A 144,179-nucleotide genomic window follows, 5' to 3' on the forward strand; every position below is an offset into this window, starting at 1 on the left:
ATTTGAAATGTAACAATTTAATTAAAAAAGTAAACAGTAGAGTTTTTTGTTTCTACGTTAAAATAAAAAATCACTCAATTTTAAAACTTTTACTTTTTATTGTTATTTTTTTGCAAAAAAACTTTTCTGAAAGTATTTTCATGCGTTCTTTTGCGAGCGTCAGATACTTTCCACACACGGACGCACACACACGCACACGCACGCACACACGCTCACTCGGTATGTCCGATACTATGGTGGTGTCGATACCGATCCAATTCCAACCTAATTTGTGCTTTTAAGCCGATTTTTTTAAATTAAAAATATTTTTTGTCTCCCAACATAAAATTAATAAACAAAAATAACAAAGATTATCTACGAAAAACTACAAATTTGGATAAAAACATTGCAAACATCCCTTTGCGTGTTTCAATTTTTTAGTAATTTTTATTTTGTGATATTTATGACGTCGTTTTACCCAAAACATCGGGTGTATGTTCTGAAATGTGGCACGCACTATCAGGAATCCCTAACACACACACACACACACTCACACACACACACACACACTCACACACACAAACTCACACACACGCACAAGCTTCACCCTTAGGCAGGTGTGACGAGTGTAACCGGGCGTATGAGCACTGATCCGAGTGCTGCCACCAGATAACAGCATCCGGACACAAGAGTCAGGATCCAAGAGAGTCCGGTCTTTGTTCCAACCATCCCACTGTTGAGGTACTTGCCGATGATGTTAAATTGAACCACCAGGGGAATTGCTAACGCGGCAGCACCTGAAATTATGGGAGAAGGAGTGAACGAGTGCCTCGCTACCTGTTGCACAACAATCGTATATGTGCTTCCCCAGAAAATATGAGACAACTTGCGGCTAAAGTGGTATGTTTTGTCAGACATTTTTTCTTGCATTTCACTGTTTAGTTCAATTGATTTTTCGAAATATATTGTATAATACGCTACAGTACTATTGCACGATATTAAAAAAATCAGATTTAAATAAACTCTGCCATAGGAGAGTTTCGAATTTTAAAGTTATATGACAAATGCATTATCAATACAATTAGCAAGTATATAGTTCACAACAAAGAACACAGGGATACTTTTACTATGAATTGAATTTGTAAAAAGTGTGGTGTTTCTTAATGCCTGACAAACCCAATGGCGGAAACTCTGTTTAAGATATTTACAAGTGGACTATCAGGAAATTGTTAAAGCGGCACCACATACAATAAACGGTTTGTAGTTGATTAACGAACGTTCTTCAGCAAATACGTTGTCATTCGAATTGAGGCACAGAAACAGGCGTACAAATATATGCTATGGAACTGTTAGCAACAAATGCACGCTTGCAACTCACCGCAAATAAGGAAGAAGACAGCGATAAGTATGCCGTTGAAAACACCACTTCTGGGAGCAGGTTTGATGGTGATTACCGCGAGCAAACCGATCGGAACCAAACTCAAGCCGATCACCACGAAAGCCACGATGGCAAGAATAAGAAAGAGCTGGAAAAATGGAAAAATCCGTCTCTTTTTCGTCTCATGGAAAACACACGAACTTGCTACTGATTTTAACCACCAAGTTGCGTTTTGAGGTTTGTGACTCTTTTGGACTGTGTTTTGTTAGAAATGGTCCCGTAACTTTTTCCAAATTTCTTAACAATTCGCAGCCAAATAAACCGCGTTTTAAGGCACTGTGGGTTAAAAATGGAACCATAGTCATAAACACAAATAATAAGCGCTTTCTAATGTATATGTGGGGCACGAGATTTTAATTGTTGACGCTTCTGACTCTCGATTTAAAGTTGTCTAGAAGGTTGCGTGTCTAGAAGGTTGCGTTAGCCAACCACAATGCTTGTAGTGATTAATAATTGTATTAGCTGATAAGCGAACACCCAGTTGAAACTATAGTAGGCGGACAATCAACACTGTAAACAACACAGCGCTGTGAGCAGTACAGCGCTGTCAACCGCACAACACGTTAACTGAGAAGAGTTCCCGTTTACAAGCGGATAGCGGCCCTACGTAGCCACAGACAATCGAATGCTGACCGCCGAGATAATCGCGGAACAGCACATTTAGCATTTACACTTTGGTGCGAGTAGACAACAAATCTGGGGCATAAGCCGTTACAGCGTAAATTGTTACAGCGTAATTAACTCTTAGTCGGTAAATAGTCGTGCGCTGCATATGTACTTCTTTTCGAGTTTTGCTGTTTTTCTCTGTTGTTAAACTTCTTTGATTTATAATGGAAAATCACAGACTACTTTAGTTTGTAAAAGCCCATACAGAAGTATAGGTGTAATTTTGAACGCACTATATATACCTAAATAGGCTATAATTTTACCAACAGGGTGCAGCAGGTAATGGTGCTATGATTTTTTCTCGATTTGCCCGCCTCTGAGCCTGTGTAGCTCAGTTGGTAGAGCGATGATCCCGGTTTTGGCAAATCAGTGAGTTCGAATCTTATCATAGGCTACATTTTTGTATAGCCTGGCCTTGTCCCCTAAAGGCTGCCGGTGTACTAAATACCATCTAAGGTGCGTACGCGGTTATTGTTAAGCAAAGGTATGACTTCTAAAGGGGCTAGACTAGCGTCCTCGTACAAGTATCGTATTTATATATATATGTAACTATAGATATGGTAAGGTGGATATTCAGCAATCTACTTAAATATTCACCGGATGTTATTCCACCTTTAATTTCCAGTTGGTGGCCTTATAAGTTTTAAAACTTGGTACTGCGCATGTGCACGTCGGAATAGGCGGGACTCTGGTAGTTTAACGGGGTCTTACTAGAGTCCCGAGTTCGACTCCGCAGCCCTGCTTAAAACTAAAATGAATGATTTCCAGTTTACTATTCTATACCTTCATGACCCTGGTCATTCCGTTCTCGTTGCAGAAGCTTGTTTTGTTGAGGATGGTTTCCTTGGTTGGGACGCTCGGGTTCGGGTTCACGTAATCATCCTCGCAAATCTCGTCAACTGAAATCACAGGTTATTGTCTTTAAAAGCCGATTGGAATAAAAAGAACAGTTGCATTGTATTTTTGGGAACACAACATTTGTGAAAATATAACTTGTTTCGGTTTTAAAAGCCGATATATTGTACAGAAAGTATCGCGATGCGATGCAAAATAACATATTTACTACGCTTAAACAAGCAAAATAGAAAAATTAACGAATGCGTTTTCTCCAGACTAAAATTTAGCTTCAAGAAGTTTAATTTACCACCACTTGATAATCCACATTTTTTGATAAATTCACCCTCAAGTTAAAACTGCTGCACTGGATTGCAAATCACCATCAGTTAGGTATCGAATCTACAGCGATATCACCAGAGTATCGGACGAATACCGATACTATCATCTGAGTTCCTATATTTTTGGCAACCCTACTACTGTCGCAAACTAAATTAATCAAAATTCACATTTGAGGTAAAAATCGCTTTTGAAATGGAGCCCATAGCTGATACTCCTATATTAATTTGGTATCGGATCGGCACCGATACATCCCTAGTATCGGACGAATGCTATCACCTGACATCGGGTTTCAATCCGTTATTACCGGACATCCCTATTACTGCTGAAAACACACTCACGTTCTTTCGAGTGGAACATCTTGGGTCCACCGCAAACAGTTTCGTTGTTGCGTTTCGAGCACATGGTCAGTAGACCTGCCCTCAATGTAAGTTCGTCCATCTCTGGGACTGCTGTACGGGTAGCGTTAAGCGCCTGTAGTTTCGCCATGCTGGTTGAGATTACGGTTAGGCCATCTACTGTCGCCTGCAGCTGGGCTTGTAGCTGTTGGACCGCCGCTGTGAAGGCAATTAGCGGTGACATCAAAGCATTTGAAAAGTTTGACAACATAAACTATGCCAAGCTTATGGACCTATTCTAATGCTCATTCTTTAGGGCTGACTTTTGACATTACACTTTTTTACGTCGAAAAAACAATAAATAAACCAAGTGTAGCGTGAAAAATTGTTTTACAAATGAAAATTATCGCAAAAATATTTTTAAAAAATCTTAGGCAAGGGTAATTCCATGTCAAAGCAACCAACCTATTTAACCCATAGGTTTTAAAAATTGCTCAAATTTTGTACATGTGTAGAGTTTTTCGACCTGGTTACAATAAACTTTGTTTTACCAAAAAATTTTAAGGGGTTAAAAAGTTATGCTGTTTTGAAATATTTGGTATTTTGTGCTCGCTGAACCGTGAAATTTATTGATTTTTACTTATGCAAACTTCAATCTAGCATAACTTTGTATTGGATTGGAGTTTTACTTTAAAATAAAGTTTATTTAAAAGATAATAATCTAATGTTACATTTGTTACATTGTTTTGTTGTTTCAGACCAAAGGTCAAAGGTCAAGTGCAGGTTAAACTAATGTGTATTTTTAAAATCAGTCAAGCGGAACACATTTTGGACATAAAATATCTCAAAAGGGTTGACTTAAATTTTTTTGTGACTGGTGTCTATGGAAAGCTTATTCCAAGTACTTTCATTTAAACCAGGTTTCATTGCTCCTTTCAAGTAATACCACTGTCATATGAGCTGTGTAACACAGCCATCTAAAAAATAGTATTTTGGTTCGAATTACAAATTTTTTTTTACACAAGGTCTGAATTACATTATTTTATCAACTACAAAACTGTGACATTGTTTTTTAAATTAATTATTTTCACAATATATATTTTATTCCTAAAGTGTCTATGGAAATTATATTCCAAATACTTTTTTAAAACATAGGTAAATGAAGTGCATGATTTCTTGTTTTTTTATTTATTTCAGATTCATTACAAGTTTATAGATTCTGTAGTTTTGTAAATTGTTTATCTAAAATTATCAAAAAAGTTCTCATTCAGTTATGGAAAACCCAGTTAATGAAGAGTTTAGTGCTTGCAGTGTTGGTTTAGACACAAATGGGGATTCTGACTGCCATAAACTAACTATGGTAAAAGAACGTGGGCATATTCTATTTGCTGAACTATCTACAAAAGATAAATCATTGCTATTAATAAGAGCCAACTTATTGGAAAAAGAAAATTTGATGGATAAAATTTGCTTGTACCATCATGCTTTTTACCTAAAGAAATATGAACTGTGTCAAAAAATATGCTGCAATCCATTTAAATCACATAAAAGAAATATTATGGTTAAATTACAAACAATACAACTTGATTTTTCACAAAAAATTAAACAAAATAATTTTAGGCTTATTCCCGGACAGAAAATTTGTAGTAATTGCAAAACAAAGCTAAATTTAATTTGTGATGAAAGTGGAAGCATTTCATCAGAATCATCAATTGATATGAATGTTAGTGTAGCTGGCTCGAGCACTAGTGACAACAGCGATTTTGAACTTTCTACAAGTCAGCTTAACACAAGCCTAAATGTGATTGGTCAATCCCCTTTAAAACTTCATAGCCTACCATCATCCAGCAAGATTGTATATGGAAAAAGGAAATTGGACTCTATTCATCAAGATTTAAAGAAGAGGTTTTCAACTGCTCTTAAACTTCCACACTTGGAAACTACTAATAAAGAAGAGGATGCTGAAATTATTTTAAATAAGCAAAAAGCCAAAGATTTTGACAAACTAATGGACAAAATTCACACCAAACTTGTTACAGAAGAATCCTACTCAGCAAAAGTTCAACTTTTAACCTTTTCTCCAGACTCTTGGTCTAGAAAAAAAGTATCAGATTTTTTTAGAGTGCCAGAAAACATGGTTCGTACAGCCAGGCATCTTTCAAAATTTAATGGAGTTTGTAGTAAACCGAAAGCTAAAAAAGGAAAACCATTGCCAGTAGGAACCAAAGAAGCTGTGCTAAATTTTTATTGCGACAATGACAACACACGTATAATGCCAGGAATTAGCGACAAAGTTAGTGTTTCAACTAAAGTTTATGAACAGAAGCGGTTAATATTATCTACATTAAAGGAGTTGTATCTTGTGTTTAAGGATAAATATCCAACTATTAAATTAGGTTTTTCAACTTTCGCATCGCTAAGGCCAAAATGGTGTGTACTTGCAGGTGCACCAGGAACACACTCAGTGTGTGTATGCACCATTCATCAAAATGTTATATTATTGTTGCATGCAGCACATCTTGAAGAAACATACCACGACTTGATTAATATGATGGTGTGTGACTCCAGAAATAAAGATTGTATGTTGCAAAGATGCCAGAATTGTCCAGGTCTTGGTAGTGTTTTAAGTTTTTTGCAGAATAAGTTTGGAGAAACCTATGATCATGGAGAAATTCAATTCCAGCAATGGGTTACTGTTGATAGAACAGAAATGATTACGCAAACTCTTTTAGTAGAAGATTTTATCAACTTTCTGATTGAAAAGCTCGCAAAGCTAGTGGATCATTCATTCATATCAAAGCAACAATCTCAGTTTTTGCGCAAAAGAAAAGAAGAACTTGAAGACGGTACCGTTTTGTGCTTAATGGATTTCAGTGAAAATTACGCTTTTCACATTCAGGATGAAGTCCAAGGGTATCACTGGACTCATAGAAACTGCACTGTACACCCAGTTGTTTGTTATTTTAAAGAAAACAATGAAATACAGCTTCAAAGTTTGTGCTTTCTTTCAGATGATCTTTTACATGATGTTTCAATGGTTTATAAAATTCAAAATGACACAATATTATATCTTAAAAAAAGAGTATTCAACTTCAAAAGAATTGAATATTTCACTGATGGCTGTGCAGCTCAGTACAAAAATTGTAAAAACTTTTTTAATTTGTGCAAACATGAAGAAGATTTCAATATTAAAGCTGAGTGGTCATTTTTTGCTACCAGTCATGGAAAATCTGCATGTGATGGTATAGGTGGAACAATAAAAAGATCAACTGCCCTGGAAAGCTTACGACGCCCATTGGAAAACCAGATTTTAAATGTACAACAAATGTTTGATCACTGTGTTAATTCCATACCAAGTGTTTGTTTCAAAATAATAGACAAGAAAGATATGACTGAAATGCGTAGTGTTCTTCAGGAACGTTTTGTCAATGCAAGTACAATTAAAGGTACAAGGAGCTTTCACAATTTTAAACCGTTATCCAACAGTAAAATAGCCACAAAAAGGATAAACAATGATGACCAATATGCACACATATATAATTTTGAAGAACAGATTACAGTAGTGCATTCTGCTACACAACAATTTTTTCCAGGAATTTATGTTGCAGCTGTTTACTATGCAAATTGGTATGTTGGTTTAATTTCTGAAGTGGACAATGAAAATGGAGATGTCAATGTGAATTTTTTACACCCAAAAGGCCCTGCTTCATCCTTTCATTTTCCAGAACGCGCGGATTTGGTATGGGTACCAGTTAAGCATATTCTTTGCTCTCTAGATGCTCCATCTGTAACATCATCAAGAGGTCAACATTGTTTTTCCAAAGAATGTATGCAAAAAGTATCAACAAGTTGGAATAATTTTTCTTCTAGTATTTTTTAGGCAATCAAGTTATGTAATTGTAAGGTTGTATTTTTAATGTTTTACCCTTTATTGTAAACATTTTAGAAATTGGACCTTTATATGCTTTCATATTTTTTTCTTCATGTTCATTGTTTGTTTATGTTGTTATTTGTTTCTGTTGTTTATTATTGTTTGTTTATATCATGAACACAGGTACTAAACTTAATGTTCTATGTTTAATGAATATGTTTGTGTATTATTTATGTTTATTTTTTAGGTTTCCATTTCCATTTTGTTATACATTAGACAAAAAAAAAATCTGCATTTAATAAAATTTCTGATTACTCGGTAGCCCACTTGTTGTTTATTTGGATATCAACCAGTCATATCTCACATATATTTTAATATCAGTAACAAAAACAGGTTTTAAAGGGTCACTTGCAAAACCTTTCCATTGCATTTTTTTAACAAACTTAAATAATTACGCGACATAATTTAAAAAATTTTTTTTTTAGATGGCTGTGTTACACAGCTCATATGACAGTGGTATTCCTTGAAAGGAGCAATGAAACCTGGTTTAAATGAAAGTACTTGGAATAAGCTTTCCATAGACACCAATCACAAAAAAAATTAAGTCAACCCTTTTGAGATATTTTATGTCCAAAATTTGTTCCGCTCCACTGATTTTAAAAAAGACAAATGTTTAACCTCTACATGACCTCTAACCTTCAGCATTAAATGTCATAAAAATATAACCAATAGGACCTTATATTACTATCTTTTAAATAAACTTTATTTCAAACACAAACTTCAATCCATCACAAAGATACAAGATGTTAAAGTTGATATAGCTAAAAATCAATGAATTTCATGGTTGACCGAGCACAAATTACCCCAAATTTCAAAATGACATAACTTTTTTACCCCTCAACCAATTCTGACAAAATAAAGTTTTTTGTGATCTGGCTAAAAATCTCTACAAGTGTGGCAAATATAAAATAAATGCAAGGTATAGTGGTTAAAAATTTACTTATTTCTGGTTGCTTTGACATGGAATTACCCGCAAGTCACTGCAAGAGATGCCAAGGACCTGTCAGCAATTATTATTAAGAGTTTAGTAAACGAAATAAATAAAGACCTATCAGACACTGAGTTCGAAATATCAGTCAAACATAAAATAAACACACATGTTCTTACTTGGCGCTGCGTTTGCTGCCTGAAAAGACAAAATATTTTTTTAATAATTAACTCTGCAAAACACAAGATGAAAATCTAACAAGTCAGAAAAGGAATATCGAAGCAAAATGGTCGAGAAAATCGACTTCATGTTTAAAAGACGTTTTCATTGTTTAATCATCACTCTTCATCAGTTAAAAAAATAAAAATCGGAAAGACTTTTTAATATGATATCGATTTACTCGACCTTTTTGGCTTTGTCGTTTTTTGAAAGCTACATTACAGATCCGTGCGTATTAAAGATGTAACCACTATTTTAACAAAATCGTGTAATCACATTTAAACCTTAATTTATCTTAAAACATTACTGCTTTAAAATAATTTAAACAACAACAATCCATTACGTAAACCATTTTTGACATTACTAACGACAAAATTAAACTAATATTTAAAGTATGCTACTTCAGGCTATGTTAGGAATTAAACCTGAAACTATCTTTAAAAGTATTTTTACTGTAGGTATTAAAAAGCAGCTGTAGAATACTTACTGCATTGGGATTCGGAGTTGCCTGATCTATTAAAACAAAATTTAGGCTTGAATAAATTCATCTTAGGCCAAATATAAACCTTGACAAAAAGATTATTTTCTAAAAGGTATGTATAGGCAAAAAAATATTATAAAACGCAAAAATACCGAGAATCAGATAGATTTCTAGAAGTTGAAAACGACTTGTTGAGATACTTACATAAAAATTACGTTTTTACCAGGTAACCTATTATGCATTTTTTAGTAATTAATTTAGTAATAGCTACTGTCAATCCCTGTTAGACGTTCAGTTTTGTAAAATACAAGATAGTAGTCTACGGCTGTATTAAAATTAGCGAATTTTTTATTCTAAAAAAATGGCTGACGCTAGAAATTTACAATAAGCTCTTAAAAACAAAAGTTTTTAATACTGCTTTTTATGAGGTTTACTTACTTGCCATGGCAGTTGCCAATTGAGTCTGCAAAGCCTGTAATCCCTGCATTGTAGTTGCGCGGCTAACGGCCATCTGATCAAAAGCCGCTTGGTGCTGCGGCCAAATCGTTTCCAGCTGATCAAAAGTCATGTTCGTCTTGAGATAAAGCTTATCTTTGGCCTTTACTGCCGAGCCTTCGCCGGGAACGATCATCCAATGCGAAGTACCGACCCCTGCGCAAAGTAATCCGAGGCCCGCGACCCCCAAAATGAGAACTAACCAGCCCACAACTCCAGGTTTGTCCACAGTTGGCATTTTGCACGTTTTTTAAGAAGCCAAAACCTTCACTTTCAATTGAAACTGAACTTTTTTCACCTTTTTGTTTTTCGACTAATATTTATCCACTGTTGCGTCACTGGTCCTTTGTTATCTTTGAATCCTGTCTGTTACGTCATTTAAGACTTTTGAAGTAAACATTTTAGTTTTGCAACAATCTAGTTTTTTTGCAACATTTTAGGAAAAAAGTTGCTTTAAGTGCAACATGTTACTTAAATTGTTGGTCTATTGCTAGTTTTTCAAGTCTGACACTGAAAGCGACCTAGAAAGTTCAGTAAAAAAGCCAATTTTAAGTTAATCTTTATTAGACTTTACTTTTGCTGTTGTATTTTGACATTTTTAGTTAAGCGTCTGTTAAAATTAGAACCCAAAAGTAACAGGTTTTCTAAAAGTACTTTTCAAACTCCAAGATGACACCGTTTCAAAATTGATCACTCAATAATTAAGAAGTTTTTAGTTTTTTAATCTTTTGTAAAGTACGTTAAATAAAATCGGATCAGGATAACGCATTATAGTTTTTTTTACAATGCAACCAAAATAATAAGCAGCAAAGTCATCAAAAAAATCTGCGAATTTGAAAAAAAAGTTCGACACAAAAAACGTTATAAATCTTACAAAAAAAGATCAAATATACGAAATAAGAGTGAGACAAAAATTCACTTAAAAACGGTACATACTGGAGCTAGATAAGAATGTTCATAGAAGAAGTAAAAGTATAGTTCTGGATAAAAACTACAAATTGCGAGAAAATGTACCATATAACTGCTATCACACAACTGGTAAATATGTAGCTCCTAACGATAATTAAGTTATTAATTATCAGTATTCACTTCTGTATGTTTCTAATTTATCCATGGAATTATCTGTTGTGGAGATTTTTATGGAAAAACTCAAGTTAAAATATTTAAAGAATTTTTTTTACGTTGTAACAGCACATAAGTTAAGAAATATTTCTCACTATTCTTGTTCAGCGTCTTTTAGATCAGTGATTTTTAATTTGGGGATAAAATTTTATTAGCTGAATTACATCGCATCCATTTTAGACATAGGGCGTTCATTAAACAGCAATTTTTTAATTTTAAAAGTGGTTCCTGTCAGGTAAAAACGTTTAAAAGACACTGTTTTGGTTGTTTTAGATTTTTACGATACAAATATGGCTTATATTTTAAGAAAATTTTGATTTCCATTGTATATCTCTGCTTAAGCATGCCCGATACTTTTTTTATCCGATAACCGATATTTTAGACAAAAGTATCGCGATCCGCTACCAATGACGTCATTGGCATGCTTAAACAAAAAAAAAACAAAAAAAAAGCGTTCAAAGGTAATTTATTCCAAGCAGTAAAAAATTGCTTTAGCGCCAAGAGCTTTAAAATTTTCTATTGTTAACTTCCTATATTTAATAAATATGTATTTTAACGTAGAAATAGCTGCTTAAAATTTATTAATTTGTATCGGACGAGTACCGATACTACCACTTGGTATCGGGTATCGGCTCCACTCCAATAATATCGGACGAGTACCGATACTACCACTTGGTATCGTGTATCGGCGCCGATCCGATATTATCGGACGAGTACCGATACTACCACTTGGTATCGGGTATCGGCGCCGATCCGATATTATCGGACGAGTACCGATACTACCACTTGGTATCGGGTATCGGCTCCGATCCGATATTATCGGACATGTCTAGTTCTGATTTAATTTTAATTTGTAAAACTCTACACTCGGCGAATCAAAAAAAACAAAAATTCAATCAAAAAGTTACACAAGGTTATAGTTGATTAAATAACTCTGAACTATTATATCCTTAATGGCGGCGAAAACGAACCTAATATTGTTGGTGTCAGTCGCGCAGGTGTAGTGAGCGTACATTGAGCGCTTAGTGTGCTTCATACTTTCAAACGCGTGCGAGTACTTACTCAGAATGAACTCGCGCGCTGCACTCGGGTCTTTACGCGGCCCTGTGAATTCGGGAAAGTGAGTATGGAGATGCGAGTAGGTGATTTTCTCGCAAAGGACGTCGGTTTTGTTCAAGAACAAGATAACAGAGGTGTTTTTAAACCACTGGCTGTTCACAATTGTCCTGAACAACGCGCAGCTCTCGCAAAGTCGGTTAATAGCTGGAGTGAAAGAGTCAGAATTAGCTCTGCGGTTTTTCTCCGACGGTTTGTCCAAACTCTCACTCGAAGAGTTCTGTGTGTTAGGAAAGGGGGGTAACTGCCCCTGCTGGCAGTCCGACTTGGACTTGGCCTGATTGTACAGCGAGTAGTTATTGTTACGTGACAGCTTGCCTTTGTGACGCGCGGGGCTTTCCCCTCCCAGCTTGGGTTTCGCGCGCAGTTGTTCTGAGTTGGTCCGGACCATCGGCCTTCCGTGTGATGACGTGGTATGACGTAGGCTGCCCAGTGTGTGACGTAGGTCCTGGCTGACTTCCTCTTCGGGAATCGACTGATCGTACCTTTGGGAAAGTAAGTGATCTTTTTTAAATAGGGTTTTATTTGGAAACATCAATTGTAAAATGAAATAGCAACACTTTTTACATCACAAACACTTTTTTACGTCACAAGAGTTAAAAAATTTAAAAGCTTAATAGAACTTAAACAAGAGGTTCTTAAATTGGAGTACTGGGGCTAGTTTTAGGGGGTCAATAAAGGCCTATGTGATCATAGTGAGTATTTAAAAAATTGAATTATTTTTTAAGAAAAAAGACAAATAACTTGACTGGGACTTCATTTCAAAATGTCCTGCTTACACACTGAAACGTACTATACCAATTACCAATATCTTGTTGTTGGTATCATGCAAACCATAAACAAGTCAGCATTTATTTGAATTGAATTAATAAACGGCAAAATATTATCACATTGCGGCTTGCGTTTAAAGGTTGCGCGGCCGATTGCTTTTTCAGCTGCCTTGAGTCAGTGTAGGAATCAAGCAATTCATAAATTAGATCTGAGAATTAGAGCAGATGAGGCATTTACAATTTAGATTAGAATTATAATTAGAGCACACAAGCAGTTTAGAAATTAGATTTAAGTCTAAATGAGTGGCATTTTGCTCTAATTCTTGAAAACCAGAATTATCTATTTGTCCAAGTCTGGCTTGAAGCATTACAGAAACGTTCGTACGCATAAAAATCAATCCTTTTTAAGAAACTAGAGCAGGGGTTCTTAAACTTTTTTCACCGCGGACCCCTAAATTGTTTTTTTTTGCTTCGCGTGGACCACGGTAAGCAAGAAATTAAAAAAATGACGCCATAAATTGACGTCGTAATACAAATAGACTGTAGAAATCTGCAGTTTTCAGTTGACAAAATGTAAAAAGGAAAATAGAAACAGAGACATTAGGTGTAAAAACGTTTTATTTTTAATTAAACTCTTTCCTTAGAAAATTTGATTACTTTGATTACTAAATATACACCAATGTTTCCATTTGGCCTTGACGGACCCCTAAGGGGTCCGTGGACCCCAGTTTAAGAACCCCTGGACTAGAGTCAGTTTGGGAACCACCGACTTTCAGTCAAATTAAATGAAGATGATACAAGAATTAAGCTAGATTACAGATCCGTGCATAATGTACCTTAGAATTATCTAGTTGATGGAATTACGCCTTGAGCTATTTTAGGAACAAATGCCATCACATTAGTCGCTTACTCGCTTAGCGCTGCCAGGAATATGATGGACGTGACGTTTTCGAAGCAATGAATCCACTTCCTCCTCTCAGTCTTCTGACCTCCAACATCAACAATCCCAAAGATGAAGCTGTCGATGTCGAAGAGGTATTCCGTGATCCCGAGAGTGGGAAGGCGAGCTCGCAGGATGTCCTAGAGAAGAAGAATGGTGGATTATAAGGAGGGCAAGTATCACTGATTATAAGGCAGGGGAAGTTTCACTGAGGTGGGTAAATTGAAGCCAAGAGTTATTAAGGAGAATAAATGCCATGTTTAAGGTTTCTATAGAGCAGGGTAGGCAATTATTTTTGACAAGGGGCTGCATGAGAAAAAATGTCTTGGAGAAAGAAAGAAGAAGTAATTGAAGCAACGCTTGTTAAAGGTGGGACGCAATTCTTATCATTCTAAGTTTCTATAGTCGGAGGATTATTAACCATTGCGTCCCACTTTTTATGATCCTTGAATTATTTCTTATTCCATGATCCCAAGAGTGGGGATGCGAGCTCGTAGGATGTCCTACAGAAGAACAAAGGGTTAATAGGAGGACAAGTATCACTGAGGTATACCTTGCACGGATCTGTAATCTAGCTTTTGAATTGCAAAGCCAAAAAGTTCGTATCGATACGTCCAATCTACTCAACCTTTTTGGCTTTATAATTCATTATACTATTAACTATTACATGTTCGCATGTTCGCAGGATGTCCTAGAGAAGAACAAGGATTAATATGGAGGACAAGTATCACTCAGTGTAAATTAAGGTAAGAGTTATTAAGGAGAAAAAATGCAATGTTTAGTATTTCTGTAGAGCATGGTTAATGTGGACTATAACTATCACTAATCTCGATAAATTGATGGTTTTCGTAGAGCTGGCTGGGCAACCATTGTTTGACAAGGGGCGAAAAGGAAATAAAGAAAATGTCTTGAAAGAGGAAACAAAAACAGATGATGTAGATAGTTAAAGTAAGTATTAGTGAGGTAACAGCACAGCCAAAAAGTTTGAATAATTCGACATTGCCTTGATTAAGTCGTTTCAATACGAGCTTGACATTACCTGCTGGTGATGCAAGTGCGTATCGAACCGTCTTAATTAAGATGATGTCAATTTATTGCAATTCATTATCAAATTTTACTGAGCTGGATAAATTGAAGATTACTGTAGAGCAGGGGTGGGCAATTTTATTACTATGCAGAACAAGTTTTAGTGGTGTATACACGGGTATGTAGCTCGATACGTACTTGTATCACCTTCTGTTAATGTGACTGAGAAATAATTCAAACATAACTATCCTCCAAACATAGAAACTCAGAATGATAAAAATTGCGTCCCACCATTTAACAGTGATAGGCCTACTTAAATTATTTGCACTAAGTTGTAATTTGTTTAATATTTCAAGGAACTTAAAGCCACAGATATTGCTAATTTCTAAACTGTCTGTTGATTGCAACTGTGCTTAATTTAGATCTATAGTCATGTTGATTTAATATTCCCCACGTTGTTATTTTATGAAGAAATAAGTTCATGAAACTATCTTATTTTTTATGTGTTTTTTGCTTATGTATTTTAAATAAGTTAGACGTTTTCCCTCATCCAGTAAGCAATGCATTGCCACGCAAAAGTAGGAGAAGTAACTAACGTTATGTCATACATATGCTTAACGGATTAGAAAAAGGGAACAGCCTTGAGTAGTTGTTATTCAGAGATGCTTTCCAATACACAACAAACGTCGACATTTTGACAGTTGGAAGTTCACATAATAAAAAGGATTTCCTCAAATGCAAAGGGTAAATTACATCGACTGTCTCACATCTCATTATAGTCGGGAATTTCCCGCTACTGATACCATGTCAATTAACCTGTCACTTTACTTCAGCTGTTTATTGCACAGCATTCACAGTCCAGTGATTCTCAAAGTGTTTGCGCCAGGCCTATAGCTATGTAAGGTTATTAAGTCGATCCTAATATTATTTATTATAAGGTAATTTTACATAAATATGCTGTTGCTACCAGGCATAGTATATTTAAAACAGGTTCCTCTGGCAATATATATATATCAAAGCTTTGTGTGTCAGTCCCTGACGAAGGCTTGCCGGATAGTAAGCCGAAACGTTGGTAGAAAATAATATAAATTGCCAGAGGAACCTGTTTTAAGTAATTTTACATGTTAGGTTTCTGACAGGCAAAGATGCTTTTTTTGCTAAACCAGTGTTTCTTAACCCATGGGACGCGACCTAAAACCACCGTTTGACTTGGCTGGGTCGCCGACTTTGGCAATTCATATATTTGTTGATATTGATTCTAAGCAATGTTTCTTAAACTTTTATGAAGTTGCCGGAGCAATACGATAAAAAGGTTCATTCTAATGAAATTCAAACTTATTTGTGCTCTTTTCTCGTGTTTTGTTCGTTTACAAAATCCACTAAAGAGAATCGGGTTGCCAAAGCTACGCTTTTGCACTGAATATGTTAAAAATGGAAATCACCTTGACCCTTGCAAGATAAATGTTGACCTTAATTCCTGATCAGTAACAGCTTAATACTCTATCAAAGCTAGCAATTCAGGTCAGACACATTAACCAGATCTTAAAAGATATATATATATATTTCGCCAATTATTCATTCGAATTAAGATATACTGACGATGCCTTAGTTGGCGAAACATTATTTTGCTGTCAAAGCTACGCTGTTATACTATTTGAGTCTATGCGAAAAAAAAGGTTAGGAAACACTTCGCTAAACTAATCTTTTGAAAGATCTAAAAGCCGGTTTTTCACATTCCACTTCAGGATCTGTCAAATAAACGTTAAAACGTCAAACCTGCAAGACTTTACTTGCTTTAATTGTAACTTGACACTTTTCTAGAAAGTTGCAGGAGCAACACGAAAAAATGGTTCATTTCTTCTCAAGTTTTGTTCGTTTACAAAAAATTCACTGAACAATCGTTAAGCTAAAGCTACGCTGTAATACTATTTGGGTCTCTGCAAAAAGGTTAGGAAACACTTCACTAAACTAATCATTCAATAGTTTAAAAGCCCCTGGTACACATTTTACTTCAATCAAATAAACGTTAAAACGTCAAACCTGCAGGGTTGGAAGGTAGTCTTTAGCGGCGATACGGTCGATTGAGTTCAGGTAATAAGCAGCTGAATCGAAGAGATGGAATTCGTTGCGTCGGCTGCAAAAGTATGGGGTTAATTGTGACGTAGTTGGGGGTGCAAAAAGCAGGGGGTGTCGAAATAATGCCAATGAAATAGAAGGTAAGTATATAAATTTAAGCATTTGGAGTGTAATATTTTAAAATGAAATACAACTGAATAAACTAAACGACTTTTTTTTTCAAGACAAAACCACTTCTTTCCTAGCATTACAAAGGACATTAACTGATGACGATACAAGTACGGCTATGACGTAACAATGATTTTCTTTTTTAAAAGTACACAAACCAAATTTTTTCTTTGACTGTTTGCGTAAACACTTAAAAAATCTGTAGAAAATGATAATAAAGCCAAAAAGGTCGAGTAGAACGACATCATATTGATTAGGACGTTTCGATACGAACTTGTATCGTTTCCAGTTAATGTGATTGAGAGATCTACTCGACCTTTTTGGCTTTTGCAACTTATTATCATGCTACATTACAAATCCGTGCATAGTGGTCCCATCTGTAGAAAATATTTTAATACAAAGTATGACTTTTTTGTAACTCACTGGTAGCAAAGTTTAAGTATCTGCGTAAACACTTATAATTACTGTAGAAAGATTCTAATATAAAGTATAACTAAAAATACGTTGTAACTCACTGGTAGCAGAGGTTGACTCCACTGTCATTCCAGAACCTCTCGATGTCAGCAACTTGTTCTTCTACGATCAAGGTCTCATCATCCCGGGTGAAGGAGGAAAACACCTCTCCCGTCTCCTTGCTTTTCTCAAACTGGTAACTTATATCTGTAGGAACATCACTTGGTTATTAAAAGGCACAGGTAACATAAACAAGTCGTTTAAAAATGACTTTATAAGTCTCAGATCCCAAACAACTTTTTCCTAAAAGCTATGAAACCTTAGGAGCATAATGGTTGGAGGTTGTAGTAAGACGTAGTAAGAATATCAAAGCCCGTACAGAAGTAGGAAGCATTTTGAACATTTTGAATATCTCATTCATTTTTAACAAGACGAGAAGACATAAAATGTTACCTACTTCTATATGAGCTTTCATATTCCTACTATATCAACACTTAATTAAGTCAAAAAAGGCGTCTCTTAAGTTAATAATGACTAAATATAATAGTTCGGTAATGAATTTACGTGGTTGTAATAAAAACAAAAACAAAACAATCGATTTAATAATAACAAAATAAAATGGTCTTCGCAACTAATTTATAACAGTGGGCACTTAAGAAAGTGTGTTACATTAGTTACAATAAGCACGAAACAAATAGCGTTAGTCAGTAAAGCGTAGGCCAACCTAGCCCGTTATTAATTATTGTGACGTCATAGCAGTGATTGTGGCGCACGGGTGACGTCATTTCCGCCGCGAGCGCTGAAAGTGTCCTGTGGAAATTTGCCTCAGGCTAATGCGACCAGGATGAAGTCAAAATAACGAAGCGCGTTGGAGTATTGATTAATTATTACTCGTCTCGCGGAATTTCCAGTGTTTTAACTTGCAGATGAAACATATTTTATGCTGTGTTTGTTCTGAGTTGCGCAAATAAGAAGCATAAACTTGGACTTAAGTTATTTTCATAATGACTGGACTTGGACATAAGTTATTTTACAAATGACTCGAATTGGACTTAAGTTTTTTTACAAAAGACTTGAACTTGGACTTCAGTTATTTTATAAATAATTGGACTTAAGTTATTTTCATAATGACTGGACTTGGAGCAAAGTTAGTCTGCAAATGACCTAACTAGGACATTTCAAAATGACTTGTTTACAACACTGGTCCTTAATCAATCTATGTCTGAACTTATGTTATTTAGACAAACGACTTGACTTTGACTTAAGTTATTTGAAATGACTTGTTAACGCCACTAGTTGTTACCCATGGTCCCCATAGCTGTGGCAAGACTCCTCATTGCAATGTTGACGTTTTGATGGATGAGCTTGATGTAAGTTCGTTTATCTTCGTCTGTATATCCCTTGCCGTGGATAATACGCATCTGTGGAAAGGAGGTAGTAAAGAATAAATTTTGCGAAACAAATTTTATTTGTTAAAGTTTCCCAAATACAAAAAAATATTGTAAACATTTTAAAACAGGTTTTAAAAGTGAAATATGAAAACTTGATTTAAACTGAAAAACGTAATGTTATTTAAAAGTGTTAAAGTTGGATTACATTTAAGACAATATTCTGTAAAAGTATAAAATTATACATTTCACAAAATCCTAAAAAATAATAAAACGTACCGGTATCCCTAATTAAAATAAAGTGTACCTATATATATATTTTTTTTTTTCAATAAGCCGCTTAGCATAAAATAATTCATAACAAATACTTTTATTTTCTCAAAATTTTGAAAAATCATAACACCATGAGGTCCACACTTTGGCTCAAGATTTATAAAAGAAGAAATTATGCCCTTGCAAATTTTAAGAGTTTCTTGTTGTTTTAACGATCTGCGGAAATTCTCCCGGTGATTAATCAGCAATGCCATAAGGTTTTGGTTCCTAGAGAAACTCTTGGCTTGCGACACAATTTATCAAAGGAAAGGTTCTCAGATGCTTAAGCTATGTTCGTACTACTAGTCAAGGGAGTATGTAAGTCATTTTGTCATTTTGGATTGACTTAAGTCCCTGTCAAGTCATTTGTAAAATAACTTAAGTCCAAGTCAAGTCTTTTCGAAAAAATAACAAGTCAAGTCCCAGTCAAGTCATAATTACTTAAAAAACAACTTCAAGTCAAGCATAACTATATGTCAAGTATATTGTTTTATGTGCAAAAATTAAGATATTTACCCAAATTTATAAAAAAAAAAGGTTTATTTAAACCCAAGTCATTTATCCAAAAGAATTAAGTCAAGTCAAGTCATTTTGTTCAAAAGACTTAAGTCAAATTAAGTCATTTGAAAACAACGACTTAAGTGTACTTAAGTCAAGTCATAGACTTAAGTCATTACAACACTGAGAGTATGTTATAACTACAATACCTAAATAAGTAACATTTTAATTTACCACAGTTTATCCCTTCTTATAACATTGATCACCACTAAACCATGTCAATGTCGGTCTGCATAAGAAATTTAAATATGTTAAAAAATCAACTTTACGGGCTTTGAAAAATAGGTATAGGCAGGGTTTTTTTAAAGGTTTGGTTTGGGTGACCGCTAAGTAGTTTTAAGAGACCGCAAGTGTTTCATTTAAATACCAAAAAGTTGCAAGTCCAAATTTTGGAAAACCGCTGGACCGTTTCGGTCCCCCAAAACACCTTAAAAAAACACTGGGTATAGGTAAAAAGTATTAAATTGCTACAAGCTTCTGTTGTCGCTTGTACCAACATAATTCTGCAAACCATTACCCACATGTTGTTAAATGTCGCCAAATTATGTATTTCCCAATGAAATTGTAAGGTGTATAGGGGTGCCCATGCGTCTCTGCATTTTAAGGGTGGTAAAAACTCGAGTTAACTAAGTTTAAACTTGCCGAGAGCTATATTGCAGACAAGTAAAGGCAGTTTTCTATTATTGCCTAATATCCAAACATATTAGGTGTTCACAATATCTGGTACATTAATGATTCTATATTTATGTCTTTAATGAAATATAAAAACAGAAACAAAGGTGAAGTACTGACTGTTTAGGTTGTTTGTCACGTGGGTTTATATCCGCGCGTTTAACACGAAATATATTGTAAAAGTTTGGCGCTAATTGTGCTTCATTGAATGATCTGCAACTTAGATGCCAAGTAGTAATTGCTCGGAATTACAGGGAAGGTTTTACAGCAGTAGTTCTTAAACTTTTCAAGCTAGGGGCTAAAAAACCTTACATATTTTGTAGCACACTTTTAACAGAACAACAATATATTAACTTTACAAACACCCTTAACACTCAACAAACTATATGACAAATATCTCAATATTACTAATTTGTAAAGGATAGTGCGTATTTAAGTAAAGTTTCGCGGCCCATAGTTTGAGAATCACTGGTTTACATAAAAAACAGGGGAATATTTATCTTTATTTATCTTCGATTGTTAACAGATCTTTTCAAGGAACCAGGGATATTTATTGGGAATTATATTTTAATTGCAACTTTTTAATTGGTTGAAGTTAACAAACAGATAGTGAAAACGGTTACCTATGATTTTACTTAAACCTTGATCCCCTTTTTCCCCTTTTAGAACCCTTGCTTTAAACAACAATATATTTTATAAATCGCTTGTGAAAAAAAAACTTAGTATACGAGTTTTACTATTGAGTGTTTAACTATAATTTTTATTTGATTTGATTTACAAGTCAACAAAGCTTCATGCTATTCGCAGTTTAACTTAAACCACCATAATGCACAACTTTAACTTTGTGCAAACATGCTTATTCACCAACTGAACTTTCCTCCACACCCGGAAGTTTTGTTTTTTAGAGGAAATATTGTCAAAATTGCTTTAATAATCAATTTTTCACAAAAAATAGAAAAGAAAACATTCTGAATCTTCAATATCGAACATTTTAAATGGAGCAACATCAAAACAAATAAAAAATTGCTTTAATGTTGCAAAAGCTTAGAGGTGACTGAAAGCAAAGGCTTAGATGTAGTCTTTTCGGAGAAGCCCTGCACCCTATGATCGTGCAATTAATGGTAAATGATTCGTGCGATGTATCTTTATACTAAACACTTCTAGGACAATTTGTTTTACATAGGCCGACGTTAAAGTATGACAGAGCATTTCCTTAAAACAAAAAACGCCACGAGTTTATTATTTGACTTAATAATTCGCACTTGATTCACAAAAAACATGTTTTTTTATAAATAATCTGGTGGTATTTTGTGTTACGTTTATGGTACACCAAAGTTTGTGAATTTTGTTTAAAAGCAGACTGTTTTTATCTTAAAATGTTTTGGTATCTTTTTTCTTTTGTTTTCTTAATTTAAACAAAAAAGAGAAAATATATAAAACTTGAATCTCCACAACTAAACAAACCCAATTTAAATATAATTCTTGAAAATTTAATATTATTTTTAAACAAAGAGCACTCTGTTTTAGATTTGTTTTAACAGATTGTGCATTTTTTTTAATTGTAATAAAAATAGGCCACATATTTAACAAAACCTTTATATTTTTCCGTTTCCGGACGTTTTATTTTTAGCAGGGCAGAACGTGAAATAATTGTCTTATCTACAATATGAATATTTTTTTACTAAGACGCATGATAATTTTTAGGGATGACGTAACTTTGTGACGTCATAATGAGACGGCGAAAACCTTGGGAACCTGAGGTTACGGTGGAACCTGAGTAGGGTACAAATATACAACTGAAGACCTAGTTTAAATTCATTCAAGAAGTTGGTGGGTTAGGCTGGTAAAAAAAAAAAAAAAAAAACATTTATTGAGGTAGAGTGCACCTGCAAAGTTTATTTTGCCGAAGCGCCAAAATAATTTTATAATATTATCGATTTTTTTCTTTAATTTATTCTCTCTGATGATGGAATGAGCTAAAACCTAAACGTCTGAAAATCGGTGAAAATATGGCTTTAATATTCTTTAATTCATGTTTAGTTTCATGAAAATTAGTGCATTGTGTTTCAAAGATCCTTGTGTAAAGCAATTACCACCTTCAGCACATTAAGTATGCAATCTTTAAATGTCGTTCTAAATATAGTGGCAATATACATTTGGCACCCTGTAGAATACTGCTTAAAAACGTGTCAAAAGGGTTACGATAAATGTATAATGTGGCCGAGGGTCGTTTACATGGATATGTGTATTGTGTGTGCAGTAATCAGGTGAATCATCTCATTATCAAATTAACTCATGACATGAATGAAGGATGTGCAGCGATTGAATATAAGCCTATAGTGTGTCGTTATACCAGCGTAACGTGCTTGCAAAATCACGAGACCTTACGGTGAACACTAACAGCTTAAATTATATTCAAAAAATATATTGCCGGCGTATTTTACTAGAACACACAACTATCCAAAGTATGGTTCAAGCAAGACGACAAGTTCTTTCCCCCGAATGCAAACATTATGATCGAGCTCTATTCTGCTGCGAAAACGGCAACCGGCATTTTTACGTGCATTGCAAATACACATAATAAGTGAAATTAAGCCGAAAAGGTCTTCATAATATAGATATACTGGCGCTTTTTTCTTGGTTGTATTTCAACTAAGTTTTCAGTTTTATATTTGTGCACTTCAACGAACTATAACCTCACGTTTCCTACGGTTACTTGTTGTATAACGCCAAGTTATGACGTAATTTTGTGACGTCATCTTAAAACAATGCCATGCGGTTCGGGAAATATTTTTTTCAAAAAATTATTTTTTTTGTCAATTATTTCTTTTACCATTACACACGCATTAGATCAGCAAAATTTTCCTGAAAATATGGAAACTATACAAAACTAGCCGTAAAGATTAATTTTTAATTTTAAATGAATATACGTTGGAATAATACATACATTTTTAGGTTAAATATAATTTTTCTGTTAAATTGTGAAACTGTTCTATTTTCGTTGTCATTTGCATTCTGATTTTCAATTTTTTTTATAATCATAAAGTAAAGAAATCATAGTTGGAGGTTAAATTTAGACGTAGAACGACATGAGTAAACTCAGAAGTATGCAGTGCATAGTTGAGTTGTTTGCTTTTAAACTGCTTTAAAGGTATATATAAGTGCATGAGTCCATGCTACTCCGGCCTGTTATAAGTGTTACTGACCAACGACAACAGCACACATTCATCACTACAGCGGTTGCCTTCGGAAAACCTTAAACCGCAATCAGTCGGTTAACCAAGGGTTATGTCAGTATGAAAGAAAAGGGTATTTACAGCTATAGATAAAAACGACCTGCGGTGGAATTTGAACCCGCGACCTCTGGACGAGGTCAAGTTTTACGCTACGCCAGTGGTTCCAAACCAGCGTGCCGCGGAAGTTTTGGTGAAATTTTTAATGCTCAAATGTGTCGAGAGAAATTTGTGTATCTTTAACCTATTTTTGGTCAAGCCTCTTGCCACGCAAGCCTCATGTGTTCCATTAGAGTACAATATAGGAAATTTATTTCTGCATTGTATAGAGTTGAGGTGTGTTGTTCTAGTTAGTTTATTGCAAAATTATGGTGAATTACTTGATAAAACTATCCCAATATTATTTATGAGGGGTGTCGCAAGCCATAAAAGGTTGGGCTCCACTGTTTTATGCGATAAGGCTACTCATTCTGAAGTCGTTTGGAAAAAAACATCAGAAGCATTTCATGTTCAGACGTAGAAATCTTACGATAATAGTTGGATGTTGTAGTTAGACGTTGAATAAATAACAAAACCCATACAGAAGTAGGTAGCTGTTTGTAGACATCTCCAACAATTCTTTATGTATTTTCATCTTTTTTAATTAATTCTAGGTATGGTGTTTAACCCGATTTTTTAGCCATAGAATAGTTATTCGCGATAGTGGAGTGACTTATAATCTCACCTGCTTAATAAAGGTCGATTTCCCGCTTTCTGCTGCCCCAAGCACCAGCAGCTTGACTTGTCCCCTCGCCTCCTTTTTCGCCTCACGAATCTGACGTTCTATCTCCTTGCTCACGCTCTTCGCACTTGAGGTGTTTCCCCCCGTGAAGCACGATGCTAAGTTGGACATTTTTGTTTTCACTTTGTTTCGGTCACTCATACATCCCTGTGGTTCTGCAAAAAACACAATAACTTAGATATTGATTTTAGAAAACCTATATATCTATAAACAACACAGTAAACAACTTATCGTCTGAGCTCGGCTTATCTATCAATTACTTGACTTAAATGTACTAAAGTCACTGTTATGAGTTATTAAAGGACTTGACTTAAGTTTAATTAAGTCACTGATTAGTTATTAAAGGAATTGACTTAAAAGTCTTGACTTGACCTGGACTTAACTCTTTTGGACAAATGACTAGACTTGACATAAGTCATTGGATTAAATTTACGTGTTTTTATTGAACACTCCATAAAGAAATTAATCTTTACCTCTATTTGTGCACGTAAAACAATTAGCTTACTTATTTTTGATTTAATGTTTGAGAAGACCCGACTTGGACCTAAGATATTTCACAAATGACTTATTTTAAACATTACGATACTCTTACTTACACACCTTCCTATACGTCTGACAAAAAGTTTGAAATTACTAAAAATAAGTATTCATATCTATTTTATAGTATCCGCATTTGTTAAATTTCCAAATAACGACCTTGTGAATACAGACAGAAAAGTGCACAAACTCATTACTAACATATTTCGCGATGTAAATGTAATTTCTTGAAATGTAAAATAGGCTGATAGGTTGCTCGAAGACCAATTATGAATAAGTCTATTCTCCGAGTTTATGCTAATCAGGACATTTTCATGTTCAAATAACCTACAACAACAGCACACATTCATCACTACAGCGGTGGCCTTCGGAAAACCTTAAACCGCAATCAGTCGGTTAACCAAGGGTTATGTCAGTCTGAAAGAAAAGGGTATTTACATGTGAATTGACATAGATACCATAAAAACTGAAATATAACCTGAACAGAGAGCAAAATAAAACTGGTTGAAGAGCCGCGGTTTGGCCAATCCTATGTCTACCAGGACGACAACAAAATATCAACTTTTTGGAAATGAATAAAAAGTTATTCGCAACGCCCAAGTTAAACGTAATTCTGTGTATCTAACTACAACCTCCAGCAATTATCATAAGAGTTATTCAAAACGCTCAAAGTGCTACCTATTTATGTATGGGCTTTGATATTATTACTCCCTTTTACTCCAGCCTCCAGCCATTATATGCTTCAAAATAACAACTATACACGTTTAAAACTTTATATCACTAGAGTACTAGACCATACCATTCCAACTCCGCTATTTTAATTTGTTTGCGCAAATAACCTCATATGATTAAATTTATTTTTACTTGATAATTTAGTTTCATAAGACGCACAAGTTTCGCATTGTGATTAAGTTGCATGTGTAAATTGTTCGCACCCCATTATCGTCACAAACATAATTTCTCAGTAAAATTAGGGCGCTATGTGAACGTTAAGAGTACTGCTTTAAATATAGTAGTGCCGAGCTTAAGTGATGGTTTCTACAACGTCAGCACACTAATTTACCTTGTAATTTAACAACAAATTTGTAGTAGGACTACTTATACTAATACGCAAGTAATGTACAACTACAAAATGTTTAAACACATGTCATTAGGATTTAACGAAACTGGTAAAAACCCTCATAATAGTTTTAAACTCTTTGAAAATATGACGGCTTTAAATTATGATTCTAACAGTAAGTCTCACTAGCTTAACTTTCTAGAGCAATATTATTCTCAAACTGTTTAACCTTGGGGCGCACTTAATATAAAAAATACTTTGTATACTTGCTATCATTTTATACTAATATCACCAAAAATATCCTTATTAAACGGAATAGCAATAGGGAAACATCATAAACATTCACAGTTATGCGTAGGAATATCAAAGCAAACACAAAAGTAGGTAGCATTTTAATCGTTTCGAATAAGAGTTACAGAAGTATAGCTAGTATTTTGTGAACATTTCGAAAAAATCTCAAGATAATGGTTGGAGGTTGTTGTTAGATTTAGAATCTATATAAAAGCTAATACACAAGTAGGTAGCATTTTGAACGTTTCGAATAGCTCTTCATTCAATGTCAACATAGTAAGGCACTGATTCTGAGTAGATAAACTATACTGAGTAAACTATACTGACTGACGCAGAAAGACAATTATTATAGTTAAGTAATTGTCAGTGTAAATTCAAGTCTCACATGCTTGCAAACCTATTATAAAAGCAACAACATTACAATAAGTTTCTCGGCAGTGCAAGGAATCTCCTAAGCATTCAGTTTAAAAACCACCCCCGTGGTTAGTTATCTCACCACGCCTAGAAAGATACTCAAGTATGCCGCAAAACAATTTGTATTTTTAGAAAATAATCTATCTTTGCTAAACACAGGCATTCATTCAGGCATGCGTATTTTAAGTACCACTTAATTACATTTAATCAAGCAGTAATGCACCTAACACTTTAATTTATACCACAGACTTTATAAAACTTATTCCATTTTAAGCTACCACAATAAAACATACTATGCATACGACGAAAAACAGGATATGAACCGATATAATAACACAACCCCGAGTTTTTTAATTATTTTATTATAATAACACAGCCTTTGTGATTTGTAACTTTTTTTTTCGCAGGAACCCAAATAGGAAACTAAGATATGCCGATCGAATTGTCTTCACCTATAACTTGTGAGCCTAACGTGACTAAACACCCAACTTCCATCCCTTCGTATTGCTTCTATTTTATTAAATGTTGCGGGAAATCTTACTTGGGGGCGATCTCAATAAATCCAACCACGTAAAAGTACTTTAGTCGGCGAGCCAACCAAATCGAACGCGACACAATTTTTAGTTAAAAAAAACGTTTAACTAAATATAACAAGATATAAAACATAATTAATTATATCAAGCAGGAATAAAACACAAAAAACTGATTCTTCTTTTCCTCCGAAACGATTTCCTTAAGTTTTCTATCAATGTTGCTCAGAATCAATCTCAATAAATCTAACTATGTGAACTATAGTGTAGCCGGCGACCCAACCAAATTAAACGCCGACACAATTAAGAAACACTGTCCAAGCAAATGAATGAAATTTAAACAAGAGTAAAAAGGAATAAAAACTGACTCTTTAACCGTATTCTGAACAACTGGCAAATTATCCTCTTTCCAGCTTCATTAATTTATTCGCAACCCAGCACCGAAACAAAATCGTTTCCTAATTATTTTCACTTGCCACAAACCAACTAATGTCTTTGCTGATTTCTATCGATTCGCTTCGTGTACAAAACTCAGAAGATGAAACAATTACTTCTTCTTGGTTAAAAGCAGTTAATTAGCTTTCCATGGATCGATTGTATAATTACTGAGCAATGTTGTCTTTTGTATTGTACACCAGCAGCGCTCGTATGACGCAACTGTTGCGATGTATTATGAACGTGCAATGTATAATATACAAGATTTCACCAATATTAAAAATACGTCAGCCCACTTTTTTAACAATCTTAGTCAGCTGAGAAATTGTAATATTAGAGTTTTGTTTATTTTTAGCAAATTAGTTTAATTCTTTTTTTAGCAATCCGTGTAATATACTTAATTATATTTTTTGCAAATCTTTCTTATTGTTTCAAAACTTTATTCTAAGTAAGGCACAAATGGAAGCAACGTATTTTTTATCGTTTTTTTACACAAAACTTATTGTAAAGCAACTTGAAAACTGCCTTTATAAGAAAAACCTTTTCTGCCGACAAATGTGAATTGGCCACTACTAGTGGTTCTTAACGTTTCTAAGCTGACACCAGGATAATTTTCACTCCATTCAGAAAACAAAAGCACCCCGAAACGAATACTAATTTTAGGATTTATTTTGTCAAATAGAAAATGTAAAAACTGTAAAACACTAGATAATTTTGTATTATTAAAAATTATAACTTCCTGTGGAGGATATAACAAATTTGGAGCATAATAAATAGAGGTTGGAGTTCAAATATTAAAAGCCTATTCAGGCAACATTCTTAAAATTTGAAAAATATGCCACCTACTTCTATACGGGCTTTAATATTCATTCTAGATAGAAACTCGTTTATAAATATTGGGACATAATAGATATCAATCAATATTGCACACGCTCAGTAAAATAATACGGCATCATAACCAGTGTTACATTTTGAAATGACTTTTCCAAAATAACGCAAGTCCAAGTCAATTCTTTTTAAATAAATAGATGGCCAAGTCATAATTAGAACCAGTTAATTCAAGTCATTGGCTCAACCTTAAGTTATTACAAACTGTAAAACACCATGTAACTGCTGATTCAACACCTCAAAAAGCTGATATGAGCTCAATTGACTTAGTTTGGCCTTGCACCTACAAACTTTAAAGCCCAGCGCGAATTACGTCACATATTGTCTTTTGGAAACAACTTTTTACTGGATTTGTCTCGGGAGTGCTGTAAGGCCACCAACATTCCGCGGTTTATTTCACGGGTGAAATAACAAACGCTTAACGACCGTTGGGGTATGATAAACGCACAACTGGAATTACCACGAGGCAAAAACAAATCCGTGTATTATAGAGAACAAGAGTTGCTTCTTTTTTAGATTACCAAAATCACTATCGTTTAATGCGTGGTAAGGCTAACAAACTTTTACAAGGGCGTCGCAAGAAACAAAAGTTTGAAAACTACTGTTATATTGCCAAACCTTATTAAATACCTCTTTATGCGTGACTTACTGATTTAACCCTTTGGGTAAAAACCCAAGTCCTTATATATTTGGATTCGCATTATATATCAACAGTTGTTCTTAAAAATAATTCTTTTATGACGTCACGTTTGACGTAAATTTGTGACGTCATTCCGGAAATTTTGCATGGATCTTTCAAAGAAAACCGTGGTTATTTGCATATATAGCAAAAAGAAACGAGATTGGGGAAAAATTTGCGATTCAACTAAAGTTTGCAAAACTTCGACATTTCGTGCATAGGGCATTAAGTAGTTTTAGCTGGCCTTCTTAAACTCTGGTCGGTTGAATAGTTTTAAGGAGTCTAAAAAGACCTGAAAAAACTATTGTCCCTCAATATGCGCATTCTAACTCAACCTTAAAAAACTGCAGCAAGTCATTATGATTTTCAGACACCTAAAAATCAATAAGTCAATAATTTCTACTAAAACTTATATCAAAAAGAGCACCAAAGCCCACACAGAAGTATAGGTAACGTTTTAAACCTTTCAAATAACTCTTTATTTATTTTCAACATTGTTAGAAAGAATTGATTCAAGTATATGTCATATATATACTGCGGAGGCAGACGGCAGAAAAGAAGGATACACTTACTAAAACTGCTACCGTTTTGCGCGACGCAAGTCCAATAAACGTTTCCAAAGTCATCGCAAGAAAAAATAAAACCACTGTTATATGGCCAAATCTCGTTGATTAACTCTCCATGCGTGCTGATAGTATATTAATGCCTAATCTGATGAAATGACTCCCTAAACCTGATTAGGTTTCAGTGACTGTACTATGTCTTTTTCAAAACCATCCTTATTCCAACGCAAACCCCGACACAATAACTTTAGACGACTATATGGCGCTTACGGCTACGTCTAAGAAAACAACCTTGACAGAGAGTAATGCGGCAAAACTTACAAAAAACAACATAAATTCCATTCGGTAGGCTGGACTCATCAGTCTCAAAATGCTTAATAAACATAACTTGGACAAATATTTGCCTGAAACGTTTCAAAAACTTAATTTGGACAAATATTAGAACGCTGGTGTTGCTCTAGAATCCTACCACAACGCTGGTGCTGCTCTAGAATCCTACCACAGCATTCAAACAAATATTAGGCCTAAACAACGCACATTATTTCCGGGTTAGGATGCGGGTTAGCGATTCAGAGTTGCTGGGTCAAGTATTATTATATATATTATTCAATATTAATGCCTAACCCACTTAAACCCAAACTCTAACCCTAACCCCGATTCTAGTAGACCATAAACGCTTTATAAACTAATTTTAAACACTTGATAAATTCAACTTCAACAAACATTAGGCTGAAACCCCTTTGTAAACATAAATTATTCTAATATGGACCTTACGTGTTTTACTAAAACGGATTAGTTATGTATTAGCCATCTAAATAGAATAAGAAATTTCGCCTAAGAACTACCTTGAAAAGAGGTTTAACAAAATAAACGCTTAATCTTGCAAAAAACGGTTGTTTTTGTAGCGCTCAGAAATATTGACCTATTTATATTACCACCTTGCTATTTATTCCTGGCCTTACTGCGTCCTGTCGTTCTACGACCTTTATGACGTCACTAATACTAATTGTTGTCTTCGAATATTCACACAATGCAATGTTTTTGTTAATGTGCTTTATATCTTACTACAACATTTGAGCTTAGCTTTTATTGTTAAAGTACATCACTAAGCATAAACGCTATAAAGGTCATTAAATCTTTGCTTTTATATTCTTATCTTTTTACAAGCCTTTTTTACAATCTTTTTTTTTTACTAGTTTTAAAGTTCCTAGCAACAAAGCTAATGTATTCCACCAAAACTTTAAGTTAGAGTTTATTAAACAAATAAAATAATTATGTTGTCAATTTCACCAGCAGATTTAAGTTAAAACTTGTAGTTACACTTTTGTGAACACAGCAATCTAGTAAACGACCTACACGTTACTACGCCTATTAAAAAGGGGTGTAGACACAAAATAAGAGCAAGGATTATAAAACGTACGGCTGTTAAAAGCTTAAATTTTGCTAAGGACAAACACCAATAAGACCTCCAGCTATTGTTTTGTGACCAATAAACAAATTGCAAGAAGTGTCTGTCTAAACTGCAAAGCGTTAATCCTATAAAATTAATCCTAAAAGACTTTTGCTTAGGCTTATTTAATCGTTTTCTAGCGCTTCGTGCTATAATTCGTGCAATCCGTGCTATTCGAAAACTGAACAAAGGAAGCGGATAAAATCTTACTTTCCGGCTTTTGAAAAACTGCTGAAAAACTGCCAAGGCTAACAAAAGCACGAAATTCTAAGTAAACACGAGAAAAGGTCAACGTCAAGTGAAAGTTCTATCCGTCAGTGACCAAATAAAATTGCTAAAACTTTGCACTGAGCTGAGAAATACAAGAGACTAAAGTGGCATTTTCACACATTTAGGACATTATAAGTTTTATGAATATCAAGCCAAATACGTTTAAAATCTTCCATGAGTTCAATTAAAGCATTAACACATTCAGTTAACGAATAAAACTCTTAGACCGTAGACGAAGCAAGATTTTAAAATTAGCCCGTACCCACTATTTTTATATCGCCGAAAAAAACACCCCGAAACGGCAATCGGCCGAGTTAAAGCAAGAACTTTGGGAACAACTTCACAATTAATTGAAAAAACGAAATTCTGCTAGCCAGAATCAATCCAATTTGTCGAGCTTTTCCATCGAAGTTATTGACCTTTCAACATTTTATTCTGAAAACTGCAGGTAAGAACTTAAGCAAGACTTGGAGGTTGATTTTTAAGTAATTAAACCAAATAATAAAAAGTGGATTGCCTGAAACCTCTTAATACTTTAGTATATTCCGTGTAAGATAAATGTTTCGCTCAGGCTACATCCGTAAAACGCCCATAAAATTTGAAGCAAGCAACCTAGCCGGCAATAGTAAAGGAACTTAAAAAACTTAAAAATAGCTTATTTTAAACCCATAGGGTTCTAAAACACACAACGTTCCGCTTTAGTCTTTTTTAAAAAAATGCCTGAAATAGCGTTAAAAGCACAAGACTTTATCTCTAGGCAGCAACAGCAAACGCAAGATTTTGAAAACAAGTTTCTGAAACTATTGTAAAATATGCTGACCTATTGGCTTCTAAAGAACGCGGTTTAGGCTTAATGTTCCGCCTAAGTCTGCAAAACAACGCCCAAAATAGCTTCAAAAGCGCAAGACGTCATCGAGCTCTAGGCAGCAGCAGCAAACGCAAGTTTTGAAAACAAGTTTCTAAAAAGTAACCCAAAAAATGGCTCATTTTAAACATATGGGCTTCTAAAACACACAGTTTTAATGTTCCTCTTTTGTCTGCAAAAAAACGCCCAAAATAGAATCAAAAGAGCAAGACCTTGTTTCTAGGCAGCAACAGCAAAAGCAAGATTTTGAAACAAGTTTTTAAATACAATTTTAAAATATGCTTATCTCAAACCTATGGGCTTCTAAAGAACACGCGGTTTCGGCATAAATGTCTCGCTGAATTCTGCAAAAAAAGCCCAAAAAGCGTGAAAAAGCGCAAGACTTTATCAAGCTCTAGGCAGCAACAGCAAAAGCAAAGTTACTGAGATGAATGAGGCAACGATAGCTTGGCGCTTAAGCGTCGCCACCACTGGCAAGTACTTCCGCACTGCAGGCTGCTGCTTAAACAATACAAAGGCTTCAACCAGCCGCCAGCCAACACAGGTCCTGTAACGTGAACTAAATGCCTTGTTGGCTCAGCTAGTGCTTTATCGTGTCCCCGACATTTTGGGGTCACTTTTATTGTAATTTGACGTCGGTTACAACTGACAAATTTATCAACAAAAAAAAAATGAAAATTTTAACCATTTTTAGCCGTTTAAGTCTTAAATGGGCTCTTCAAAGAGTTAAAGTTGCCAAAATTCCACTTTTTATTTAAACCTGTTTTAAAAGGCTTTTTGTACTTTTCAAGTTAAAATATATTCATACTAAGGTCTGATGTGCAAGGCTGCCTAAACATCCGCTACGTAGATATCTGTACCGTGAACTAACCTTGTTCAGACAATAATTTTAGCGTATAACTAAAAATATGGAATAAATCATGGGGCAAGAAGCTCTTGTGCGGTTCGGGATCAATTTTTTTTTGCAAAAGTGACTCTTTTAGATTGATAAAGTATCATTTTTGACAAATTCAAGATAATTGAAACCCGCTTCAGTCCTAATTTGGTTTTGAATGAGTAAAATTCCCATTTTTCAGGTGGACCTATGCATTTTAAAATGGCTTTTTTAAATATAAAACGATTTATTTGAGAACATAAATATAACCCCCCAAATAGGACTAACGTTTTACTGATTCAACTGTTTTGACAGGATTGCCTTTTTAAAGGTGACCATAACATGTATAATTGCAAATTATTTGAGTCTCGTTTTCAACCTCCCTTTTTTTTAGTTTATGTCTACTTGCAACAGTGGTTAAACGCCATAGGTGCCGCAATATATTTGCTGTTTGTTTAAGTCTCTGTGTACAAATTGGGTAAAATAAATTAAATATATTATTTTTTTGAGTTAATTTCTGCATTTTCGATTATCGTGATATTGCATTAAGCTACTTAAGGAAAATTGTATTAGGGTGCCGCAATATATCTGTTTTTCTGAGTGCCGAAAGTCATAAAAGTTTCGGAACCACTGACTCCTATATAATAATCAAAGACAGCTCTGTAATTGTAAAAGGACATTTACAGTCTATATTTGTAACCAGTTTATAAAATTCAAATACACGAATGCACACTGCACAGTTTTGCACACTTGAATACAAGATCGAGCATCGATAAGCCCTAACATTTCATGCAGAACAAAAACATACTGAATAACTTCCTGTAAACCGCAAAATCCCCTCTCTCTCTATTACGCATGTAAAACATTCTCATTCATTTTCAAGATAAAGAATTGTTATAGCCTCACTTAAGCTATATTTTATACCAGTGCTTCTTAAACTTTTTTAGTTTTGTTAACCTCTAGCATCTATCTCCAGATTTCATTCAAACTTAGAATTGATTTTGTTTTTTGAAATTCTCACATGTTCACTGAACAGGTTGAACACCCGAAATATCCGCCCTGCTCGCAAGCTATCATCCATTTTTGACGGTTCACCCTTATTCACCCCTTTTGGTTGGTTCACCCCTGCAAAAATTGTATTCACCCTGATGGGGTGAACCATTCACATGATTAACACTGTTTTAGACCTCCTATTTGAATAGTGGTAAAATTGGTCAATAAAAGGTAAAAAGTCGGAAAAAAACGTAAAAAGTAAAATGTTTCGTAAAATCTTGGTAAGGTAAGAGTTTCCATTTTTTCCCGAGGCGACCCAAATATTAAGCGGAAGTATAACGACGAAACTTTGGCGACATGATTTGTTTTGCGGAACTTTTCATACGCTTTAAGGCAGTGCTGCCCAACTTTTTTGTTAGCGAACCACTTAATGGAAGTTTTATTGTGCGACCCACAATGAGATATGACCAAACGACCATAAAAAAATAATGAGGACATAAGATTAACATTTACATGAAACCTGCATCTTTACTACCGGCGTTCGTGGGCTACTGAAATAGTTAATGCGACACAACACATCTAACTGTTACGTATTTGTTACATTGTTGCATAAATGTTACGTAATGCAATAATTTCCCGATCTAGTAGAAAACTATAACATTTCGAAATGCTTTGCGACCCACTGGTTGGGAAGCATTGGCTTTAAGGGGACAAAACATTAAGACAAGAACATAAACGAATTTGAATTTCATTTTGAGCTATTATTTTACACTTCTTTCACATATTTTTTAAAATTTTTGAAGAAATCTTGCTCAGAACCTCAATAAACCTAACCATGTGAACTACTGCAGTAAGCGACCCAACTTAAGCAAACGGCCACACAACGTTTGGCGGCTTCCCAAAACGTAAGTGAAACTTTGGCGCAACCAGGGTCAGGAAGCAGTGCTACAAAGTCATTGCTTTCATCTACATAAACCACCCAGCTGCTTTCACGTTTGAGGAACCCTTTTCTTTCGGATGATGCGTTAAATATCATAATTGCCTTCAAATCCTTTATACTTCGTTGCGCTAATCGGCTAGCCTCACTTTTATGATCCTTTTACTAAAACGCAAGCCTGTAACTTGATAAATAGGCTGAAATTGAAAATCAATTATGTTTGTTCAAAACTTTCGGAAAGTGCTATTTACAACATTTTACGTCTAACTACAACCTCCAGCCATTATCTTAAGATTTATTTAAAACGTTCAAAATGCTATTCTGTATGGGCTTTGATATTCATTGTACGTCTAACTACAACCTCCAGCCATTACACTCCAAAGTTTAGCACACACGGAGTTTTTCACAATGTATGAAATAATAAAATAAAAATAGCCTTTTTTCAATAATTGTTTTACGAGTTAAAACTATTCCAAAGCAATAATACTCCAAAAGTTGTTTAGATTTTTCACAACATTCAGACTTTACAAGCAAACCTTCAAATTTGCACCAAAGCTCAATATTTGCCCGAATTCTTTGCACCAAACAGCAAATGAGCGTTAGATGTGCGACTAACGAGCCATAACAACCGGTACGACGTTTGAAGTTTGTTTGAACGATTTTGCACGAGCGAACGCGCCTGGTAGAACACAGCATGCTTCCGAGGTAAATTAGGGTATCAGCCGTAAAACAAACACCCTCGAGCAAGACTATAGGCTCCTCTCTCGTTAAATTAAAGCGAAAATGACGAAAAAATGAGTAAAGGAGAGGTCGCCATTTCAAGCTTTAATTTTTCGGTGCCGAAGCTTTGAAATATCAAAGTCACTTTTGGCGGACAACTAGACTTGGCGCGGTCTAAAAAGATAATGTTTGTTTACTTCAAAAGAAAGTTCTTAATCCTATTAATAATGAAATAAGTATGGTCGTAGGAAACATTTGATTTAAATAACTTAATAATATTGAAGTCTAACAAATAGACTTTTAAATTTCAATTGTGCGATTGGTGAAAGTTGTGATGTCATATAAATAAAAGATCGTAATATGTTTTGAGAAGCTGCCAGTAAAACCAGTAGAACAAAATCTCTTAATGAAAACCAATAGATTAGGATACGTTACAAGTGTGTTTTATTCACCTAATCGGTTTTGGGCTACATTAAGAAAAAATCGAAAGGAATGATTTTACCTAAAAACGTTTTACGAAAAATGAGATGCGGGCGAACAAAGTGGCTTGGCGGGCCGCAACCGCCCTGGGCCATAGTTTGCCCATGGCTGGTGAACGGAAAATTTATTTGAAAATAAAATTCCATTACGTAATAATCAAAATTAATCTTAATATAGAAATTGTCTCATTACGATATTACACAATCATAAATGAAATACTTTGAGTTCAGGCTATACCTTACTATTTAAACGTTAAAACAAAGTATCTAAATGGATTTGGCAGCTTATATTAAAAGTGAACAAATTTGAAATTAGGACCTGATCGTTTTGAAAAACCGAGCTAAAAATAGTATTCTAAGGGTGACCAGGTATAATAAACCAGAACTAAACGCCATGGTCTCAATACAATAATGACGAACAAAATTGTTTAAGTCCTAGATTTTTGAAGCATTGGGCATCCCCGTGATTGCACGACAACGTGAAAAACTTAACATGACTCTGTTTTTTTGCAATTCGTTTTAAATAGGGAAATGTTTAACAGGCCAAAGCATGTATATTTGTGCCACCGTGTTTCAGTTCACGGCAGAGTGCTATACTTGAAACAAATATTCGTGTAATATTGACCAGTTGAGTTATCCAATTTTCCAAATATTTTAACACGTTTTTGCTTTTTGTAATATTTTTGTTAAAAAATGTCTGGCATTTGATTTGTCTTAGTACACTGTGCAAGAATCTACGTAGCGGATGTTTAGGCAGCCTTGCACATCGTACCTTAGTGTGAATATTTTTAACTCAAAAAATACCATTTAAAAAGCCTTTCAAAAGCATAGGTTTAACCAAAAAAAGAAAATTTACTCTTTGAAAAGCCCACTTTAGACTTAAAAGACTAACATTTTTTCATTTTTGTTGTTGATAAATTTGTTGGTTGTAAACGACAAAAAGAGGTCCTAAAATGTCGGGGACACGACAAAAACACTATAGCTCAGCCAACAAGGCATTTAGTTCACGTTAGAGGACCTGTACATATCAAATCTCAGTATAAAATATAACTTTTTTAAAAAGATCACTTTAAAAAGCACAAGTTTAACGAAAAGTGGGAATTTTGGCAACTTTAGCTCTTATTTGTTATTGATTTAAGGACAATCAGGTGGACAGTCTTACTGAAGACAACCTTTTGTCGTGACACCAATAATTCTTTGAAGAGCCCATTTAAGACTTAAACAGCTAAAAATGATTAAAATTTTCATTTTTGTTTGTTGATAAACTTTGCCATTATTTCACGTTACAGGTTCCTTTGTATTGTTTAAGCAGCAGCCTGCAGTGCTGAAGTACTCACATGTGGTAGCGGCGCTTAAGCGCCAAGCTATCGTTGCCTTATTCATCTCAGTAACTTTGCTGTTGCTGCCTAGAGCTCGATAATGTCTTCCTTTTCACTCTATTTTGACCGTTTTTTCAGACTTAAGAGGAACATTGAAGCCTAAAACGCGTGTTCGTTAGAAGCCATTAGGTTGGAGATCAGCATATTTTAAAATACTTTTATAAACTTCCGTAACCGCCCTGGGCCATAGTTTGCCCATGGCTGATTAACGGAAAATTTATTTGAAAATAAAATTCCATTACGTAATAATCAAAATTAATCTTAATATAGAAATTGTCTCATTACGATAATGCAATCATAAATGAAATACTTTTAGTTTAGGCCAGTGGTTCTTAACCTGGGCGCTACCGCCCCCTGGTGGGCGCTGTTAACTTTTAGAGGGGCGGAAATATTCAGGGGGCGCTACATTCAGAAGGTGTAACGATATTTTCCTCACTGCAAATTTGCTTTAGTAGTTCTGCCAGAACAGGGCTTCCCGATTGGGGGTGCTCACACCCCCGAGAGGTGCGAGTAGCTGTTGCTGGGGGTGCGAGAATCCACCGAGGATGAGGAGCTATATATAGTATAGAGATTGTGTTTAACAAGGGAAACAATTGTGTTTAACAAGGGTACAAGTTACTGATAATAAAAAGGCTTTTGTTGTTGATAATGGGCATTGTTTCCATTGGCTTGTAGTAGAGTGGTTATAATAATAGTCCATAGACTGGTCATAATAATAGTCAGTCAATAATGGTTATTAGTGTAACTCTTACTAACTGCTAAAAAATCAGCAGAGATGTGCCTTAAGACTTTTAAGTTAAGAGCCTTAAGGCACAGCTGTGCTGATTTTTTAGTATTAAAACTAAAATTTGCTTAAACTAGTTTTTTTCTTACTAACTAATAATAATCACTACTGGCTGTAGGCTAGCCTGGAAGAAAATGTCAAAACAGAAATCAGTCAGAAGAAAATATTTGTTGTTTCAGAGTATAGTTTATTGATTATTTAGCATACTGCTAATTTAGTTGCTATTACTATAATTAGCCAAACCTAAGATGAGTAAGCCTAACCAAAAGCGAAAGTGTCGCCAGTGTTCCAGTGAATAGGCCTACTTAAAATATGGTGTTATTCCTTCTGTGACTAATGAACACTTACCAATGTGTTTTATATGCGAGCAAACTTTTACAAATGAAGGAATGAAACCTTCGAGAATGATTGATCATTTGAAGGCAAAGCACCCCGAAAAAGCGAACAAGGATGTTGCATACTTTCGTGATCTGAAAGTAAAATTTGAAAAACGCCCCACCATTGGAGCACTATTTAAATCATGCGGAAATGAAGTTGAGAAAGGATTTGTTGCATCTTACAAAATATCGAAGCTTATTGCAAAATGTGGTAAATCGCACACTATTGGTGAAACTCTTATTATACCAGCAGTGAAAGAAATCATCAGCACTATGATGGCCACTTAAAAAGATGTGACACCTTTGATTCCACTGAGCAATAGTTCTGTTTCTTCCAGAATTGATGAAATGACAAATGACATTGAAAATAAACTTTGTGATGAACTCAAAATAACACAGTTTTCTTTACAGCTTGACGAGACAACACTACGCGACAATGAGGCTTTGGTCATGGCTTATGTGCGCTATATAAATACCAGTCGTAAAGTTATTGAGGAGTTTCTGTTTGCTGAACATTTAGAGGTCGACACTAAAGGCTTAACGGTTTATAAGGCAGTTAAACAATTCTTTAAACGGAAAGGAATTCCACTTTCGAATGTTATTGCATGTGCCACCGATGGAGCACCATCAATGGTTGGACGCCATCGTGGATTTATAGAACATTTCAAAAGAGAAGTTCCGGACATATTTACAATTCACTGTGTCATTCACAGACAACATTTAGCTGCAAAGCATCTCAGCGACAGATTACATAGTACCCTGCAAGCTGTTATCAGTGCAGTGAATAAGATCAAAGCCCATTCATTGAATGACCGCATATTTCGCCAACTTTGTCAGGAAAATGAAGAAGAATTTGAACGGCTCTTGCTATATACACAAGTCCGGTGGCTTTCAAAAGGAAAATGTCTACAACGCTTTTATGATCTCTATGATTCTGTTATTGATTTCTTTAGGTTTAAATTATTGGATCAGAAAGTGAGTTCAGATTTAGAAAGCAGAAGAGCAGACGTTGTTTATTTGTCTGATATATTCAACAAATTAAATGTGGTCAACATTAAATTGCAAGGAACCAAAATGTGTCTCATCAAAGCAAAGGGAATAATAATGGCATTTATTAGCAAACTAGATTTCTACAAAAATTGTTTACTAAGGCTAGACTTAATCAGTTTCCAAGCTTAAAAGCCTTACAGGAAAACCAAACCGATGATTCATGCTTCTCAGACACTGATCTAGACTGCTATTCCTCTCATCTTCAAGCATTGAAAGAAGATTTGGTGATCAAATTTAAAGATCTCAAAGAATTAAAAATACCAGAGTGGGTTGTAAATCCATTTCAGGCTGATGCAAACAATTCTGATACAAATCTAGTTGAAGAACTTATAGACTTGCAAAATGACTTTGAAAGTGAAGTGTTGTTTCAGCAGATTGGCTATGAAGCTTTCTGGACAAAGGAACACGTTAAATATCCTCATCTTTGGGAAAAAAACAAGTTATTGATGTTAGCATTTCCTTCATCATACCTGGTAGAGAAGGGATTCAGTTCAGTCTTGCAACTCTTAACTAAGCAGAGAAATAGACTGCAAATATGTAAAAGGGGTGATCTGAGGCTCTGTTTATCAAATATTGAACCTGATATAATTAAATTAGCAAATTATCACCACGCCCAAGATGGTCATTAAATACAATGTATTTAATACATTTTTCCTCCTTTTTCAAAGTGCATTGTTTATATATATTTTATTATTAGCCTACGGTTATTATTTTGAGTTTTTTGTTTGGGGCACATGCATGTTGTAAATGAGAACTGAGTGAAATACTGCCCCTATTTCCTTGAAGTAATAATAAATGTGAATGTGTTTCTTTAAGTAAATTTACCATATTCTCACAAGTTAAGTTTTAATTTTCTAATTGCACAGCGCTACAATGCAGAATCCGATATAGCTTCACTGTATCACGCATTATTTTTAGTAGGCTACAGCCCTTATGTTATGGTGGGATGTAAATCTCTTAAAAGGGGCGCTGGGGAAAAAAAGGTTAAGAACCACTGGTTTAGGCTATATCTTACTATTTAAACGTTAAAACAAAGCATCTGAATGGATTTGGCAGCTTATATTAAAAGTGAACAAATTTGAAATTGGTACCTGATCGTTTTGAAAAACCGAGCTAAAAATAGTATTCTAAGGGTGACCAGGTATATTAAACCAGAACTAAACGCTATGGTCTCAATACAATAATGACGAACAAAATTGTTTAAGTCCTAGATTTTTCAGGCATTGGGCATCCCCGTGATTGCACGACAACTTGAAACACTTAACATGACTCTGTTTTTTTGCAATTCGTTTGAACTAGGGAAGTGTTTAACAGGCCAAAGCATGTATATTTGTGCCACTGTGTTTCAGTTCACGGCCGAGTTCTATACTTGAAACAAATATTAGTGTAATATTGACCAGTTGAGTTATCCAATTTTCCAAATATTTAAACATGTCTTTGCTTTTCGTAATATTTTTGTTAAAAAATGTCTAGCAGGCCAAAGGCATTTGATTTGTCTTAGTACACTGTACAAGAATCTACGTAGCGGATGTTTAGGCAGCCTTGCACATCGTACCTTAGTATGAATATATTTTAACTCAAAAAATACCATTCAAAAAGCCTTTCAAAAGCATAGGTTTAAAATTTTACGCTTTGAAGAGTCCATTTTAGACTTGAACGACTAACAATTTTTCAGTTTTTTGTTTGATTAATTTGTTAGTTGTACACGAAAGTCAAATTACCAAATAGTGTCCCATTAACTCCAAAATATCGGGGACACGATAAAAACACTGGTCAACTAAGGCATTAGTTCACGTTAGAGGACCTGCACATATCAAATCTCAGAATAAAACATAACTTCTTCTAAAATATCACTTTAAAAAGCCTTTAAAACGCACAGATTTAACCGAAAAGTTGAATGTTAGGCAACTTTAAGTCTTCTTTTTTGTTATTGATTTAAGGACAATCAGGTGGACAGTCTTACCGAAGACAACCTTTTGTCGTGACACCAATAACTCTTTGAAGAGCTCATTTAAGACTTAAACAGCTAAAAATGGTTACATTTTCATTTTTGTTTGTTGATAAACTTTGTCATTATTTCACGTTACAGGTTCCTTTGTATTGTTTAAGCAGCAGCCTGCAGTGCTGAAGTACTCACATGTGGTAGCGGCGCTTAAGCGCCAAGCTATCGTTGCCTTATTCATCTCAGTAACTTTGCTTTTGCTGTTGCTGCCTAGAGCTCGATAATGTCTTCCTTTTCACGCTATTTTAACCGTTTTTTCAGACTTAAGAGGAACAATGAAGCCTAAAACGCGTGTTCGTTAGAAGCCATTAGGTTTGAGATCAGCATATTTTAAAATAGTTTTAGAAACTTCCGTAACCGCCCTGGGCCATAGTTTGCCCATGGCTGGTGAACGGAAAATTTATTTGAAAATAAAATTCCATTACGTAATAATCAAAATTAATCTTAATATAGAAATTGTCTCATTACGATATTACACAATCATAAATGAAATACTTTGAGTTCAGGCTATACCTTACTATTTAAACATTAAAACAAAGTATCTAAATGGATTTGGCAGCTTATATTAAAAGTGAACAAATTTGAAATTGGTACCTGATCGTTTTGAAAAACCGAGCTAAAAATAGTATTCTAAGGGTGACCAGGTATATTAAACCAGAACTAAACGCTATGGTCTCAATACAATAATGACGAACAAAATTGTTTAAGCCCTAGATTTTTCAAGCATTGGGCATCCCCGTGATTGCACGACAACTTGAAACACTTAACATGACTCTGTTTTTTTGCAATTCGTTTGAACTAGGGAAGTGTTTAACAGGCCAAAACATGTATATTTGTGCCACTGTGATTCACTTCAAGGCAGAGTGCTATATTTGAAACAAATATTAGTGTAATATTGACCAGTTGAGTTATCCAATTTTCCAAATATTTAAACATGTCTTTGCTTTTCGTAATACTTTTGTTAAAAAATGTCTAACAGGCCAAAGGCATTTGATTTGTCTTAGTACACTGTACAAGTATTTACGTAACGGTTGTTTAGGCAGCCTTGCACATCGTACCTTAGTATGAATACATTTTAACTCAAAGTATACCATTCAAAAAGCCTTTCAAAAACACAGGTTTAACCAAAAAAGGAAAATTTACTCTTTGAAAAACCCATTTTAGACTTAAAAGACTAACATTTTTTCATTTTTTTTGTTGATAAATTTGTTAGTTGTAAACGACAAAAAAGTGGTCCTAAAATGTCGGGGACACGACAAAAACACTATAGCTCAGCTAACAAGGCATTTAGTTCACGTTAGAGGACCTGTACATGTCAAATCTCAATATAAAATATAACTTTTTTAAAAAGATTACTTTAAAAAGCCTTTAAAAAGCACAAGTTTAACGAAAAGTGGGAATTTTGGCAACTTTAGCTCTTATTTGTTATTGATTTAAGGACAATCAGGTGGATAGTCTTTCTGAAGACAACCTTTTGTCGTGACACCAATACCTCTTTGAAGAGCCCATTAGAGACTTAAACAGCTAAAAATAATTAAAATTTTCATTTTTGTTTGTTGATAAACTTTGTCATTATTTCACGTTACAGGTTCCTTTGTATTGTTTAAGCAGCAGCCTGCAGTGCTGAAACATGTGGTAGCGGCGCTTAAGCGCCAAGCTATCGTTGCCTTATTCATCTCAGTAACTTTGCATAAATTCTTGCACTTATGATGCTAATTTGGTCGTTTTTTCTTTATGAAGCCGAAACTGCGTGTGTTTAAAAGCCATATTTTTAAAATGAGCTATATTTTTAGGTTACTTTTTAAAATCTTGTTTTCAAAAAATCGAGATTTTGAAAACAAGTTTTTTAAAAAGTATGCCAAAGATTGCAAACACTGAATCTATGAAATTTAGCATAATTGCTTTTAAGCAGATGATAGATTGTCATTTCAAACGCACCCTTTAAAACCACCTACCGACTGAAACTCAAGATAATAATTACCGCTAGTTGGTAACAAAGATCATTTCATTAAATTTTAAAACAACCATGCATTTAAAAAATGTAATATAAAGAATATATACAAGAATGGAGAAAGTGTTTTATAAATTGATATCCCCGCCGACCTCAACGTAGTCTAACAAAAACGATTAGAGAAATATCAGAAAATATCTACTATCGTCAGCGGCTAAACCTGTATCCCCGATATTTACTTACGGGTTGCATCAGCTGATGGTATTTTGTTTGGTACAAGCAAATATTTCGCTTTCGTTTCGTACAAGATGTTGCATCAGCTTTTTGTTAACTTAATTTGATTATAAAAGCATTTCAGCAGCATAATAACGAACTTCTTACCTGTGTTAAGCTGCAATAATAGTAGACTATAAGAGAAAAATAATTAAGGCTGTTGATCTACAAAACTCAGATTAGTGCTTTAACTTGGATCGAGCAGTCACAATCAAATATTTTTGCGGTTTGTTGTAATGTTTTTTTTTTATGTTGTCAATGCGGAAAGCACGGCTAATATATTTCGTGTTGCTTTTTTAGCAAAGCCGTTGTACTGGGGTAAGAAAAATATAGGCATAAAAAGAAACCTACATTTTTTACATTTATTCGCGTATTACGCCGTCTGTTTGGGTATAGTGTATTCAATTGAGCAAGACATTCATTAATTTTACATGACAGCAACCCTTATTTCGGATTGTGCAACAAAATATTTCAAAATACAAATTTTGCAGCTGTTACATCATCTTCACGCATGAGTAAACACGCATTTCACGTGTACCGGTTAAAATCATAAGTATTCTATGATTGTACATGGTGCAATTTTCAGAAATTCGTGTTGTTTACAAAATTCCTATTTATTTGTTTACATTAAACGCTAAATTGAAAAGTTAATAACACAAACAATTTTACACAAAATACAATATATTCATAAGTTGGCGATAAATGATAATGTAAAACAATAAATTAGTGTTACCCCATATCATCTTCATTCCAAATTAAGTATTTTGTAATTTCCAGATTACAGAAAGTTTTGCCAGATTTACAAATATTTTGGTCAGGTCGTATGGGTATAATTACCAGGGATCTAATGTATTTAGGAAATTTTATAACAATAATTTAATTTTATCGCAATTCAGCAGTAAGCCGAAATAATAACCATCAAGGTCGAAATAAAACACTTTTTAAAAAAGACCAAAATAAGGCGCTTGTCTAGAATCCTACCACAGTTATGAAATCAAGGCACAAAATTGAGTAAGAGTGCGAGTTAGCGTTCGGGTGTGGGTGGGTCAAGTATTATTATATTCTTTATTTAATAATAATACTTGACCCACCTTAACCCAAACGCTAACCCGCAACCTAACCCAAATAATGCGAGTTGTGGTAGGATTCTAGACCAGCGCCCAAAATAATACTTACAAAAAAAAATAAACATAATAAATTCATCAAAATAGCGAAAAATAGCATTTCTGGAGTGTATTTTACAGAAGTTTGGTATACTTTTTTTTTCCAAAAAAATGTTGGCGTTAATCTTTGGCGGCCACCAATAATGGAATGCAGTTAGGAATAGGATATCAACCTAACTTCATCACAAACTTCCCTAATTATTTGAACCGGAACCCAATTTCTAATTTTATCCAAATGGATAAAATTAATGTTACCGGCAACCCCCCCAGATTTCAAACAGGTGCGAATAGTTATAGAGTGTCATAAGGTCAGTGATCCTTATACATTGGTATTATAGATAATTCTGCTTCAGATATTGTTTTTTAAAGATCTTATTGTGTGTTGCCATTCTTTCAACAAGTTATAGCTTTATGGTAAATAATATAATATTTTATATCTGTTTGTCAGGTCTAGAACAGAATTTCTTTTTTCTGAATATTCCGAAGTAAACGAATGGCTTCAATAAAAGTTAATATAAACAATTCTCAACCTCCATTAGGCAAGTATTTACTTGTTTTTTTATAGAGTCTACCAAAGATGTTGTAAAATTTGCGAATTGTTTGAATGCATTTTTTTCCTGTGCACTAACATTCGAAAAAACATATAAGTAAATCACAACAATGTATGTAAACAGAAAAAAACAAAAGTGTACAATACTCTATAAAGTTCAATTGTAAAATATATACAAACATGTTTATGTGCGACAAGATGATATATATATTATCTATTTTAATTTAAAACAATCCATGCTATTATACGTACATATCAAACCTGTAAAAAAGTTTAGGACATAATTTATTTTATACAATATCATTTTATTGTTTTTTTTGGCCAGGTGTTCTTGTTGTTTTGGAGTATTGCAAAAATCATCTAAAAGTGTCAACTGTAAAAGGAAAAGAAACTTCTATTCATGTGGAAAAGTAAGAAAATTAGATTAAAAAGTAAAATAAAATCAGTTAGATCTTGCTATGAGCTTAAATAACACAGGTATATAAACAAACAAACCCCAAATAAGTCAATTAACTGTATTCAGAGTCCCCTAAAACAGTGTTATATCTTTATGCACTTATGTTTTTGTTGATGCGTGCGACTTCAGGTAATATTTCCACATAAATTATTTCTACCAACATATTTATTTTCATTCCAGTGTCCCAATAAGAGGAGAGGTTGCTGTTGCAAGATTTCTGGCTAGAAAAGCATCGTTTCAAGGCAAAGACATCGCCGCCCAGAATGACCCACTGACCGCAACTGAAGTTGACCATTGGGTCAGTTTTGCTGCTAGTTTGAAGAATCAACAGAAACAAGAATCAGCGTTGGGAGCTTTAAACTCTGCGCTGCAGCTGCGAACTTACCTTGTTGGAAAGAACGTTACACTTGCAGATATTTTGGTCTGGTCGGCATTAAAAGGTGTGAAAAATAATGTGTTTTGAAAGGGGTGTATTTTTATGGAAACAAAAACCATTGGCAGCAGGTTTCTGCTTGTCGATCACTGTTTCGCTGACGCGTATATTAACAATAAAACTCAAAGTTTCAAAACCTGAGTAAAACCAGGATTAGACATTTTATATATATCAACAGTTTAATTTGCTTCGGTAAGCCTATATCTCAAACATTGTCCTTTCTGCTCTGTAAAATTTTTGGTTCCCCTATTGTTCGTATAAAAGTCAAGGACAAAAATGTTTTTTTTTTTTTTTTTTTAACACTAGGTTTTAGTTGAAATTCTTAGAAATACCTTTATTGCAATCTTATGTAAATATTGTCACTTTCAAGCTAAAGACTTTTTGAAATAGAATTTACAAAAAATCCTGTTGTTTGTTTACTCTTACTTTAAGATTAAATATATAAAATAACAGAAATTCTTAAAATTATATTCTAATCATAATTTAATTTTTCAACACACTTTGTATAGTGAAATATATACAAATACTGACACACTATCACACAGACATATTCAATAACTGTGAACTAACCCTTGTGCCATGACTTTTGGTGAAGATATTTGTATAACTTTTAAATATTTTTCCTTCCTTATTAGCTTGTAATGGTTGGTCAGCAAATGCAGGGGGAGACGCCAAAACCTTGACCCCCCACATTTCCAGATGGTTCAACTTCCTCAGCAAACAACCAGAGTTTAAAGCTGTTGAAAGCCATTATAAGGATCTTAAGGCTAACCAGGTGAAACTTAAGTGATCTTTCTATAGTAGTTTATAAGTAAAAAGTGACACAGTCCGTTCTAAAATGAATATGTCATTTCTACGCTCACAAAGAAAAATTAATCAAATTGAGATATTAAGTTATTTGCTTCCGGGTTAGGAAGCCTATTTATTTTTTAAATTATATTTATTTTAGAACTATAAGCATGAGAAACACACTGCTACATACTAAAGTTATCTAGGTGTTAAAACCTAAAATATAAAATTGGCATTTCACCAAGTTAATGTCATTATCAGTCTTTCCGCGTAAATAAATAGTAGAAATTTTAAATATATTGTTTCAGTATGGCAGAAAGCTGGCGACTATGTCGGCCGAAGAATCAGGCAGAAAATCAAAGAAATTGGTCAAAAAAAAAATTTTTTTAGTTTTAATTTTTTTTTTGAAAGATCGATTTTCCAAACAAACGTGTGTTTGTGATACACATATTCAATCAAAATTTTTTTTAAATGCTGAATATTTGGGAACATTTTGCACTAAAATTGGCCGAAAATACATTTTTTGTGCCATTCTGAACAAAGTACAAAGCATGTTGTTTAGCAGGGAAAAGCCAGTGTTGGGCATATGTTTATTAGTTCAAAAAGTACTAAATTTCGATAGAACTGTTGTGTATTTGCAGTTTTACTTGATTTGGCAAACTGTAGTTGTTCATTTGGTTAAAAAAGCAATCATGATAGTCGCCATTCCTGTTAAATAGACAGGTATGACATTCGCATGGGCATAACGAGGATGTACTAGTCCATGCTTTTTCATCTAAGGCTTAAACTATATTTTTGGCTGTTTTAATTACGTAAACTAAAAAGTGTTTCGAACTTCGGCCTTGTGATTGTGTCTCTGAAGCATATCTCCAGCTAACAGATATAATGCATACTAAGGCATGTTGCACTTTGCTGTGTGACTCTAATTTGGGCAAACAATTTCTATTAACTTGGATTATAACACACCGTTACTTTTTTATTAAAAATTTCTCCCAGTTCAAAAAAAAAATTTCTCGCTTTTTAGTCTGATTTTAAGCTGCATGTGTGCACATGAGTTCGTTCCAATACAGCTTATCTATGTAACAGTGTAGAGTAAGACAAGCAGACATGTGCACCTACAGTCCCCCAGGCTGTACTTCAGCATACCCCATGTTTATTTCTTTGCGTCACAACAAATTTTGCGCCTTCGGCGCACCTTTTTCCTAGTTTATTTACTTCTTAATAATCTTGTTTATCACCCAAACATGGCAAGGTTGATACATTCCTTTGGCAAACACATCATTAAAGTTTAGGGGCACGACCAAAAAACGAAGAATTTACGTCAAAATGCTCGTCACCAGGCTGGCAAGATTCTGCCAGCCTGTATTGTTTAAGCTAAAAAATCTTGTGAATTGCAAACCATTTATTTTTTTTGTTTTTTTGAAAAGCTAGATCGCAGCAGACACCCTTGTATATAGAGTTTTTTAAGGTGTTCTAAGGCAGTGGTTCTCAACCTTTTTTAGCTTACGGACCGGTAAAATTTAAAAACAAATTTTGCGGACCGGTGGACCTTCAAAACTTAAAATCTACCCAAAATGTAATTACGATAAAAGTATGCAACTTGAAAGCATAAATGGAAACTTTAATTAAATGAGCAATTTGCTACTGTCTTTTTGATATTAAATGTGTTGTACAGGGTTCTATTAAAGTTTTCCACATAAAACTGGTCTTAAAGTTTGAGACTTTAACGAGTTTGTACTCCTAAACAATTAGGCACAAAACTTGCAGCATTGTGATGTACGATAAAGTCAAAAGTAAACCGTTAACTCTATGTTACGTAACAATGTTGCGGATTACGTAACTGGCGAAGTTCTAAATTTGACATTTTGAAATTGAGATACAAAATTGTAATATATTTGGCGGACCGGCAGGAAAGTTGACACGGACCGGCACCGGTCCGCGGACCGGCAGTTGAGAACCACTGTTCTAAGGGATTGATCTCAAATTTCTATCACAAAAATTCGTTTCATTAAATATCTTTTTACTCCACCAGAAAGGAGATTCTAAGGCGAGTGGGACTAAACAGAAGGACGAGGGTAAGTTTGTGGAGCTCCCTGGGGCAGAGATGGGTAAAGTTGTTGTTCGCTTTCCACCAGAAGCAAGTGGATATCTGCACATCGGACACGCCAAAGCTGCCCTGCTAAACCAGTTTTACCAGGTTTGTGTCTGTTAGCTGTGTTGGTGTCGTGGTAAACTTTTGTGGACTATTTGCCAATCCCTTAAAAAAGATATTTTGTGAGTTTTTAATGATAATGCTTGAAGGTTTTAGTTGTAGTAGAAATATCAAAGCCCATACCAGAATTAAGCATTTTGTGAACCTTTCAAGTATTTTTTTTTTATTATTTTTAACATGGTGAGAAGGCACTGATTCTATTGCGAGTTTTAATTTGCACAATGCTTTGTTCTACGCCTAAAACAGTTAATTATTAGGTGTTTAGCATTTGTATTGCACTATCTGAGCAGGTTGGTTTATCATCACTGCTACAACATTATTTACTTTGAAAATTATATTATCGAAACTACTGTTTACGATTTTGGAATGCTTATTACTGTAACTACTTGAAATACAATGTAAAGTAAGTGTTGGATAGATCCATGTTAGTTTACACTTTGCAACCTCTTTTACCTTATGTCAAAAAGGTTTTTCTTGTTAGTTTGATAATGAATCTCAAAGTCTTGAGTAGAGATCGACCGATATCACTTTTTTGGACCGATACCGATAGGCTACCTGATTTTTTACATTTTTGTCAACCGATACCTGATACCGATTTTTTTATATACCTCGAAAATGTTCAAAACTTGAAATAATTGAAAATAAAATCCAAATAATGTTTTAATTTATATACCTTTATTAATTATTTAACTATTATTTTGCATATAAACTTGGTGTGATGCTAAAACTCAATTTTGTTTCATCGAAAAACGGGTAAGTCGTGTGTTGTACAGGTAAAATTATATCATATTTTCGTACTAAAATATCGGCCAAAGTGTCGGCCTACATTTACTGATACCGCTATATCGGTGGAAGCCAAATATCGGCTGATATTATCTGTAAACCAATATATCGGTCTATCTCTAGTCTTGAGTAAATCAACTCATCAAATTTTTTCTAGTACAATTTAGGTATTTTTTCAGACATATTTTTTATGTATTTTTATTAAAAAACAAAAATTGTTTTCTAGGTCTCCTTCAAAGGAAAGTTAGTGATGAGGTTTGACGATACTAACCCTGCAAAAGAAAATGAACATTTTGAGAAGGTTAATAGTTTTGTCTAAGTGAAATATATATGTATTGTTGTGTTCTCAGATTAACTGAGTGCGTTTACTTTCGAGTACAAGCGTAACAAGTAGCAAGTTGAAGCGAGCACGTTTTTAGATAGCGCCATGAATGCAAAACAAGAATCAATGGCACGATAACACATAATCACTGAAGCGTAAAAGTACGTGGTAAACAACCATAAATAATAATACATAACACCTCCCCCTTTACTCTTTAAAAAGAGTAAAACATATTATTGACACTGGGGAGTCTCTTTGGGGTTGCGAAGGTAATACCCCTTTGGGGCACGTATGGGCTCCAACGCACCTCGAAGAACATCATCGGTATCCGATGAAAACCTTGGCTGAAGTTGATCCAAATGGACCCATTTAGGTTCCTGTGTGTGCCGAGGCCCAACGCAAAGTGCGTAACACTGGGTTCCAACTTTAAACGTATTAAAGCCAGGACGTCCGTCTCTGTTGTTGCCCTTGGTTTGCCTTTCCTGAGCCACATGTGCTGGAGAAGGAAGAAGAACATCAATCCTGGTACGGATAAGACGTCCTGTCAGCAATTCGCTCGGTGAATAACCACTTGCCAGTGGCGTTCGCCTATATTGCATTAAGAACTCTTGCAGTGCCGCTCGTGGTGGCAAGTCGGATTTCTTTAATGCCTGCTTGAAACTTTGTACAAGCCGTTCTGCTGCTCCGTTTGTTGCTGGGTGGTAGGGAGCTCCTGTGAGGTGAATGATCCCTCTCTCTCTACACCAACTTTGAAATTCCTCCGATTTGAATGAAGTGGCGTTGTCAGACACGATGGTATGAGGATAACCAAAGTGCGCGAAATCTTGTTCTAAAAGCTCTGTAGTACTACGTGTTGAAACTGAGCTTGTTAGATGAATACATGGATATTTAGAATAAGCATCCACTACCACTAACCAATTACTACCCAAAAAATTAATAGCATGATCTATATGGACTCTGCTCCAGGGCTTTTCTGGAAGCATCCAAGGGCGATTTGTCATTTTCTGTGGTTTATTTTGAAACACACAACAAGTATGACAATTATGACATGTTTCCATAATATCATGATCAATTCTGGGCCAATATACAGCTGTGCGAGCCAACTGTTTCATTCTTTGAATCCCAAAGTGACCCAAATGTAACAACTTTAGAACAGGCGTTTGTATACTGTGCGGGATTACCAATCTAGCTCTGTAGAGTAGACACCCATTACATGTTGAAAGCGAAGATAATATTTTTCTAAAGCTTTCCACAGTATAACTACTATTTTTACCTGATCCTGGAACTACCTTCTCAGGCCATCCTTCTCTTGTATATCTCATCACTGTGGATATAACAGGATATTTTGATGATTCTCTCACCAAAACGCCGGGATCTGTGGGTTCAGTTGCATGCTGACCACTTTAATTGCATTTACCACATGGGTATTCTCCTTCTCTTCTTCTTTGTCAAAGTCCAGATCCGGTCCAACAGGCATCCTACTGAGTGCATCAGCGTTTCCATGATGACCTGTTTTACGATATTCAATAGAATAATTATATTGACCAAGTAATAATGCCCACCTTGCCAAACGATTGGCTGCTAAAGCTGGAGTAGCTTTAGTCGGTCCAAAAATAGCTAATAGAGGTTTGTGATCAGTTACCAATATAAATTTCCTTCCATAGAGGAATTGGTGAAACTTTTGCAGCCCAAAAACAATGGAGAGTGCCTCTTTTTGGATTTGGCTGTAGTTCCTCTGTGTCTTTGTCAGCGTCTTAGATGCGGTCACGATGGGACGTTCGCTGTTATCTGGGAATCTGTGGAACAAAACTGCACCGATCCCTACGTTAGATGCATCACAAGAAACCCCTATTTTTAATGAAGGGTCAAAATGTGCCAGAACAGTATCTGCACATAACATTTCTTTCAAATTGTTGAAAGCAGCATCTTGGCTTTTACCCCAATCCCACTTAGTTCCTTTACGGGTAAGCCTGTAAAGAGGTTCAGACACAGTAGCTAAGTTTGGCAAAAACTTGTTATAAAACTGAACACAACCAAGAAAAGAACGTAGAGTAGCTAAGTCTTTTGGTGCAGGCATTTTCAATACTGCACTCACCTTTTGTCCTTTTCTAATTCCTACTTGCGACAACGTATGTCCAAGATATTCAACACTGGGAAACACACACTTTTGTTGTTTGCATTTCAATCCTCTGTCTTGAAGTCGCTGCAAAAGCGCGCGGAGGTTTTGCAGGTGTTCTTCAGCAGTTGACCCACTTACCAAAATATCATCTAAATAAACAGCTACACCTGTTAAGTCAGAGGTTAGCTGTCCCATAATTTCTTGAAAATATCCAGGTGCAGAACTTATTCCAAAAGGAAGTCACTTTTGAAGTAAAACCCCTTTATGCGTACTTAATGCAAGCCTCTTTTGGCTCCGTGGACTAAGTAAAATCTGGTTATAGGCATCGGCCAAATCAAGTTTACTAAAACCATGTCCACCCCCAAGTTGGCGCATTAAATCTTCAGGTAAGGGAAGTGGTTGCCAATGGATTTCTAATTGTGGATTTACAGTAACAGATGAGTCCCCACAAACACGAATAGGTCGATTTTCCTGTCCCGGTAATCGCTTTTTCCACACAGGCACCACAGGAGTCCTATAATCATTGAATTGAGATTTCTCCCAAACACCTTTTGCTGTACCTGCCTCATAGGCTTGTGCCAAATGTTCTTGTAATGCAAAGGGCACTGGTCGAGGTTTACAAAAAATAGGCTTTGCATTAGTTTTAAACCTAATATCAAGTTCAAATCTTTCAAACAACCCAATCCAGGTGTAAATAAATTCGGAAATTCATTACAGAGCTGTTCACATGCAAGTTGTAAAGATTTATGTGAACCACTGATACTAACTGGCGTAACATTACTAATGTTAGATTTACAGTCATTCAGTTGCATCAGCGCATCAATAGATATCCCTAATTTAGAAATTCCACTCCGACCCAAAAGATTAAGATTAGAAATATGGGTGACGATAAATTTAACTGGAACATCAATTACCTTGCTATTAGCACTTACTTGCCTTGGTTCGAATACACCAAGTGTAGGTAACTTGTGTCCAGATGCCCACTCAAAATACAAGTTGCTTTGATATAGTGTGGGTTTGCCAAGCTCTTTCCATCTTTCCTTGGAAATAAAATTCTCACCAGCTCCAGTGTCAACTTCAAATCTAAATGTACGACCATCAATATTCACTTCTTGTTGCAGTTTGCCAGTTGAATTAATAGCTTTGACGGTTTGCAAAACACTGCGCTTGGTGATGGATTTCACTTGGCTCTTCTTTTTGAAACAGACAGATTCAACATGCCCTTTATTTTTACAAAAATGACATATAGAATTTTTGTGAAAGCAGGTTGTACCTGAATGACCCTTTTGACCACATCTACCACATGGTGGACCTTTGACAAAATTACGAGAGGTCTTCACTTTTTTCTTTTCCCTTACAACATTTGCTTCAATGGAAGGGGTAAATATGTTGCCCATAGCGGTCTCTTTTGCCACTTTGGCTGCATCTTCCGTGTCAAGAGCTATTTGTATTGCCTTGAAAATAGCCTTTAAAACTACTTCATTTTTTATAGAACAGATAAACCTTGTACACATGGCATCATCTTGTGGATCCTTAATTGAAGCAAAATCGCATGTAATAGCATCTTGGCGAATTCTTGCTGCCAATTCATTTACACTTTCGCCGGGTTTCCGATGCATTTCACTCCAGAACTTGAACCGTTCTCTAACAACAAACCTTTTTGGGTCGAATTGCTCTGCCATAAAGGTTATGATATTATCCATAGTGAGCTCATTGATATCTTTTGATGGTTGTTGTTGGGTTGCAAGATTCTGTAGAAGCTTATACACAACTGCAGACTGGTTAGTCAAAAACAGAATGTGCACCTACAAATGTCAAAAATCGGTTGTAATAATCTGTCCACAGTTCCATGGTTGGTTCAAACTGGGCAAAATTTGGTCTTTTCTGTGACGTGCCTTTTGTTCCTCCATGTGTCGACTTATATGTATCTTCTGCTCTTCGAGCTGAGCAGCAGAATGTGCCTTTTGTTCCTCCAATTGAGCAGCTTGCCTACTTATGTGTTTCTTCTGCTCTTCGAGCTGGTGCTTGAACAGTTCCACTAGTTCTTTAGTAGCCATTTTCTTTTGTACTCTTTTTCTTCAGTAAACTATTATTTTGATCGCGGAGATTAAAATAAATATGCAGATCGCATGGATCCCATCCTCGTCGCCAATTTGTTGTATTCTTAGATTAACTGAGTGCGTTTACTTTCGAGTACAAACGTAACAAGTAGCAAGTTGAAGCGAGCACGTTTTTAGATTGCGCCACGAATGCAAAACAAGAATCAATGGCGCGATAACACGTAATCACTGAAGCGTAAAAGTACGTGGTAAACAACGATAAATAATAATGCATAACATGTATTATTCTGGTGTCTTTGTTAAATAGCCTGCGTTATTTTTGATTTTCAGGTAATTTACACTTTAAACTAAAATTTTTCTTAGCTTTAGGAAGATTAGTTACCTTTAATTGTTTTCAACCTAGCAGACAGCTATTGGAAGAAACTTAAAATTGTATGGTACATACATTGTTTATACAAGCTTACAAACTTGTATTTTTAGGTTATTTTGGAGGACGTTAGCATGCTTGGAATCACTCCTGACATTTTTACTTTTACTTCGGATCACTTCCAACGTATCTTGGACTCCGCAACGGACTTAATTAGAAGCGGAGATGCGTACGCTGACGACAGCAGTGCAGAAGTGATGAGAACGGGACGCGAAATGAGAGAAGAATCGGCTCATCGCAATAACAGTGAGTAAATGTTGGTTATTTACTCAGATGTACGTAACTCTTTTTTAGTCTAATTTCAATATTTGTACTTTGTGTGTGAGGGGCTCCTATTTAATTCCCCCTTTTTTATTATTCCTGAGTTTAAATAAAAAATTAGTAAAATAAAACATGGAATAAACTTGTACCCATGACCTGTGTCATCGTTTGCCTAAACCAGGGTCAGCAACTTATAGTCCACTCTTTTTTTTAGCTATGTAGGCTAAAAATCTCGTTAACACATGTGTAGTATGTTTGAGTTTTAGTGCAATCTTTTCATCTTTTATTACAGCCCGTTAAGACTTTTCCAAGTATGCCAGACCTGCCAGTAGGAAAAGGTTGTCGACCCCTGGTCTAAATTGTAAAAATGTCATGTTTTTTCCTAGTATATTTTTTCCCCTTGGTATTTAAGCTAAAAACTTGTTCCTGAATTCCCTACAATTGGGTATGGGATCGAAAAAGCTTTATTTATAATTATTTATACTATAAACTGGTTGCTTAGTACATTTCCTGGTGTAAGCAAATAAACTACTCAAAATATGATTAATTCGTACCATTACCATGGATCTCTAATAAACAGTGTAAAATTTTGCAGCAAAAAAATTGATTTCCTATCTTATTTTACTTTTAGGTGTTGAGAAAAATCTTATGATGTTCCAAGAAATGCAAAATGAGACGGATTACGGCAAGACTTGCTGCATTCGAGCGAAGATTGACGCAAAGTCAGACAACGGTTGTCTGAGGGATCCGGTTATGTATCGTTGGAAGGCCGAAGCACATCCAAAAACTGGGAGAAAATTTAAGTAAGTTGGTACTGTTATTTTTTTTTTTTTTTGAGATAACTCAAAATAATTTAACAATTACTGTTGGATAATTTGAGGTATTTTTGCCTCTTTTTGATATTTTGTAAATAAATTGGTCTTGACCACAAAGGTTTTGTGGTCAGAAGGCATTCGTTCTGTTTGTGATTGAAAATTACTCTCAAGGTTGACTATTTTTGTTTTTATCATGAATAGATTAAACTGAGAAATCAATTTTGCATAATTATTGATTTTTAGCTGTTTGAGAAATTAAAAAAAATATTCACAGGACAACTGCGGAAATGTTTAACTAGAGGCACAGGAGATACGTAAAGTGTGTATTGCAGTAAATACATAAAATAAGACGAAAAAAGTGTTGAATTATATGTTAAGTTAAGGCTGTTTCATTGTCTTTGTTATTCTTAAACTAATTTTTAAATTTTTGTCTTTTAGAAGCCTTAAAAATCATTAACATACTTAAAAATTTGTTGCTGTCATAAACTTATTTTCTACAGGGTTTTTCCAACGTACGATTTTGCATGTCCGATAGTGGACAGTGTTGAAGGGGTCACTCATGCGTTACGAACCACCGAGTATCACGACCGCGACGACCAATATTACTGGTTCATCAACAAACTTGGAATCAGGAAACCATATGTGTGGGAGTACAGGTAAAATTCTGTAGAAAAACCAAAAAAATACTTAAAATATAACTTAATATTTTAATTTATAAATGTTGTTATGAACACATGCCTTTTATTTTTTGCAGTTAGTCATAGATTAGTTACCTTATTTTATGTTTATTTTCTACATTTTGAATCATTTTAATAATTGCGTACTGCATTTTTTTAATTACTGTTAAAAATACCTGTTAAAAAAAATCTGATAAGATTTAGAAATCTCTTGCAAATAGAAAGTCAACTATTTTTCCTACATCCGTGAAAAACACAAAACAAATATTTTAAATAAGGTGATCAACAGTAAGCCAATTGATGAAAAACTGTTCACCTTAACAAGTTGTATCTTCAATTTACTTTTTTACAATTAAATTCGTTAGCAGCAACACTTTTGTAAGGAATCTTTCACAGAAAATATTTGTTTTAGCAAAAGATATTTAAACGTTGAAGTTTTTCTGAAAAATTAAAAATTGATTTTAAGCTTTTATATATACTTGGTTTCACTACACGGTCTAAATATCATCCTTTACTAGGTTTATTATTTACCTTTTCATTATATTTTTAGCCGATTGAATCTTCAGAACACTGTTCTCAGCAAAAGAAAGCTCACTTGGTTCGTGAATGAAGGTCTCGTAGATGGATGGTAGGTTATATAAGTTTTTATGTGCCTTTGTACATTTAGCGGTACATAAAATTGATCTAAATATAATTTTTTTTACACTACCAGAGTGCTTTACTTGAAGCTTTTTTTTCTGATTTTGGGCCTCGTATGAGTGGTAGGTTCTATAAACTTATACCTTTTTCTGAAATTTAGTTAAATTACATGTAAAACTAAACTACACATGATTTTTAAAAAAAGATACCTGTGTGAAAACCTTTTTTATATTTTAAAACAAACAAATATTGTTATGTAGATTAAAAAATAAAGGATATGTTAAAGAAAGAATCTCCTCTATTAAACCCAAGTTGAAATCATTCTTTGTATATTAATGCTGGAATTTATAAGATTAATCCAGGATTTGCCTTCACACGGTTTAAGGATGTCTACATAAGGTTGCCTAACGAAAGTCACTGAAGTAACTATTCAATATAAATTTAGAATAATGAGGAACTGAGCCTCCAAAGGGGCTAATTGAAATTAGTTTTCCAATTAATAATTTTGTACAAGCAAAACCAGGCTAGAAAAACAACTAAAGCCTGTAATGTTCAAACTCACTACCTTGGCCATTCTAGGACCGTCTCTCTACCAACTGAGCTACACAGGCCCAGAGGAGCAAGTCAAGAAACAACCATAAAACTGTTGCTTGCTGCATCCTGTTCGTAAAACTAGCCTGTTGTGAGGTTCGAACTCACGACCTTGGTCATTCCGGTACCGTCGTTCTACCGCTGTGTGCCATATTCGTTGGTCAGTCAGACTCCTAAGGGCCAGTTCGCATTGGTATACACTTGTGCATCAATATTTCAAGTTTTGAATGATTGAATTTCAAATTTTTGAAATGATTGTTTCGAATGAACTTTATTTGGTGTAAAACAGGCCAAATGTGGGTGTAACCTAATAAAAAATGGTATGCAAGTCCTACAAAAAATACTAAATTTGTTATATAGCCAATTGGCATTGTTTATTTATAATAGCAATCGCCACAATTACGACAACTAACAACTAATTCTGATATTATAGCATTATACTGTAGTGGAGGCTATTCGCATAATTATATAGCTTGGTGTGAAGAAGCAAAAGTCAGCTCACCATGGAATACTTAAATGCAGTAATTTCTACTGCACAGCTTAACGCCAATCTTCAGAGTTTGGCTGAAAACAAACGTTTGCAAAAAGCAGTTCTTGCCAATTACAAATGATTTGCTTGATTAACCAACCAAATTTTTCATGTCTAAATAAATGCTTTTATTATTTGGAAAAAACGCTTTCAATATTTGAAATCTTAGGGAAACTTTGGCATTGGAAGAAGCTATAAAATAAAAAGTGGCAAATCGGCCTGTTTGCGTTGGACACCCCTGGTGTAAAATCATCCCAGTTAACTTATTATTACTTGTTTAGGGATGATCCAAGATTCCCGACAGTTCGTGGCGTTCTCCGGCGTGGAATGACTGTGGAGGGATTGCGCAACTTCATTATTGCGCAAGGTTCGTCAAAGTCTATCGTAACCATGGAATGGGATAAGATTTGGGCTTTCAACAAAAAGGTGGGTGTTGTGTTGTTCGGAAAACTACAATGATTTCCCTTTAAGGGGTGTAATGGGGGCGAGTGATGTTTCTAGATCAGTGGTATTTAAAAGTTTGGGCAGAATAGAACTTTGATTTTGTTCAAAGGGTGGTTTTATGAACTTATTTTTTTTAAAGTTAAACAATTTTGTGTGAATAGCTTGTAGTTTATCTATTTAGACTTTTTTTTCCAAAGACGCACTTGGGAAACAATTTCCAGTGCATTGTGGGACAATTAAAAACGTATATTACTAATCTAGATACTATGTTAAGTAATGACATATGTTTGGAGGTTTTTTTAAACAGTTTTGGTTTTAATGTTGTACGAAATCCTAATTCTCTATTGTTTGTCAAATAAGTGGATGAAAAAATCAGATTGCTTTTTCCTTACTTGTTCAATGAATGCATATTGCGAAAAGTTTGATTCTAGCTTAAAAAAATATCAAATGTTTAATATTAATTTTTGATAAAAGTTTAGATTTTTTTCATTTTTAAAAAGGCGTCTCTTTTGTTATTTATTCACATGAATTGGGTTGTTGTCAAAACTGGTCTTAAATTACCAGGTTATTGACCCGATACAGCATTGTACTGCTTTGTTTAAGTGCCAGTTTTGTTTCATTGTATAAATGCATATTATAAAGAATTTAATTTTAGTTTAAAAAAATAAATGTTTAATACCAAGTTTAAAATAATATAGAGTGTTTTTTACTTTTTAAAAGGGTTCTATTTTTTATGTTTTACTCCTATGATTAATAAAATTGATATTTTACCAGGTGATTGACCCAATAGCCCCTCGTTACACCGCTTTGTTGAAGTCTTCGGTGATTCCTGTCCACGTTGTTGATGCAAAAGAAGTGAGGGCTGAAGCGGCAAAACATCCAAAGGTTTGAAGTTTTATTATTTTTGATTATAATAACTACAAATTAAGCCAGTGGTTTCTCAAGCTTTGTTCAACGATTTTGAAAGAGTTTTGCAATGCACTAAAAGATAGAAATTTTCTAATTTTAATTTATTTATTTGTTAAATTCATAAATGTTTTTATTTATTTATTGTTTATGAAAATCATAATTATTTCGCACCAATCTTTTGTAATAATCTTTGAAAAAAATACCTTTTTTTTTGTTTTTATCTTATCTTTATAAACTCTAAAACCATATAGGTACCAGGTTTTTGTCGATCACTGTATAATTATAAACAAGAAAAATTCAAATTAATTTTTTTTTTACTTAAGGCTAAAAAATTCCTTTTAAACAAATGTTTATTCCTGCAATTTACTCTATGCACCCATTAAATACCGTTGGACACCAGGAGCGCTAGTGTTGAATACCGTTGGACACCAGGAGCGCTAGTGTTTCAACTTATTTTTAAATTGGGGTGTGGACGGGATTTTATAAGGATTTTTCACTATTTGCATCGGCCACTTTTTCATTCTAAGAGGTAAATGTGAACAAAACACTTGATTAATATTTTTCGATATTACTTTTCACTATATATAGGCTACTTAAATTTTTTGTTGGCTGTTAGGTGCTGAAATGAAAATCCTGAATAATAATAAGTTTCATAAAAGCTAATTATTTTTACATCAATTAGTAAACACTTAATATATAAAATTTTAATATATAAACTGTTATATTTTAGAACGCTGAAATTGGAAAGAAGGATGTTTGGTACGGACCGGTCGTCCTTATCGAACGTGAGGATGCTGAGACATTTGTTGTTGGAACAGATGTGACTTTCATTAACTGGGGCAACCTTACAATCACACAAATCCACAAAGACAACGACCAAAAGGTAGGTTTGGTATATTATACTGTTTTACATTTGCTGAAGTGGTTTTGTGTACTTTTGTGCTGCCTTTACTAATGAATAAAATGTTATTTTGTGAAGAAACTACTGGAATGCATTTTCTTTAAAAGCCTATTTTTTAATTTTATTGTTGAAACAAAAATTAAAACATTGTTTCCCTCGCATATTAAAAAATGCTTAAAAGCAAACTTACAAATTTACTTTTATGCGATATATTGCAATTTGCAACTTTGTTAAAACATGTTTTTTGGGGTTTAATTTTTGCAAATATATAAAATTTAATTCACCTTTAAAACTCTTTCTTATAATAAAAGTAGAAATATTTTAAATCAGAATGACAAAGGTTTCTTTTTTTGCTAATAAGGAATCCGTTGACATTCAAAAAATCGTTTTTTGGCATAATGAAAAAATATCAACATTTAATTTTAAATAGATTTGTTTTAATATTTAAAACATTTCGTTGTTTTCCAGATCAGTTCGATTACAGCGAAACTAAATCTTGACAATCGCGATTACAAGAAGACACAGAAAGTTACTTGGCTCGCTGAGACCCCAAAAGCCCCGACAATTCCAGCATCGTGCGTATTCTATGAACACATAATGACGAAACCAGTTCTCGCCAAAGAAGACAACTTTAAAGATTTCCTTAACAAAGATTCAAGGGTGCTTTGAAAAATATTTTCAAAATAGTTTTTATACTAAAGTCTAAAATTTTTGAAAAAAAAAATGTCATAATTACCAACTGTTGAAATGAAAGGCCTTAAATTATAAATAAAATGGTTCCAACTTCCAACTTTTTAGAGAACATATAACACAGGTAACACAAGTTTTAAGAGAAACGTATGCATTTTGGCTATTATATTTGTTTCAAAGGTCAGTTCCTACTTTTCTTACTTTTTTTTACAAAAAAGTAGTTTGCGTTGGAACTTATAATAAAAACGTTTAGGGAATTAAAAAAGATTGGGTGGTATCTTAGAAACGATGTAACTTTTCAGTGTAACATTTATCAGAATCAAACTACTATTAAGAACAAATAAACCTTTAAACTAAAAAATACTTTAATTTATTTTGCTTTTCTGTACAATACAAATGCCAGGCATTTTAATCTTTATATATTTTTTAATTATTTTATTTTGTTGATATCTTTATAGAAACAAACTGAGATGATTGGTGATCCTTGCCTGATCAACTTAAAACAAGGCGACATCATTCAAATCCAAAGAAAAGGTTTCTACAAATGTGACCAACCATATGCACCACCAAGGTATTGTGTGGTTTAAAGTGCCTGTAATTGTAGTTCTAGACATGATGGGGTGGGCAACTTGTCACCAGAACCACCTGGGCATAAAAAACATTTAACACGTTATATGCGGTACGGGGGTTCAAGCACCTTTTCTAGTCGCTAGCCAAAACTAAAATCAGAAGGGTCTCTGCTGGCCATTAAACTTTAACTGCCTTAAATTGTAGTTATTGCAAAAAAATGTTAACTTTTATATGTGTGATTAATATTTTATGTGTTAAATTTTTGCTGTACAAAAGATTAGGTGCAGCATTGCTTGTATAATTGTAAGATTGGAACCTTTTTGTTTTAAACAAACTGCCTCTTTCTCTGTTTCAAACTGCCGTTTTGTAGTTGTTAAGTATTGTAGTAAAAAAATTTGTAATACGCTTTTTATATTCATGTCAGTTTTTAAGGCGAAATAAATCTGATTTGCCGTTATTTTGAAAACTTCAGTTATTTACTCAACTCATATATGTGTAACAGTGATAAAAAATAAGTGTAACAGTTTAACTATAACATTAATAAACGATTTTGTAAACATTAAATGAATGAAATTTAACCTACTTTGAATGTGTTCTTTGGTTACCTGAGAAATTTCAAATTTAAATTTACTTATTGTAGCCTTTTTTATAAACTTTCACCCGCAACTTTGTTTTTCAGTGTTCATTCGAGCAGAGCCTCGCCATGTGTCCTTTTCCATATTCCTGACGGACATTCAAAGGAAATGCCAAAAAGCGGTGCCAAAAGCGATACTAAAGTTAAGTCTGCAAAAGGTGGCAGCTCTGGATCAGCACAAAAGAAGAAATCGCAAAGCAAAGGTAGTTTTTACTAATTGGGAACCAACAACTGCTCTTTTGGAAAATTTAAACTAGAACATTATTTTGCTAGGCCCAAAAAAAAAAACAAATGTTAGCAACTTCTGCAGAAATAATTGCACTTTGTGTTATTATGTTAAGTTGTCTGAAAATACACAATGTTGATGTTTTTAAGTTTCACACCGTAAATTATTATTTTTTTTGCTTGTCAACAATATTTTTTCAACCCTGTGATAAAAACTTTTTGATTTTTGCAAACAATTTAGAAGCCGAAGCAGCCCCGGCCAACGATAGTGCTGAAGTTTTGGCTTTATACGACAAAGTTTCAAACCAAGGAAACAAAGTTAGAGAGTTAAAGACGGCAAAATCTGACAAGGTAGTGTGTGCTGTGATTAATTCCACTTGTTGGGAGAAAGACAATATATTGTTGGTATAAATCACTAATATTAAAAAAAACATTAGCTGTTTCATTTTCCTTGCAACACTTAGTATGTATTTTACCATATTGTATAAAATCAATTTAAACCCCCTTTCAGTAAAATTAGTTAATTTAAATAGCCTCTCATCTCTAGTTCTAATAAATTCACGTCAAGTCCAATTTTTTCAGCATTGTTTTTTCACAAACTACTGTTAATTTAAGGTAACTGTAACAATCCTACAATAATTATTTATTTAGAAATGTGCATTTTTCTCGGTTTTATAAATGATAACAAAATACTTTTAAAGCCAATATTAGATTGTAACAGAAAGTAAATTTACAGTTTTGTAAAAGAATCATTTTTGTTACAAAACACTAATTTTTATGAATACACCAAGGAAAATTGGCGAAAGTTATTTTAAAAACTAATGTTTCTTTCAGTTTGTGGATAAATTTATCTTTTTTCTCCTTTCTAGGCATCAATAGATGCAGCGGTGAAGGATCTTTTAAGTCTGAAAGCGGAATACAAGAAAGCGAGTGGCCGTGATTTTAAACCACAAGCGAATCAGAACCAGAACAACAAAAAGAAACCTGCCGAGGTAATCTATACATTTTATATTTCTCTAAACAAATTAGAATTTTATATTGTTTCACATCGGAAGGTCACCAACACAGTACCAACAGGCACTTGGTCACCTACAAAGACCATAAGGGGTCGTCAGGCATGCTCTCATATTAACATAACTTGTCAGACTTGTACAACTAGAATTTTCAACATTTTAATATTAAATTAGAATTAAAATTAAAGTTTTTCGTTTTTTTTTAAATAACAGCTATATACCAACAATATCTAAAGCGGATTATTTATATTACTACATTATTAATACCAACAACATAATAAATGCGCAATAATTTTTAAGATCTAAAACCCTCTGAATAAGTCCCAAACTTGCGTAAATAACACCTAAATGTTGAGTTTGCCAAAACTTAAATGTAATAAAGTACTTTTTGTTTGTACGACATTTATAATTTTTAACTTTAATTTGTATAAAAAAATACTTTTAAAAGCAAATGAATACTATTTTAATTGATTTCTAACATTTTTACATCTAAATAAAAAAACTGAAAGATTAAATACTGATTTTAGCAATCAAAATGGATATTCGTAATAATTGCATTTAATCTGGTGTAACAAAGTATATGCTACTAGGCTTCTGTTTTGCATGTTGGTGGATATGGTTTATTTATTATGAAATAGTTTATCATTTTCCATGAAAAATTAAATTACATGATTAATTTTTACTAAACTTTAAATTGAACTGGCATTTTTCAACTAAATACAAGCTTGCAATTGCAACCAAGTATCATTTAAAACCCAGTTTAATTTGCTTTGGTAAATAATTGAAAGTTGTATTTTCTATGCATCTGAATTTAGTTTTTCGGTATGTTGTGTTGGTAGATAGATTTTGTTATTTAAGAAAAAAATATTAATTTCAATTAAAAAAAGGTATATATATATATATAATTAATTTGTATATGTATCTTAAACAAAAAACAGCCACCTTAAGTTAAAAATGGAAGTATGAGCATTTTTCTGACCAAGTTAATTTGTTTTGGCAAGTGAATATGGTACTTATCTTCTGCTGGTGTGTTGGGTATGTGTGGAGATGAAATCGGTACTTGTACACCACTTTAAATTGTAGTTGTATGATACTAGTTCCGACTCTAGCAATTGAAAGTGTAATACATCAGTTAAGTTTCAAGTCAGTTTGAAAGCATTTATTGTATGTTTGGTGATTTATTATACAATGTTTAAATATTAATTGGCAAAATTTTTAGGCAAATTAGTTACCTAATTAAAATGTACAAAAATGTTGTAATAAGCGTTAAGTTTTATTCCAAATGTAGTTATTTAGATTTTTTTTCACAGACGACCAATTTCTCATGTGTTTACACTCTGCAGGAACTGTAGCAAATTTAGGAATGGTTTACTCAAAGAGTTTTTTTTTTACTAATTTGTCTGATATTTGGAATCTGTATTAACATTAGCTACTGTTTTTATACAAAAAATAATTTCTTCCTAAAACTATATTAGATTTCCAGATGGTAAAACTATATATAGATTTTCAAGATAAACTAGGCATTTTTGAGTTTCTTTTGAAGTAAAATTATAATAAACTTTGAAGTCTGCTTATTTTACTTAAATTATTACTTATTCAAAGTAGATGTGATGATACTATTAAAGACATGTAAGTTATTATAGCCAACCAGCAACCTTTATCAGCTTGCTTGGAGATAATGAAAAACTTGTTTCAAGAAGAACAAACAAGATAAGACCTAGAGTGGTTCTAATTTAGAATTTCCATTTTAGTTTCTGTAAGTCTGCGAATTTACTCTTGTCCACATGACTGGCCTCTGGGCATTTAGTTGTGGTGGAGCCACTATTAGATAGCATGTTGTTTGTGTAGTTGTGTGGCTGTAGTAGTGAGGTGATTTAATTTTGTAAATATTGAAAACTTGGTTATAAATTTCCCAGAGTATTAATGTCTTAGTGCAGAGTCCTAACTTAACTGCATTTTATAATTGTTTAAAACTTGTTACTGGTAGGCTGTTTGAAAATAGATATGTTTGGTGCAGGTTTTTAAACTGTATTTCAGAATGTTTTCAGTTTTAAACATGTAATCTTGTTGCAAAACTCTTATAATAAAACCAAGTATTTATATATTATTTTTTAAGGTTGACTAGTTTTTATGAAAAAACTGTTGTTTAACCATCATATTGTGTGTTTAGTTTCAGGATAAGTAATTTGATCGCTTAACAGGATTTTGTGCAGTTTTATTGTTATTGTAAAACATATTGAAATCTTGAAGTTTTTTTATTTGAAATGTAATGTTTTTTTATAGGAAAAGGTTTCTAGCCAAAATATGGATAATAGTGAAGGTGAGAAATTGTTTGAAAGTGCGGCTGCCCAAGGATTAGTTGTCCGCAAACTGAAAGAGGAAAAAGCAGGAAAACCAGAAATCGATGCTGCTGTTAAGGTAATAAATAAAATTGCTTTGATAAAAGAACTTAAGCATTTTCTAACTGATGACCATAGTGGGTATGATGTTATTGCTTGGTTATAAGCTGATGTTATTGTTCTTTTAATTACAAAAATAATATTGTATCTAAGAATGTCCGATAATGTTATGCCAAGTGGTAGTAATTGTACTCATGCGATAATAGGGTAGGACTGGGACCGGTTCCAAATTATTAAAGAAATTTCAGCCTGATTTGCCATGCAGTGCAGCCATTTATGTTTTGTTATTAAAGCTGTGAGGGTAAAAGACACTCGATTCCGTTTTTTTAATAAAAGATCTGCCTGAATGCGAATTGTAAAAACAATGCTTATGTTTGCAAATTAATTGATTGAAAACAAATTACAAAATAAGTAAATGGAAGAAGTGTCTGTTTGTATTTTGGGATAAATAGCTTTTTTCTTATAAAGCACTAATCTGTTTAAAAAAATGAAACCCAATAAATGCAGGTAAAAGTAAAAAATGTAAGTTAAACTAAAAAACGGAGATAAAGGGAAGATATGTTAAATATGCAAAGAGTCGACCATGTAGTATTTAAATTTATTTGTTTCTTTGCCGGTGGATTGAGACAATTATGCCACCACTGAGACAAAAGAAAGTGTTGCCTTGTAGAAACACAATCTAAAAATAGGTTTTCCAAATGTTGATATCTTCTCTTTCTTAGGGAATTTTTTTTTTTTTTTGCTATTATTCGTTGAAGTAACTAACGACAAACGACGTCAAGTATGTTTACTAAGCTTTAATCAACAAAGTACGACAGAGAGTAACCCTGGTGATAACTTTTTCAGACATTGCTTGATCTAAAAGCGGAGTACAAGAAAGCAACTGGCAAGGATTATGCAGCTCCAGGTGCAAAAAAAGACACAAAGAAAGACAAAAAAGACAAGAAAGCTGATAAAAAAGCAGAGAAGAAAGAAAAAACACCAAAACCTGAAACGACAAATGAAGAAGGAAATAAATCAGCAAAGAAGCAGACTCGGTAAACAAAAATGAAATACTTTAAACAGCTTTAATAACTTACCTTTTGGTAGGTTTATGTGTATACCGTTGCCTTTATGTAAGTAGCCATAATTCAGAAAGTACATAAATACAGTATAAGGTAGAAAATTGTGACTAATTATATGTGATTATGAATACCGTTTTGTAATGATTACCAATCAGTAACCATTATGAACTAGATATACAATTTTTCCAAAGAAAACATTGCTGTAAAGCACTAGGATTAGAAGTAAAAATTACCAAATATAATGTTTTGGGAAAAGTCTAATTCCTTTTGCAATTTGCAGCCTTATCTTGTTAACAGTTTATTTTTAGCGCTCTGTGTTTTAAAACAATTTAATCAAAATTACAGACTTTGGTATAAAGTTTACCACAATGGTAATAATTTACTTGTTATTCAACTATTTTCCTTTCATTTTAGTCTTGGTCTTGAAGCTAAGAAGAGTGAAGATTTGTCGGAGTGGTACAGCCAAGTTATCACCAAAGCTGAGATGGTTGAGTATTATGACATCAGTGGCTGCTACATTCTTCGCCCCTGGTCCTACAGTATTTGGGAGAAAATTCAGGTATTTCTACGTGTTTCATACGCTCTGGGGTAAATACGTTGTTGTCATGACTTTAGGTAATGACTTGACTTATGTCACTGACTCACTGTTTTCTAATGACATGACTTGACTTGAACCTTTTGGACAAACGGCTTGACGTGGACTTAAGTCATTAGGTCAACTGCATTTGTTTAAAATTAGGTGACATTTGTGGGGTTATTTATCTCAATTTTGAACGGAAAACAATTTGTTTGCTAATTTTTTTTTATTGCTTATTTTCGGACAATTTTATTTAGTTAAACGTTTTATTTTTATATCATATTACTCCATAATATAATGACTTGACTGGGACTTGACTTGAGCAACTAATGAGTTAACTGGGACTTAAGTCATTTCAACATGACTTGTTTACAACACTGAGTAGTGGGTAAACAATTAAAATTTCACAAAACAAACTAATATTATTAAGATTCAATGCTTTGGCAGAAAAACTCACTCATATCTAGCAATATGACGTTTTCATTATTATTATTTCGGTATTTATTATAAAATATCCCTTTCTTTATAAATATTATGCAAAAATGTAAAACCTTCATGAAGTCTTAATTACACTTAACAATATTAGTTAACAAAATGAGTTTGTACGGACTGTGTGATAATGCAGTTACTTGAAGTGGGTAAGTGGAAGTTTACCGTAGGTAAAAAATGAATATAAATGGCCGATGCTTGTTTCACAGAACTTCTTCGATGCTGAAATCAAGAAGCTTGGAGTGGAAAATGCTTATTTCCCCATGTTTGTTTCGCAAGCCGCCCTCGAAAGAGAAAAAGAACACATCGCTGATTTTGCACCCGAGGTAATGCATTTACCTTTCCAACATAGATATTTATTAATTTAGGAACTTTAAAGGGGTTATTTTAAGAATGACATGATATACTATTTTTGAACAATATCAAACACTAGTGCCCAGCATTTTAACTACTGAAATTTTATTTAATATTTAATGGTCGCAAATTATACAGCCATTCTAGTGTTTTTCATTCATTGAAGTGTCATAATTTATACCTAAAAAGTGGCTCATTTAAATCCTTTAAGTTTTTCTAAGGGAAAAAAGAAACCACTGGTCTAAATATCATAAATGTGAAAAAATCATAAATATTTTTACTGCGAAAATATTTTCGTACATAACATAGATGTTATGAATATTCATCTGTTAGTTTTTAAAATTAATACTTTTTTGTTTGTTTCACGAAATATCGTTTTACCGGTGTTTCAAACGTTTTGGTAAAAAAAGCAAAAATCTGACATTTAGCAAAAAATCTGACTTTATTTTCATGCCATTTTTGTGGGTACGAGTTTTTCTGTTTTAATTTGTATTTTTTAATTTTATTTTTGCAGGTTGCATGGGTGACCAAATCCGGAGACACTGAGCTTGCTGAACCGATAGCAGTTCGTCCGACCAGTGAGACGGTGATGTACCCGGCTTATGCGAAGTGGGTTCAATCCCACAGAGATCTTCCCATCAGATACAACCAGTGGTGCAATATTGTGGTAAGTAACAGCAGGGGTTTTTAGTTTTTTTCACCCCTAGCATCTACAGTGGTTCCCAAACTTTTTTGGGCTCGCGGCCCACTAAAAATATATTAACTATTTCGTGGACACACTTTTAACAGAACAGCAATAAAGTAATTTTTAACGCCATTAACACACGACAAACTATATGTAAATGTCTCAAAATTATTGATTTGTAATGGATAGTGCGTATTTAAGTCTAAAATGCTTGCGTGTATGCCTATTGGAAATATACAGATGCCTTATTTTCCAAAATTACAAAAAGTTTCGCGGCACACTTGACAATCTCTCGAGGCACACTAATGTGCCGCGGCACACAGTTTGGGAATCACTGATCTAAAGATCTCATCTCATAATATGATAAAACTATCTCGTCTATATATAACAGCACAAAATGCACACCCGGAATATCCGCCCGCGCGCAAGCTATCACCAATTTCTGACGGTTCACCCTTATTCACCCATTTGAGTTGGTTCACCCCTCCAAAAATATTATTCACCCTGGGGTGAACCATTCACCTGATTAAGAAACACTGAGTTACAGCACACAGCTGTATAAAGCTGCGTTATTATGTGAACTTTTTTGTGCATTCGATACAAGCAGTTTTATGTATGGAGTAGAATTCTATTTAGACATTTAAAAACCTTCTTTACAGGAGTATTAAAACACTTTTACTGTTATTTTAATATTTTTGGGGCATTAATTTGGTAAGCGCACACCAATTTATATTTTTTAAAAACAATTTTAAACACTTAAAGTACCGTTATTTCAAGATTTTTGTGGCAATACATTGTTGCCTATTAATTTTGTTTTACCGTTAATAAGCCATGCTGTTGATAAATTTGCAAACTTAAATACCTGGTTTTCCTATTATTAGTATTTCTAAAAGATATAATGCCCAGGTGAAGTTTGTTAAGTTCTTACCCTAAATAAGCGGCACTGTTCAAAAGCTTGTAACTTACCAAGAGTTTGTTGTTTAAAAGTTGACACTACCAACATGACTTTCTAGGTGCATTAATTGTTCATAACTTTGCTTAAAAGCATTTTCGTTTCTAAATTTATTTTGCAGCTATACATTAAAATGTTTTAAAACCAATAATAAAAGTCTGCCTAATTTTGCCACGCTTGTTTTTCCAGCGTTGGGAGTTCAAGCATCCACAGCCATTCCTTCGAACTCGTGAGTTTTTGTGGCAAGAAGGTCACAGCGCGTTCGCTGACAAACCTGAAGCTGATACAGAGGTAGGTAATGTAACTAAGTGAAACTCACCCGATAACACATAAAAAAATGTTAATTTGACTTTTTATTTATAGCTTGTTTTATATTTTTAAATAATTGGATAAGATTAGCGTTTAACCTGTATTTTTAAGCTTTTGAAATTGTCGTATTTTTATAATTTAGATTAGTTTTTTTAAACATAAATCAAAGCTCATTCAATATTTAAATAAAAAAAAATTAAAACTAATAAAATATTTATTTTTAAAATATTTTTCCAAGAAATATCTTTACAAAGATTATTTATTGCTCGTAAACAGGTGATGTAGATCAAAAAAATAGACCGATATTCTTCATATGGGGAGGATAATATTGTTCTTTCGTTTTCATTTAAATCAATTTATAATTTTAATTTACATCATTTATTTTTCAAATTATTTATTGTTTGTAAACAGGTGATGCAAATCCTTCGGTTGTACGCGCAAGTTTACGAGGACTACCTCGCCATCCCTGTTGTATGTGGGAGAAAGACTGAGAAGGAAAAGTTCGCTGGTGGTGATTACACTACGACTTGTGAAGCCTATATATCCGCCAGTGGAAGGGCTATTCAGGTATGTTAGCAAAAGTTTTGCCTTAAGTTAGTTTAACCTTAAAGTGCAGCTGACTTGAAGGTCCATTGGACCCATCGCTGCTCCGGCCGTACCGCGCATCAATTGTTTCTTGTCATAGCCTACTTTGTGTATTTTAATTTTTCGCGAACGGAGATAAACATTACTTACTTAGTTACTTACAACTTTATTTGTCTAAATTCACTTTACTACATAAAGGGTGCTACTTCTCATCATTTGGGTCAAAATTTCTCCAAGATGTTTGACATCAGCTTTGAAGACATCAACACAGTAAGTTTGGATAGTGACATTAAAAAAAACTTTTAAACTGGTATTTTAATGTCTTTGAATTATTTAAAATGTCTTTTAAAAATGGTTTTCAAAGGTCTTTGCAATTTTGGGTCTTTAAAAAACAAAACACAAATGTTCGTTGGAAAGTCCTTGAATGTCTTAAGACTTTTTTCATGAAATTGTTTGTAACCCTGTGTCTTTAAAACCGCTAACCTTTAAATAGTTTTAAAATTAGACTAGATTAGCTTGTTCACATAGTGTTATTGGTAGAGATGCCAACATTTTAATTAAAGTTTAATATTTTAATATCTGCCCATGGTTGCAAAACCGCTTCATTTGAATAATATTAAAATTAGCTGCTAAAATCGATTATTTATCATGTTGTCGTACAGTTGCCGACATTGTATCAAAAGTTCAATATTTTAATGTCTTGCAGCCGGGCAAGAAAGCTTACGCTTACCAGAATTCGTGGGGAATCACCACGCGTACGATAGGGGTGCTTGTTATGGTTCATGGGGACGACAAGGGGTTGGTGCTTCCACCTAAAGTCGCTGCAGTTCAGGTTTGTACAAGGAATATAAGTTAGTATATACGGAATTTAAGTAGAAATAAAAGTTTAAATACTGAAGTGTGTGAACTGCTTCGGGATACCTAACTTTTTTGCATGTTTCAAAGGTAATTTATTTAATCAAATAAAAAAATGTAATTTTCTCTTAATATATATAAAACTTCTTACATCTTTATGAATACTGCTATTTATTTAGTGATTTAACCTTTTAAATACTTTATGGGTGTATCCATTATAACAACTTTCCGTCTTTTGGTTAAGAATGACTTTTTTACATTTTTGAATCCATCAAAATGATGCATGTTCTCCTAAATATGTTTAAAACAGTTGACCAAATTTCTATTTCATTTTCTTTATCAGAAGTAAATTTTTCAAACTTAACTCGAAAAATCACGAAATATATTGAAAATTAATTGTTTTATCGATTGAAAAAAATGTTTTTTAATAAGGTTATTTTATTGCAAATCATTTGAAAAACTTCAGTAGAAATCACTTTTTAACACTAAAATTGATTTAAAAATAATAATTTCTTAGGTTATTATAATTCGGTATAAAAGCAGGAAAATTATTGTTTAATAAAAGCAATTATAATTTCCAAGGTTATTGTGGTTTCGCTCGAAAAAACAAGTAAAGTTAATTTCAGAAGCTTTAATAAAATATAATTTTGAAATCCATAAAAGAGTCAAAACTAAATTTTAGTTTATTTCAAGGTATGCTCTCCTTAATTATTGAAGTATTTCTGCCGCAGGTTGTGATTCCACTATTTACATTTTTTAATTATTCTATCCTCAGCCGTTATTCTCCCCGTTTTTATAGTCACGATTATTTTCCCAGGTAATGGTGATTCCGTGCGGTGTGACCGCCTCTTTGTCGGCCGAGGATCGCAACAAACTTCACGACAAATGCCAGGAGTACGTTACCACCCTAAAGGCAGCAGGGGTGGGAACCAGAGCAGACTTCAGGGACAATTACTCGCCAGGGTGGAAATTCAACCACTGGGAACTAAAGGTGAGGTTCTTTTTTATAAAGTATTACAACTTGACGAACATCTTGTTTTAGGGGGGTTTGTTATGCCACGATTATCGCGACATCTGTTGACACACACAGACACACAGAGCTTACAAGAGATTTTACAAGATGCTAAAACAAGTTGTTGTCGCTCACGTGGGTATTTGGCGCCGATAAGGGTGTTTATAAAAATATCTGGGTTTTATAATAGGGGTTGTTGGTTTGCTCTGGTATGGTTCAGGTACATATCCGAAACTTTTGTGCTTGCGGTTTTGAAAACTTCAGCACACGGAAGAGTAACAAAAATACTACTCACTTTTTTACTGCAAAACAGTATTATTTATAGCTATTCAATTGCAAACCTACGCCAAAAAAGTAAAAAAAAAAAAGTTTTCAGGGGGAGGATAGTTTATTTTTTGCCGCCCTACAAACTGGGTTATACAGGTTTAATTCAACCGCTGGGAACTAAAGGTAAGGGTTTTTATGAAAATGACTGTTTATGATAAGGGGTGTTCGGTTATAGTTAAGGCAGATACCCGAAACTTTTATACTGGAAGTTTTACACATTGTTTGGCCCACAAAAAAGTTACAAAAATACGCCAAACAACTATAGATCTAATGAAAGACAGACACACTTGTACAACAACTGTGATCTAGCCTTTCTGAAGTCACTTTCTACCCAGCGATTTATGGATTAAATAATCCTAATGTGACGGGTTTAGAAAGGTGGTTTGGAAAATGTCAACTTGACGGGTTCAATCATTAGTAACTTAGGAAAATGTTTAAAAATAATTTTAAATTTAAATTGATTTGATAATTCAAAAGTATTTCACTTTGAAATCTAAATTGAGACAACGTGTTAACTCCTAACTACCCTGGAAAGTTACTAATAAATTCAAAGGCTGCCATTCAAAAAGACAAATTTTTGTTGTCACAGTTGCGGTAATATAATTGTTATTACATTGAGCTTTGTCTGTAGTTCTCAATTTCACCCTAATAAAGATGAGTTAAAACATTTCATTTTTGCAATGTTACGTTTTACTCCAATTGATTTGGTTTTAATTTTTTTTCATTTTACAATTTTTTTGTTTCCAGGGAGTTCCAATACGCTTGGAGGTCGGGCCCAAAGACATGAAACTCAACCAGTGCGTCGCCGTGTTACGTCACAATGGCGAGAAGATAACAATCGCAGCGGATGACGTCACAACCAAAATCGAACAACTTCTCGATCAGATCCAGAAAGATCTAAAGGTTAGAATACAACGTAACTTATTTGCAATAACAATAAAACTCAGGTTAAAAAACCTGAGTAAAACCAGGATCAGACTTTTTTAAAGGAATTTATATTTCGTCTTTACTGGTATCGTCAGTTCCTGAAAGTGAAGTAAAGTAAAATAAATTAAGGTTGTTTTTTTTTCACAAATTTTTTTCAAGGAGTTCCCATACGTTAGCTTACAGAAACTGACGATGCCAGTATAGGCGAAATATAGATTCCTTTAAAAAGTTTTATTGTAAAAATATGCGTCAGCGGAACAGTGATCGACAAGCAGAGACCTGCTGCCAATGATTTTAGATTTCATAAAAATACGCCCATTTATTTGCAATAGTAATGGGTTGAATTAACGTGCCTGTTCTAATAAGTTTTGCTCGCCTGTTGTTAGATTCTAAACCAAAATGATTTCTTTAAAATACAAAACGAAACTCTGTAAAAACCTAATCCAATTAAACAATATTAGCGCATGTTAATAAAGGCATATATAACGTCGCTTCTAATAAATTCATACCTAAAAATTATAGAAACTGAAGATGCTAGTATAGGCGGAATATGTCTGATCCTGGTTTTACTTAAATTAGAATATCGAAGCCCATACAGAAGTAGGTTTCATTTTGAACGTTTCGAATAAGTCTTTATTCATTTTCAACATACTATAACCTCCAGTTATTATGCTTCAATCTTTTTTTTTATTTGTTTAAGTCTCTAGAACATATTTTAAAAGAAACCTTAAAATAACAACTCAGTGTAAAATTCCGCTCATATTAATTTGTTTTTTCAGGCGAAAGCGGTGAAGGAGCTTGTTGAGAATATGGTGGCAGCCGATGTTTGGCCAGACTTCCTCAAGGAATTGGACAACGGAAAGGTTTGTGGTCGAGAATATGTTGTAAGGCAGGGATACCAATTTTTTTAATCCATTACCATCAACCCTATTTCTTGATTAAGACTTTTCGCGTTTTATACTTAATAGTGGAAAACAGAATATTTCTATGCTATGTTGAAATGATTAAAGAGTTATTCGACACGTTCAAAATTTTTCAGACTGGGGTAGCATTAAACCTAAAGATTTGCGCAATAAATGTATTTGTAACAAAATATACCGAAATGTGAAATTTTAAATATATATATACATTTGTAATGAAAAAAATATCAAATTGTTGAACTTTAATGCTTAAATGGCTACTTGTTTGCAGATAATTCAAGCTCCGTTTTGTCTGGAAACGAAATGCGAGGAATGGATTAAAAAGAATAGTGCAAGGTTATTTATTTTATTATTTGTATTTTCCCATTAAATACAATGTATTTTGATTATTTTGGAATTTTAATGTTTAAACATGGGTATTGATTTTTTTATATTATTATTCTTTTGGTGAGAGTATTTTTATACTATCGTTTATTTAAATATCTTTGTTGAAGCTATAATGAAAATTTATAACTTTTAGACAAGAAACAAAAAAACTTTTAGGTGCTTAAACTTGAAATAAAACATTGCTAACGTTGGACAAAACTAAATTAAAATCAACCAAAAAAACAACAATTTATTGAAATAACAACATTTATGCACTTCGAATTATTTTCTTACAGAGACCAAGACTTAGTTCCAGGCGCTCCTTCCATGGGAGCCAAGAGTCTTTGCATCCCATTCAACCCCCTGAAAGAACTCGCCCAAGACCAGCTATGCATTGCAGATTGCAAAACTAAAGCAAAGGCCTATTGCCTCTTTGGTCGAAGTTATTAAATCGCACAAGTGTTTGACACAATTTATAGCTTTATGACTTGTTTGAAAGACAGTTTCCATATTATTGTTTTAGCACTAAATCAATCAGCCCTAATCTCATTTTTTCTAAAATAGATGATTTAATTTCACGTGTTACATTGGTTATGGTGCATGTAAGAGTTATCATGGTGCATCGGTTGAATTTTGTACGAAACTATACATATTTGTTTGTCTGGCGTGTGTGAAACTTTGTCATACGAACGTTTTCCAATAAATATTCACTTCAAATCAAACTGCTATTTCATGTGAACTAAAAATCATTACTTTACTGTAAGTTAATCAGTAAACTTAATTCCATTTATGGTTGTCTACTGCTTGAAAATAAATATATAAGTGAAAACATCACTAAATGTGTAGCACAGTTTTAAATTCCCTAACTTTAGACAGTTTTATTGAGCATGCGATAAATCTATATGAAAGGAAGTCAATAAAAATGGTGGACTGATTAAACAAGTTCAACTGCAAACGTAGCCTACTACTTAAAAGATTACTTTATATTTGGCAGACTGACAGTGCTGTAGTTTTTATAGAATGGTTTCTCTGGGTATTAGGCTACACAGTTTTATTCTTTTTTTCTGTTATTTAACTTTGTGGGAAAAAATAAGTAGCGGTCATTATCACTAATGGAGCCTCTTTGAATTAACATAAATTTAGTATTAAAAACAACTATGTCAATTTTGTAAATAAGAAAGACCTAATTTTAAGCATGGGTATTGGCGTAAGCTTTTTTACAACTTTGGAAGGAATTAAAACAACAATGAAGGGGAATTTAGGTTCAATAAATCTTTCTACAGCAAAATATTGGAATCACTACAAAGTCTAGTTTGCATGTCTTTGCTTTATCCAGAAAATTAAAAAAAATGTCTTTAATGGACGGGTTTACTGTAGAATAAAGTTACTGACAAATAAACTTTAAGATGGAAATAAAATATTTACTAGTCGGGATAAAGTTTAATATTTAATCGTAAAGAAAATAAAGTTTTACTAGAAAATCTGGAGATGTTCGACCACGTGACTGTGTGAAGTGCTTAGTAAAAAACGGAATCAAACCGTGGATTTTAACGTGGCATGTTTCAAGCTGGAAAATGATTTCTTATATTTTCAACAGTAAAGTAAAAAATTAACTGAAAAAAAAAACTTTAGTTTAAAATATATTTAAGAAAAGTAGTCAGTCAAATAATATAAGTTCAAAGTACTTTTTAAAGTGTTTTGATTTAATAAGTTCTTATTTCAAGGTGGCGCTATAACTTCTGTCTTAAATCAAATTTCCGCATAAAATTCCAGGTTTTCCCAGAAGCCAAGTAACATGGCGCGGTTTTATGTTTGTTGAGTTAAAAGTTAAACTTTATGTTTCCTAAAAAACGGCAGAAATCTTAGATTTAAAACTCAGCTGATAATTTTACTTAAGGTTTGAAAAAACGACCATCTTTTATGCCGATATATTTGATTGAAATTATTAATACTTCGCCATTTTCTTGTAGAAAATAAAAAAAGTAAAAATGTAACTTTTAATCTCGAAGGTTAGTCTCATCAATAGGGATGTTCAAAGTAGAATCTCAAGGTATTCTAGAATAGTAGGTTTCGAATCCAGAATAACGAATCCAGAATAGCGAATCCTAGTATATTTTTATTAAATTATTTAACCTCGATTTTGTTTGGGGAATTAATCTTAATCTACCCTACAGGGCCCACAATCACAGCAATAAATCGCCGAAACAATTTTCTAACTTGTGTACATTATAATAAAAAAAAATCTCCCATATGTTTAACATTTTTAACAACTGTCATTTAAAGCAGTTGTGTAAACTTTAATATGTCAACTGTCCAGGTTGTTGCCAAAACTTATATTTTTGCCAATAGTGAGTACAATGCAACAGTGCACACAAAAGTCTTAAGCAATTTGGTCCTGTTTTTTCAAGCATTGTTTGGTCTTGGGGCTTATTTTTTTACTAACGTTATCTGGTATGCAGTCAAATAGTGTACTGCAAAGAATACAAAGTTACTATTAACTTAACGAATTCTTGACAATTACACTGCGCATAACTGCATAACCTCGCTGAATATTGGCCTAAAGTTGACCTTAAGTAACCCTATAGCGTATTTTGTGGACGGCCAGCACATTTTACAACGTAATGTTACTTTTGCAACTTAACGCATGTAGGGAAATTGCGAACTCCACACCAGACATTACACGTTAGCCGCTCGCCCAATAACGCTTGATTGACAGTTAATTATTAGACGAACGTTATGCGAGACGCGGTAATTGGTCGCCCGAAAAAACGCTGACACTGCACTACTAGGTTACATTTAAAGCAAGCACTGTAAATTGGTCGCCGCAGCGCCATGCCAACTTACCACGCGCGTTTGTGCAATTAGGCGCAACAATCCGCGGTAAAACATTAAATTATATCGGTTCCAATTACCCGAAATAAACGGCAGAATTGGATTCGAATCCAGATTCGAATCCAAGGATTCGGTATTCTACTTTGAACATCCCTACGCATCATTTTGCTCTATAATAAATTGTTTTTTGCACAATTGGTTTTAAGATTTGTTGAAACTAGTTTCCATTAGAATTTAACTGTAAAGTTTAATCTGCAAATCTAATGTATTTGTTTAACTTTTATATTTTGTGTTTATTTTTAAAAGTTGCCATGTGCATGTATGTCAGCTGCCTTTCTACAGCTCCCTTGTATAATTAGCATCCTACCACAACAAACAATATTTGGGTTAGGATGCATGCTAGCGTTTAGGTAGTATGAGCAATGTTGTTAAATAATAATACTTTGCCCAACCCTCACAAAGCAATAACCGACACCATACCCAAATAATATGCGTTGTTTAAGATTTTGTTCAACACATTTATTTTAACAGTAACAAAACGAATTGTTAAAATTAAAATTGCAAGCAAGACCAATATGTAAGAATAAATATAATAATACTTGACCCATCCAAACTCTTGTTAACGCTATATATGTTCTTGTTCGCGTTAACGCAAATATATGACTAAAAAAGTTCGATCAAATAAAAGCTAGATTTTGTTTTTAACCAGAAACTTTCATAACTCAAGAGCCTGACTGCATTTCATAATTTGTTTTTGCCAAAGATTAGCGCCAATATTTTTCTTAAATGTAATCATACTCCAAAATTGGATGAATGTACACCGACGTCGAAAAGGCCCTATTCTTTTAATAGAACTCCGTAATAAAAGTTGCCCAAACTAAGCTAATTTATTTTTTGTGCATAACATGTCATGTCCTTTAAATGAGAACAAAATAAACGGCCCTGCTCAATTTACTATATTTTGCCAACCTATAACTAGATGTTAAATATTATAAGTATTATATGGCTCTCATGGAGAAACAACTAAGAAAATTTGGCTTTTATGGCTCCGTGACCTTAAAAGGTTCCCGACCTCTGGTTTACGGCAAGCATTCCACGCCAAAGATTTTTAGAATGTAATCAGGACTCGGAGGTTCATTCATTTTTATTTAATATGGGAAAAATCCTCTCAAAAGAACTAGTATTACATATTAAACATCACATGTTTGTTGTTCCACAGGGTTTATCTGCCTACTTGTTGTAATTTTGATCCCACCGACAAAAATCTGCAATGAGTAACGGATTGGAATACCAGGAAGCCCTCATGGCGGGAATGGGTGCGGCCGGATTTGAGGGTGGAGACTACGGCCCCGGCCCAAATGCCCCCGGGCCAGGTCCCCCTGGGCCACCACAGGGCCATAACGAAGAAAAAAATGAAAGAAGCGGTTCCAGTCGTCATAGAGATCGCAAACGAAGCCGTGACCGGGAACGACGCAAGCGAAGCAGAAGCCGGGACAAGGGCAGAAGGTAATGTGCTTGCTTGGTCGAAGGCAAGTATGTGGGTCTCATAATCTCTATATGTATACTCACAGGTGTTAATTCTACAATATATGTAAATACCATGTAATGCATTTTCCGAAAATTGTAGTTAAAACTTGACATAAGATATTTCATTACTTACATTTTAGCTTTGATGTTGGATGTGTGTAAGTTTCAATGGTAAGTATGAAATTAGTGCCAGGTTTTTTGTAATATTTTTGGGGCTGTAACTATTACATCATTCACAATAATCCTAAAAACAAAAATAATTTTGAAGCTCAGTGACAACCAAAAAGTAAACAAAAGAAATAATGGCTTCACTTTTTTCATATTGGGCCTACAAAACAATCTTAAAAATCATGTTGACTATGTATTATTTGCAGTTTCAAATTATGCTAACTAATTTTGTATGAAATTTAATATTAGTATTTTTTGACCCAAATTATACACAATGGAACTTGAAATACAATCAACTCAGATATAAAGAACATCTTTCCATAAAACAACATGTTATAAGATAGTAAATCAATGCTTTGTGTAGGATTGTCAAAGGTTAGTATGAGGGTATTTAAGTTGCAATTAAATTTTATTATACCACAATCATGACACTATTGTTGGGTTAAAAAAAATAATCTTTTATAAAACCGTTGCTTTTATAGCCCTTTTCATCAAATTTAAATTAAAGAAATATGTAAATTTTAATACTGTTAAATGTAGCAAGGGTTTCTGATAGTTGGGTTAAATTTGTACCAAGGGCCACGGGAGATTTGTGTAATTTCGTTTCCGACTTGTTCCTCAATTTGTTTCTTTTAATTTTGCAGCTGACCTTTTCTCCCAAACAGGCACCGTTCACGCAGCCGCGAGCGTAAACGTCGCTCTCGCAGTCGCGAAAAATCTGACCGACACAAGCCAAAGCGGAAGTACAAGTACTGGGACGTCCCCCCGGTGGGATACGAGCACGTCACCCCTCTACAGTACAAAGCAATGCAAGCGGCCGGACAAATCCCGCTTGTCGCTTCATCACAGGTTCTGGGGTCCGTGGTCGGGGCAGCTGCTGAAACAACACTGCAGGTAAAAAATCTACATAAATAACTAAAAAAAATATAAATAAACCTACATTATGTAAACTAGTTTCTCAATACTTGAGGGTAAATTTGTGTCTTGTTTTTTCATTAAAACAAAGCCTTAAGCACTGGTTTTTTAAGAGTTCTAGTATTTTAGACGTTAAATCCTGCACAACTTTAGAATAAATTAAACTGTTTAAAAAACACAAAAGCTAAAAACTATGATCTTATTTGGAATAAGCAATTGTAACCAAACTTTTTTTGGGGGACTTTAAATTTTGAAATGTATTTGTCATCTAATTTGATATTAAGATTGTTTTTAACTTTAAAATCACTGAGAAAAGTTTTTTTTGTGCATTTATAAATATATTTAAATTAGCAATGCAAAACTTTTCCTTATTCAAAACAGTCAGACTTTTTGGCTCTTTCAGTGGAAACTGTAACAAACAAACTGGTTTCCACGAGTTTTATTTGTGATTCTTCCAAGGTTTATAATCAAGGCTATTACAGTAGGTTCCGTTATCTGGAAGATAAAACTAAACAGTAAACTTTTCCTTGCCTTAAACCAGTCAGACTCATCTGCTAGACGCTTCAAGTAGAACTATAGGCTTCCTTGCTTTGCATTAGGGATGTGCGATAATATTGGATCGGAGCCGTTACCTGATACCAAGTATTAGTATCCATATCGTCTAAAACTTGAGTGGTATCGGTGCCGATTCGATACTAAATTATTGTAGGAATTTCAGCCATGATTTGCGATCTAATGCAGCAATTTTAAAGTCATCAAAAAATAGAAGGTTGACGTTAACAAAGGCCTTTACAAAAAACAAAAAACATTTTACTTTCACCCATTTAGTTGGTACTGGCGTCCAGTGGCGTATCCAGGGGGTGGGTTGGGGGGTTCTGACCCCCCTTTTCGTAAGTGACATTATCGTTTTTTTTTGCTCGTTTTTGTCGGAGTTTTACTCACCGTCCGAAGCTGCGTGTTTTTAAATGTAATTGGGTCACGCGTCTTGAGCTAATGCGAAACCAAAATCAAAAGCAAAACGCCGTTTTTCGTCTTTTGTTTGGTCGACCGTAAACGCTAGATAGTTTTCTCTTTCGCCTTTCGTTATTTGTTTTTGAAAAATTTTGTGTGATCTTACTACGTCCCATTTGTTAACGTTTTGATGCTGTATTTTGAACTAGATCAGTGCTTCTTCGCTCGCCAGGTGCGCCCAAACTTCAAACGGTTATCAAACGCTGAACTAGTTTAAATAACTATTAAAGTTATACTGTTTTTTCGAAATAGTTTTATATGTCGCGCTAATTGAAAACACACACGGGAAAAACGATCTTGTTTAGTATTGTAGGTGACGAAAGACGTGCTTGTAATTTAGCCTAGTCACGTATATGGATCTACCAAAATCAATCACACATATTTCACGGTCTTGGTTTAGTTTTTCGCCTGAAGTTGACAATTGCACACTAAGCGGTTTTGCAGCTGGCGGATTGTCGATAACGCATGTGTTCGCTTTGCGTCTAAATGCGCTTTTGCTGGACGTTAATTGGCTGTTTCGGATGATTTTTTTTCTTGTTTATGACATCATTACCATCTCTATTTTGTTTCTCTATATTTTTTTTACGTCCTATCCGTCACTATTTTAGACGTCATTAACGAGAGACGAAAAAACAACTGGGAATTCCCTAAGTTAAAAATTCAGAAACCCCCCCCCCCCCCCTTTTTGAATTTCTGGATACGCCCCTGCTGGCGTCATTTGATATCAGATCGGATCGCGAAACATTTATGTCCGAAATATCTGGTAACTAAAATACCAGGTATTGGACACCATACTTTTACATAGACTTTATAAGAGGGGTTTGGGAGCCTATGGCTCTCCAGCCATATATGCTCTTTTGATGTAGGAATTTTTCCTGAAGATAAATCTAATCTATCATTCTAGCGTAATGTGAATAAAGCTGCATGCAGCAATAGCCCTTTTCCAAACAGTATTTTTCATTTCATTAAAACAACACTATAGTTGCAATTCTTTGACTGCTTACCGCAAATCCTATTTGTCTGTTGGTGGCTGTTAGTCAGTTTGACGGAATCTCTTATTGTTTAAAAGGTTGTGTTCATATCATGGGACTCTGTAATCAAAGTTTTGTAAACTTAGCCATTGTATTTTTTCGCAATAAAATATTTTAATCACGGTTTTTCCAACAAACTAGTTCTTGAAACATTAAATGACTCTCATCGAAATACAGCCAGAAGTATTCCGGTTTTATGGCTCACTTAGAAGGTTCCCGAGCCCTGCTTTATAGACTTTAATTTTACAAATTTATGACTTATTTCAGGTTCCTGTGGCTGGGAGTCAAATGACGCGACAAGCTCGCCGATTGTACGTTGGCAACATTCCTTTCGGAGTTACGGAAGATGCCATGATGGAATTCTTCAATAATCAGATGCACGTCGCTGGTTTATCGCAAGCCCCGGGCGATCCAATTCTTGCTGTTCAAATTAATCTCGACAAAAACTTTGCTTTTCTCGAATTCCGCTCGGTTGACGAAACATCTCAAGCTCTAGCATTTGACGGCATCAACTTCATGAACCAATCGCTGAAGATCAGACGTCCAAGCGATTACAAACCACTGCCCGGTTCTGCCGACCAGCCGGCCGTCCATCTGCCCGGCGTCATTTCGACCGTCGTCCAAGATTCGCAGCACAAGATTTTTGTTGGCGGTCTTCCAAATTATCTCGGTGACGACCAGGTCAAGGAATTACTCACGTCTTTCGGACCGCTTCGTGCTTTTAACCTGGTCAAGGACACGGCCACTGGTTTGTCAAAGGGCTACGCGTTCGCCGAGTACGTTGAGTATCTCATCACCGATCAAGCGATCGCTGGCTTGAATGGAATGCAGCTTGGCGAGAAGAAGTTGATCGTTCAACGAGCGAGCGTCGGAGCCAAGAATAACCCATTCGGGGCGATGCTGGCTCCTGTTACCCTGCAGGTTTGTTAGGTTTTAGAACTCCAACATTTATACATATAGAAATTGCCTTCTTAACTTAAAAACAATCTGTCTATAACATAAACTGTTACAAGCCTAATATTGACCTAAAAGTACTTTTTTGTGGGTTCTGAGACAAAGTGGGTGCCTAGCTGAAAAACTTGATATGATAAAACTGGTGTCATTTTTGGATTCATCGCCCGAAAGAAAATAATTGTTAGATCGAAGACAACAAAAATTGTGTTTCCTTGTGTAACATATAAACTATTAAAATCATAATACTGGCCTAAAATAGCTTCTCTGGTAATTTTTTCAAAAACCTATATAAGAAACCTTCTTTAGGATTAATAACACCAAATGCTTTAATAATAATTACCAAAGGACAAGGTGCAATTTTATTTTGTAAAAGCCATTCAAGGCGAAGCTAGTGTCTGTTACTCTTTCAGGTTTGTTCCAAATTTGCATTCTGTATTAGGTTTATGAGAATTTTTCACATATTTAGGAACACTAGCCTAAAATAGAAGTACAATTTAAATTATGGTCAAGCCAATATTTGTTTTTAAGACTCAGTGTTAACCATTCAAACTTCCTAATAGCTTGTCGCAGAAAAGAGGAAAAACAGAAATTAGGCATATTTTACCAACATCACTGAAAGTTAACATCTTGTAAGCCGCCATGGATCATAAAATGTTGAGAATCACTACTCCTAATTAAAACTTGTTTTTGTTTTATCACAAAGAAAATATTTTATTACTCGCAAAAGTTTAATAAATTTGTATTTTTTTGAGTCATTTAATTTATTATATTAAAGATTCCTGGAATGGTTCAAGCAACGGGAGCCGGCCAACCTACTTCGGTTCTCTGTCTCATGAACATGGTCACCCCTGAGGAATTACAAGACGATGATGAGTACGAAGACATCCTGGAAGATATTCGCGACGAGTGCAACAAGCTGGGACAGGTAAGTGACTTCATAAGTTCTAAAAGCTGAAAGTTCTGCTCTGTTAAGTAGAGATCAACCGTTATCCATTTTTTAGACCGATACCCGATATTTTACAATTTTTCAACCGATACCAAATTTTTTTAAAAAATAATTTGAAAAATATATAAAAAAAATATACTACATGGCTTTGTTATATTTTTTTTATAGTTTTTTAAATTATTTTTTTAGTTTTAATATGCATAGCAGAGCCCAAACAGAAGTAGGTATCATTTTGAACGTTTCGAATAACTCTTTATTCACGTCCAAAATACTACCTACTTCTGTATGGGCTTTGATATTCTTATTACGTCTTACTACCACCCCCAACCATTATGCTCCGATTTTTTTAGTTTGGTTAATTAACAACCCTAAATGGCTCAATTCTTAAAGACTTGGTAGTTGCTACTTCTATGAGTTTAACAATTTAATGTTATGCTTTGGTAAGATTTGTACCACTAAACATAAAATTTAACAATGAAAAATAGTCGGATTTTTATTCGTTGCGAAAGACCTAATTAAAAACATAAATTAAACAGTCTGAAGTTCAACATTTGACCAAGAGTTTAAAAAGTCACAAAATTATTCAGAAAAATAAAATGCAATATTAGACATCCCCTCGTTTATTTCTAAATGTGTTTTGTGGAAAAATTTTTATAAAAATGTCACATATAATTAATAAGAATACAACATTTTTACACATTTAGAAGAGTTCCACAGCTAAAGACAAGAGAAATAAAAAGCAATAACTGTTGAATTTATCATGTAATCAGCTCGTCAAAGTTACCTATGTTATTAAGAATAAAATAATTTATCTTAGAATGAAATAATTTAGATAGTATTTACTCGACCTTTTTTGGCTTTGCAATTCATTATCCAGCTACATTACGGATCCGTGCACAAATACCCAAAAATGATTTAAATTACCTATTATTTAATGAACAAACCAATACAGTGAGATTGCGGCAAGCAGTTTAAAATAAACATACAAGGTAAACATGTTGTTGTTTCTTATTAAAGATGCTTTTTGGCAAAGTATATTTATCCTGGCATTTTATAAATAGACTGACTTTGGTATGAATTGCGAAGTCTAAATACAAATTGAAACATAAGCAAATTTGTTTTTCCTCTCAACACAATTATGACTAACCTGGTCACGGAAACACATGGAAACACTAGAATTGCCTTTCCTTTCAACTTCAATATTCGTTTGATTTACCCTGATTGAAGCAATTAATAGTAATTTAAATTGAATAAAAAATTTAAGACAAAAATCACATTAACAAATTTGTCTCAATTTTTTCAGGTCATAAGCTTGGAAATCCCTCGACCAGGATCGCAGAGTGAAGGCGTCGGAAAAATCTTTGTTGAGTTCGCGAGTCACATCGACGCTCAGAAGGCCTCTAGCGCCCTCTCTGGACGCAAGTTCTCAAACAGGGTAGTCGTGACGTCATTCTACGATCCGGAGCTTTACCATCATCGCCAGTTCAACTGAGGAAAAAATTACTTCAGAAATTGGAGAGTTTTTTGCCCAAAATTTCCAACTTTTGAAAGTTTTTCTGAAATTGCCAACTTTTTAAGAAATTTTGTTTTTATAAAAGAAAGAAATTCTAAAGCTAAAATAAACCTTATTGGAATGCTGTCTCAAAACAAAATCGTCAACTGTATAATTTTTTACAAGTCGTAATTCTATTCGTAACGCATTTTCTTTAACTCTGACAGTTTTTCAATATTAGAGGGCACATGTAAATTCTCGTAAAAGCAATCGCTGGAATACTGTAAATAAATTTTGATATATGTAAGAAGCGACATAATCTTGTTCAAACCAGTTAGAAAAATTATTTTTAAAATAAAGAAAGGCAAGACTTTAAATTTACTTCAATACTGTCACAAATTGGAGATCTTCAACATCTAAGGGTTCTGAAGAATAGGCACGGTCTTCAATTATGCATCCAAGCTCTTAAGGCAGTATTTTATAAGTAGTGTTCGTATTTCAAGATTTTCTTGTTCTAATTGTAGGGGATACCATGAAGTATATAGCCTACTAGGGGTGGTGTTACAATACAGCACAGTTGGATCAGTTGCAACAGTAATTTATGTGATTGAAACAGTTTCGTTCTGTGTGATTGTAATTTGTTAAAATTTTGACTCAATACATTGATATCGATAAAATTGAAGTTTTAATGCCGAAAATAGTTATTTATATAATTGTCAAGTTGCAGAAATAAGAAGTCAATTGATATGTCATTATTAGAGCAAGTCAACTTCAAGTCATGTCATTGACTTAAAAATAAAAGTAAGTTATTGTCCTTATTATTACAACTTTTAGGGTATCACTTTTATTTGATCCTAAGTTTTACAAGGAAAACATGGTACAGATTTAACTAAGAGCAGGGCTGCGGAGTCAGTTAAAAATACCCCGAGTCTGACTCCGATCAAATGTGCGATTTCGCCGAGTCCGACTCCGACTTTACAGCCTGTATTCCAACAATTTACGCAACTAGAATAACGTGGATTCAGCAATCCACCTGTCGAGGTGTCATATAATTAGTTTACTCACAATATCTGGTTGGAAAATATTCCACCTGTAGCGTTTGCGCTCCATATTGTTCCCGAGTTGAAACTTCGGTCATTCAATTGAAACAGCCTGGTGGACTGTGTCGTCGCCTCGCTAGCCTGCTGTGTGTATTCATTAATTTAACAGCATATTGCTGATCGTGTTTCCGAAATTTCCTGTTTTTTTGTTGCGTCGCCGAACCGCATTGTCACGATATTTAATTACCGCCAGCTGGAATGCTGTATATAAGGGATTTCATTTTATACCGAAAATAACAGTCTTGCATACTGTTCATTGTGGAGTCCAGATCGCGTACGTTATACGGAGGTAATTTATTGTATGTATCGTAAGTACCTGTGTAAGTACTGTTTGTCGTTTGTTTGTTTATTAACAATAAATATTCTTTCTTTGTGCTTAAAACCCACACACCTTTACAATTTCCAGTTAGCGGTGAAATAGTTTTAAAATTTGGTACTGCGCATGTCGGGACTCTTACGTGGTCTTACCCGAGTCCGACTCCGCAGCCCTGCCTAGAAGTTACACTGTATAATATGCATTGAAAAACAATGATCAAATATACATGAAAACTAAACCAGAAAAAGGAGACACATATCCCAAATGAGCATCAAAACTTCATAAAAAGGTTTTTGTTTTAAAATTAAAGAAAAAATAAATTGTATGGCATTTTGCATTGTAGGCTATGTTTTAGTTTATTTCAAGCAGCGTACGTGACTATAGGAAATAGTTAAATTTTTGCCAATGTAATTGGTTTACGGTCAACTTTGTGCATTTTATCTTGCATAACAATGTGTTACATAATGTGTTTTAACTGTGTACTTGTATTGTAGCGTCATAAGTAATAATTAGTGGATAATTTGGAATTTATCGTATTGCATATTTTTACCTCATTTGTTTTCACATGAAACCTGTCTTTTATCGCTATGACGTAATGGAAATTTACCGTTATTTTGCCGCTTGTAAGAACTTGCTAACCAAAACATTCCCAGCAAAACGCGCCGTTATGTGATGACACACATTTCCGCTGCCCTAAAAAAGGTTTTTCGTGCTATGACACGTAACCTGTTTCCGTCATTCGAAGTGTAAATATATTTATGTGTCGGCGTTTTGATATACCAGTTGGTCGCCAGTTAAAGCAGAAAGGTTGTGTTGCTTGCCGGCCTGGCCGGCTTGCCCATACCAGCCAACAAAAACTGTGTGGATTTGTAATCAGACTACAGCAAATACCTTGAAGTAATAGTGAGGTTGATTGGTCGAGGCAAATTAGTTTAATGAGACTTGTAATTAAACCCGCCTGCTTCAGTAGCATCATAACTTTGGAAAACAATCCAAAGGCTGTTACCAGTTTTGCTATTCAAAACTTGCGCTCTCTAATTTGTCAAAATATTCAAATTATCCCGAGTTACAGCAATTCTAAAATGATTTAAATAAACAAAAAATAATCTCGAAATGTAACTATTCTAATACGTACGAGAATCTTGCAGGTTTTTGTGTAAAATCGACTGCTTCATACAGGTGTCACTTTCACCGCTCGATGTCGCCCTTGAGCTTCTTTAGTTCACCGCAAATAAATCTCAAACTCAGCAAGCTTTAATGCTCTTAAACCAGTCCATAGAACTACTGTCTACATTTTTGTAAACGGTTCCTTTTTTGTATTTAAATTGTTAAAAACAACCTCTCATGCGGTTACGAGGTTGCCTCATTTTTTGTAAGAAACGTAGCCGTTTGTTTGCTAAGTTTTTGAGCTGCTAATCATTAATTGTTAATGCCTTCACAGAAGTAATTTGAAGCCTAATTTAAACTAACTGTATAAGTTTTATTTGCTGTATATTTAAAAGTTATTTGAACCCAAGCTAATATTTTGGTAAGTGCAGTGTTGACTGTTTGTAGATGTCATTATTGTTCATTGTTACGGTGATTGTCCTGCCAATTGAAGCATTAAAAGCGTGTCGCTAATAATACACTTGGGGGGGGGGAGAGAACCATGTAGAAAAGCGAGTTTTTGAAGAGTTAAACCTGAAGTACTCGGTTGGGCGTCTTCTGGTACTTATGGTTTGTCCGAAGTTTCAGTATATATGCAACAACAGGGGACGTAGACCTTGGCGCGGAAGTAGACTTTACAACCCTGTTTATTTTTATTGTTTCATCAAATGTCGGCGAAGTAGGTTAAAGTTCACCGATTTATTTGTCAAATATGCTGACTCACAACAAAGTTCTGCAGGCCCAAATTAAATTACGAGAAAATTTTGTTGTTTTTGGCAAATTTAAAAGCTTGTTGTTATAGTGATATTTTCTAAGTAATTCTAAAACTGTTTAAAATCGTTTCGCAAATTTTTTCTCTTATTTTACAGACTCGAGACTTAAACAAAAGGGAAACGTGTTACGTAACAATGTCGAACGCTGCGTTGTATTGTGACGCTTGTTGCCAAACAATGGCTTCGAGAATGTGACGTCATCTATATTTCGCGTAAAACTCTGTTCGCTTAAATCGCTTGATATTTAACTTGTATGCGGGAATAGGCGACCACTGCTCTAACAACTCAACTATCAACAGGACAAACAAACTAATGTTTATTAAGATTTTAAGCAATTTTTTGCGACCATTATATAATGTCAAACGATTCTAATACAAATTAAGAAAAGTTCAATTTATGTCAGTTTTAATTAAATAACTCAAATGTTTGGTAACTGCGAATGATTTATCAACAAGGCACCTTGAAAAGGCTGAATAAGATTTAAAATTAAGCATTATAAACTTTCATATTTTGTTACAACACTTAAATTATTAGGTTTTCAATGAGCGACAATAATTAGGAAGAAGCTTATTTTTTCGCTTTCAAACCACGTCTTGCAAGTTTTTTTATGTTTTTGCATTCTTTAATTCTCGCATTCGCCAAATGCTGGTCGATTTTTCTCCACAACTTGATTGCTGTTTTCGAACTCTGCATTGCTTTGTCATGTAGCTTCATCTCTAAATAACATTCACCGATTCTCAAGTGACAATCTGCAATACACTTTGCTACTTCTTTATCGGGATCCGACGTCGAATGAAGTTCGATTTCATGTTCAAAGAATTGGACCGCATTTTCAAACTTGCCAAGTTTTTGATACGAACGACCGATACAATAAAATAAATATTTTTGTTTGTCTAATAGAAGATGTTTTATATATTCTTGCCATTTTTCGAAATAATCAACAACCAGCTGATGTTTGTTCCATTTAAAGGTACAAATAATGAGTGCCACGGAATGTTTTCCAATCATGTCATCTCTCTCTGGAGTTTTATGAAATCCTAAAATAATTCCTAGAGAAGCTTTGATCATGTTTTAAGCTTCCTCGTATCGCTTAAGTTGTTCAAGACAAACTCCAGCGGTAAATTTCGCACTTACAACTAACAGCATTAAGTCATATCCCTGATGTCCATCACATATAGAGATTACTTTTTTAAACTGAGCTAACGCTAATTTGTTGTTATTGTTTTTAGCATTATGTATTCCGATAAACATATGCATGTTTGCTTTGGCACTAACTTTGCTTGGCTGAAATTGTTTACTTGAGGCATAAAGCTCATAAGCTTCCTTACACAATTCACTTGCTCGTAGATGGTTATCCATTTTCAGTTGAAGTATGCCCCGGAACATTTTACATTCAGCAGGGAGATGATTTATCTTGTTTGGAACGTAATGCTTACTCTTTGAAATATTTTCCGCCATTTCAAATGCCTTTTCAGCTTCTGTGTAGTTTTCCATAGCGATGTAAGTTTCACCAAGATCTAGCAACGCAACTGCTGTGTCGTGATCTGAAGTTTCATCGAAGGCCTTTTCACGACATTGAAGTAGATATTTCTTGCCGTATTCAATACTTTCTTTGTAATCACCGATACCAAAGTAATATCGAAGAACATGTCGTTGTGCATCTTCCGAAACATTGTTGTTTAGAACGAGGTTAATGATTTTTCCAGCCTTCTCAAACAAATGCTCTGTAACATACATCACGAACAACTCGCCTTGGATGTATAGTGAATCAACATATGGGCTGCTTGAATGCAAAGCTTTTTTGTAGCATTTAATAGCATTCAAATTCAATCCAAGCACTTTGTAACAAAGTCCCATCCTGGACAACGTTCCAGGTCGAATTGGATCGTGGTCTTCCATATAATTTAATGAACTTTGATAGCACTCTAATGCGGTTTCAGGCTGACTAAGTTCATACTGACACAAACCTTTGACAAATAATATGACTGTTTTTGTTTCATCGAATTTAAATATCGTTTTCCCTCTACACTTTTTCATGACCTCGATTGCTTCGTTATATAAACGTAAAAACATAAGCGAGAGTATAACACGACGCCAAGTTAATTTTTTTGATTCATATTGCTTGATGGTAAACATTTGCAAATGGGAAGCTAACAAGAAAAAATCAACAATTCTTGATTTTCCAAATTCTTCAAGCAACAAATCATGAAAAGGTTCGAATCTTGCGTCAAGATAATCGCACTGGCCGGAGTATTTGAAGTAAACCCGCAACCTAACTTCACAGGCGAAAGCAAGTGCGAACATAAAATCACCCGATTGTTGTTGTGAGATTTGGCTTGGAGTCAATTCCCGCAGAATATCGAAAGAAGACGACGATTTACAATTATATCGTCTACAAAGTGCTGCTATAAACAAAGTGACGCTTCGAAATACGACGCTTTTGATGTTTACTGAGTTTTCAATACACATCAAAGCCAAGCATTTATCGATGTTGAATTTTTCAGTATCCTCCTTAAGTTGGTTTTCTAGATTCTCATCGAAACGAGGTTGTTGTAAAATGTTAATTGTTTTTATCTTCATTTGGTCGTAGATTTCATCATCGCCACAAACAAAGCATATTTTAGTTAAAATATCGCCCAAGTGGTAACCGTTTCCAAGGTCTGTATCTCGTCCAAGATATTCAAGCATTTCAGAAACAGGTTTGATCAGCTCAGTATCCCAGGGTTTGTTCGGTGTAGCTGACCTACCAAGTGGGAACTTGCAAGCAAAAGTAACCATTCCATCAAACGAAATGCCACGAGGTGTGTGCGCATCAAAGAACCAGCCCTTGCCATTATTTTCCTCGGGATCATTAATGAAAGGCAACGAAACGTGAGGTACTAGTGTTTCACCAAAGTTTACAACCACAACTTGAAACATCACAGACACCCAACGGAAATATTCAAGTATTTCTTTATAATCTGAACGATTTTGAACACCTTCTTCCAACAAATAGATGTGCTCGAAATCTGAATAAGGAGTGATTTCATTTCTAGCAAGTGATCCCATTCCAACCAAAGCATATTTACAAGGGGCTGGACCTTTAGCTTCTACACAAAACTCCATTATATCTGCCATGAGCCATTTGTATTTTTCTGTGATAATTTTTTGCAAACTCTCTATCAAACTAACTCTACGTTGGTCGGTTTCTGCAAGTGAAATTGCTTTTAGCGCAATATCCTTTATCCAACACCGAAAGTCTTTTACTTTAGTTACAGATGCTTCAACCAGTTGCTTCAAACTGTCCACACTGGTGTCATGGCTGCCAGCAAGTTGAAGAACACGCGAACAGAGCTCATCGAGATCTTTCTCAACCTCAGCAACGTTGTCAGGTTTCCTCACAAGAGCTGCATTTAACAACACGGCGCTGCGAATGAGAGATATTTTCTTGTCTCTACCCTCGGTTAATTCATCAGCTATTTCGTGATATGCCCGGCCGAGTTGATGGATAACTTTGGCGGATTGTTTTACATCACGTTCCTTTCCGTTTGCGTAACATAATGACTTTAATTCCTTCGCAAGTTCAAAAGTTTTAGCTTTGTAAATACTGGCTTTATTATCTGAGCACTTTTGCATATTTTAACAGACTGTGAATTTCTGAAAAAAACAAGTAAAGTTGTAAAATGCAGGTTAATATTGTTTTTTATCGATTAAATGCACTTTTCTAAAAAGTACGACCTCTAATTGCAAGAAGTTCTACTGACTGTAATTCAGTCTACATTAGAACAACTTAATATTAAGCTTAAGCCAATTCAAGTAGGCTGGTTGTGACGCGACAATAACCGGATGTGACGCGACAATAATCAACCGTGACGCGGTGAATAAATAAGGAACCTGAGCCATTGTTTGTTTGTCGAAGCGAGCAAAGTAAACTGAATCCAAATGATGTCTGTTTTAAACCGGAACGAAAATGTTTTATGGCGAAGAAACAACTTTTAGTTTTGATAAAAAAGCTTTTGATAACTCTTCTCGATTGTTCTTTCCGACAATTATAACAAAAGCAAATGGTACAACTATTTATAAGTTTATTGAATAAATATATTTAAATAAGTTTAACGGTAAGTTCCTGATAGATGATTTTATTTTATTTTTCGGAAACGAAACAACTAAAACTCAGTACGAAGCAACAAAGAAAAATTACAGATGTTTGTTCCAGGATGTGGTGAAAAAAACAAAAACATATACCCAACACACAAGTAAGTGATACATTGGAAACACAAGAAATACAAGATAACAAACAAAAAGTCAATAACGACAACGCAAGTTTACTGCCGGAAATAACATGGACGCATATCTACAGCCTAAATAAAAATAATGAAAATACTTATACCAAAAAAGACAACACACAAGTTCAAGGAGTTTTACGCAAAAATCTTTCACAATAACAGCAAAGCGGAAATATAAATGACGGAAATTCAGAGATATATGAATGTTTAAACATAAGAATAATATTCGTACACATAAGATGAGCTCGAAGAGATTGAACGGAAAAGCATCAATTTCAACAGAAAAAAAACGAGGAAAAACGCAGCGCAAAAACAACAATACAATACAATTACTTAAACCAAAAGTTCACGAAAATTGACTTGAAATCATTCACAATAACAACCAAAACGCATTTGTTAATACAAATGACGAAAACGCAGAGACGTATGGAAATTTAAACATAAGAAATAATATTTTTACACATAACAAAAGCTTGAGATTGAAAGGAAAATATCATCAACAATAACAACAGCATTTTTTTATCGCCGCAGACGACGGAAACACAGTGAAAAAAAACAACAACAATACATTTACCCATACCAAAAGTTAAAATATTTAACGTAAAAACATCACCAAATATTATGACTAGACGAAATACCGGTAAATTCTATATATAGAAATATGCTTGAGTGATAAGAATTTTAGAAATTACCCAATATTATTAATTTAAATTTGTAATTGTCACAAATTTAGTTAAGACACCTGGTAACTTCACATGTGCTTAAAGGGGATATTCTGTGGGGGTATTGACTTTTAAATAGAACTACCCGTTTTATTATGTATTCTGCCAATAAATGCTAAAAACTTTGTATTTTAATTGACTTGTGTTTAATGCTGTTCGCAAGATGTCGATGTTTAGCACTCTTTCGTTTTTCTTTGACGCGACAAATTCGTAAACGTAGCAAGTTTGATTTTATTACTTGTTAAACCAACCTTTTTTTTACTTCTACAAACTCATTTTATGCGGATCTTTATCACCATCTAGCGGACAAACATTTGTTGAACATATTCCAAAATATCCAATGATTACATTAGAACTTGACTTATGTATTGTGTTATGCTGTAAATTGTGTAACATGTTTACCTTGAAATAGCTCGAAAATATTAAGGGTTCTAATTGTTACAGTATGTGCGGTTTGGAATAATGTACCGTTGAAAAATATAAACTTAACTGAAAGCGCCTATAAACCTCGTTTACTTTACTCAATATACTTTAGTATTGGCTCAGCTCTGAATGGACTGAATACTCCAATGAACTTAACTTTTTACTGCCTCGAAACTTATAAGTAACTTCCAGCCATTATGTTTCATGATGTGTTGATAGATGGCTGCATCGATGAGGAGGTGAGCACGAATTGCCTTGTCCAAACATCCTCCTTTCATGTTGTGGCTGGCTGTCTTGCTACCAGGATAAATCAACTGGATCACATCTAGTAGCCCAGAATCTTCAATTATGTTAACAATTGATCCAAGATAACATTTTAGCAGGTGAAAACGACCCCACCTTGGAATGACGGGTAGATTTGCCTGCTTCAGCCAAATCGGAAGATCAAAGGTCACTATAGAAACCCCTGCGAGCAGTATGCACTCTTTTAGAGTGGTAAAGATGGTGTTGAGGTCATTAGGGTCTCTTTCAATAACTGGGAATAACTCGATCTGTGTGCACTGTTGCATCATTGGCATGGATTCTCTTCCCCAGCCATTCCATTTGGACTGTGGAAACTCAGGTGCGTTGGCTTTGATAATGATAACCTGCAGACATCTATCAACACATCATGAAACTTACCTTTAGTAAGGATGAACGTGGTGACATGAAGTCCTTCATGGAGAAGGCGGCTGATGGGAAAATGGGAGCCAGACACTCGGGCCCAGTAGTACAAGTGTTTGAGCACGGCTGTATTTGCCAACTTATTAAGGAACTAGAAACTGCTTACAAATACACGACCACATCTGCGTAACAAGAATTCCTGCTGTAATCTCCACATTCGACCGGATATGTCAAACTGGACCCCAAGAGAAAAGTTTCTGGACAACACTATAACAAGACTGAGCTCATCCACCTTCTCTCTTCAATCTTTCGAAAACATCACAACACTGTGGAGTAGTGTGACAATGTTGACGATTGTGAGAGAAGTACTTACTGCTGCTTCAGATGGATCTGTTGAGGTCAGTAACATTTATGCTTCAGTTAGTATAACTATTGGATGGAGCCTGGGAAAGTAATGGAGTAATATGAAAAACATAACTCAGACAGATGGAAATTGTTATCTGTTGTAAATGTTGTTATATCTACAGGTGCGGGCAGAAGATGCAGGCGTGCTGGTATTGCTTGTGCATCATAGCTCGGACAGCCATCATCAACTCTTCTTAACCACATCTTTAACGTCTTTGTTTTATGACGTTCGAAATATTAAAGAATGTCTCGAAAACACAGAAGAGGTGCCTACTCTTCTGTCTCGCCTGTCATGGATGGACAATAGGTGTGCATGGATATGAGCCAGTTCCAACATTGGGCGATTTCTCCTGATGAGCTATTGCAGTTCACGAGCGGTATTCCTTATGGAGATTGCAACATCCGGCGATGCAGCTGCAAGAAGAATGGGGTCACATGCATCTAGCCTGTGGATTATGTAAAGGCATTACATGCGAAAATGGCTTTTACGATAATATTGACTTTGAAGAAGGCATAGACAATGGCTGTTGAAACTTCTGTCATTGTGAATGAGATGAGATATAACTCTAAGTAACATACATATATAGGAATTAAAAGCTATTTCTTTGTGCCTAAATTTAAAAGTGAGTGTGGCGTTTTTTGCATAAAGGAGAGTCTGTAGTAAAAAATAAATGTTAACAATCAATCGAGAATCATGAAAAAACTTTATTTAACCCCTTCCGAAGTAACTTACGGGCGATAAAAAAAAAATTTTTCTTTCATAAATTTGATATTTTTTTTTTTATCACAAGCGAAGTAACGGCGTCATCCATTTTGCTATAGATTATTTATTATTTATTTTAGGAGTCGGCAAATCGATTTTCTGGGCACGCCAAATGACTTAACGCGCACGTTATATCACCTTACGCAAGTGCAACCATTACATCACTACCACATCACCAACATTATTATTACATCACTAATACTTTAGCGCTAACTAAATGGTTGCACACATTTCCAGTTCGTGTCACAAATTAGTGTCTTAACTTTTGTATTTAACATTATTTTCTGTGGGCGTTAAATTGTTGTTTACGACTAACCGTTTGTATTCTACTCGTTAGATTAAAAGTAAGCACGTGTGCTTTTGTGCGACTGAAAAACCCAGCTTAAAGCGAAATTGATAGTTAACACTTCTAGGTAACGGCTGAAAAGGGTCGAAGTATATATTCGAAAATTGCGGGCTCAGTATTGTGTTTGTGACAGCAGACTGTGACCTATAAAGTGATTTGCTGAATATCCATCTTAATTTAGGGAGGCCTACTTAAATGGATGAAATCCAAGCTGTAGAGTCGGACCCAGATTAGGGATTCGACAAAATCGCAGATTTGCCTGGACAATTAATTGAAAATCATAATAAACAATTATTTAACCTCTCCAAAGTTGCTTAAGGGCGATTAAATTTTTTTTTTAATTTTGATTTTTTTTATTTCTCGAAATTTAACAGCTTTTTTCCTGGGTTTCCCACAAGATTTGAACTTCAACTTTTTAACACATGTTATTACACACCTTTACAAACATATTGGTCAAGAAATTGTTTGGTAACAATTTAGTTAACAGATTTTCTTAAGTTTCCCTTATTAAATAGGAAGCTACAGTAAGTCAACTAGAGTTATTAGGCGTCCTTAACCGCTTTACAGTTTTGTAATGACTTAATTCATAATGTGTTGCAGTTTAAAGTTAACGAGATTTCGCTTCACCATTCGTCATAATGTCACAGTAAAACAGAAGCGATTTAAATGCACAAGTAGGGGTTTAAGCGCACATATTAAACTGCGATCAACGGTACCGGTCTGAACTTCTGAAAGCAAACGTTATACGACGCTATTTTAATGCATTTGCAATATTCGACAAACTTCCCCGTAAAGCTGACTTAACAATTTTGTAGAGCTTTATTGACCCCATGAGCTTAGGAAAAGGATCTAATGATAAAATATTAGAAGGATTTAATTAATTGTTATTTTTTGTACAATATTGTTTTCGCTCCATTTTGAAGATACTGAACCTGTGAAACATAATAGTTAACGCACAACCCTGTTTTGCATGTGTATTAACACCAAATTCCATATCACTTGCCAAAATGTTAATTGTGAATTCTAATATTTCGCGCTTACTTTTTTAGGCTTTAGGACTATCACTATTTTTTTGCATTTTGAGTAATAAAAATGAAATTCCATGATGTTATGTTTGGCGTGTGGTTAAGATTCCAGTTAGAGCTCGACGAATTAATTGCCAAATTCTAGTATCGTCGTTTAATTTTCATCGCTATGGTTGAACTGCCACTTTTGCACACTCCTTAAAATTCCTCCTTTAATATTTAAATTCTACCTTAAAAATGTAAATACCCTCTTAAAGATGTAAATATTCCACTTAAAGATGTAAACATTCCACTTAAAGATGTAAACATTTCACTTAAAGATGTAAACATTCCACTTAAAGATGTAAACATTCCACTTAAAGATGTAAACATTCCACTTAAAGATGTAAATTCTACCTTAAAGATGAAAATACCCCTAAAAGATGTAAACATTCCACTTAAAGATGTAACCATTCCACTTAAAGATGTAAACATTCCACTTAACGATGTAAATTCTACCTTAAAGATGAAAATACCCCCTTAAAGATGTAAACATTCCACTTAAAGATGTAAATTCTACCTTAAAGATGAAAATACCCCCTTAAAGATGTAAACATTCCACTTAAAGATGTAAATTCTACATTAAAGATGAAAATACCCCCTTAAAGATGTAAACATTCCACTTAAAGATGTAAATTCTACCTTAAAGATGAAAATACCCCCTTAAAGATGTAAACATTCCACTTGAAGATGTAAATATTCCACTTAAAGATTTAAATATTCCACTTAAAGTTGTAAATACCCCGTTATAGATGTACATATCCACTTAAGATGCAAATATCCCATGAAAGATGAAAATACTCCCTAAAAGATATATGTCTTTTTGACCAGCCAGTATAACCCCAATTTTTATAAGTGTGGTATATTTAAATGAAGTTTTTAGCAGTACCTATTTCTCTTAAAGGTTACTAACTAATGCTGCCAATAAACTGGAAATTCCAAAATCACTTTTCGCACACTAATTTAATTTTGTTATTTCGCTAGAAAATAGGTCAATGCTGAAATATTTCTTTCTTGGTTTCGCTTGTCTGACTTAATTTAGTAATCTAGTTATACGCAAATATGAAAGCAGTCAATGAAGTATTCTTGAGTATAATTCAACAACAACAAAAACACGATAAAAAGAGCAAAACAAAGAAATTAGTAAACGATTTTGTTCACATACATTGAAGAAGAATATATTTTATGCGACTTATTTCACATTAGCTTCGACCTCACTTTTAGGGTTTTGAGTGTTTGGAATCACAAGTCTCTTGCATCGAATGTAAAAGTTGTCAAACAGATTTGAGTAAAGCAAGGGGTTCAAGGCGCTGTTAATGGGAAGCAAAATACCAGCACTGACAATGTAAATATCATTAGTAAGGTGAACTCCAGAAACAGCTAAAAAGCCACAAGTACACAAAGGAATCCAGCAACAGAAGTCAGTGATAAGCAAGCGAGAAATACGCCTTTGCATTTTGGTGTTAGCTTGTTTCTTTTTAGCTTTTGACATTTTGTTGCTTTTTTTGTAAATGACAACATACGATGTCAACATAAAAATAAACAACACAAAGTTAAGAGAGATAAGAAATGTGGAATATTGCCACGAAGCTTCATTTACAGAAGCAAACAACCTCGGCATGCAAACACTAGTTTCACCAAAGTAACCAAATTCACCTTTAATAGGATATTGTGGGAATGTTGAGCTAATTAGTTGCTTGACTTCATACCAGGGTAAATCGGTAAAATTCTCCTTCATTATTCGTTTTGCAAGAAGCAAAGTTTCATTTCGGGGAACTCTGTCGGTTTTATAAAACAGGTTTGGAAACCACACATGGGAGGTAAAGTATCCAGATGGGTAATAAAACAAGGGTATAGCACCCAGTAAGAAGCTAGAAGCCCACACAGTTATACAAGACAAGTAAGCCCACTTTAGTTTTAAGGTTCTAGTTGCAAATGGATTAAAGACGGCATAAAGTCTACAAGCAGTCATTGTGGCCAATATTAAAGCACTAGCTTCAGAAGCAAGCAAAGCAACGAAACCGAATATATTGCAAGTATTACTAGTTCGCCAAGCGGCATCGTTTAAACAATAATTACCTGAAAGTTGGACACTTTTAGCAGCTATACCAAGCAAATAAACACCCATCAAAAAATCTGCACATGATAGATTTATTATGAACAAATTATTCATTTTTTGAATGACTTTTGCTTTTTTATCTGTGACTATTTCGTTTATTGTGATAACAAAAACGATAAAGTTTCCACCCCCAGCTAGAAAACCCATTACCCAAAACATGGCTCTGAAAAAAAGGTTTGCAATCATTTCTTTCACGTTTGAAAACACGGTGTCATACTTGCTAACATCCGGGCATTCGTCACTTCCGTCCGAACACTGTTTTAGTCCATCTTCAACCAAGTCGATGTCGACCGACAATGGTTCTTTGTTGTCGCAATAATACCTTATGTCCTTGCATCGCGATTTTAATTCATCTGATCCATCGTCGCAGTGAATTATGCCGTCACAAACTTGGTCGACGTCGATGCTAGTGTACACTTTGTTGTTGCGACAATTGTGGCGTTTCGGGCAAAGGTTCTTTTCAGTTTCGTTACAAAATGCTTCACCGGTGTAAGTGTCGTTCCATCCTTTGCAAGCCCACCCTAAATGTCCGTTTAAACGTGAACACGAGTCGTCACAAAATGGAGGACGGTCTTCGCAGTCCCAACATTCGTCCTGGAAATTTTCACATTCTGGTCTTCCATCACATTTTGCGGCCGTTATTAAAAATGATCGCCTATCCCCAAGATAAGCAAAGCATATGGTTGTGTATTGAGCTTGTGAGTTTTGTTTTTGTGAACTGCTGCACGGAATGGTGGTTTGTCCGGCACAACTGACTTCTGGGTTACAAAGTACTTTGTCTATATCCACGCAGTCCGTTGTACTGTAGCAATGCATTTGGTTGGGAGGGCAAGTTTCTCTAGCGTCGCCCAAGATATCCTGACAAACTGATTGGTCGTCGCACAAACATTCATCGGAAAGATCATAGCAGTCTGGAACCCCGTCACAAACTTGCTGTTGAGAAACAACCAGTCGTTTATCTAAGCATAAGAAGCACCTAAAGATTCCATCAACGAAACAAATATCTGATTCGTCGCCACATTGTGCGACCTCATCGTAGATATTACTTTGTGCTAAGAGACAAGCTTCATATCTTTGTGTTATTTGTCCTGCCACACATTTCAATCCAAATCTAGGTGCTTCACAATGAAATAATTCAGGATCATATCGCCCGTCCTCGCGTTGGTAAAAATATTCAAAATGTCCATCACTACAAAGCCACTCTCCACTTCCACAACGTTCATCTATTCGATCCCCACAAGGCCCAAATTTCTTGACGCAAGTTAAACCACCTATATAAGACATTAGGACGTCTTTGTTAATCTCGTTCAAACAATGCCACAAATAGTTAACATCGCGAGCTCTGGTATCTGTCCTCAGACAAGGTTCATCTTCTCCATCTTTGCAATGCTGACCTCCATCTAAGAGTTGGTTTTCTTTTATACATTGTCCAGTTGGTTTACATGTGCTTTGGTTAAACGAACAACCGCACATAACCGCGCCAACTTTGCAAGATGTGCAGTTTAACTCGTCGCTATTGTCTTCGCAGTCATTCAGTCCGTTGCAAACATTATTTTGCCTAATACATTTACTTCCAGTTCCACATTTAAAAGGCCGATTGTGGGGGCAAGTTGTGAACTTGGACTCGTCGCTATTGTCGTAGCAGTTTATTTGTCCGTCGCGAACCCAACTTTGACGAATGCATTGACTTCCAGTTTCACATTTAAAAGGTCGATCGTGGGGGCAAGTTGTGCAGTTGGACTCGTCACTATTGTCGTAGCAGTCAACCAGTCCGTCGCAAACCCAACTTTGACGAATACATATACTTCCATCGTCACACAACCACGCGCCGCCATGACAAGTTGTGCAATTTGACTCATCCCTATTGTAAGAACAGTCCTTCCATCCGTCGCAAACCCAACTTTGAAGAATACATTTACTCTCAGTTTCACATTTAAAAGGCCGTTCTGGAGGGCAAGTTATGCAGTTGGACTCGTCACTATTGTCGTAGCAGTCAATCAGTCCGTTGCAAACATTATTTTGCCTAATACATTTACTTCCAGCTTTACACAACCACGCGCCGCCTTGACAAGTTGCACAACTCAACTCGTCGCTATGAGAGTAGCAGTCCCCCAAACCGTCGCAAACACTACTTGTAGGAATACATCTATCTTCAGTTAGACACTTCCACGCGCGATCGTTGCAAGTTGCACAGGCCGACTCATCTTCACGAAACATGCATTTATCCTTACCGTCGCATCTTTCGCTTTCGTTAAAGCAGTCGTATGGATTGTATAGTCGATCGACGCAAAAGCCATACGGGCATTGAAGGGCGCAACTGACCGGGTAGACAACATAAAGCATAGCAACAAAGCATAATAACTTCATGGTGCAGTGCACTAATTACCTAAAAACATTGAAATGTACAAGGTAAATAAGAGGGATGTTGTAAAACCAAACAAAAAATATAAAAACTAAGTAAATATAAAAACTAATCACACAAAAAAAGACAAATTGAAAATTAGGGATTTTATCAAATGTGCGCAACAAAAAAATTAGATCTTTGAATAATAAAATAAAAAAATGCAATTTTTCACATAAGATATATTATAACAAATGATGTACAGCCACAGACATGTGTTCTGCACAAATTAAACTAGAATAGGTCGCACAAAAAACTTGTGAGCAAAAAAACTAAATGCATGACTCCAATAAGTTCAACGACTGAGTAGATTTTGTATTCAAACGCAAATATAAACGAGCGTTATGCAGCAGAACAGACAAGCTTTCCTCTGTTGTCGTGTTAAGGAATATAAATAACTTTGCAGTTTAGTTGGGATCTCTCTTGTCGCACCGGACAACCTTAAATAACTTGATAGTTTAGTTGGGGACTGTATTGTCGTGCCGAGGAACTTTAAATATATTTGTAGTTTAGTTGGGGCCTCTCTCGTCGTGCCGGGGAACTTTAAATAACTTGATAATTTAGTTGGGGCCTCTCTTGTCGTGCCGGGGAACTTTAAATAACTTTGTAATTTAGTTGGGGCCTCTCTCGTTATGCCGAGGAACTTTAAATATATTTGTAGTTTAGTTGGGGCCTCTCTCGTCGTGTCGGGGAACTTTAAATAACTTTGTAGTTTGGTTGGGGCCTCTCTTGTCGTGTCGGGAAACTTTAAATATCTTTGTAGTTTAGATGGGGCCTCTCTTGTTGCGTCGGGGAAGTTTAAATAAATTTGTAATTTAGTTTGGGCCTCTCTTGTCGTACCAGGGACTTCAAATATCTTAGTAGTTTAATTGGGGCCTCTCTTGTCGTGTCAGGGAACTTTAAATAACTTTGTAGTTTAGTTAGGGCCTCTCTTGTCGTGTTAAAGAACTTTAAGTTACATTGTAGTTTAGTTGGGGCCTCTCTTGTCGTGCCGGGGAGCTTTAAATAACTTTGTAGTTTAGTTGGGGAATCTCTTGTCGTGCCGGAGAACTTTAAATAACTTTGTAGTTTAGTTGGGCAATCTCTTGTCGTGCCGGGGAACTTTAAATTAATTGTAGTTTAGTTGGGGCCTCTCTTGTCGTACCGGGGATCTTTAAATAACTTGATAGTTTAGTTGGGGCCTCTCTTGTCGTGCCGGGGAACTTTAAATAAATTTCTAGTTTAGTTGGGGACTCTCTTGTCGTGCCGAGGAATTTTAAATAACTCTGAAGTTTGGTTGGGTCTCTTTCGTCGTGCCGGGAAATTTTAAACAACTTTGTAGTTTAGTTGGGGCCTCTTTTGTCGTGTCAGGGAACTTTAAACAACTTTGTAGTTTAGTTTGGTCTCTTTCGTAGTGCCGGGGAACTTTAAATAATTTGTAGTTTAGTTGGAGAATCTCTTTTCGTGCCGGGAACTTTTTCATAACTTTGCAGTTTAGTTAGGCCTCTCTTGTCGAACCGGGCAACTTTAAATAACTTGATAGTTTAGTTGGGGCCTCTCTTGTCGTGCCAGGTAATTTTTAATAACTTGGTAGTTTAGTTGGGGCCTCTCTTGTCGTACCGGGGAGCTTTAAATAACTTTGTAGTTTAGTTGGGGCCTCTCTTGTCGTGCCGGGAACTTTTTCATAACTTTGCAGTTTAGTTAGGCCTCTCTTGTCGTACCGAGCAACTTTAAATAACTTGATAGTTTAGTTGGGGCCTCTCTTGTCGTGCCGGGGAACTTTAAATAACTTTGTAGTTTAGTTGGGGCCTCTCTTGTCGTGCCGGGGAACTTTAAATAACTTTGTAGTTTAGTTGGGCAATCTCTTGTCGTGCCGGGGAACTTTAAATTACTTTGTAGTTTAGTTGGGGCCTCTCTTGTCGTGCCGGGGAGCTTTAAATAACTTTGTAGTTTAGTTGGGGCCTCTCTTGTCGTGCCGGGAACTTTTTCATAACTTTGCAGTTTAGTTAGGCCTCTCTTGTCGTACCGAGCAACTTTAAATAACTTGATAGTTTAGTTGGGGCCTCTCTTGTTGTGCCGGGGAACTTTAAATAACTTTGTAGTTTAGTTGGGCAATCTCTTGTCGTGCCGGGGAACTTTAAATTACTTTGTAGTTTAGTTGGGGCCTCTCTTGTCGTGCCGGGGAGCTTTAAATAACTTTGCAGTTTAGTTGGGGCCTCTCTTGTCGTGCCGGGAACTTTTTCATAACTTTGCAGTTTAGTTAGGCCTCTCTTGTCGTACCGAGCAATTTTAAATAACTTGATAGTTTAGTTGGGGCCTCTCTTGTCGTGCCGGGGAACTTTAAATAACTTTGTAGTTTAGTTGGGGCCTCTCTTGTCGTGCCGGGGAACTTTAAATAACTTATATTTTAGTTGGGGCCTCTCTTGTCGTGCCAGGGAACTTTTAATAACTTGGTAGTTTAGTTGGGGAATCGGTTGTCGTGCCGGAGAACTTTAAATAACTTTGTAGTTTAGTTGGGCAATCTCTTGTCGTGCCGGGGAACTTTAAATAACTTTGTAGTTTAGTTGGGGCCTCTCTTGCCGTACCGGGCAACTTTAAATAACTTGATAGTTTAGTTGGGGCCTCTCTTGTCGTGCCGGGGAACTTTAAATAAATTTGTAGTTTAGTTGGGGACTCTCTTGTCGTGCCGAGGAATTTTAAATAACTTTGTAGTTTACTTGGGGCCTCTTTTGTCGTGTCGTGGAACTTTAAATAACTCTGAAGTTTGTTTGGGTCTCTTTCGTCGTGCCGGGAAATTTTAAACAAATTTGTAGTTTAGTTGGAGAATCTCTTTTCGTGCCGGGAACTTTTTCATAACTTTGCAGTTTAGTTAGGCCTCTCTTGTCGGACCGGGCAACTTTAAATAACTTGATAGTTTAGTTGGGGCCTCTCTTGTCGTGTCAGGGAACTTTAAATAACTTTGTAGTTTAGTTTGGTCTCTTTCGTAGTGCCGGGGAACTTTAAATAATTTGTAGTTTAGTTGGAGAATCTCTTTTCGTGCCGGGAACTTTTTCATAACTTTGCAGTTTAGTTAGGCCTCTCTTGTCGGACCGGGCAACTTTAAATAACTTGATAGTTTAGTTGGGGCCTCTCTTGTCGTGCCAGGTAATTTTTAACAAGTTGGTAGTTTAGTTGGGGCCTCTCTTGTCGTACCGGGGAACTTTTAATAACTTTGTAGTTTAGTTGGGGCCTCTCTTGTCGTGTCAGGGAACTTTAAATAAATTTGTAGTTTAGTTGGGGCCTCTTTTGTCGTGTCAGGGAACTTTAAATAACTTTGTAGTTTAGTTGGGTCTCTTTCGTCATGTCAGGGAACTTTTAATAACTTTGTAGTTTAGTTGGGTCTCTTTCGTCGTGCCGGGGAAACTAAATAACTTTGCAGTTTGGTTGGGGCCTCTCTTGTCGTGCCGGGGAACTTTTAATCATTTGGTAGTATTATTGGGGCCTGTCTTGTCGTGCCGGGGAACTTTTAATAACTTTGTAATTTAGTTGTATTTTAGTTGGGGCCTCTCTTGTCGTGCAGGGGAACTTTTAATAACTTGGTAGTTTAGTTGGGGCCTCTCTTGTCGTGCCGGGGAACTTTTTCATAACTTTGTAGTTTAATTGGGGCCTCTCTTGTCGTGCCGGGGAACTTTAAATAACTTTGTAGTTTAATTGGGCAATCTCTTGTCGTGCCGGGGAACTTTAAATAACTTTGTAGTTTAGTTGGGGCCTCTCTTATCGTGCCGGCAACTTTTTCATAACTTTGCAGTTTAGTTAGGCCTCTCTTGTCGTACCGGGGAACTTTAAATAACTTGATAGTTTAGTTGGGGCCTCTCTTGTCGTGCCGGGGAACTTTAAATAACTTTGTAGTTTAGTTGGAGACTCTCTTGTCGTGCCGGGGAACTTTAAATAACTTTGTAATTTAGTTGAATTTTAGTTGGGCCTCTCTTTTCGTTCCGGGGAACCTTAAATAAGTTTGTAGTTTAGTTGGGGCCTCTCTTGTCGTGTCGGGAACTTTTTCATAACTTTGCAGTTTAGTTTAAATAACTTGAAAGTTTAGTTGGGGCCTCTCTTGTCGTGCCGGGGAACTTTAAATAACTTTGTAATTTAGTTGGAGACTCTCTTGTCGTGCCGGGGAACTTTAAATAACTTTGTAATTTAGTTGTATTTTAGTTGGGGCCTCTCTTGTCGTGCCGGGGAACTTTTAATAACTTGGTAGTATTATTGGGGCCTCTCTTATCGTGCCGGGAACTTTTTCATAACTTTGCAGTTTAGTTAGGCCTCTCTTGTCGTACCGGGCAACTTTAAATAACTTGATAGTTTAGTTGGGGCCTCTCTTGTCGTGCCGGGGAACTTTAAATAACTTTGTAATTTAGTTGGAGAATCTCTTTTAGTGCAGGGAACTTTTTCATAACTTTGCAGTTTAGTTAGGCCTCTCTTGTCGTGCCGGGGAACTTTTAATAAGTTGGTAGTTTAGTTGGGGCCTCTCTTTCGTAGTGCCGGGGAACTTTAAATAATTTGTAGTTTAGTTGGAGAATCTCTTTTCATGCAGGGAACTTTTTCATAACTTTGCAGTTTAGTTAGGCCTCTCTTGTCGTGCCGGGGAACTTTTAATAAGTTGGTAATTTAGTTGGGGCCTCTCTTGTCGTGCCGGGGAACTTTTTCATAACTTTGTAGTTTAGTTGGGGCCTCTCTTGTCGTGCCGGGGAACTTTAAATAACTTTGTAGTTTAGTTGGGGCCTCTCTTATCGTGCCGGCAACTTTTTCATAACTTTGCAGTTTAGTTAGGCCTCTCTTGTCGTACCGGGCAACTTTAAATAACTTGATAGTTTAGTTGGGGCCTCTCTTGTCGTGCCGGGGAACTTTAAATAACTTTGTAGTTTAGTTGGAGACTCTCTTTTTGTGCCAGGAACTTTTTCATAACTTTGCAGTTTAGTTAGGCCTCTCTTGTCGAACCGGGCAACTTTAAATAACTTGATAGTTTAGTTGGGGCCTCTCTTGTCGTGCCAGGTAATTTTTAATAACTTGGTAGTTTAGTTGGGGCCTCTCTTGTCGTACCGGGGAGCTTTAAATAACTTTGTAGTTTAGTTGGGGCCTCTCTTGTCGTGCCGGGAACTTTTTCATAACTTTGCAGTTTAGTTAGGCCTCTCTTGTCGTACCGAGCAACTTTAAATAACTTGATAGTTTAGTTGGGGCCTCTCTTGTCGTGCCGGGGAACTTTAAATAACTTTGTAGTTTAGTTGGGCAATCTCTTGTCGTGCCGGGGAACTTTAAATTACTTTGTAGTTTAGTTGGGGCCTCTCTTGTCGTGCCGGGGAGCTTTAAATAACTTTGTAGTTTAGTTGGGGCCTCTCTTGTCGTGCCGGGAACTTTTTCATAACTTTGCAGTTTAGTTAGGCCTCTCTTGTCGTACCGAGCAACTTTAAATAACTTGATAGTTTAGTTGGGGCCTCTCTTGTTGTGCCGGGGAACTTTAAATAACTTTGTAGTTTAGTTGGGCAATCTCTTGTCGTGCCGGGGAACTTTAAATTACTTTGTAGTTTAGTTGGGGCCTCTCTTGTCGTGCCGGGGAGCTTTAAATAACTTTGCAGTTTAGTTGGGGCCTCTCTTGTCGTGCCGGGAACTTTTTCATAACTTTGCAGTTTAGTTAGGCCTCTCTTGTCGTACCGAGCAATTTTAAATAACTTGATAGTTTAGTTGGGGCCTCTCTTGTCGTGCCGGGGAACTTTAAATAATTTGTAGTTTAGTTGGGGCCTCTCTTGTCGTGCCGGGGAACTTTAAATAACTTATATTTTAGTTGGGGCCTCTCTTGTCGTGCCAGGGAACTTTTAATAACTTGGTAGTTTAGTTGGGGAATCGGTTGTCGTGCCGGAGAACTTTAAATAACTTTGTAGTTTAGTTGGGCAATCTCTTGTCGTGCCGGGGAACTTTAAATAACTTTGTAGTTTAGTTGGGGCCTCTCTTGCCGTACCGGGCAACTTTAAATAACTTGATAGTTTAGTTGGGGCCTCTCTTGTCGTGCCGGGGAACTTTAAATAAATTTGTAGTTTAGTTGGGGACTCTCTTGTCGTGCCGAGGAATTTTAAATAACTTTGTAGTTTACTTGGGGCCTCTTTTGTCGTGTCGTGGAACTTTAAATAACTCTGAAGTTTGGTTGGGTCTCTTTCGTCGTGCCGGGAAATTTTAAACAACTTTGTAGTTTAGTTGGGGCCTCTTTTGTCGTGTCAGGGAACTTTAAATAACTTTGTAGTTTAGTTTGGTCTCTTTCGTAGTGCCGGGGAACTTTAAATAATTTGTAGTTTAGTTGGAGAATCTCTTTTCGTGCCGGGAAATTTTTCATAACTTTGCAGTTTAGTTAGGCCTCTCTTGTCGGACCGGGCAACTTTAAATAACTTGATAGTTTAGTTGGGGCCTCTCTTGTCGTGCCAGGTAATTTTTAACAAGTTGGTAGTTTAGTTGGGGCCTCTCTTGTCGTACCGGGGAACTTTTAATAAGTTTGTAGTTTAGTTGGGGCCTCTCTTGTCGTGCCTGGCAACTTTAAATAAGTTGTTAGTTTAGTTGGGGCCTCTCTTGTCGTGCCGAGCAACTTTCAATAACTTTGTAGTTTAGTTGGGGCCTCTCTTGTCGTGTCAGGGAACTTTAAATAAATTTGTAGTTTAGTTGGGGCCTCTTTTGTCGTGTCAGGGAACTTTAAATAACTTTGTAGTTTAGTTGGGTCTCTTTCGTCATGTCAGGGAACTTTTAATAACTTTGTAGTTTAGTTGGGTCTCTTTCGTCGTGCCGGGGAAACTAAATAACTTTGTAGTTTAGTTGGGGCCTCTCTTGTCGTGCCGGGGAACTTTTAATCATTTGGTAGTATTATTGGGGCCTGTCTTGTCGTGCCGGGGAACTTTTAATAACTTTGTAATTTAGTTGTATTTTAGTTGGGGCCTCTCTTGTCGTGCAGGGGAACTTTTAATAACTTGGTAGTTTAGTTGGGGCCTCTCTTGTCGTGCCGGGGAACTTTTTCATAACTTTGTAGTTTAGTTGGGGCCTCTCTTGTCGTGCCGGGGAACTTTTAATAACTTTGTAGTTTAGTTGGGCAATCTCTTGTCGTGCCGGGGAACTTTAAATAACTTTGTAGTTTAGTTGGGGCCTCTCTTGTCGTGCCGGGGAACTTTAAATAACTTTGTAGTTTAGTTGGGGCCTCTCTTATCGTGCCGGCAACTTTTTCATAACTTTGCAGTTTAGTTAGGCCTCTCTTGTCGTACCGGGGAACTTTAAATAACTTGATAGTTTAGTTGGGGCCTCTCTTGTCGTGCCGGGGAACTTTAAATAACTTTGTAGTTTAGTTGGAGACTCTCTTGTCGTGCCGGGGAACTTTAAATAACTTTGTAATTTAGTTGAATTTTAGTTGGGCCTCTCTTTTCGTTCCGGGGAACCTTAAATAAGTTTGTAGTTTAGTTGGGGCCTCTCTTGTCGTGTCGGGAACTTTTTCATAACTTTGCAGTTTAGTTTAAATAACTTGAAAGTTTAGTTGGGGCCTCTCTTGTCGTGCCGGGGAACTTTAAATAACTTTGTAATTTAGTTGTATTTTAGTTGGGGCCTCTCTTGTCGTGCCGGGGAACTTTTAATAACTTGGTAGTATTATTGGGGCCTCTCTTATCGTGCCGGGAACTTTTTCATAACTTTGCAGTTTAGTTAGGCCTCTCTTGTCGTGCCGGGGAACTTTTAATAAGTTGGTAGTTTAGTTGGGGCCTCTCTTTCGTAGTGCCGGGGAACTTTAAATAATTTGTAGTTTAGTTGGAGAATCTCTTTTCATGCAGGGAACTTTTTCATAACTTTGCAGTTTAGTTAGGCCTCTCTTGTCGTGCCGGGGAACTTTTAATAAGTTGGTAATTTAGTTGGGGCCTTTCTTGTCGTGCCGGGGAACTTTAAATAACTTTGTAATTTAGTTGGAGAATCTCTTTTAGTGCAGGGAACTTTTTCATAACTTTGCAGTTTAGTTAGGCCTCTCTTGTCGTGCCGGGGAACTTTTAATAAGTTGGTAGTTTAGTTGGGGCCTCTCTTTCGTAGTGCCGGGGAACTTTAAATAATTTGTAGTTTAGTTGGAGAATCTCTTTTCATGCAGGGAACTTTTTCATAACTTTGCAGTTTAGTTAGGCCTCTCTTGTCGTGCCGGGGAACTTTTAATAAGTTGGTAATTTAGTTGGGGCCTCTCTTGTCGTGCCGGGGAACTTTTTCATAACTTTGTAGTTTAGTTGGGGCCTCTCTTGTCGTGCCGGGGAACTTTAAATAACTTTGTAGTTTAGTTGGGGCCTCTCTTATCGTGCCGGCAACTTTTTCATAACTTTGCAGTTTAGTTAGGCCTCTCTTGTCGTACCGGGCAACTTTAAATAACTTGATAGTTTAGTTGGGGCCTCTCTTGTCGTGCCGGGGAACTTTAAATAACTTTGTAGTTTAGTTGGAGACTCTCTTGTCGTGCCGGGGAACTTTAAATAAGTTGTTAGTTTAGTTGGGGCCTCTCTTGTCGTGCCGGGGAACTTTAAATAACTTTGTAGTTTAGTTGGAGCCTCTCTTGTCGTGCCTGGCAACTTTAAATAAGTTGTTAGTTTAGTTGGGGCCTCTCTTGTCGTGCCGAGCAACTTTCAATAACTTTGTAGTTTAGTTGGGGCCTCTCTTGTCGTGTCAGGGAACTTTAAATAAATTTGTAGTTTAGTTGGGGCCTCTTTTGTCGTGTCAGGGAACTTTAAATAACTTTGTAGTTTAGTTGGGTCTCTTTCGTCATGTCAGGGAACTTTTAATAACTTTGTAGTTTAGTTGGGTCTCTTTCGTCGTGCCGGGGAAACTAAATAACTTTGTAGTTTAGTTGGGGCCTCTCTTGTCGTGCCGGGGAACTTTTAATCATTTGGTAGTATTATTGGGGCCTGTCTTGTCGTGCCGGGGAACTTTTAATAACTTTGTAATTTAGTTGTATTTTAGTTGGGGCCTCTCTTGTCGTGCAGGGGAACTTTTAATAACTTGGTAGTTTAGTTGGGGCCTCTCTTGTCGTGCCGGGGAACTTTTTCATAACTTTGTAGTTTAGTTGGGGCCTCTCTTGTCGTGCCGGGGAACTTTAAATAACTTTGTAGTTTAGTTGGGCAATCTCTTGTCGTGCCGGGGAACTTTAAATAACTTTGTAGTTTAGTTGGGGCCTCTCTTGTCGTGCCGGGGAACTTTAAATAACTTTGTAGTTTAGTTGGGGCCTCTCTTATCGTGCCGGCAACTTTTTCATAACTTTGCAGTTTAGTTAGGCCTCTCTTGTCGTACCGGGGAACTTTAAATAACTTGATAGTTTAGTTGGGGCCTCTCTTGTCGTGCCGGGGAACTTTAAATAACTTTGTAGTTTAGTTGGAGACTCTCTTGTCGTGCCGGGGAACATTTAATAACTTGGCAGTATTATTGGGGCCTCTCTCGTCGTGCCGGGGAACTTTTAATAACTTGGTAGTTTAGTTGGGGTCTCTCTTGTCGTGCCGGGGAACTTTAAATAACTTTTTATTTTAGTTGGGGCCTCTCTTGTCGTGTCAGGGAACTTTAAATAACTTTGTAGTTTAGTTGGGTCTCTTTCGTCATGTCAGGGAACTTTTAATAACTTTGTAGTTTAGTTGGGTCTCTTTCGTCGTGCCGGGGAAACTAAATAACTTTGTAGTTTGGTTGGGGCCTCTCTTGTCGTGCCGGGGAACTTTTAATCATTTGGTAGTATTATTGGGGCCTGTCTTGTCGTGCCGGGGAACTTTTAATAACTTTGTAATTTAGTTGTATTTTAGTTGGGGCCTCTCTTGTCGTGCAGGGGAACTTTTAATAACTTGGTAGTTTAGTTGGGGCCTCTCTTGTCGTGCCGGGGAACTTTTTCATAACTTTGTAGTTTAATTGGGGCCTCTCTTGTCGTGCCGGGGAACTTTAAATAACTTTGTAGTTTAATTGGGCAATCTCTTGTCGTGCCGGGGAACTTTAAATAACTTTGTAGTTTAGTTGGGGCCTCTCTTGTCGTGCCGGGGAACTTTAAATAACTTTGTAGTTTAGTTGGGGCCTCTCTTATCGTGCCGGCAACTTTTTCATAACTTTGCAGTTTAGTTAGGCCTCTCTTGTCGTACCGGGGAACTTTAAATAACTTGATAGTTTAGTTGGGGCCTCTCTTGTCGTGCCGGGGAACTTTAAATAACTTTGTAGTTTAGTTGGAGACTCTCTTGTCGTGCCGGGGAACTTTAAATAACTTTGTAATTTAGTTGAATTTTAGTTGGGCCTCTCTTTTCGTTCCGGGGAACCTTAAATAAGTTTGTAGTTTAGTTGGGGCCTCTCTTGTCGTGTCGGGAACTTTTTCATAACTTTGCAGTTTAGTTTAAATAACTTGAAAGTTTAGTTGGGGCCTCTCTTGTCGTGCCGGGGAACTTTAAATAACTTTGTAATTTAGTTGGAGACTCTCTTGTCGTGCCGGGGAACTTTAAATAACTTTGTAATTTAGTTGTATTTTAGTTGGGGCCTCTCTTGCCGTGCCGGGGAACTTTTAATAACTTGGTAGTATTATTGGGGCCTCTCTTATCGTGCCGGGAACTTTTTCATAACTTTGCAGTTTAGTTAGGCCTCTCTTGTCGTACCGGGCAACTTTAAATAACTTGATAGTTTAGTTGGGGCCTCTCTTGTCGTGCCGGGGAACTTTAAATAACTTTGTAATTTAGTTGGAGAATCTCTTTTAGTGCAGGGAACTTTTTCATAACTTTGCAGTTTAGTTAGGCCTCTCTTGTCGTGCCGGGGAACTTTTAATAAGTTGGTAGTTTAGTTGGGGCCTCTCTTTCGTAGTGCCGGGGAACTTTAAATAATTTGTAGTTTAGTTGGAGAATCTCTTTTCATGCAGGGAACTTTTTCATAACTTTGCAGTTTAGTTAGGCCTCTCTTGTCGTGCCGGGGAACTTTTAATAAGTTGGTAATTTAGTTGGGGCCTCTCTTGTCGTGCCGGGGAACTTTTTCATAACTTTGTAGTTTAGTTGGGGCCTCTCTTGTCGTGCCGGGGAACTTTAAATAACTTTGTAGTTTAGTTGGGGCCTCTCTTATCGTGCCGGCAACTTTTTCATAACTTTGCAGTTTAGTTAGGCCTCTCTTGTCGTACCGGGCAACTTTAAATAACTTGATAGTTTAGTTGGGGCCTCTCTTGTCGTGCCGGGGAACTTTAAATAACTTTGTAGTTTAGTTGGAGACTCTCTTTTTGTGCCAGGAACTTTTTCATAACTTTGCAGTTTAGTTAGGCCTCTCTTGTCGAACCGGGCAACTTTAAATAACTTGATAGTTTAGTTGGGGCCTCTCTTGTCGTGCCAGGTAATTTTTAATAACTTGGTAGTTTAGTTGGGGCCTCTCTTGTCGTACCGGGGAGCTTTAAATAACTTTGTAGTTTAGTTGGGGCCTCTCTTGTCGTGCCGGGAACTTTTTCATAACTTTGCAGTTTAGTTAGGCCTCTCTTGTCGTACCGAGCAACTTTAAATAACTTGATAGTTTAGTTGGGGCCTCTCTTGTCGTGCCGGGGAACTTTAAATAACTTTGTAGTTTAGTTGGGCAATCTCTTGTCGTGCCGGGGAACTTTAAATTACTTTGTAGTTTAGTTGGGGCCTCTCTTGTCGTGCCGGGGAGCTTTAAATAACTTTGTAGTTTAGTTGGGGCCTCTCTTGTCGTGCCGGGAACTTTTTCATAACTTTGCAGTTTAGTTAGGCCTCTCTTGTCGTACCGAGCAACTTTAAATAACTTGATAGTTTAGTTGGGGCCTCTCTTGTTGTGCCGGGGAACTTTAAATAACTTTGTAGTTTAGTTGGGCAATCTCTTGTCGTGCCGGGGAACTTTAAATTACTTTGTAGTTTAGTTGGGGCCTCTCTTGTCGTGCCGGGGAGCTTTAAATAACTTTGCAGTTTAGTTGGGGCCTCTCTTGTCGTGCCGGGAACTTTTTCATAACTTTGCAGTTTAGTTAGGCCTCTCTTGTCGTACCGAGCAATTTTAAATAACTTGATAGTTTAGTTGGGGCCTCTCTTGTCGTGCCGGGGAACTTTAAATAATTTGTAGTTTAGTTGGGGCCTCTCTTGTCGTGCCGGGGAACTTTAAATAACTTATATTTTAGTTGGGGCCTCTCTTGTCGTGCCAGGGAACTTTTAATAACTTGGTAGTTTAGTTGGGGAATCGGTTGTCGTGCCGGAGAACTTTAAATAACTTTGTAGTTTAGTTGGGCAATCTCTTGTCGTGCCGGGGAACTTTAAATAACTTTGTAGTTTAGTTGGGGCCTCTCTTGCCGTACCGGGCAACTTTAAATAACTTGATAGTTTAGTTGGGGCCTCTCTTGTCGTGCCGGGGAACTTTAAATAAATTTGTAGTTTAGTTGGGGACTCTCTTGTCGTGCCGAGGAATTTTAAATAACTTTGTAGTTTACTTGGGGCCTCTTTTGTCGTGTCGTGGAACTTTAAATAACTCTGAAGTTTGGTTGGGTCTCTTTCGTCGTGCCGGGAAATTTTAAACAACTTTGTAGTTTAGTTGGGGCCTCTTTTGTCGTGTCAGGGAACTTTAAATAACTTTGTAGTTTAGTTTGGTCTCTTTCGTAGTGCCGGGGAACTTTAAATAATTTGTAGTTTAGTTGGAGAATTTCTTTTCGTGCCGGGAAATTTTTCATAACTTTGCAGTTTAGTTAGGCCTCTCTTGTCGGACCGGGCAACTTTAAATAACTTGATAGTTTAGTTGGGGCCTCTCTTGTCGTGCCAGGTAATTTTTAACAAGTTGGTAGTTTAGTTGGGGCCTCTCTTGTCGTACCGGGGAACTTTTAATAAGTTTGTAGTTTAGTTGGGGCCTCTCTTGTCGTGCCTGGCAACTTTAAATAAGTTGTTAGTTTAGTTGGGGCCTCTCTTGTCGTGCCGAGCAACTTTCAATAACTTTGTAGTTTAGTTGGGGCCTCTCTTGTCGTGTCAGGGAACTTTAAATAAATTTGTAGTTTAGTTGGGGCCTCTTTTGTCGTGTCAGGGAACTTTAAATAACTTTGTAGTTTAGTTGGGTCTCTTTCGTCATGTCAGGGAACTTTTAATAACTTTGTAGTTTAGTTGGGTCTCTTTCGTCGTGCCGGGGAAACTAAATAACTTTGTAGTTTAGTTGGGGCCTCTCTTGTCGTGCCGGGGAACTTTTAATCATTTGGTAGTATTATTGGGGCCTGTCTTGTCGTGCCGGGGAACTTTTAATAACTTTGTAATTTAGTTGTATTTTAGTTGGGGCCTCTCTTGTCGTGCAGGGGAACTTTTAATAACTTGGTAGTTTAGTTGGGGCCTCTCTTGTCGTGCCGGGGAACTTTTTCATAACTTTGTAGTTTAGTTGGGGCCTCTCTTGTCGTGCCGGGGAACTTTTAATAACTTTGTAGTTTAGTTGGGCAATCTCTTGTCGTGCCGGGGAACTTTAAATAACTTTGTAGTTTAGTTGGGGCCTCTCTTGTCGTGCCGGGGAACTTTAAATAACTTTGTAGTTTAGTTGGGGCCTCTCTTATCGTGCCGGCAACTTTTTCATAACTTTGCAGTTTAGTTAGGCCTCTCTTGTCGTACCGGGGAACTTTAAATAACTTGATAGTTTAGTTGGGGCCTCTCTTGTCGTGCCGGGGAACTTTAAATAACTTTGTAGTTTAGTTGGAGACTCTCTTGTCGTGCCGGGGAACTTTAAATAACTTTGTAATTTAGTTGAATTTTAGTTGGGCCTCTCTTTTCGTTCCGGGGAACCTTAAATAAGTTTGTAGTTTAGTTGGGGCCTCTCTTGTCGTGTCGGGAACTTTTTCATAACTTTGCAGTTTAGTTTAAATAACTTGAAAGTTTAGTTGGGGCCTCTCTTGTCGTGCCGGGGAACTTTAAATAACTTTGTAATTTAGTTGTATTTTAGTTGGGGCCTCTCTTGTCGTGCCGGGGAACTTTTAATAACTTGGTAGTATTATTGGGGCCTCTCTTATCGTGCCGGGAACTTTTTCATAACTTTGCAGTTTAGTTAGGCCTCTCTTGTCGTGCCGGGGAACTTTTAATAAGTTGGTAGTTTAGTTGGGGCCTCTCTTTCGTAGTGCCGGGGAACTTTAAATAATTTGTAGTTTAGTTGGAGAATCTCTTTTCATGCAGGGAACTTTTTCATAACTTTGCAGTTTAGTTAGGCCTCTCTTGTCGTGCCGGGGAACTTTTAATAAGTTGGTAATTTAGTTGGGGCCTTTCTTGTCGTGCCGGGGAACTTTAAATAACTTTGTAATTTAGTTGGAGAATCTCTTTTAGTGCAGGGAACTTTTTCATAACTTTGCAGTTTAGTTAGGCCTCTCTTGTCGTGCCGGGGAACTTTTAATAAGTTGGTAGTTTAGTTGGGGCCTCTCTTTCGTAGTGCCGGGGAACTTTAAATAATTTGTAGTTTAGTTGGAGAATCTCTTTTCATGCAGGGAACTTTTTCATAACTTTGCAGTTTAGTTAGGCCTCTCTTGTCGTGCCGGGGAACTTTTAATAAGTTGGTAATTTAGTTGGGGCCTCTCTTGTCGTGCCGGGGAACTTTTTCATAACTTTGTAGTTTAGTTGGGGCCTCTCTTGTCGTGCCGGGGAACTTTAAATAACTTTGTAGTTTAGTTGGGGCCTCTCTTATCGTGCCGGCAACTTTTTCATAACTTTGCAGTTTAGTTAGGCCTCTCTTGTCGTACCGGGCAACTTTAAATAACTTGATAGTTTAGTTGGGGCCTCTCTTGTCGTGCCGGGGAACTTTAAATAACTTTGTAGTTTAGTTGGAGACTCTCTTGTCGTGCCGGGGAACTTTAAATAAGTTGTTAGTTTAGTTGGGGCCTCTCTTGTCGTGCCGGGGAACTTTAAATAACTTTGTAGTTTAGTTGGAGCCTCTCTTGTCGTGCCTGGCAACTTTAAATAAGTTGTTAGTTTAGTTGGGGCCTCTCTTGTCGTGCCGAGCAACTTTCAATAACTTTGTAGTTTAGTTGGGGCCTCTCTTGTCGTGTCAGGGAACTTTAAATAAATTTGTAGTTTAGTTGGGGCCTCTTTTGTCGTGTCAGGGAACTTTAAATAACTTTGTAGTTTAGTTGGGTCTCTTTCGTCATGTCAGGGAACTTTTAATAACTTTGTAGTTTAGTTGGGTCTCTTTCGTCGTGCCGGGGAAACTAAATAACTTTGTAGTTTAGTTGGGGCCTCTCTTGTCGTGCCGGGGAAATTTTAATCATTTGGTAGTATTATTGGGGCCTGTCTTGTCGTGCCGGGGAACTTTTAATAACTTTGTAATTTAGTTGTATTTTAGTTGGGGCCTCTCTTGTCGTGCAGGGGAACTTTTAATAACTTGGTAGTTTAGTTGGGGCCTCTCTTGTCGTGCCGGGGAACTTTTTCATAACTTTGTAGTTTAGTTGGGGCCTCTCTTGTCGTGCCGGGGAACTTTAAATAACTTTGTAGTTTAGTTGGGCAATCTCTTGTCGTGCCGGGGAACTTTAAATAACTTTGTAGTTTAGTTGAGGCCTCTCTTGTCGTGCCGGGGAACTTTAAATAACTTTGTAGTTTAGTTGGGGCCTCTCTTATCGTGCCGGCAACTTTTTCATAACTTTGCAGTTTAGTTAGGCCTCTCTTGTCGTACCGGGGAACTTTAAATAACTTGATAGTTTAGTTGGGGCCTCTCTTGTCGTGCCGGGGAACTTTAAATAACTTTGTAGTTTAGTTGGAGACTCTCTTGTCGTGCCGGGGAACTTTAAATACCTTTGTAATTTAGTTGAATTTTAGTTGGGCCTCTCTTTTCGTTCCGGGGAACCTTAAATAAGTTTGTAGTTTAGTTGGGGCCTCTCTTGTCGTGTCGGGAACTTTTTCATAACTTTGCAGTTTAGTTTAAATAACTTGAAAGTTTAGTTGGGGCCTCTCTTGTCGTGCCGGGGAACTTTAAATAACTTTGTAATTTAGTTGGAGACTCTCTTGTCGTGCCGGGGAACTTTAAATAACTTTGTAATTTAGTTGCATTTTAGTTGGGGCCTCTCTTGTCGTGCCGGGGAACTTTTAATAACTTGGTAGTATTATTGGGGCCTCTCTTATCGTGCCGGGAACTTTTTCATAACTTTGCAGTTTAGTTAGGCCTCTCTTGTCGTACCGGGCAACTTTAAATAACTTGATAGTTTAGTTGGGGCCTCTCTTGTCGTGCCGGGGAACTTTAAATAACTTTGTAATTTAGTTGGAGAATCTCTTTTAGTGCAGGGAACTTTTTCATAACTTTGCAGTTTAGTTAGGCCTCTCTTGTCGTGCCGGGGAACTTTTAATAAGTTGGTAGTTTAGTTGGGGCCTCTCTTTCGTAGTGCCGGGGAACTTTAAATAATTTGTAGTTTAGTTGGAGAATCTCTTTTCATGCAGGGAACTTTTTCATAACTTTGCAGTTTAGTTAGGCCTCTCTTGTCGTGCCGGGGAACTTTTAATAAGTTGGTAATTTAGTTGGGGCCTCTCTTGTCGTGCCGGGGAACTTTTTCATAACTTTGTAGTTTAGTTGGGGCCTCTCTTGTCGTGCCGGGGAACTTTAAATAACTTTGTAGTTTAGTTGGGGCCTCTCTTATCGTGCCGGCAACTTTTTCATAACTTTGCAGTTTAGTTAGGCCTCTCTTGTCGTACCGGGCAACTTTAAATAACTTGATAGTTTAGTTGGGGCCTCTCTTGTCGTGCCGGGGAACTTTAAATAACTTTGTAGTTTAGTTGGAGACTCTCTTGTCGTGCCGGGGAACTTTAAATAACTTTTTAATTTAGTTGAATTTTAGTTGGGCCTCTCTTTTCGTTCCGGGGAACCTTAAATAAGTTTGTAGTTTAGTTGGGGCCTCTCTTGTCGTGCCGGGAACTTTTTCATAACTTTGCAGTTTAGTTTAAATAACTTGAAAGTTTAGTTGGGGCCTCTCTTGTCGTGCCGGGGAACTTTAAATAACTTTGTTATTTAGTTGGAGACTCTCTTGTCGTGCCGGGGAACTTTAAATAACTTTGTAATTTAGTTGTATTTTAGTTGGGGCCTCTCTTGTCGTGCCGGGGAACTTTTAATAACTTGGTAGTATTATTGGGGCCTCTCTTATCGTGCCGGGAACTTTTTCATAACTTTGCAGTTTAGTTAGGCCTCTCTTGTCGTACCGGGCAACTTTAAATAACTTGATAGTTTAGTTGGGGCCTCTCTTGTCGTGCCGGGGAACTTTAAATAACTTTGTAATTTAGTTGGAGAATCTCTTTTAGTGCAGGGAACTTTTTCATAACTTTGCAGTTTAGTTAGGCCTCTCTTGTCGTGCCGGGGAACTTTTAATAAGTTGGTAGTTTAGTTGGGGCCTCTCTTTCGTAGTGCCGGGGAACTTTAAATAATTTGTAGTTTAGTTGGAGAATCTCTTTTCATGCAGGGAACTTTTTCATAACTTTGCAGTTTAGTTAGGCCTCTCTTGTCGTGCCGGGGAACTTTTAATAAGTTGGTAATTTAGTTGGGGCCTCTCTTGTCGTGCCGGGGAACTTTTTCATAACTTTGTAGTTTAGTTGGGACATCTCTTGTCGTGCCGGGGAACTTTTTCATAACTTTGTATTTTAGTTGGGGCCTCTCTTGTCGTGCCGGGGAACTTTTAATAACTTGGTAGTTTAGTTGGGGAATCTCTTGTCGTGCCGGAGAACTTTAAATAACTTTGTAGTTTAGTTGGGCAATCTCTTGTCGTGCCGGGGAACTTTAAATAACTTTGTAGTTTAGTTGGGGCCTCTCTCGTCGTGCCGGGGAACTTTAAATAACTTTGTAGTTTAGTTGGGGCCTCTCTTATCGTGCCGGGAACTTTTAATAACTTTGTAGTTTAGTTGGGGCCTCTCTTATCTTGCCGGGGAGCTTTAAATAACTTTGTAGTTTAGTTGGGGCTTCTCTTGTCGTACCGAGCAACTTTAAATAAATTGATAGTTTAGTTGGGGCCTCTCTTGTCGTGCCGGGGAGCTTTAAATAACTTTGTAGTTTAGTTGGGGCTTCTCTTGTCGTACCGAGCAACTTTAAATAAATTGATAGTTTAGTTGGGGCCTCTCTTGTCGTGCCGGGGAACTTTAAATAACTTGGTAGTTTAGTTGGGCAATCTCTTGTCGTTCCGGAGAACTTTAAATAATTTTGTAGTTTAGTTGGGCAATCTCTTGTCGTGCCGGGGAGCTTTAAATAACTTTGTAGTTTAGTTGGGGCCTCTCTTGTCGTGTCGGGGAACTTTAAATAACTTTGCAGTTTAGTTGGGGCCTCTCTTGTCGTGCCGGGGAACTTTAAATAAATTTGTAGTTTAGTTGGGGCCTCTCTTGTCGTGCCGGGGAACTTTTAATAACTTGGTAGTTTAGTTGGGGCCTCTCTTGTCGTGCCGGGGAACTTTAAATAACTTTGTAGTTTAGTTGGGGCCTCTCTTATCGTGCCGGCAACTTTTTCATAACTTTGCAGTTTAGTTAGGCCTCTCTTGTCGTACCGGGCAACTTTAAATAACTTGATAGTTTAGTTGGGGCCTCTCTTGTCGTGCCGGGGAACTTTAAATAACTTTGTAGTTTAGTTGGGGCCTCTCTTGTCGTGCCGGGGAACTTTAAATAACTTTGTAGTTTAGTTGGGGCCTCTCTTATCGTGCCGGCAACTTTTTCATAACTTTGCAGTTTAGTTAGGCCTCTCTTGTCGTACCGGGCAACTTTAAATAACTTGATAGTTTAGTTGGGGCCTCTCTTGTCGTGCCGGGGAACTTTAAATAACTTTGTAGTTTAGTTGGAGACTCTCTTGTCGTGCCGGGGAACTTTAAATAACTTTGTAATTTAGTTGAATTTTAGTTGGGCCTCTCTTTTCGTTCCGGGGAACCTTAAATAAGTTTGTAGTTTAGTTGGGGCCTCTCTTGTCGTGCCGGGAACTTTTTCATAACTTTGCAGTTTAGTTTAAATAACTTGAAAGTTTAGTTGGGGCCTCTCTTGTCGTGCCGGGGAACTTTAAATAACTTTGTAATTTAGTTGGAGACTGTCTTGTCGTGCCGGGGAACTTTAAATAACTTTGTAATTTAGTTGTATTTTAGTTGGGGCCTCTCTTGTCGTGCCGGGGAACTTTTAATAACTTGGTAGTATTATTGGGGCCTCTCTTATCGTGCCGGGAACTTTTTCATAACTTTGCAGTTTAGTTAGGCCTCTCTTGTCGTACCGGGCAACTTTAAATAACTTGATAGTTTAGTTGGGGCCTCTCTTGTCGTGCCGGGGAACTTTAAATAACTTTGTAATTTAGTTGGAGAATCTCTTTTAGTGCAGGGAACTTTTTCATAACTTTGCAGTTTAGTTAGGCCTCTCTTGTCGTGCCGGGGAACTTTTAATAAGTTGGTAGTTTAGTTGGGGCCTCTCTTTCGTAGTGCCGGGGAACTTTAAATAATTTGTAGTTTAGTTGGAGAATCTCTTTTCATGCAGGGAACTTTTTCATAACTTTGCAGTTTAGTTAGGCCTCTCTTGTCGTGCCGGGGAACTTTTAATAAGTTGGTAATTTAGTTGGGGCCTCTCTTGTCGTGCCGGGGAACTTTTTCATAACTTTGTAGTTTAGTTGGGACATCTCTTGTCGTGCCGGGGAACTTTAAATAACTTTGTAATTTAGTTGGAGACTCTCTTGTCGTGCCGGGGAACTTTAAATAACTTTGTAATTTAGTTGTATTTTAGTTGGGGCCTCTCTTGTCGTGCCGGGGAACTTTTAATAACTTGGTAGTATTATTGGGGCCTCTCTTATCGTGCCGGGAACTTTTTCATAACTTTGCAGTTTAGTTAGGCCTCTCTTGTCGTACCGGGCAACTTTAAATAACTTGATAGTTTAGTTGGGGCCTCTCTTGTCGTGCCGGGGAACTTTAAATAACTTTGTAATTTAGTTGGAGAATCTCTTTTAGTGCAGGGAACTTTTTCATAACTTTGCAGTTTAGTTAGGCCTCTCTTGTCGTGCCGGGGAACTTTTAATAACTTGGTAGTTTAGTTGGGGAATCTCTTGTCGTTCCGGAGAACTTTAAATAATTTTGTAGTTTAGTTGGGCAATCTCTTGTCGTGCCGGGGAACTTTAAATAACTTTGTAGTTTAGTTGGGGCCTCTCTTGTCGTGCCGGGGAACTTTAAATAACTTTGTAGTTTAGTTGGGGCCTCTCTTGTCGTGCCGGGGAGCTTTAAATAACTTTGTAGTTTAGTTGGGGCCTCTCTTGTCGTGTCGGGGAACTTTAAATAACTTTGCACTTTAGTTGGGGCCTCTCTTGTCGTGCCGGGGAACTTTAAATAAATTTGTAGTTTAGTTGGGGCCTCTCTTGTCGTGCCGGGGAACTTTTAATAACTTGGTAGTTTAGTTGGGGAATCTCTTGTCGTTCCGGAGAACTTTAAATAATTTTGTAGTTTAGTTGGGCAATCTCTTGTCGTGCCGGGGAACTTTAAATAACTTTGTAGTTTAGTTGGGGCCTCTCTTGTCGTGCCGGGGAACTTTAAATAACTTTGTAGTTTAGTTGGGGCCTCTCTTGTCGTGCCGGGGAGCTTTAAATAACTTGGTAGTTTAGTTGGGGCCTCTCTTGTCGTGCCGGAGAACTTTAAATAACTTTGTAGTTTAGTTGGGCAATCTCTTGTCGTGCCGGGGAACTTTTAATATGGTAGTTTAGTTGGGGCCTCTCTTGTCGTGCCGGGGAACATTAAATAACTTTGCATTTTAGTTGGGGCCTCTCTTGTCGTGCCGGGGAACTTTTAATAACTTTGTAGTTTAGTTGGGGAATCTCTTGTCGTGCCGGAGAACTTTAAATAACTTTGTAGTTTAGTTGGGCAATCTCTTGTCGTGCCGGGGAACTTTAAATAAGTTTGTAGTTTAGTTGGGGCCTCTCTTGTCGTGCCGGGGAACTTTAAATAACTTTGTAGTTTAGTTGGGGCCTCTCTTGTCGTGCCGGGGAGCTTTAAATAACTTGGTAGTTTAGTTGGGGAATCTCTTGTCGTGCCGGAGAACTTTAAATAACTTTGTAGTTTAGTTGGGGCCTCTCTTGTCGTGCCGGGGAACTTTTTCATAACTTTGTAGTTTAGTTGGGGCCTCTCTTGTCGTGCCGGAGAACTTTTTATAACTTGGTAGTATTATTGGGGCCTCTCTTGTCGTGCCAGGGAACTTTTAATAACTTGGTAGTTTAGTTGGGGCCTCTCTTGTCGTGCCGGGGGACTTTAAATAACTTGGTAGTTTAGTTGGGGCCTCTCTTGTCGTGCCGGGGAACTTTTTCATAACTTTTAGTTTAGTTGGGGCCTCTCTTGTCGTGCCGGGGAACTTTTTCATAACTTTGTATTTTAGTTGGGGCCTCTCTTGTCGTGTCGGGGAACTTTTAATAACTTTGTAGTTTAGTTGGGGAATCTCTTGTCGTGCCGGGGAACTTTAAATAACTTTGTAGTTTAGTTGGGCAATTTCTTGTCGTGCCGGGGAACTTTAAATAACTTTGTAGGTTAGTTGGGGCCTCTCTTGTCGTGCCGGGGAACTTTAAATAACTTTGTAGTTTAGTTGGGGCCTCTCTTATCGTGCCGGGAACTTTTTCATAACTTTGCAGTTTAGTAAGGCCTCTCTTGTCGTACCGGGAAACTTTAAATAACTTGATAGTTTAGTTGGTGCCTCTCTTGTCGTGCCGGGGAACTTTAAATAACTTTGTAATTTAGTTGTATTTTAGTTGGGGCCTCTCTTGTCGTGCCGGGGAACATTTAATAACTTGGCAGTATTATTGGGGAATCTCTCGTCGTGCCGGGGAACTTTTAATAACTTGGTAGTTTAGTTGGGGTCTCTCTTGTCGTGCCGGGGAACTTTAAATAACTTTTTATTTTAGTTGGGGCCTCTCTTGTCGTGCCGGGGAACTTTTAATAACTTTCTAGTTTAGTTGGGGAATCTCTTGTCGTGCCGGGGAACTTTAAATAACTTTGTAGTTTAGTTGGGCAATCTCTTGTCGTGCCGGGGAACTTTAAATAAATTTGTAGTTTAGTTGGGGCCTCTCTTGTCGTGCCGGGTAACTTTTAATAACTTGGTAGTTTAGTTGGGGAATCTCTTGTCGTTCCGGAGAACTTTAAATAATTTTGTAGTTTAGTTGGGCAATCTCTTGTCGTGCCGGGGAACTTTAAATAACTTTGTAGTTTAGTTGGGGCCTCTCTTGTCGTGCCGGGGAACTTTAAATAACTTTGTAGTTTAGTTGGGGCCTCTCTTGTCGTGCCGGGGAGCTTTAAATAACTTTGTAGTTTAGTTGGGGCCTCTCTTGTCGTGTCGGGGAACTTTAAATAACTTTGCAGTTTAGTTGGGGCCTCTCTTGTCGTGCCGGGGAACTTTAAATAAATTTGTAGTTTAGTTGGGGCCTCTCTTGTCGTGCCGGGGAACTTTTAATAACTTGGTAGTTTAGTTGGGGAATCTCTTGTCGTTCCGGAGAACTTTAAATAATTTTGTAGTTTAGTTGGGCAATCTCTTGTCGTGCCGGGGAACTTTAAATAACTTTGTAGTTTAGTTGGGGCCTCTCTTGTCGTGCCGGGGAACTTTAAATAACTTTGTAGTTTAGTTGGGGCCTCTCTTGTCGTGCCGGGGAGCTTTAAATAACTTGGTAGTTTAGTTGGTGCCTCTCTTGTCGTGCCGGAGAACTTTAAATAACTTTGTAGTTTAGTTGGGCAATCTCTTGTCGTGCCGGGGAACTTTTAATATGGTAGTTTAGTTGGGGCCTCTCTTGTCGTGCCGGGGAACATTAAATAACTTTGCATTTTAGTTGGGGCCTCTCTTGTCGTGCCGGGGAACTTTTAATAACTTTGTAGTTTAGTTGGGGAATCTCTTGTCGTGCCGGAGAACTTTAAATAACTTTGTAGTTTAGTTGGGCAATCTCTTGTCGTGCCGGGGAACTTTAAATAAGTTTGTAGTTTAGTTGGGGCCTCTCTTGTCGTGCCGGGGAACTTTAAATAACTTTGTAGTTTAGTTGGGGCCTCTCTTGTCGTGCCGGGGAGCTTTAAATAACTTGGTAGTTTAGTTGGGGAATCTCTTGTCGTGCCGGAGAACTTTAAATAACTTTGTAGTTTAGTTGGGAAATCTCTTGTCGTGCCGGGGAACATTTAATAACTTGGCAGTATTATTGCGACCTCTCTCGTCGTGCCGGGGAACTTTTAATAACTTGGTAGTTTAGTTGGGGAATCTCTTGTCGTTCCGGAGAACTTTAAATAATTTTGTAGTTTAGTTGGGCAATCTCTTGTCGTGCCGGGGAACTTTAAATAACTTTGTAGTTTAGTTGGGGCCTCTCTTGTCGTGCCGGGGAACTTTAAATAACTTTGTAGTTTAGTTGGGGCCTCTCTTGTCGTGCCGGGGAGCTTTAAATAACTTGGTAGTTTAGTTGGGGCCTCTCTTGTCGTGCCGGAGAACTTTAAATAACTTTGTAGTTTAGTTGGGCAATCTCTTGTCGTGCCGGGGAACTTTTAATATGGTAGTTTAGTTGGGGCCTCTCTTGTCGTGCCGGGGAACATTAAATAACTTTGCATTTTAGTTGGGGCCTCTCTTGTCGTGCCGGGGAACTTTTAATAACTTTGTAGTTTAGTTGGGGAATCTCTTGTCGTGCCGGAGAACTTTAAATAACTTTGTAGTTTAGTTGGGCAATCTCTTGTCGTGCCGGGGAACTTTAAATAAGTTTGTAGTTTAGTTGGGGCCTCTCTTGTCGTGCCGGGGAACTTTAAATAACTTTGTAGTTTAGTTGGGGCCTCTCTTGTCGTGCCGGGGAGCTTTAAATAACTTGGTAGTTTAGTTGGGGAATCTCTTGTCGTGCCGGAGAACTTTAAATAACTTTGTAGTTTAGTTGGGGCCTCTCTTGTCGTGCCGGGGAACTTTTTCATAACTTTGTAGTTTAGTTGGGGCCTCTCTTGTCGTGCCGGAGAACTTTTTATAACTTGGTAGTATTATTGGGGCCTCTCTTGTCGTGCCAGGGAACTTTTAATAACTTGGTAGTTTAGTTGGGGCCTCTCTTGTCGTGCCGGGGGACTTTAAATAACTTGGTAGTTTAGTTGGGGCCTCTCTTGTCGTGCCGGGGAACTTTTTCATAACTTTTAGTTTAGTTGGGGCCTCTCTTGTCGTGCCGGGGAACTTTTTCATAACTTTGTATTTTAGTTGGGGCCTCTCTTGTCGTGCCGGGGAACTTTTAATAACTTGGTAGTTTAGTTGGGGAATCTCTTGTCGTTCCGGAGAACTTTAAATAATTTTGTAGTTTAGTTGGGCAATCTCTTGTCGTGCCGGGGAACTTTAAATAACTTTGTAGTTTAGTTGGGGCCTCTCTTGTCGTGCCGGGGAACTTTAAATAACTTTGTAGTTTAGTTGGGGCCTCTCTTGTCGTGCCGGGGAGCTTTAAATAACTTGGTAGTTTAGTTGGTGCCTCTCTTGTCGTGCCGGAGAACTTTAAATAACTTTGTAGTTTAGTTGGGCAATCTCTTGTCGTGCCGGGGAACTTTTAATATGGTAGTTTAGTTGGGGCCTCTCTTGTCGTGCCGGGGAACATTAAATAACTTTGCATTTTAGTTGGGGCCTCTCTTGTCGAGCCGGGGAACTTTTAATAACTTTGTAGTTTAGTTGGGGAATCTCTTGTCGTGCCGGAGAACTTTAAATAACTTTGTAGTTTAGTTGGGCAATCTCTTGTCGTGCCGGGGAACTTTAAATAAGTTTGTAGTTTAGTTGGGGCCTCTCTTGTCGTGCCGGGGAACTTTAAATAACTTTGTAGTTTAGTTGGGGCCTCTCTTGTCGTGCCGGGGAGCTTTAAATAACTTGGTAGTTTAGTTGGGGAATCTCTTGTCGTGCCGGAGAACTTTAAATAACTTTGTAGTTTAGTTGGGAAATCTCTTGTCGTGCCGGGGAACATTTAATAACTTGGCAGTATTATTGCGACCTCTCTCGTCGTGCCGGGGAACTTTTAATAACTTGGTAGTTTAGTTGGGGCCTCTCTTGTCGTGCCGGGGAACTTTAAATAACTTTGAATTTTAGTTGGGGCCTCTCTTGTCGTGCCGGGGAACTTTTAATAACTTTGTAGTTTAGTTGGGGAATCACTTGTCGTGCCGGAGAACTTTAAATGACTTTGTAGTTTAGTTGGGCAATCTCTTGTCGTGCCGGGGAACTTTAAATAACTTTGTAGTTTAGTTGGGGCCTCTCTTGTCGTGCCGGGGAACTTTAAATAACTTTGTAGTTTAGTTGGGGCTTTTCTTGTCGTGCCGGGGAGCTTTAAATAACTTTGTAGTTTAGTTGGGGCTTCTCTTGTCGTACCGAGCAACTTTAAATAAATTGATAGTTTAGTTGGGGCCTCTCTTGTCGTGCCGGGGAGCTTTAAATAACTTTGTAGTTTAGTTGGGGCCTCTCTTGTCGTGCCGGGGAACTTTAAATAACTTTGTATTTCAGTTGGGGAATCTGTTGTCGTGCCGGAGAACTTTAAATAACTTTGTAGTTTAGTTGGGCAATCTCTTGTCGTGCCGGGGAACTTTAAATAACTTTGTAGTTTAGTTGGGCAATCTCTTGTCGTGCCGGGGAACTTTAAATAACTTGGTAGAATTATTGGGGCCTCTCTTGTCATGCCGGGGAACTTTTTCATAACTTTGTAGTTTAGTTGGGGCCTCTCTTGCCGTGCCGGGGAACTTTTAATAACATGGTAGTATTATTGGGGTCTCTCTTGTCGTGCCAGGGTACTTTTAATAACTTGGTAGTTTAGTTGGGGCCTCTCTTGTCGTGCCGTTGAACTTTTTCATAACTTTGTAGTTTAGTTGGGGCCTCTCTTGTCGTGCCGGGGAAGTTTAAATAACTTTGTAGTTTAGTTGGGGCCTCTCTTGTCGTGCCGGGGAACTTTTTCATAACTTTGTAGTTTAGTTGGGGCCTCTCTTGTCGTGCCGGGGAACTTTAAATAACTTTGTAGTTTAGTTGGGGCCTCTCTTGTCGTGCCGGGGAACTTTAAATAACTTTGTAGTTTAGTTGGGACCTATCTTGTCGTGCCGGGGAACTTTAAATAACTTTGTAGTTTAGTTGGGGCCTCTCTTGTCGTGCCGGGGAACTTTAAATAACTTTGCATTTTAGTTGGGGCCTCTCTTGTCGTGCCGGGGAACTTCTAATAACTTTCTAGTTTAGTTGGGGCCTCTCTTGTCGTGCCGGCGAACTTTAAATAACTTTGCATTTTAGTTGGGTCCTCTCTTGTCGTGCCGGGGAACTTTAAATAACTTGGTAGTTTAGTTGGGACCTATCTTGTCGTGCCGGGGAACTTTAAATAACTTGGTAGTTTAGTTGGGGCCTCTCTTGTCGTGCCGGGGAACTTTAAATAACTTTGCATTTTAGTTGGGGCCTTTCTTGTCGTGCCGGGGAACTTTTAATAACTTTCTAGTTTAGTTGGGGCCTCTCTTGTCGTGCCGGGGAACTTTAAATAACTTTGCATTTTAGTTGGGGCCTCTCTTGTCGTGCCGGGGAACTTTTTCATAACTTTGTAGTTTAGTTGGGCCTTCTCTTGTCGTACCGAGCAACTTTAAATAAATTGATAGTTTAGTTGGGGCCTCTCTTGTCGTGCCGGGGAGCTTTAAATAACTTGGTAGTTTAGTTGGGGAATCTCTTGTCGTGCCGGGGAACTTTTTCATAACTTTGTAGTTTAGTTGGGGAATCTCTTGTCGTGCCGGAGAACTTTAAATAACTTTGTAGTTTAGTTGGGCAATCTCTTGTCGTGCCGGGGAACTTTAAATAAGTTTGTAGTTTAGTTGGGGCCTCTCTTGTCGTGCCGGGGAACTTTAAATAACTTTGTAGTTTAGTTGGGGCCTCTCTTGTCGTGCCGGGGAGCTTTAAATAACTTGGTAGTTTAGTTGGGGAATCTCTTGTCGTGCCGGAGAACTTTAAATAACTTTGTAGTTTAGTTGGGCAATCTCTTGTCGTGCCGGGGAACATTTAATAACTTGGCAGTATTATTGCGACCTCTCTCGTCGTGCCGGGGAACTTTTAATAACTTGGTAGTTTAGTTGGGGCCTCTCTTGTCGTGCCGGGGAACTTTAAATAACTTTGCATTTTAGTTGGGGCCTCTCTTGTCGTGCCGGGGAACTTTTAATAACTTTGTAGTTTAGTTGGGGAATCTCTTGTCGTGCCGGAGAACTTTAAATGACTTTGTAGTTTAGTTGGGCAATCTCTTGTCGTGCCGGGGAACTTTAAATAACTTTGTAGTTTAGTTGGGGCCTCTCTTGTCGTGCCGGGGAACTTTAAATAACTTTGTAGTTTAGTTGGGGCTTTTCTTGTCGTGCCGGGGAGCTTTAAATAACTTTGTAGTTTAGTTGGGGCTTCTCTTGTCGTACCGAGCAACTTTAAATAAATTGATAGTTTAGTTGGGGCCTCTCTTGTCGTGCCGTGCCGGGGAACTTTTAATAACTTGGTAGTATTATTGGGGTCTCTCTTGTCGTGCCAGGGTACTTTTAATAACTTGGTAGTTTAGTTGGGGCCTCTCTTGTCGTGTCGGTGAACTTTTTCATAACTTTGTAGTTTAGTTGGGGCCTCTCTTGTCGTGCCGGGGAAGTTTAAATAACTTTGTATTTTAGTTGGGGCCTCTCTTGTCGTGCCGGGGAACTTTTAATAACTTGGTAGTTTAGTTGGGGAATCTCTTGTCGTGCCGGAGAACTTTAAATAACTTGGTAGTTTAGTTGGGGCCTCTCTTGTCGTGCCGGGGAGCTTTAAATAACTTGGTAGTTTAGTTGGGGAATCTCTTGTCGTGCGGGAGAACTTTAAATAACTTTGTAGTTTAGTTGGGCAATCTCTTGTCGTGCCGGGGAACTTTAAATAACTTTGTAGTTTAGTTGGGGCCTCTCTTGTCGTGCCGGGGAACTTTAAATAACTTTGTAGTTTAGTTGGGGCCTCTCTTGTCGTGCCGGGGAACTTTAAATAACTTTGTAGTTTAGTTGGGGCTTCTCTTGTCGTGCCGGGGAGCTTTAAATAACTTTGTAGTTTAGTTGGGGCCTCTCTTGTCGTACCGAGCAACTTTAAATAAATTAATAGTTTAGTTGGGGCCTCTCTTGTCGTGCCGGGGAGCTTTAAATAACTTTGTAGTTTAGTTGGGGCCTCTCTTGTCGTGCCGGGGAACTTTAAATAACTTTGTATTTTAGTTGGGGCCTCTCTTTGTCGTGCCGGGGAACTTTTAATAACTTGGTAGTTTAGTTGGGGAATCTCTTGTCGTGCCGGAGAACTTTAAATAACTTGGTAGTTTAGTTGGGGCCTCTCTTGTCGTGCCGGAGAACTTTAAATAACTTTGTAGTTTAGTTGGGGCCTCTCTTGTCGTGCCGGGGAACTTTAAATAACTTAGTATTTTAGTTGGGGCCTCTCTTGTCGTGCCGGGGAACTTTTAATAACTTGGTAGTATTATTGGGGCCTCTCTTGTCGTGCCGGGGAACTTTTAATAACTTTGTAATTTAGTTGTATTTTAGTTGGGGCCTCTCTTGTCGTGCGGGGGAACTTTTAATAACTTGGTAGTATTATTGGGGCCTCTCTTGTCGTGCCGGGGAACTTTTAATAACTTGGTAGTTTAGTTGGGCCTCTCTTGTCGTGCCGGGGAACTTTTTCATAAGTTTGTAGTTTAGTTGGGGCCTCTCTTGTCGTGCCGGGGAACTTTTAATAACTTGGTAGTATTATTGGGGCCTCTCTTGTCGTGCCGGGGAACTTTTTCATCAGTTTGTAGTTTAGTTGGGGCCTCTCTTGTCGTGCCGGGAACTTTTTCATAACTTTGTAGTTTAGTTGGGGCCTCTCTTGCCGTGCCGGGGAACTTTTAATAACTTGGTAGTATTATTGGGGTCTCTCTTGTCGTGCCAGGGAACTTTTAATAACTTGGTAGTTTAGTTGGGGCCTCTCTTGTCGTGCCGGGGAACTTTTTCATAACTTTGTAGTTTAGTTTGGGCCTCTCTTGTCGTACCGAGCAACTTTAAATAAATTGATAGTTTAGTTGGGGCCTCTCTTGTCGTGCCGGGGAGCTTTAAATAACTTTGTAGTTTAGTTGGGGCCTCTCTTGTCGTGCCGGGGAACTTTAAATAACTTTGTATTTTAGTTGGGGAATCTGTTGTCGTGCCGGAGAACTTTAAATAACTTTGTAGTTTAGTTGGGGCCTCTCTTGTCCTGCCGGGGAACTTTTAATAATTTGGTAGTTTAGTTGGGGCCTCTCTTGTCGTGCCGGGGAACTTTTAATAACTTGGTAGTATTATTGGGGCCTCTCTTGTCGTGCCGGGGAACTTTTAATAACTTGGTAGTTTAGTTGGGCCTCTCTTGTCGTGCCGGGGAACTTTTTCATAAGTTTGTAGTTTAGTTGGGGCCTCTCTTGTCGTGCCGGGGAGCTTTTAATAACTTTGTAATTTAGTTGTATTTTAGTTGGGGCCTCTCTTGTCGTGCCGGGGAACTTTTAATAACTTGGTAGTATTATTGGGGCCTCTCTTGTCGTGCCGGGGAACTTTTAATAACTTGGTAGTTTAGTTGGGGAATCTCTTGTCGTTCCGGAGAACTTTAAATAATTTTGTAGTTTAGTTGGGCAATCTCTTGTCGTGCCGGGGAGCTTTAAATAACTTTGTAGTTTAGTTGGGGCCTCTCTTGTCGTGTCGGGGAACTTTAAATAAATTTGTAATTTAGTTGGGGCCTCTCTTGTCGTGCCGGGGAACTTTTAATAACTTGGTAGTTTAGTTGGGGCCTCTCTTGTCGTGCCGGGGAACTTTAAATAACTTTGTAGTTTAGTTGGGGCCTCTCTTGTCGTGCCGGGGAGCTTTAAATAAATTGGTAGTTTAGTTGGGGCCTCTCTTGTCGTGCCGGAGAACTTTAAATAACTTTGTAGTTTAGTTGGGCAATCTCTTGTCGTGCCGGGGAACTTTTAATATGGTAGTTTAGTTGGGGCCTCTCTTGTCGTGCCGGGGAACATTAAATAACTTTGCATTTTAGTTGGGGCCTCTCTTGTCGTGCCGGGGAACTTTTAATAACTTTGTAGTTTAGTTGGGGAATCTCTTGTCGTGCCGGAGAACTTTAAATAACTTTGTAGTTTAGTTGGGCAATCTCTTGTCGTGCCGGGGAACTTTAAATAAATTTGTAGTTTAGTTGGGGCCTCTTTTGTCGTGTCAGGGAACTTTAAATAACTTTGTAGTTTAGTTGGGTCTCTTTCGTCATGTCAGGGAACTTTTAATAACTTTGTAGTTTAGTTGGGTCTCTTTCGTCGTGCCGGGGAAACTAAATAACTTTGTAGTTTAGTTGGGGCCTCTCTTGTCGTGCCGGGGAACTTTTAATCATTTGGTAGTATTATTGGGGCCTCTCTTGTCGTGCCGGGGAACTTTTAATAACTTTGTAATTTAGTTGTATTTTAGTTGGGGCCTCTCTTGTCGTGCAGGGGAACTTTTAATAACTTGGTAGTTTAGTTGGGGCCTCTCTTGTCGTGCCGGGGAACTTTTTCATAACTTTGTAGTTTAGTTGGGGCATCTCTTGTCGTGCCGGGGAACTTTTTCATAACTTTGTATTTTAGTTGGGGAATCTCTTGTCGTGCCGGAGAACTATAAATAACTTTGTAGTTTAGTTGGGGCCTCTCTTATCGTGCCGGCAACTTTTTCATAACTTTGCAGTTTAGTTAGGCCTCTCTTGTCGTACCGGGCAACTTTAAATAACTTGATAGTTTAGTTGGGGCCTCTCTTGTCGTGCCGGGGAACTTTAAATAACTTTGTAGTTTAGTTGGGGCCTCTCTTATCGTGCCGGGGAACTTTTTCATAACTTTGCAGTTTAGTTAGGCCTCTATTGTCGTACCGGGCAACTTTAAATAACTTGATAGTTTAGTTGGGGCCTCTCTTGTCGTGCCGGGGAACTTTAAATAACTTTGTAGTTTAGTTGGAGACTCTCTTGTCGTGCCGGGGAACTTTAAATAACTTTGTAATTTAGTTGAATTTTAGTTGGGCCTCTCTTTTCGTTCCGGGGAACCTTAAATAAGTTTGTAGTTTAGTTGGGGCCTCTCTTGTCGTGCCGGGAACTTTTTCATAACTTTGCAGTTTAGTTGAAATAACTTGAAAGTTTAGTTGGGGCCTCTCTTGTCGTGCCGGGGAACTTTAAATAACTTTGTAATTTAGTTGGAGACTCTCTTGTCGTGCCGGGGAACTTTAAATAACTTTGTAATTTAGTTGTATTTTAGTTGGGGCCTCTCTTGTCGTGCCGGGGAACTTTTAATAACTTGGTAGTATTATTGGGGCCTCTCTTATCGTGCCGGGAACTTTTTCATAACTTTGCAGTTTAGTTAGGCCTCTCTTGTCGTACCGCGCAACTTTAAATAACTTGATAGTTTAGTTGGGGCCTCCCTTGTCGTGCCGGGGAACTTTAAATAACTTTGTAGTTTAGTTGGGGCCTCTCTTGTCGTGCCGGGGAAGTTTAAATAACTTTGTAGTTTAGTTGGGGCCTCTCTTGTCGTGCCGGGGAACTTTTTCATAACTTTGTAGTTTAGTTGGGGCCTCTCTTGTTGTGCCGGGGAAGTTTAAATAACTTTGTAGTTTAGTTGGGGCCTCTCTTGTCGTGCCGGGGAACTTTAAATAACTTGGTAGTTTAGTTGGGACCTCTCTTGTCGTGCCGGGGAACTTTAAATAACTTTGTAGTTTAGTTGGGGCCTCTCTTGTCGTGCCGGGGAACTTTAAATAACTTTGCATTTTAGTTGGGGCCTCTCTTGTCGTGCCGGGGAACTTTTAATAACTTTCTAGTTTAGTTGGGGCCTCTCTTGTCGTGCCGGGGAACTTTAAATAACTTTGCATTTTAGTTGGGTCCTCTCTTGTCGTGCCGGGGAACTTTAAATAACTTGGTAGTTTAGTTGGGACCTATCTTGTCGTGCCGGGGAACTTTAAATAACTTGGTAGTTTAGTTGGGGCCTCTCTTGTCGTGCCGGGGAACTTTTAATAACTTTCTAGTTTAGTTGGGGCCTCTCTTGTCGTGCCGGGGAACTTTAAATAACTTTGCATTTTAGTTGGGGCCTCTCTTGTCGTGCCGGGGAACTTTTTCATAACTTTGTAGTTTAGTTGGGGCTTCTCTTGTCGTACCGAGCAACTTTAAATAAATTGATAGTTTAGTTGGGGCCTCTCTTGTCGTGCCGGGGAGCTTTAAATAACTTGGTAGTTTAGTTGGGGAATCTCTTGTCGTGCCGGGGAACTTTTTCATAACTTTGTAGTTTAGTTGGGGAATCTCTTGTCGTGCCGGAGAACTTTAAATAACTTTGTAGTTTAGTTGGGCAATCTCTTGTCGTGCCGGGGAACTTTAAATAAGTTTGTAGTTTAGTTGGGGCCTCTCTTGTCGTGCCGGGGAACTTTAAATAACTTTGTAGTTTAGTTGGGGCCTCTCTTGTCGTGCCGGGGAGCTTTAAATAACTTGGTAGTTTAGTTGGGGAATCTCTTGTCGTGCCGGAGAACTTTAAATAACTTTGTAGTTTAGTTGGGCAATCTCTTGTCGTGCCGGGGAACATTTAATAACTTGGCAGTATTATTGCGACCTCTCTCGTCGTGCCGGGGAACTTTTAATAACTTGGTAGTTTAGTTGGGGCCTCTCTTGTCGTGCCGGGGAACTTTAAATAACTTTGCATTTTAGTTGGGGCCTCTCTTGTCGTGCCGGGAAACTTTTAATAACTTTGTAGTTTAGTTGGGGAATCTCTTGTCGTGCCGGAGAACTTTAAATGACCTTGTAGTTTAGTTGGGCAATCTCTTGTCGTGCCGGGGAACTTTAAATAACTTTGTAGTTTAGTTGGGGCCTCTCTTGTCGTGCCGGGGAACTTTAAATAACTTTGTAGTTTAGTTAAGGCTTTTCTTGTCGTGCCGGGGAGCTTTAAATAACTTTGTAGTTTAGTTGGGGCTTCTCTTGTCGTACCGAGCAACTTTAAATAAATTGATAGTTTAGTTGGGGCCTCTCTTGTCGTGCCGGGGAGCTTTAAATAACTTTGTAGTTTAGTTGGGGCCTCTCTTGTCGTGCCGGGGAACTTTAAATAACTTTGTATTTCAGTTGGGGCCTCTCTTGTCGTGCCGGAGAACTTTAAATAACTTTGTAGTTTAGTTGGGCAATCTCTTGTCGTGCCGGGGAACTTTAAATAAATTTGTAGTTTAGTTGGGCAATCTCTTGTCGTGCCGGGGAACTTTAAATAACTTGGTAGAATTATTGGGGCCTCTCTTGTCATGCCGGGGAACTTTTTCATAACTTTGTAGTTTAGTTGGGGCCTCTCTTGCCGTGCCGGGGAACTTTTAATAACTTGGTAGTAATATTGGGGTCTCTCTTGTCGTGCCAGGGTACTTTTAATAACTTGGTAGTTTAGTTGGGGCCTCTCTTGTCGTGCCGGGGAACTTTTTCATAACTTTGTAGTTTAGTTGGGGCCTCTCTTGTCGTGCCGGGGAAGTTTAAATAACTTTGTATTTTAGTTGGGTCCTCTCTTGTCGTGCCGGGGAACTTTAAATAACTTGGTAGTTTAGTTGGGACCTATCTTGTCGTGCCGGGGAACTTTAAATAACTTTGTAGTTTAGTTGGGGCCTCTCTTGTCGTGCCGGGGAACTTTAAATAACTTTGCATTTTAGTTGGGGCCTCTCTTGTCGTGCCGGGGAACTTTTAATAACTTTCTAGTTTAGTTGGGGCCTCTCTTGTCGTGCCGGGGAACTTTAAATAACTTTGCATTTTAGTTGGGTCCTCTCTTGTCGTGCCGGGGAACTTTGAATAACTTGGTAGTTTAGTTGGGACCTATCTTGTCGTGCCGGGGAACTTTAAATAACTTGGTAGTTTAGTTGGGGCCTCTCTTGTCGTGCCGGGGAACTTTAAATAACTTTGCATTTTAGTTGGGGCCTCTCTTGTCGTGCCGGGGAACTTTTAATAACTTTCTAGTTTAGTTGGGGCCTCTCTTGTCGTGCCGGGGAACTTTAAATAACTTTGCATTTTAGTTGGGGCCTCTCTTGTCGTGCCGGGGAACTTTTAATAACTTTGTAGTTTAGTTGGGGAATCTCTTGTCGTGCCGGAGAACTTTAAATAACTTGGTAGTTTAGTTGGGGCCTCTCTTGTCGTGCCGGGGAACTTTAAATAACTTTGCATTTTAGTTGGGGCCTCTCTTGTCGTGCCGGGGAACTTTTAATAACCTTCTAGTTTACTTGGGGCCTCTCTTGTCGTGCCGGGGAACTTTAAATAACTTTGCATTTTAGTTGGGGCCTCTCTTGTCGTGCCGGGGAACTTTTAATAACTTTGTAGTTTAGTTGGGGAATCTCTTGTCGTGCCGGAGAACTTTAAATGACTTTGTAGTTTAGTTGGGCAATCTCTTGTCGTGCCGGGGAACTTTAAATAACTTTGTAGTTTAGTAGGGGCCTCTCTTGTCGTGCCGGGGAACTTTAAATAACTTTCTAGTTTAGTTGGGGCCTCTCTTGTCGTGCCGGGGAACTTTAAATAACTTGGTAGTTTAGTTGGGGCCTCTCTTGTCGTGCCGGGAAGCTTTAAATAACTTTGTAGTTTAGTTGGGGCCTCTCTTGTCGTGCCGGGGAACTTTAAATAACTTTGTATTTTGGTTGGGGAATCTGTTGTCGTGCCGGAGAACTTTAAATAACTTTGTAGTTTAGTTGGGCAATCTCTTGTCGTGCCGGGGAACTTTAAATAACTTGGTAGAATTATTGGGGCCTCTCTTGTCGTGCCGGGGAACTTTTTCATAACTTTGTAGTTTAGTTGGGGCCCCTCTTGCCGTGCCGGGGAACTTTTAATAACTTGGTAGTATTATTGGGGTCTCTCTTGTCGTGCCAGGGTACTTTTAATAACTTGGTAGTTTAGTTGGGGCCTCTCTTGTCGTGTCGGGAACTTTTTCATAACTTTGTAGTTTAGTTGGGGCCTCTCTTGTCGTGCCGGGGAAGTTTAAATAACTTTGTATTTTAGTTGGGGCCTCTCTTGTCGTGCCGGGGAACTTTTAATAACTTGGTAGTTTAGTTGGGGAATCTCTTGTCGTGCCGGAGAACTTTAAATAACTTGGTAGTTTAGTTGGGCAATCTCTTGTCGTGCCGGGGAACTTTAAATAACTTTGTAGTTTAGTTGGGGCCTCTCTTGTCGTGCCGGGGATCTTTAAATAACTTTGTAGTTTAGTTGGGGCCTCTCTTGTCGTGCCGGGGAACTTTAAATAACTTTGTAGTTTAGTTGGGGCCTCTCTTGTCGTGCCGGGGAACTTTAAATAACTTTGTAGTTTAGTTGGGGCTTCTCTTGTCGTGCCGGGGAGCTTTAAATAACTTTGTAGTTTAGTTGGGGCCTCTCTTGTGGTACCGAGCAACTTTAAATAAATTAATAGTTTAGTTGGGGCCTCTCTTGTCGTGCCGGGGAGCTTCAAATAACTTTGTAGTTTAGTTGGGGCCTCTCTTGTCGTGCCGGGGAACTTTAAATAACTTTGTATTTTAGTTGGGGCCTCTCTTTGTCGTGCCGGGGAACTTTTAATAACTTGGTAGTTTAGTTGGGGAATCTCTTGTCGTGCCGGGGAACTTTAAATAACTTAGTATTTTAGTTGGGGCCTCTCTTGTCGTGCCGGGGAACTTTAAATAACTTGGTAGTTTAGTTGGGGCCTCTCTTGTCGTGCCGGAGAACTTTAAATAACTTTGTAGTTTAGTTGGGGCCTCTCTTGTCGTGCCGGGGAACTTTAAATAACTTAGTATTTTAGTTGGGGCCTCTCTTGTCGTGCCGGGGAACTTTTAATAACTTGGTAGTATTATTGGGGCCTCTCTTGTCCTGCCGGGGAACTTTTAATAACTTTGTAATTTAGTTGTATTTTAGTTGGGGCCTCTCTTGTCGTGCGGGGGAACTTTTAATAACTTGGTAGTATTATTGGGGCCTCTCTTGTCGTGCCGGGGAACTTTTAATAACTTGGTAGTTTAGTTGGGCCTCTCTTGTCGTGCCGGGGAACTTTTTCATAAGTTTGTAGTTTAGTTGGGGCCTCTCTTGTCGTGCCGGGGAACTTTTAATAACTTGGTAGTATTATTGGGGCCTCTCTTGTCGTGCCGGGGAACTTTTTCATCAGTTTGTAGTTTAGTTGGGGCCTCTCTTGTCGTGCCGGGAACTTTTTCATAACTTTGTAGTTTAGTTGGGGCCTCTCTTGCCGTGCCGGGGAACTTTTAATAACTTGGTAGTATTATTGGGGTCTCTCTCGTCGTGCCAGGGAACTTTTAATAACTTGGTAGTTTAGTTGGGGCCTCTCTTGTCGTGCCGGGGAACTTTTTCATAACTTTGTAGTTTAGTTTGGGCCTCTCTTGTCGTACCGAGCAACTTTAAATAAATTGATAGTTTAGTTGGGGCCTCTCTTGTCGTGCCGGGGAGCTTTAAATAACTTTGTAGTTTAGTTGGGGCCTCTCTTGTCGTGCCGGGGAACTTTAAATAACTTTGTATTTTAGTTGGGGAATCTGTTGTCGTGCCGGAGAACTTTAAATAACTTTGTAGTTTAGTTGGGGCCTCTCTTGTTCTGCCGGGGAACTTTTAATAATTTGGTAGTTTAGTTGGGGCCTCTCTTGTCGTGCCGGGGAACTTTTAATAACTTGGTAGTATTATTGGGGCCTCTCTTATCGTGCCGGGGAACTTTTTCATAAGTTTGTAGTTTAGTTGGGGCCTCTCTTGTCGTGCCGGGGAGCTTTTAATAACTTTGTAATTTAGTTGTATTTTAGTTGGGGCCTCTCTTGTCGTGCCGGGGAACTTTTAATAACTTGGTAGTTTAGTTGGGGCCTCTCTTGTCGTGCCGGGGAGCTTTTAATAACTTTGTAATTTAGTTGTATTTTAGTTGGGGCCTCTCTTGTCGTGCCGGGGAACTTTTAATAACTTGGTAGTATTATTGGGGTCTCTCTCGTCGTGCCAGGGAACTTTTAATAACTTGGTAGTTTAGTTGGGGCCTCTCTTGTCGTGCCGGGGAACTTTTTCATAACTTTGTAGTTTAGTTTGGGCCTCTCTTGTCGTACCGAGCAACTTTAAATAAATTGATAGTTTAGTTGGGGCCTCTCTTGTCGTGCCGGGGAACTTTTTCATAACTTTGTAGTTTAGTTTGGGCCTCTCTTGTCGCACCGAGCAACTTTAAATAAATTGATAGTTTAGTTGGGGCCTCTCTTGTCGTGCCGGGGAGCTTTAAATAACTTTGTAGTTTAGTTGGGGCCTCTCTTGTCGTGCCGGGGAACTTTAAATAACTTTGTATTTTAGTTGGGGAATCTGTTGTCGTGCCGGAGAACTTTAAATAACTTTGTAGTTTAGTTGGGGCCTCTCTTGTCCTGCCGGGGAACTTTTAATAATTTGGTAGTTTAGTTGGGGCCTCTCTTGTCGTGCCGGGGAACTTTTAATAACTTGGTAGTATTATTGGGGCCTCTCTTATCGTGCCGGGGAACTTTTTCATAAGTTTGTAGTTTAGTTGGGGCCTCTCTTGTCGTGCCGGGGAGCTTTTAATAACTTTGTAATTTAGTTGTATTTTAGTTGGGGCCTCTCTTGTCGTGCCGGGGAACTTTTAATAACTTGGTAGTATTATTGGGGCCTCTCTTGTCGTGCCGGGGAACTTTTAATAACTTGGTAGTTTAGTTGGGGAATCTCTTGTCGTTCCGGAGAACTTTAAATAATTTTGTAGTTTAGTTGGGCAATCTCTTGTCGTGCCGGGGAGCTTTAAATAACTTTGTAGTTTAGTTGGGGCCTCTCTTGTCGTGTCGGGGAACTTTAAATAAATTTGTAGTTTAGTTGGGGCCTCTCTTGTCGTGCCGGGGAACTTTTAATAACTTGGTAGTTTAGTTGGGGCCTCTCTTGTCGTGCCGGGGAACTTTAAATAACTTTGTAGTTTAGTTGGGGCCTCTCTTGTCGTGCCGGGGAGCTTTAAATAACTTGGTAGTTTAGTTGGGGCCTCTCTTGTCGTGCCGGAGAACTTTAAATAACTTTGTAGTTTAGTTGGGCAATATCTTGTCGTGCCGAGGAACTTTTAATATGGTAGTTTAGTTGGGGCCTCTCTTGTCGTGCCGGGGAACATTAAATAACTTTGCATTTTAGTTGGGGCCTCTCTTGTCGTGCCGGGGAACTTTTAATAACTTTGTAGTTTAGTTGGGGAATCTCTTGTCGTGCCGGAGAACTTTAAATAACTTTGTAGTTTAGTTGGGCAATCTCTTGTCGTGCCGGGGAACTTTAAATAAATTTGTAGTTTAGTTGGGGCCTCTCTTGTCGTGTCAGGGAACTTTAAATAAATTTGTAGTTTAGTTGGGGCCTCTTTTGTCGTGTCAGGGAACTTTAAATAACTTTGTAGTTTAGTTGGGTCTCTTTCGTCATGTCAGGGAACTTTTAATAACTTTGTAGTTTAGTTGGGTCTCTTTCGTCGTGCCGGGGAAACTAAATAACTTTGTAGTTTAGTTGGGGCCTCTCTTGTCGTGCCGGGGAACTTTTAATCATTTGGTAGTATTATTGGGGCCTCTCTTGTCGTGCCGGGGAACTTTTAATAACTTTGTAATTTAGTTGTATTTTAGTTGGAGCCTCTCTTGTCGTGCAGGGGAACTTTTAATAACTTTGTAGTTTAGTTGGGGCCTCTCTTGTCGTGCCGGGGAACTTTTTCATAACTTTGTAGTTTAGTTGGGGCCTCTCTTGTCGTGCCGGGGAAGTTTAAATAACTTTGTATTTTAGTTGGGTCCTCTCTTGTCGTGCCGGGGAACTTTAAATAACTTGGTAGTTTAGTTGGGACCTATCTTGTCGTGCCGGGGAACTTTAAATAACTTTGTAGTTTAGTTGGGGCCTCTCTTGTCGTGCCGGGGAACTTTAAATAACTTTGCATTTTAGTTGGGGCCTCTCTTGTCGTGCCGGGGAACTTTTAATAACTTTCTAGTTTAGTTGGGGCCTCTCTTGTCGTGCCGGGGAACTTTAAATAACTTTGCATTTTAGTTGGGTCCTCTCTTGTCGTGCCGGGGAACTTTAAATAACTTGGTAGTTTAGTTGGGACCTATCTTGTCGTGCCGGGAAACTTTAAATAACTTGGTAGTTTAGTTGGGGCCTCTCTTGTCGTGCCGGGGAACTTTAAATAACTTTGCATTTTAGTTGGGGCCTCTCTTGTCGTGCCGGGGAACTTTTAATAACTTTCTAGTTTAGTTGGGGCCTCTCTTGTCGTGCCGGGGAACTTTAAATAACTTTGCATTTTAGTTGGGGCCTCTCTTGTCGTGCCGGGGAACTTTTAATAACTTTGTAGTTTAGTTGGGGAATCTCTTGTCGTGCCGGAGAACTTTAAATAACTTGGTAGTTTAGTTGGGGCCTCTCTTGTCGTGCCGGGGAACTTTAAATAACTTTGCATTTTAGTTGGGGCCTCTCTTGTCGTGCCGGGGAACTTTTAATAACCTTCTAGTTTACTTTGGCCTCTCTTGTCGTGCCGGGGAACTTTAAATAACTTTGCATTTTAGTTGGGGCCTCTCTTGTCGTGCCGGGGAACTTTTAATAACTTTGTAGTTTAGTTGGGGAATCTCTTGTCGTGCCGGAGAACTTTAAATGACTTTGTAGTTTAGTTGGGCAATCTCTTGTCGTGCCGGGGAACTTTAAATAACTTGTAGTTTAGTAGGGGCCTCTCTTGTCGTGCCGGGGAACTTTAAATAACTTTCTAGTTTAGTTGGGGCCTCTCTTGTCGTGCCGGGGAACTTTAAATAACTTGGTAGTTTAGTTGGGGCCTCTCTTGTCGTGCCGGGGAGCTTTAAATAACTTTGTAGTTTAGTTGGGGCCTCTCTTGTCGTGCCGGGGAACTTTAAATAACTTTGTATTTTGGTTGGGGAATCTGTTGTCGTGCCGGAGAACTTTAAATAACTTTGTAGTTTAGTTGGGCAATCTCTTGTCGTGCCGGGGAACTTTAAATAACTTGGTAGAATTATTGGGGCCTCTCTTGTCGTGCCGGGGAACTTTTTCATAACTTTGTAGTTTAGTTGGGGCCCCTCTTGCCGTGCCGGGGAACTTTTAATAACTTGGTAGTATTATTGGGGTCTCTCTTGTCGTGCCAGGGTACTTTTAATAACTTGGTAGTTTAGTTGGGGCCTCTCTTGTCGTGTCGGGAACTTTTTCATAACTTTGTAGTTTAGTTGGGGCCTCTCTTGTCGTGCCGGGGAAGTTTAAATAACTTTGTATTTTAGTTGGGGCCTCTCTTGTCGTGCCGGGGAACTTTTAATAACTTGGTAGTTTAGTTGGGGAATCTCTTGTCGTGCCGGAGAACTTTAAATAACTTGGTAGTTTAGTTGGGGCCTCTCTTGTCGTGCCGGGGAGCTTTAAATAACTTGGTAGTTTAGTTGGGGAATCTCTTGTCGTGCCGGAGAACTTTAAATAACTTTGTAGTTTAGTTGGGCAATCTCTTGTCGTGCCGGGGAACTTTAAATAACTTTGTAGTTTAGTTGGGGCCTCTCTTGTCGTGCCGGGGAACTTTAAATAACTTTGTAGTTTAGTTGGGGCCTCTCTTGTCGTGCCGGGGAACTTTAAATAACTTTGTAGTTTAGTTGGGGCTTCTCTTGTCGTGCCGGGGAGCTTTAAATAACTTTGTAGTTTAGTTGGGGCCTCTCTTGTGGTACCGAGCAACTTTAAATAAATTAATAGTTTAGTTGGGGCCTCTCTTGTCGTGCCGGGGAGCTTCAAATAACTTTGTAGTTTAGTTGGGGCCTCTCTTGTCGTGCCGGGGAACTTTAAATAACTTTGTATTTTAGTTGGGGCCTCTCTTTGTCGTGCCGGGGAACTTTTAATAACTTGGTAGTTTAGTTGGGGAATCTCTTGTCGTGCCGGGGAACTTTAAATAACTTAGTATTTTA

At 36.7% G+C, this 144,179-nt stretch overlaps 5 protein-coding genes across 7 annotated transcripts; 3 read left to right on the forward strand and 2 right to left on the reverse strand.

Moving 5' to 3' along the window:
* Positions 1-588: 588 nt before the first annotated feature.
* Positions 589-9,886, reverse strand: LOC146139100 (uncharacterized). The gene is made up of 5 exons (XM_083391640.1): positions 9,592-9,886; positions 3,598-3,813; positions 2,867-2,982; positions 1,358-1,505; positions 589-776 (listed from the first exon to the last, which is right to left on the reverse strand). The coding sequence occupies exons 1-5, from the start codon at positions 9,884-9,886 to the stop codon at positions 589-591; spliced, it is 963 nt and encodes a 320-aa protein (XP_083247766.1).
* A 1,343-nt stretch (positions 9,887-11,229) lies between these two features.
* LOC146139101 (guanine nucleotide-binding protein subunit alpha-14-like) lies at positions 11,230-24,374 on the reverse strand. Its single transcript, XM_083392186.1, has 6 exons — positions 24,207-24,374; positions 18,623-18,740; positions 17,382-17,526; positions 16,663-16,756; positions 13,567-13,736; positions 11,230-12,371 (listed from the first exon to the last, which is right to left on the reverse strand). The coding sequence occupies exons 1-6, from the start codon at positions 24,372-24,374 to the stop codon at positions 11,675-11,677; spliced, it is 1,392 nt and encodes a 463-aa protein (XP_083248312.1). The 3' UTR covers positions 11,230-11,674.
* Positions 24,375-39,136: 14,762 nt separating this feature from the next.
* On the forward strand, positions 39,137-40,467 carry LOC146139102 (SCAN domain-containing protein 3-like). The gene is made up of 2 exons (XM_083391642.1): positions 39,137-39,763; positions 39,940-40,467. Exons 1-2 carry the CDS (start codon positions 39,137-39,139, stop codon positions 40,465-40,467), a joined length of 1,155 nt encoding a protein of 384 aa, XP_083247768.1.
* Positions 40,468-45,720: 5,253 nt separating this feature from the next.
* LOC146139103 (bifunctional glutamate/proline--tRNA ligase-like) lies at positions 45,721-76,814 on the forward strand. The gene is made up of 32 exons (XM_083392181.1): positions 45,721-45,766; positions 46,103-46,187; positions 46,415-46,674; positions 47,303-47,453; positions 49,509-49,653; positions 50,678-50,752; positions 55,433-55,625; positions 56,272-56,443; positions 56,956-57,111; positions 57,683-57,760; positions 59,173-59,317; positions 60,110-60,220; positions 60,975-61,127; positions 61,614-61,805; positions 62,294-62,406; positions 63,085-63,245; positions 63,506-63,615; positions 64,134-64,256; positions 66,561-66,695; positions 67,523-67,713; positions 68,155-68,299; positions 69,016-69,132; positions 69,675-69,827; positions 70,987-71,088; positions 71,518-71,673; positions 71,890-71,961; positions 72,398-72,523; positions 73,364-73,537; positions 74,633-74,788; positions 75,592-75,675; positions 76,004-76,068; positions 76,395-76,814. The coding sequence occupies exons 1-32, from the start codon at positions 45,721-45,723 to the stop codon at positions 76,546-76,548; spliced, it is 4,299 nt and encodes a 1,432-aa protein (XP_083248307.1). The 3' UTR covers positions 76,549-76,814.
* Positions 76,815-80,155: 3,341 nt separating this feature from the next.
* LOC146139104 (splicing factor U2AF 65 kDa subunit-like) lies at positions 80,156-87,184 on the forward strand. Of its 3 annotated transcripts, none has more exons than XM_083392183.1 (5): positions 80,156-80,436; positions 81,291-81,519; positions 83,850-84,503; positions 85,312-85,461; positions 86,786-87,184. In XM_083392183.1, the coding sequence occupies exons 1-5, from the start codon at positions 80,201-80,203 to the stop codon at positions 86,972-86,974; spliced, it is 1,458 nt and encodes a 485-aa protein (XP_083248309.1). In that variant the 5' UTR covers positions 80,156-80,200; the 3' UTR covers positions 86,975-87,184. The 3 variants fall into 3 exon arrangements, with proteins under 3 accessions (XP_083248309.1, XP_083248311.1, XP_083248310.1); XM_083392185.1 differs by having other exon boundaries at positions 81,291-81,501; XM_083392184.1 differs by lacking the exon at positions 80,156-80,436 and having other exon boundaries at positions 81,270-81,498.
* The last annotated feature ends 56,995 nt before the right edge of the window (positions 87,185-144,179 follow it).

Source organism: Ascidiella aspersa, chromosome 6 (genome assembly GCF_963924565.1).
Source record: "Ascidiella aspersa chromosome 6, kaAscAspe10.2, whole genome shotgun sequence".
Lineage (NCBI taxonomy): Eukaryota > Metazoa > Chordata > Ascidiacea > Phlebobranchia > Ascidiidae > Ascidiella > Ascidiella aspersa.

Bases quoted from the DNA above. Each gene is read 5' to 3' on its own strand.
- LOC146139100 (XM_083391640.1), bottom strand. From the start codon at position 9,886: ATGCCAACTGTGGACAAACCTGGAGTTGTGGGCTGGTTAGTTCTCATT. The intron at 2,983-3,597 runs GTGAGTGTGTTT...CTGTGATTTCAG, and splicing joins GATGTTCCACTCGAAAGAAC to TTGACGAGATTTGCGAGGAT. The intron at 1,506-2,866 runs GTATAGAATAGT...CCATTTTTCCAG, and splicing joins GAATGACCAGGGTCATGAAG to CTCTTTCTTATTCTTGCCAT.
- LOC146139101 (XM_083392186.1), bottom strand. From the start codon at position 24,374: ATGTCCAACTTAGCATCGTGCTTCACGGGGGGAAACACCTCAAGTGCG. The intron at 17,527-18,622 runs GTAACAACTAGT...ATGTTCCTACAG, and splicing joins CACAGCTATGGGGACCATGG to ATATAAGTTACCAGTTTGAG. The intron at 13,737-16,662 runs GTTTGACGTTTT...CTTCTTCTCTAG, and splicing joins ACTACCTTCCAACCCTGCAG to GACATCCTGCGAGCTCGCCT.
- LOC146139102 (XM_083391642.1), top strand. From the start codon at position 39,137: ATGACAAATGACATTGAAAATAAACTTTGTGATGAACTCAAAATAACA. The intron at 39,764-39,939 runs GTGAGTTCAGAT...TTGTTTACTAAG, and splicing joins TTAAATTATTGGATCAGAAA to GCTAGACTTAATCAGTTTCC.
- LOC146139103 (XM_083392181.1), top strand. From the start codon at position 45,721: ATGGCTTCAATAAAAGTTAATATAAACAATTCTCAACCTCCATTAG. The intron at 56,444-56,955 runs GTAAGTTGGTAC...TATTTTCTACAG, and splicing joins AAAACTGGGAGAAAATTTAA to GGTTTTTCCAACGTACGATT. The intron at 71,674-71,889 runs GTATGTTAGCAA...TACTACATAAAG, and splicing joins CCAGTGGAAGGGCTATTCAG to GGTGCTACTTCTCATCATTT.
- LOC146139104 (XM_083392183.1), top strand. From the start codon at position 80,201: ATGAGTAACGGATTGGAATACCAGGAAGCCCTCATGGCGGGAATGGGT. The intron at 81,520-83,849 runs GTAAAAAATCTA...GACTTATTTCAG, and splicing joins CTGCTGAAACAACACTGCAG to GTTCCTGTGGCTGGGAGTCA. The intron at 84,504-85,311 runs GTTTGTTAGGTT...ATTATATTAAAG, and splicing joins TGGCTCCTGTTACCCTGCAG to ATTCCTGGAATGGTTCAAGC.